Source organism: Marmota flaviventris, chromosome X, assembly GCF_047511675.1.
Source record: "Marmota flaviventris isolate mMarFla1 chromosome X, mMarFla1.hap1, whole genome shotgun sequence".
NCBI classification, from domain to species: Eukaryota; Metazoa; Chordata; class Mammalia; order Rodentia; family Sciuridae; genus Marmota; species Marmota flaviventris.
This window is the reverse complement of record NC_092518.1, coordinates 98,870,123-99,014,301: the sequence shown is the minus strand read 5'-3', so window position 1 is coordinate 99,014,301 and position 144,179 is coordinate 98,870,123. Positions and strand designations below refer to the sequence as shown.

The 144,179-nt window shown below is 36.1% G+C and overlaps 1 protein-coding gene, 2 non-coding genes and 2 pseudogenes across 6 annotated transcripts; 4 read left to right on the top strand and 1 right to left on the bottom strand.

The window, feature by feature from the left end:
* The first annotated feature begins 38,562 nt into the window (after positions 1-38,562).
* Lrch2 (leucine rich repeats and calponin homology domain containing 2) lies at positions 38,563-141,616 on the top strand. Of its 4 annotated transcripts, XM_071606312.1 has the most exons (22): positions 38,563-38,917; positions 62,959-63,103; positions 66,604-66,730; positions 71,574-71,679; positions 71,762-71,898; positions 79,950-80,083; positions 85,177-85,264; positions 85,956-86,067; positions 86,264-86,361; positions 86,452-86,510; positions 88,553-88,663; positions 96,101-96,166; positions 112,139-112,187; positions 112,274-112,390; positions 120,411-120,455; positions 122,182-122,244; positions 124,316-124,366; positions 127,698-127,755; positions 128,530-128,642; positions 128,929-129,066; positions 129,549-129,626; positions 138,580-141,616. In XM_071606312.1, the coding sequence occupies exons 1-22, from the start codon at positions 38,563-38,565 to the stop codon at positions 138,697-138,699; spliced, it is 2,370 nt and encodes a 789-aa protein (XP_071462413.1). In that variant the 3' UTR covers positions 138,700-141,616. The 4 variants fall into 4 exon arrangements, with proteins under 4 accessions (XP_071462413.1, XP_071462414.1, XP_027788123.1 ...); XM_071606313.1 differs by lacking the exon at positions 96,101-96,166; XM_027932322.3 differs by lacking the exon at positions 122,182-122,244.
* Trnaa-cgc (transfer RNA alanine (anticodon CGC)) lies at positions 81,077-81,149 on the top strand. The gene has a single exon. It is a non-coding gene; the product is annotated as a tRNA-Ala (tRNA).
* Positions 99,430-103,183, top strand: LOC114091035 (alpha-actinin-1-like; annotated as a pseudogene).
* Positions 107,324-108,046, bottom strand: LOC114090233 (WW domain-binding protein 2-like; annotated as a pseudogene).
* Positions 124,721-124,848, top strand: LOC114092450 (small nucleolar RNA SNORA35). Its single transcript, XR_003582728.1, has one exon. It is a non-coding gene; the product is annotated as a small nucleolar RNA SNORA35 (small nucleolar RNA).
* Positions 141,617-144,179: the final 2,563 nt, after the last annotated feature.

Genomic DNA, 144,179 nt, shown 5'->3' with positions numbered 1-144,179 from the left:
TGGAAGCTAGAGAGGAAAAAGGAAAACAAAGGTGGGGGTGGAGGCATCTCATGAAAAGCAAAGGGAGGTCGGTAGAGGAAAGGAACCTGGGGTGAGAGGAGGGCAGGGAGGGGAAAGTGCTGTGAAGTGATATTGGTCAAATTATTATATTGTGTGCATGTACACATATGTAGCAACAAATCCCCCATTTTGTACAACTGTAATGCACCAATAAAAACATTTTAGGAAAAGAAAAAGATACTTGGGAGGCAATGTTCATAATGAAAAACATTACTGCCATATAAAATCTCCTTTAGTATAGAGACAGACAAAGAACTGAATTATCTTAATGGGTAGTGTAATGCAACTATAATAATCAGTTATATTCATTGCCTCTATAGGGTTAGATCTGCCAAGAATGGAATCCTCTCTTACATGGCACTGGAGAAATAAACAAATTGTTATAATCTGAGTCCCTTACTTTAATGTATCTCTTTGTCAGTCATCAAAACTTTTTTTCCCCATTGCAATTCTTTCTCATGATAGACATTGGTTATAGCTATATTTAAAATTTAAAACCAACACCCTCTTTCCAAGGAGATGCTTCGAACAAAATGCACAGAAATTACTTCTTACATGGACTATTTCCCTAAAAATGTTTGCCCAGGTGGTAAATTTTACCCATTTGGTTTTGATTCTTCTAATTTTCCAGTTTAGACCGTAACATTTCCTGACTTCACTTTTAAAAACTCTGAGGATGTATTGTATTTTGAGCATGTGGTTCTGTTGATTGAGTACAATTCACATGAAGACATCCATTCTTTAAAATGTATACAAAAATGCAATTTAAACCACTAAAGGATTAAGACTTTCATATTCTTGATTTTAGCTAAATGCATCCTGAGTTTCTGCCAGGTCTCACCCACACTAAGGTATGTTCAAAAGCTGTTCCTCTGGGATTAGTCACATCTCACTGACTTTGCTCACTGATTAACAGGGGAGTAAAGGTCAATTGCTTTCAAGCAAGGAAAGAGGTATTTCCATGCATTTAACCAATTTCTCAAATTGTAATATGAAACCTGCCAAGCAAGGATTATAAGCAGGAACCAAGACAGATTTCTTTAGTTTTGACATACTAAATTAAATCTTTTCTTACCTTGATTTAGTTATCTTCTTAATGCTGAAAGGATAATCAAAAAATGTTACAAGGTTTCAAGTCAAAAATATAACCACATTACATTCCTTTAAAACAAAGGACAAAACCTCAAGCTGGTTGTTTGAGGACATCGGTACTTCTTTCCCTTTTTTCTTTCTTTACATTTTTTTGTGATTACAACATCATATATACTCATATTTTGTGAGATAATTTTAGATTTCCAAATGCTTTCATGTGTTTTCCTCCTCTGTGCTATAACCTCTAGCTATACTTTGTAATACCTGAAAAATTATATCACTGTGGATCACAAAAATTTGGTTAGTTTTTATATATAAATTCCTCTGATAATATGTTACTAAAAGCATAGAATGGTTTAAACTTGTTCTGAAGTTTAGAAACTGAACATTATCTAAGCATTGTGGCTGGCCCACCATTATATTTTAATGTGTAAGCCTTTTAATGATGAATCTCCAAACCACTCTATGGGAGTTACCATGGACACTAAGAGGCACTCCACTGCCAAATCAGATGGATAGAAAAACATGGTTCTTTTAATATATTTCAGGTATCTGCAGACTTCCAGAACTGGTTCTGTCACAAATAAATGGGACTTAGCCCTAATTTGTCAGAGCTTTTCTGACAGCATTTCAGCTACACATTCTTGTTTCATTCTCTTCTGCACTCTGCCTCAGACTGTTTTTCATCTTTGTGAAAGACCTTACAGTGCAGATCACCGTGATCATTTCCTAAAGGTTAGCCATGACAACCAGGCCTGTATTGGACTGATGGGACTGGCAGATAAGAAGAGATTTGCTTAGTGTCTCTTCCTCAACAAGACCCATTAATTCTTGGGAAGAAAGACTTATTTCTGCTTCTACCCTTTCACTTGGTAAGTATAATCCTGCATGTGTTCTTCTTATATTTTATGTTGTTGCTAAACATACTCTTAAATAATGAATTTTAAATCAATTTACGTTCCTGTGAGGATCTTCTTTGATAGGGATTCATTATGCAACAGAGTTGATAGACTTAGGAAATCTATTCTTCTATGAAGAGGTCTGATATATTGGGGAATATAATTATGCTATTGTTTTACTGTAACATATATTTTGTCTTCTCAAATTGTTTTAATTAAAGGTTATGGAATGAATTTAGTTCTAAGCAGAGGGCAAAATTAGGATTTGCTCTTTACCGATCATATGGTAGATATTTTCATGTTATAAAATATTTCTCAAGTTTTTAAATAAATTTATATATCTGTATTACAATTTTGCATATGTAATAGAATGTTAGGGTTGATCTATGACATTGACTAACCAAAGTGCAGTCAAAATTTACCTCTTTTTCTCATTCTAGTCATTTAAATTATCTTCACCCTTAAACAAAATAAAAAATTAATCAATATTAGGCCTACACAAATTTAAGTCCCCTTTCCACGAACTGTTCTTTTTAGAGAGTAAACCATTAAATTAGACGTAATTCAGCAAAGTGTTGTATAATATTATTCATTCTCTTTTCACATTAATTACCTTTATTTATGCTACTGGTTCAGAATTTCACCTATATTGGCAACACCGTTATTTGTTTTCATCCCCACAGCAAATACCCAACAGATATATTAGGAAAATAGGGAGCCAGCTGGTAAACAGACTCATTTCTCTGCCTCAGGGCTTACAAAGCAATTTGCCAAATCCATCTTTCTCTAGTTCATTTCACCTCATCATAACTTCCGAATTTTGTGTTTTTGCCTTCTAAGAATTGCAGCATATCTAATGTATAAAAGAACGTGAAGCTAAACTTGTTCTTCATCAGTTTGACATTAGTCAACGGGGTTTTCTTCTACTAAGTTCTGTCGCGTGTTTTCTTATTATTTTTAATTGTTGAATTAAAAATTATAATTAACAAATAAAATTGTATACATTTATGGCGTATACCATGAGGTTTTGATAAATATATACATTTTGAAACATATAAATCAAGCTCATTAATATGTCCATTTCCTCACATACTTATCTTTTTTTGTGGTGAGAACACTTAAACCTCACTAAAATGTTTTCTTTTTGATTGGTTCATGTTCCTTTTACTTTTAGTTACATCTTACAATACCATGTACAAAGACTGTTGATACAAAGGTTGTAAATAATATATTTTCTAATATGCTGAATTATACATTTTTGGTATGAAATTTCAATATAATTTTAGAATTTTTTAAAAATGGCTCTTCTATTATTCTTCTTGGTTTAGAGGAAGTCAGAGTCACAGGTATAGAAACACTAGAAATGTTGAAACAATTACCAAGGTGTTAAGGCAACTGGCAATTTCATTATGCAAAGGAGGAAAAAAACAGGATTAGTGGTTCTATCCAGGAGTGGAAAGTACATTTGAGTTGGGAGATAAGGTGATACTGTAGAACCAAGAGCACAAAGCATCAGGATATAAAGACAGTGACTATTTGTGGACCCTCTCTCCTCTCTATGTTCTAGGCACAATATTCAGGCACTAAGCAGGTAGGATTCCAGAACATTGCTGCTGAAAGTCAGAACAAGAGACAAGAAATGATCAGAAAATTTAGCAGTCAAAAGTAACCATAAGTGATTTGTGTGTGTGTGTCTCTGTGTGTGTCTGTGTGTGTGTTACTGGAGATTGAACTCCGGGGGTCCTCTACCACTGAGCTATAACCCCAGCCCTTTTAATTCTTATTTATTTATTTATTTATTTATTTATTTATTTATTTATGGTGCTGGAGATTGAACCCAGGGCCTTGTGCATTCGAGGCAAGCACTTTACCAACTGAACTACAACCCCAGCCCTTAATTTTATTTTGGGATGGTATCTCATGAGTTGACCAAGCTGGCCTGGAACTTTTTTTTTTTTTTTCAGGTACCATAAACTTTTTTTTTTTTATTTTTTATTTTTTATTGCTGGTTGTTCAAAACATTACAAATTTCTTGATATATCATATTTCACACTTTGATTCAAGTGGGTTATGAACTCCCATTTTTACCCTGTATACAGATTGCAGAATCACATCAGTTACACATCCATTGATTTACATATTGCCATACTAGTGTCTGTTGTGTTCTGCTGCCTTTCCTATCCTCTACTATCCCCCCTCCCCTCCCCTCCCCTCTTCTCTCTCTACCCCCTCTACTGTCATTCATTTCTCCCCCTTGTATTATTTTTCCCTTTCCCCTCACTTCCTCTTGTATGTACTTTTGTATAACCCTGAGGGTCTCCTTCCATTTCCATGCAATTTCCCTTCTCTCTCCCTTTCCCTCCCACCTCTCATCCCTGTTTAATGTTAATCTTCTTCTCATGCTCTTCGTCCCTACTCTGTTCTTAGTTACTCTCCTTATATCAAAGAAGACATTTGGCATTTGTTTTTTAGGGATTGGCTAGCTTCACTTAGCATAATCTGCTCTAATGCCATCCATTTCCCTGCAAATTCTATGATTTTGTCATTTTTTAATGCAGAGTAATACTCCATTGTGTATAAATGCCACATTTTTTGTATCCATTCGTCTATTGAAGGGCATCTAGGTTGGTTCCACAGTCTTGCTATTGTGAATTGTGCTGCTATGAACATCGATGTAGCAGTGTCCCTGTAGCATGCTCTTTTTAGGTCTTTAGGGAATAGACCGAGAAGGGGAATAGCTGGGTCAAATGGTTGGCCTGGAACTTTTGATCCTCCTCCCAAGTACCTGGGATTATAGGTGTGTGCCACTGTGCCCGGTTCAATGAGTGTATTTTAATGCACACTCTATCATTATTAGAGTTCAGTGACTGACAAAAAGAGATGAAAGCAATACAAACAAGTGAATCAGAAATCTGAACATTCTCAGCAGTTTGTTTGTTTTGTTACTGGGGATTGAACCCAGGGCCTCACACATGCTAGGGAAGCACTCAACCACTCTCCGTGTTCTTTGTAGGCTCTTCTTATCCAGTGGCTTAACTGTTAATTTTCAAAGGATTTGTCGTAGAACCGCTTCTCACTTAAATTTTCTCCCTGGGAGAGCTTATCCACTAACACAATTTTAAAAGCTGATGACTCACAAACTTCTATCTCTGCCTCAGATTCTTCTCCTGCTTTACATCATCCAGTTTCCTATTTCCTACTGAAGTGGCACCCCCTTTCTCCACAGAAAAGTCTTAACTGGGCTTCTCCAGAAATCTTTACCATGGCTGATTTAAGGACTGTCAGCAAAAGAGTCTCTGCAAAAGAATTCAATGAGATAAACTTCCTATCTTCGTGTCGCCCTGTTTTACTTGGCCACTGGCCGAGAAGATACCAGCCCTCCAGGTGCTGGACACCCGCTTACTAGTTTTTCACAAACATATCCAGTGTAGTAGTTTGTAGAAATATGCAAACAAGGCCTCTGGTGTTGAGCTGGGGCTACACAGAGATGTCTACATTTTTAAGATAAGTTACCAACTGGGTTCCATGGTAACAGCTGGCAGGGGGAGGAAAGAAAAGAGAGAAGAAGCTCTCCCCTTCTTAGGTGTTGTCCTTGAAGGGTTAACTTGCCCAGAACAGTGAAAGAAAAAGCTGCTTTTATGTAAACTTCTGCAGACTGTGAACTTCTGAGCCCTTCCCCTGCTGGGTATAAAACTCTGAAACTACCTGAATTCGGGGTTCAGGGGGTTGATTGATGACAGCAATAGCTGTGTGCCCTCTGAACCTGGCTGCAGCCAAATAAAACTGTTTCCTGCTATCTTCGGTACCTTGCCTCATTTGTCCCTACAACACTAGGAAGCATTTGTATGTCTAGAGGCTGCTCAAATTCTCCATGTTCAAAATTAAATTCATCTTCCCTGATAAAGCCTTCTTCTCCTGTACCCTTCTCTAACTAAGGCTACCATTCAGCCGGCTGCTCAAGCCCTGAACCTGAGACTCATTCTTGACTCCTGCCTCTCTTTCTATTACCAAATTCAATCAACATTTTCTCAACATTTATCAAATAATTTACTCCTCTCCGTGTCTAATACCCCTCTCATTCATCTGAGAAATACATTATTGTCTTTCTCCTGGACTGTTGAAAAAAGCCTTTTGTACCTGTCTCCAGCCTTCTAATCTTCCCTTCTCTCCAATACTTCCTCCTTACTGAACAGTGGTTTTTTTTATACTGATGATGATATTTCCTTTCTTGAATACCATCAATGGGGCCTGGCATGGTGGTGCACGCCTGTAATCCCAGCGGCTCAGGAGAATGAGACAGGAGGATCTCAAATTCAAAGCCAGCCTCAGCAACTTATCGAGACCCTCAGCAAGTTAGCAAGACCCTGTTTCTAAATAAAACAAAAAAGGGCTGAGGATGTGGCTCGGTGGTTAAGCGCCCCTGGGTTCAATCCCTGGCACCAAAAAAAAAAAAAAGAAAGAAAAGAAAAAAGAAAACCTTCAATAGGGACAAGGATGTAGCTTGGTGGTAGAGCATGTGCCTGGTGTTCAATCCCTACACTACCAAAATGCACCCCCCAACAACAACAACAACAACAAAACCCCAAACCAAAATAATAACGACAAAATCTTCAATTGCTCCACATTGTATTTGGGATGAAATCCACACTCTTTATTATGATATCCGTAGCCCAGGAAAATTTTGACCCTGTAGATCATTTTGGTCTAATGTTTTTGTTCTAGCCACTATGAACCAGTTTTTTTGTGCTTGAACAGGTATGGGGCCCTTGCCTCTCTCCTGGACTTTGCATAAGCTCCTCCTTCTTTTTGTCTTGCTAACTCAAGCTAATCCTTAGTTCTCCATTTAGATATTCCCTTCTCCAGGAAGCTTTGCCTGAATCCAAGTCCCCTTAGGCACCCCTGCTTTGTGTTCCCTTAGCATCTTTTATTTCCTCTACCACAGCTCCTAGTACTCTGTAAATGTATTTTCCCCTTTTGCCCCCACTATGCTAAAAATTCTGTAAACACCCTTGCCACCTGACCTTTACAGCTCTCCAACCTAGCACAGTGTTCAGCACATGGCAATTGCTTACATATGTGTGTTAAATAAAGGAAAGATAAAAAATATCGGGGTTATCAACTTGGAAGGACACAGCATCATCTTACTAATGTAAAGCTTTTTGTAGAAACTCATCAAATGCATGAGAAGGATGTCAATAAATTAATTGCTTCAACTTCCCACCCAATGTTAGAATCTCTTCTACATCATCTTTTCTCCCGCTTCTTTATTTTTCATTTTATTCATGTATTTATTTGGTTTTTAGTACCAGAAATTGAACCCAGAGGCTCTTAACCACTGAGTCACATGCCCAGCCCTTTTTATATTTTATTCAGAGAAAGGGTCTCACTCAATTGCTTAGGGACTTGTTAAGTTGCTGAGGCTGGCTTTGAATTTATTTATTTATTTTTTCATTCCAGAATTCTAGACCTTTATTTTTTCCCATTACTTTATGTTTTTTAATTTTGAAATCATGCAGACTTTATTTCCTGCTTGATTTATTACATTAGAAATCAATCACCTTATCATTATACAAAATACATGTATGAAGATGTGAATTTGGAGTCAACATACCTTATATACAATCAGAGATATGATAAATTGTGGTATGAAGGTGCATTAAGAATTGTAATGCAAAAATAAATAAATGAAAAGAAAAAAAATCAATCACCTTAAGATATATAGAATCCCACCTCTGCATGTCAACTATTTCAAAATTAAATGGCACACTTATAAATATGTCAGAGGTCAAGGAAGAAAGCACAAGAAAAGTAAATAAAAAGTGGTTTGAACTAAATGATAATAAAAGCTTAAATTTTTTAACTTTTTATTTGTTCTTTTTAATTATACATGACAGTGGAATGTATTCTGACATATCTTTCATACATGGAGTATAACTTCCCATTCTTGTGATTGTACATGATGTGGAGTTACACTGGTGGTGTATTCATATAAGAACATAGGAAAGTTATGTTCAGTTCATTCTATTGTCATTCCTACTCCCACCCCTGTTTCCTTCCCTTCATTCCCCTTTGTCTAATCCAGTGAACCTCTATCTACCCCCACCCTGCCACTCACATTTATTGTGAGTTAGCATCTGCATATAAGAGAGAACATTCAGCCTTTTATTTTGGGGGGATTGGTTTATTTCACTTAGCATGATATTCTCCAGTTCCATCCATTTACTGGCAAATGCCATAATTTTATTCTTTATGGCTGAGTAATATTAATATTCCATTGTGTGTATATGTGTATGTGTGTGTGTGTGTGTGTGTGTGTATATATATATATATATATATATATATATATATATATATATATATATAAACATTTTCTTTATCCATTCATTTGTTGAAGAACACCTAAGTTGATTCCATAGTTTAACTATTGTGAATTGAGCTGCTGTAAACATTGATGTGGCTGTGTCACTGTAGCATGCTGATTTTGAGTCCTCTGGGTATAGACTGAGGAGTGGGTTCCTTTGCCAGTTTTCTGAGGAATCTCCATACTTCTTTCCAGAGTGGTTGCACTAATTTGCAGTCCCACCAGCAATGTATGAGTGTACCTTTTTTCCTACATCCTTGCCAACAGCTTGTATTCTTGATAATTGCCATTCTGACTGGAGTGAAATGAAATCTCAGTGTAGTTTTGATTTGTATTTCTCTAATTGCTAGAGATGTTGAACATTTTTTCATATACTTGTTGACCATTTGTATTTCTTCTTCTGTGAAATGTCTGTTCAGTTCCTTTACCCTCTTATTGATTGAATTATTTGTTTCTCTCTCTCTCTCTCTCTCTCTCTCTCTCTCTCTCTCTCTCTCTCTGTGTGTGTGTGTGTGTGTGTGTGTGTGTGTGCGTGTGTGTGTGTTTGTGTTTTTTGAGCTCTTTGTATATCCTGGAGATTAATGCTCTATCTGAGATACATTTGGTAAAGATTTTCTTCCAATCTGTAGTCTCTCTCTCTTCATGTTCTTGATTATTTCCTTTTCTTTGAAGAAGCTTTTTAGTTTGATAACATCCTATTTATTGATTCTTGATTTTACTTCTTGCACTTTAGGGGTCTTGTTGAGATGTCGGTTTTTAAGCCAACATGATGGAGACTTGGGCCTACTTTTTCTTCTAGTAGGCTCAGAGTCTCTGGTCCAATGCCTAGGTCCTGATCCACTTTGAGTTGAGTTTTGTGCAGGGTGAGAGATAGGGGTCTAATTTCATTTTGCTACATATGGATTTCCAGTTTCCCCAGCACCATTTGTTGAAGAGGCTATCTTTTCTCCAATGTATATTTATGGTGACCGTCTAGTATCAGATAACTGTGTTTATGTGGACTTTTCTCTGTGTCTTCTATGCTGTACCATTGGTGTTCATGTCTGTTTTGGTGCCAATACCATGCTGTTTTTGTTACTATTGGCTTAGAACTTTCCATCCTCCTGCCTCAGCCTCTGGAGCTGCTAGGATTACAGGTATGTGCCACCACAACTGGCCCCCTTTTTAATTTTTAATATGGGGGTCTCATCATGTTGCCCAGTCTGGCCTTGAACTTGTGATCCTCCTGTTTCAGTTTCTTGAGTAGCTGGGATTACAGGTGTGTACCACCACACCTGGCTTTACATCATCCCTTAAATGGAGACCTCTATCCTCTCTCTTTTTTTTTTTTTAGAGAGAATTTTTTAATATTTATTTTTTAGTTATCGGTGGACACAACGTCTTTGTTTGTATGTGGTGCTGAGAATCGAACCCGGGCCGCACGCATGCCAGGCGAGCGCACTACCGCTTGAGCCACATCCCCAGCCCTCTATCCTCTCTTTATGAGCACTTCCAGGGATGCATTATTCTGCAAGATAGTTGATCTTATGAATGGCTATATATATAATTAGAGGTTTTTTTGTTGTATTTTATTGATGTGAGTTTGAATGGAAGGCCTTGCACAAGCTAAATCTGCCCTGCACTGAGTTACACCCCTAGTTCCTAATAGTTTTTTTAGTCTTCCTCGTGTTTACACACTTTCTTCCTATAACTTTCATTCATTCTTGCCCTCTTTCTTTCATCCAAGTTCTGCCTTTCTGAACAACACAAAACTATTGTTTTCTTTTTCTATATAAGAACACTTGCAAATTTTGAAGGATGTTATTGTATACTTCCTAAATCATTGGTTCTCATACTTCAATGAGCAACAGAATTGCCTAAGGATCAGATTAACATGAGATTTCCTGGTCCCATCCCTTGAGAATTTGGTTCAATAGATATTGGGTGTATCCTATAGACCTGAAATTTTAACAAGCACCCCAGATAATTTTGATGTACATAGTCCATAGACTACTGCCAAGGCAAAAATATTTTAAATTCTCCTAATAAATGGTATTTATAAAATTTAATCTCCAAAGTTGGACATTTCTTTCTGTTCTCCTCTACAATGTAGCCCTCACATTGGAACTGATATTCAGGTGTTTTTTGTTTTGTACTAGGCATTGAAACCAGGGATGCTTGACCACTGAGCCACATCCCCAGACCCTGTTTATATTTTATTTAGTGACAGGGTCTCACTGAGTTTCTTAGGGTTTCACTAAGTTGCTGAGGCTGAGTTTGAACTCTCAGTCCTCCTGCCTTGGCCTCCTGAGTTGCTGGGGTTATAGGCATGCACCACCATGCCCAGCTTCAGGTGTATTTAACTAATACAGAATGGAGTTAGTGTATTATCTCTTTTAGCCTGTTTTATGACACTGTCCACAATTGTCCCACTGATTTTTAGTAGGCACATTGCAATATTCATTCTGTGATTGCGTGTGTGAGTAAATATGCTTGTATGTGTGTTGAGGATTGAACCCAGGGCCTTGTACTTGTTAAAGATGTGTTCTACCACTGAACTATATCCCCAACCCCTGTGATTGTGTTGTTAACTAAGACCTGTTAGGGCAGGAATGGATTACATGGAGTGTATAACCCTTAAGTTCACAGATAAGCAGGCAAGAAAGAGCAAAGAGATGGCAGTAAATGAAGGCATATTGAAGAGGGGTGGCAATATGTGGTATTCCCACCAAAGATGGCACAGTACAATATCAAAACTTCTCAATAGCTTACTCCCCCTTGCCACAGTCCAGAGGACTTTCTCATTGTCAGCCATTTGCAAGAGCTAGCATTCACTGTCACCTACTGATTCTCTCTCAAATCAGATCAACAGTGTGCTTTGCCCTTTATTAGAAAGTTGATAAATCTTCTGTCTATCCTTTTAACCAACTATAAGAATCAGCATTCCGTAATCAGCCCTTCCCACTCCAACTCCTGCCACATCAGAAAGAGTTGGACCTTGGCATACTTCTTTGGAAATATTTTTGATCTCTATCAGATTACTGAGGGTACCTTGGCATATCTGTGGAGGATGATCTCAAATTCTAGAAATAGTTATGAGCACAATTCTCCCACATGCATACAATTTGAATAGGTCTGGAAAGATGCTTTTAAGCTCATAAAAGTGTCACAGAATGTTATGAATTGGCTTTACATGCCTCAATACACCCGGTGTACAGATTAACACTTTCTGTTATGACACCCAAGTTCTGTGCCCTATACTCCAAACAGCAGGAAAAATTTATGAGCCAGAAAATCTCTCTTGGATTTGGCCTTAGGGAAGTCAGGAGTGGAATTTAGTTAGTCATAAGGCTGGAGTCTGAGGCTATTGGGAAGTGGGGTGGGGGCAGTCACATTGAGTGAAAACACAGTGAATGAAATTAGTTGTTAGTGTCTTCAAATGGAACTGGAAGTCTGAGAAGGGAATCAGGGTTAGAAATAACAAAACTGTTGAAACATAACGGCTTTATACTGAATGAAAGATAGAGAGATATTCCCAACTGTGATACAGAGAGGTTAGAATGCTAGAATGTGGTACTGAGAAAAACTGGATGATGCTATTGTAGATGTTAGGATTAAGTGACTTCAATTGTCACATGCATTCATGTGTGCTTCAAAAGGAGTTGGCATCAGATTCTTTCTAGTGGTACCCAGAAGCCAAATATAAGGCGGCAATTCTGAGGCTTATATGATACCACCTTTGCATTTCTCCATTCATGGAGCAGGTATCTAGTATGTCCTAGAACAAAAATATGAATTAACACATTCCCTGCTTTCTAGGTATTTATTTATTTATTTATTCATTCATTTATTTTTTTTATTGTTGTAGATGGACACAATACCTTTATTTTATTTACTTTTATGTGGTGCTGAGGATCGAACCTGCTGCCTCACATGTGTGAGGCAAGTGCTCTACCGTTGAGCCAGGATCCCAGCCCCCTAGGCATTTATATCCAAGTGAAAAAGAAATAAAACAAATAAAAAGGTGATAGTATACTGTAATACTAATCTGAGAGAGATAAGTACAGGATATTTTGAGAACACAGTGAACTGGGGCTAGGGGTAGCTCATGGCAGAGCACTTGCCTAGCATGTGCAAAGCCCTGGGTTCAATTCAATCCCCAACATCACAAAAATGAAAGGAAGGAAGAGAGGGGGAGAGAGAGGGAAAGGAAATTGGAAAAGAGAGAGAAAGAAAGAGAGGAACATCATTAACTGGAAGGAAGCCAACGGATGAGAAGTTGAAGAAAGGCTTTTTGGAAAAGTGATGCCTGACCTGAATCCTGAAGGATCAATAGGAGTCACATAGAGGAAAATTTGGGGAGGTCATTAAGGTCAAGAGTAACAGCATGGTGGGACATGTAAGTAATTCAGAATGGTGCAACCAGAGCAAAAAGTACAAAGCAAATGAGTGTTGAGAGATGATACTGGAGAAACAGGCAGGAGCCAAATCATGAAAGCCCCATATACTATGCTAAGACAGCTGGACTTTTTTCTGCAGGCAAAAGGGAATCTGCCAAATGACTATTTTAAAAAAAAAATGTTTTAGATGTTGATGGACCTTTATTTTATTTTATTCATTGCCGCAGTCTGGCTGGGCACAAATGCCGCAGTCTGGCTGGGCACACAATCACGAGCCACCACACAGCTTGTAGATTCAAACAGCAACTCTTTATTCCCGAACTCACACCAGCCGTCTACAATCATGTTCTGGGGAAATCCACGTTCTCTGCCCAAATCCCCGTTCTCTGCCCAAATCCCCCTCCACTGGGCTTCTATCTCCAAAATATACTGTCTGAATCCCGTGAGAACTCAAGGGGAACTCAGGCAGCAGGATACGCCCTATTCCCAGGAGGAATAATCTTAAACCTTAAACCTGGAACCTAAACTGGGAACGCCCTAAACACGATTATCTTAAAACCGGGAACACCCTAATCTGCCTTGGTCCTTGAGCAAGGTCACCTACATTCAATGTCGCTGCAACATGTCAGCAACATGGGGTACGCTGGCAAGGAAATTGTCATACATACTTGGCTAATGGCTCCCAGCAATTCATTTATTTATATGTGGTACTGAGAATTGAACCCAGTACCTCACACATACTAGGCAAGCACTCTACCATTGAGCCACAGCCCTAGCCCTCAAATGACCATTTTTGATAAATCACTCTGTGGCACCATAGAAAATGAAAAGGACTAGAGAGGCACAATCAGAAGCAAGGAGATAATAGTTAAGAGCTGTTGTAGTAGGCAGGAGCCAGATTACTGGGATCTCAACACAGGCAGTAAATGGAGGATGGCAAAAAGGGGATGAGTTTGAGACAACAGAGAAAGACTTTAGGTGTTGACTTTATTTCACATTGTTTTAACTCAAGGCTTACTTTGACATGGAGTTCAAAAGCAAAAAGAGGGTAATGATATGGTGTATGGAATATCGTAAAAGCTTATTTGGATAAGATATTTGTAAAAAAAATTAATTCTGAAAACATTTTTTAAAGAAAAATGCTCTTTTGCTTAGCTTGCAAGCAGAACCATTTGCCAAAGATTGGTTGCTTAGGCTGTCAAAGGTTTATAACTTACATGGTTTAGCCTGCTCTAGGAAATTGTGCAGTGGGAATAAAGCAAGTTAAGGTCAGAACAAGAAAGAAAGGCTCTGCCAGCTGTCTCTTTTCCTCCCTTCAAAAGCATTAAAAAAAACCCTCTAAGCAATCTCATGAAAAAAAAAAAAAAAGCTCTCTGTGCCAGAAATCTCTTTATTTTGCAAAGGAAGAGTCCACAGGACCATATGGAATGCAATTGACAATGCTATTCAGTTCAGAATGATGTACAAAATTACCAAAAAGAAATATCTAGAATAAATATTAAATTAGTAAGACATGACATAGAATCACAGATAATTAAGTTTAAAACACAAAAATATTTTTATAATTACAGGTTGAATCTTGTGTAAAAAGAAAATCAGAATAAACAATGTATCAAATTATAAAGTGAGGTGACAATTGAGCACAATTTTACAAAGGACATTAATGAAACAATGCAGAATACTTAATACTGAATAAATCAATCAGAAAGAATCAGATGATATATTATGCTTGAATAAGAATAAAAAAGAAAAACTAAATAGTATGTCACAATAGTTTTCTAAATGTTTTTTCTATTTTCGTTCAATTGCTTTTCTTTTATGTCCATTTTTTTTTTCTTTTTTTGAGACTTCTAAATATCCTGTGTTTTTTTTTGTCAAAATCACTTATTACTGGATTCCTGATTTTCATTCTTTCATATAGTCTTTTGATGTTTCTCTTTCTCAAATTGATTACTGAAAAAAATGACACTTTATGATATTAAATATATTTATGTAAAAAAAATCCCAGATTTAGATTACAAAAATGTGGGTATGTGGTTACTCTCAAATATGGATATGAAAGGATATCTAAATATTACACTAATCCTAATCACAAGGTCAAGGAATCAAGGGATAGTACTAATTATATGGTCAAAATAAATTCTAATGTTATGTATACTATTATGAACCAATAAAAAAATTTAAAAATAACTAATTTTAAAAAAATATTTATTTATAATTTTTTAGTTGTAGGTGGCCACAATACCTTTATTTTATTTATTTTTATGTGGTGCTGAGGATTGAACCCAGTGCCTCATGCATGCTAGGCAAGCACTCTACCACTGAGCCACAACACCAGCCCTAAAAATAACTAATTATATGAAGCAAGTCTCTAATATCTTCAACTCCTGTTCAGGCCTTCTATAAAGTATTTTTTAAGTTCATTTCAACATTTCTTAAACTACTACCTTAGTCTACCACAAAGTTAATCTTCCCTACTCCCCTCTCCCTCTGACTAAACCCATTGAACATAAAGGTGCCAGATCCTTCTCAAGAAATTTGCTTAATGAATCCAATTCAGTCTTCTTTTTCTGGCTTGATGGCCTTCCATAACTCAGTTTCCATCCTCGCATTCTCCCCAATATGTTCCCTTTGGTCTGGTCAAGTCACACTGAATACTGTCCCTAAAATACTACACACTATTTCTGTCTTTGTTCCTTCCTAAAGTGTCTTATCCTTTCTGTTCTGTGCCCCATCATCCTTTGAAGTCAATTCAAGTTCCAATCCCTCCACAAAGATTTCCTTAAGTCTCTTACTTCTCTGAGTTTCCAATACAATTTTAGATGGGATCACATGGTCTATAGGTAAATTATTTAATATATGAAAATCTTACTTCTTCAATTACTTTGTCAACTCATAAAGGGGATATGTCCCGTCCGGCAGGACACATCAACGTGGGCAGCGAACCTAGATGGGGAGGAATGAAGGGACAAGAGACACGAAAGGATGACAGCAAGACAAGAGTTCTGATCAAGCTGCAAACTTTTATTGTTCACACAGGGGTATTTATATGGTGGGAATGGGGAAGCTCTCTTATCGGCAGTTGCTGGATGTCTGCACAAGGTGAGATAACCGCAGGATGTTTCAGGAAGATAGGTTTCAGGAAGATAGGTGGCCGCAGGATGTCTCAGGTGAGATAAGTAGCTGCAGGATGCCTCCCAGGCAGGATGTCTCCCAGGGGGCTGTCAGGCTAATCTTTGAAGGAGAATTTCCTTCTAGTCCCTGACATCTTCCCCCTTTCTTATATAAAATATTTGACCATACCTTATTGGCCATGTTTTTAGGGGGTGATAGAGGCTCTGTTCCTCTAGAAGGCCTTAGAATATCTCCTGATCTGAGCGAGCGTCTTCACTAGGAGATTTCGTGGTGGCCTTGGCATGTTTTTGGAGGAGACGGCTTTGAGGGGGGAGCATGCCAACCGCCATGCACCAGAGCGTGTCACTCAGAGGTCTTGGGTTTTGGGATCCGTGGATCCATCCTCCTGCAGTCCTTCCTGCACCCTCTGTCATTATGGCCTAATGTCCTCACTCCATGGGTGCGTCCTCCCCCAAGCAGAGGGGCCCATGGAGAAGCGAACCCTTATGGCAAGGGCAGAAGATGATTGGTCAGAGCTGTTACTTATACTTTTATATAAGAAAGAGAGATCTGTGGGGATGTAAACTTAAGAAATAAGCCTGAAAGAAGGGTAGAACATCCTTTTAAATGTTGGCAGCGCGGTCTTCCATCTCCAAACGGTGATAGTGGACCTGTATGGGCTTAGAGGCCAAAATATTAATCTGTTCTTTAATAAATTGTACCAGCCTGTTTATAATGCAGGGTCCTATGGACACCATTAAAAGCAAACCCAACAAAGGGCCTAATAAGGGAAGAAGGTAGGGTAAAAATCCATTAAGCCCAGTCCAGAGGGGATTTTCAAATAGTTCCCTTCTTCTCTTTTCTAGATCTTCTTGAAGCTGCTTAATTTTAGTGCGTACTATGCCTGATTTATTGGCATAAAAGCAGCATCTTTCCCCTAAGGCCAAGCAAATACCTCCCTGGTTAGCTGTCAGCAAATCTAAGCCTCGTCTGTTTTGAAGGACCACTTCTGCCAGGGAGTCTATTTGGTCCTGTAAATCTTTAATAGTTCCTGATAGAGTTTGTACATCATCTATAAGTTGTTGAGATAGGCAACGGTAAGAGTGTATAGCCGTGCCTAAGCCAGCTGTACCTGTGCCCACAGCAGCTGTTATTCCAAGGCTGGCAAGGAGTGGTAAGGCCTGTATTGCCCGCCTGTGTCTTTTGACTAAGGTGTCTAGGCTAGGAATGGGTAGAGGTTCATCTCCTGGGACAATAGTTATATCAGGGAGTAATAAGGCAAGAACACAGCCACCGGTCCAATTCGCTGGAAGCCTGGGGAAGGCTGAGTTTCCTCCACACATAAAAACTGTGCCATTGGGGGGACAAAGAGATGGGGTGGGTGAGGAATAATTTTTTACTGTTGAGCAATTTCCAAAGGAAGTAACTCCAACATCAATATCATAGGTATTATTCTGCATCGCGCCTAAAAGACATGATGTAAAAGTGCCTATAGGCTGTACTTTAAAAGGAAATCCAGGTTGGCATGTATTATCACTGTCTATGATAGAATTAATAGGAACTGCCATAGGCATGATTGCCCCTGTTGTCATGCAGAGCCAGCAATCACCAGCAAGGGTGGGGTTGGAATTATTAAGCAAGGGGAAGGTAGTTTCCAAAATATCTAATGTATTGGTATCTAAATCTGGGAGCTGGGATTTAGGCAGCATTAAGGGATGATATGTGAGCTCAGGGATTTGGGGTTTCAAAAGTTTGATTATCTGAAGATGCTTGACAGCATCAGTGGGCCCTCCACCATCAGAGACCCCTGTAGGAGCCTTAATGGGCCAACAGGAGGGTTTACCAACAGTGCCTTGGCACCCAGCTGACTGTAACTTTGTATATATGCCTTCTCCTCCCCGGTCAAAGAGGAAGGGGGTATAATGAATAGTGGTCCCCTCTGCTGCATGAGTTTTAGTTAGGGTGGCTTCAAAAAATTGTTCTCCCTGCTTGTTAACACAAATTGAGGCTGACGCATAACAAAAGACATGCATAGCCTGGGTATGCATACAAGTTGCAGAACAATTTTGGAGAGCTTTACTTGTACTGGGGGGAATAATCTTTGGCTTGTTAACACATACCCATTTAGGCTGATGAACTCAACCTCGGCATGGAGGTAAGCCACCTTAGTCACGCAGTCAGCAATCTGGGTCCAACTAGTGGGAGCCTGAGTCCAAGATCCTCCCCTGCATTCGCAGGGGGGGCCAAAAAGGTACTCCCTGATGTTGGAAGGTGGAGGGCTAAGGCCTCCGTATACAAACCTGTTCAGAAGTGCCTTAAGCAGGATCCTCACACAGATTGTTGGCTGCATCTGCAAAAGAGGAAAATTTGTCCTCAGGGGGAGGGCCTCCGTCCCTGGGTTGAGGTAAGTCATTAACCTGTTTAACCAGGTGTTCTGGTAACCATCTTGGGGCTGCTTGCTCTTGGTCCAAAACACAAGCTGAGCCTCGTCCCCAGATGAGGACAGGATCTGGGCCTTTCCATTTATTTGTAAGGGGATCGCGCCACATTACAGGTGGGCGAACAGAATTGGACGAGGGATGCCAGTGTCTGTCTGCGGCCGAATGGCCTTCACTGTCAAGGGTAAGAAAATTAAGGGCAAATAATGCATGGTTAAGGCGATCCCAAAATCTCTGTATTTTAGAATATTATCCTTTAAATAGGTATCTCTTAATTGCCTTTTAAAAATATGATTAAGGTTATTTCCTGTGTAGGGAGCAGTATATAAATCTTACTGTATTTTTTATGGACAATAGATCTAGTCAGAGAACTTATATAATATCAATGAATTTTTTTTAAGTTTGTAACCTTTATTGTTTAAAATTAATATATAACTTTAATTTGGAGAACCTTAATCTTAATAAAATGTTTTTTTTTTTTATGATTATCTAACAAACAAAATATGTAGAGATTAGTATCTCAGTGTCTTAGAATCAATTGATTTTAGTCTCTAAGGACAATTGTTAAAATCGGATTTAAGTTAGTAGTTCAATATACTTAATGTTTAATCAACAATGTGAATTTATTTACCAAAACTAATCTTTGTCTTAAACAGTAAGAATTATTAGGCAATAAGGATCTTACTTTAAAGAAATAAACTTACATTTTAATAGGTTGTTTATCATGTCAAAATATGGACAAAATCTTAGCTCACATTAGTATAGTTAAACTAGGAAAAATAGCCTGAAATACCCTTAAATTAATTATAGTCAGTTTAGTATATATAAATCTCTTTTTTAATCTTTCTAACTTTTTACATCATCTGTTTATATCTTTTTTACTTAGGAAAATAATTTTATCATTGAAATATGAATATAAAGACCTTGTTTTACCCAAAGATGATTTCTTTCTTTTTAGGATCCATGTGTGCTTTTTCTTTGTTGAAGCATCCTTTTCTTTTAGAAAAAATTTTTTGTTATACTTGGAACAATTTCTGAAAACCTTAGAATCTATAAACAAATTATTGTACTTTGATAAGAAATATCAATGAAAATATAGTTAAAATCCTTAGATATTTTGTAGACATAATTATAATTATTTATCATCTTATGAGTTTGAACAGTAACTTTGAGAATTAGAAACTACTTGAAGATTGTATTTTCACTTAAAAGCACATTTATCTCAAATATCTGTAACTGAAAAGGCAGAGTATCTGATAAATGTAAATACAAAACATAAATAATGGGTTTTCTGTTGAAGAAAAACAATTAGGCAAATATATATTAACTAATCAATTAGGCATGTGTTAATTATTTTATAAATTAACAAATATAGATTATCTAAATATCTTAAAAATATATATATTAAGAATAAGAACATAACTTATAATTGTATTAATTTTATGTAACCACGTGGTTTTAAAATATTTGGATCCATTTTAATTTATTTTTAACTAGGAGTGCACTCTTCTATGTGACGTCACTTAATGTAACTGAAATAAAATCCTTGTTGAGTATGCATATTTATTTTTTATAGTTAGGAATGAGAATAAGGATTTTTTGGTCATCACAGGAACATTGCCGGCTTTGTTCCTGTGGCGAGCAAATGCATCCTCATAACCTCCAAAATTAAAAGTAAAATATAAAGAAGCATGTTTGATCTCTCTCATCAATAGAACATTATTTAGTAACACAACTATAGAGAAAAGTCAGGTTATTTAACTCAGATCTAACTTAAATTTAGGGCTGCAACATAGAAAGCTGTGGAATTAAATTTTGTCTGAAAAAGATATCTTTCGTTAGCATTTACAGGTAGGCATTCTTAAAAATACAGGCTCTGAACAGCTCCCGTAGAAATCTGAAACACAGTAGTACAGATTAGTGGCTGGAAGGCGGAACTAGAAGTCCTGTCTGAGTGACTGTGGAAGAATCAATCGGAAGCCAGCGAAAGTGTGGGAGGTGGGACCAGGAAGCCCGCTCTTCTGGCCAGGCACCCCATGGTTACCATGGTGATGCAAACAACATGGAGTCCGCTGCCCATTTTCGGGGCAAAAGTTTTCCTAGCCGATTGCATTTTGATTGATTTTGTCTGCATTTTCCCCCACCTGGCCAAGATCTTACTGCGGTAGCAGCTTGTTCTGTCTCTGCAACCTGCGGTTGCAGCTCGTGTACATCCTGCACTTTTTTCTGTGGCACGTGGGTGCTCCAAAGGTTTTTTAGCAGCAAATGCTAGCATTACCATCAGATCTTAAGTTAGTCTGTGTTTGGCATTTAGGTCAAGTAATTCAAGGATTAAAAGCACTGCTGGCCGCAGGGGCTAGGACCCCATAGCGAGCAGCAGCGGCTAAAGTCTCTTGTCCCCAGCGGCTGAGTTACAGCCATTCTGATTCATAGGACAATCATGTAGTAAAAAGGTCCCTACATACTTTCTGAGTATTGACAAAAACAATAGAAAATTGAAACTTATTTCTCTCCAGGTAAACATCACATTTTCTCTCCCTTTTTCTCACTCTCCTAGCACAAACTTCTAGAACATAAAGGCCAAAAAATATCTCTTTTTTTTTTTTTTAAGCTTTTTTTTTTTTTTAAATTAATTAGGTTCTAGTAAGAAAAGGTGGGAACAGGCACATTTTCTGGGCCAAAGGATTCATAATAATCTTTTAAACAGTCTCCTACTCTAAGCCATCTTTTACCATCAATGGTCCCTTCAAGGGGAAACCAAGGACACAATTCTCCTATGTATGAAAAGAATAATTTTAAGTCCTTTTTCTTAACACGTGCCCCCCGTGTCTTGAGGGCCTCCTTGAGGCCTGACAAAAACAACTCATGTGACGAAACTGCTTGTCCCATGGTGGGTCACTCACCTTGCGTCGTCCTCACTCTCCTCCTGGATCTGTCTCTCAGTCGTGTCTGCCGAGGCGATCTCGCGCTCCCGCTTGGCCAAGTCTTCCCGGAGGACGGCGTTCCTTCTCAGTCAAAGGCTCGAGCCCCACACTGGGCGCCAAATGTCCCGTCCGGCAGGACACATCAACGTGGGCAGCGAACCTAGATGGGGAGGAATGAAGGGACAAGAGACACAGAAGGATGACAGCAAGACAAGAGTTCTGATCAAGCTGCAAACTTTTATTGTTCACACAGGGGTATTTATATGGTGGGAATGGGGAAGCTCTCTTATCGGCAGTTGCTGGATGTCTGCACAAGGTGAGATAACCGCAGGATGTTTCAGGAAGATAGGTTTCAGGAAGATAGGTGGCCGCAGGATGTCTCAGGTGAGATAAGTAGCTGCAGGATGCCTCCCAGGCAGGATGTCTCCCAGGGGGCTGTCAGGCTAATCTTTGAAGGAGAATTTCCTTCTAGTCCCTGACAGGGATATAATTCAATATTACCTCAATTATCTCAATTAGCCTTAGGCTATTCTTATTATACCATTTGGCAATTTTGATACAGTGAATAGTGTGGACTATGACCTTTGGACTCAGAACATACTGATTTTTTTTTTTTCCAGTGCTGGAGGTTAAACCCAGGGCCTCACATATGATAGTCAAATGCTCTAGCACTGAGGTATATCTCCAGCCCTGGGCATTTTGACTGTGTGTGTGTGTGTGTGTGTGTGTGTGTGTGTCTGTGTGTCTGTGTGTGTGTGTCTGTGTCTGTATGTGTTATTAGGAATTTAACCCAGGGATGCTCTATCAGTCAACTATACCCCCAGCCCTCTTTTTTTCTTTCCTCCTCCCTTTCTTTCTTTCCTCCTTCCTTTCCTTTTTTGTTTTTGTACCAGGGATTGAACCCAGGGGCACTTAACAACTAAGCCACATCCCCAGCCCTTTTTATTTAGAGGTAGGGTCTTGCTAAATTGCTTAGGGCCTCACTAAGTTCTTGAGGCTGGCTCTAAACTTGTGGTACTTCTGCTTCAGCTTCCTGAGTCACTGGGATGACAGGCATGCATCACTGCACCTGATCCTTTTAAATTTTTATTTTGAGACAGGGAACACTAAATTTTCAAGGCTGTTCTCCCACTTGCCATCCTCCTGCATTAGCCTCCTGAGTCACTGGGATTACAGGTGTGTGCCACTCCGCCCAGCAACATTTTGACTTCTTGCTTCTGCATACAAACATTTGATTCAGACTTATATATGACTATTTTTGTTGAGAGAGCATGTTAAGAGTGACCATATAGGGGCTGGTGATATAGCTCAGTTGGTAGAGTGCTTGCCTTGCACAAGGTCCTGAGTTCAATCCCCAGTACAAAAAAAAAAAAAAGAATGAATGTATATAACCAGAGAAATGAGACGTTGTGCTCCATTTGTGTAAAAAATACAAATAAATTTAAGAAAAAGAGTGAACATAGTTCACCCAATTGAATTATTTGATTAACTTTCTACTAAGTGCTATTAAAATACTTTATTTACTAAAATCTTAATCTCTTTCATGATAATTTTACAATGAATATTTATCAACTTCAACATTTTTATGGAGATTATCACTGAAACAAAAAGACTACACAGATTGAAAGTGTATAATTTGATAAGTTTTGGCATGTGTATAGATTGACACAACCATTATCACAATTATGATAGTGAATATACCCATTACTTCCAGAAATTTTCTTGTACATCTTTATAATTTCTCTCTTCACCTTCCCATCCATATATCCCTCCCAGGAAATCACTAATTACCTTTCCATCAGGATAGATTTTTACATTTTGCATTATTTGAAGTCTTATATAAATGGAATCATGCATTATGTATGTATTCTTATCTCAGCTTTTTTTCTTTTCTTTCTTTCTTTCTTTTTTCTTTTTTTGTGGTACTGGGGATTAAATCAAGGGGTGCTTTACCACAGAGCTAGTAAGTTTCTGTGGTTTCCTCCCCAGCCCTCTAAGTTTCTGAGGCTGGCCTCAAATTTGAGATCCTCCTATCATAGCCTCCCAAATAGCTAGGACTACAGGCCTGAACCACCCCTCCCAGCTGTTTTTATTCTCTTATGCAGCAATGGTCAAAAGGTGTGACTTATGCATTCCAAGGGGAGAAATAAAGAATGTCGATGCGCTTCTGCCATTTTCAACTCTTTATTCACTCAAATCACTCAATACAATTTCACTCTATAGGTTCTTAATCAAGAAAATGACAATTCTTTTTTTTTTATTTTAATATTTATTTTTTAGTTTTTTCGGCAGACACAACATCTTTGTTTGTATGTGGTGCTGAGGATCGAACCCGGGCCGCAAGCATGCCAGGCGAGCGCGCTACCACTTGAGCCACATCCCCAGCCCCGACAATTCTTAATGCTGGGCACTTCAATGGACAATCAATTCACAGCTAACAATTCTAGATTAATTCTAAGCACTGCAAACACACTTAATCATGACAGGCTGATGACAGGCATTCCCTCTGCATGATAAGTTCAAGTGTCAGATCAAAAGTCTGAAGCCTTAGGTTCTAAGTATATTAGATCTGGAACCAAGGCAGGCTTCTCCTGGGGTGGAGCTGGTGGCTGGTTGAGGAGAGGGTTGTGGGAAGAAGTCTCTGCTCTCACCAGGGTTGAGATGTGGCTCAGCGGTAGCACACTTGTCTGGCATGTGTGAGGCACTGGGTTCAATTTTCAGCACCTCTTATAAGTAAATAAAATAAAGATCTATCAATAACTAAGAAAAAAATGTGGCTGTAGAGTTTGAGAGTGGTGAGGATCACTGGGATGTCAGTCTAGGTCCTCATCAGGCTCTTCAGTCTGAGGGCATCAGTGTCAGCTAACTGAATGTCTGTTCACTTGCTCCATCATTTATACTAAATTTTGGGGCATCTGACCACATTTTCAATCCCTATCAGTGCCACTGGATTTCTCAGTGATACACTTGCCCTGGGGTTAAAGCATCTGGTCTGGAGGTCCTCACCCTGATTTTCTCGCCCCCCCCCCCATTTCTGGAGGACGACATTATAGAGACTTCACTCTGAGCTTGTCAGTGTGGGGAGAAGTGACTTGTTTGTGTCTGAGGGCCATACTGGAGGGCTCTGTTAGGTGTGCCTAGTGAGACTGCAGGTTTCAAACTGAAGTTTTCAAATGGACTTGCTTAGGCTAAGGCCTAAGGCCATCCTTACATCTTAAAGAGTGTCTTTCCAAGAGTGGAGATTTATAATTCTTTTTATTTTTATTTTTAGTACAGAGAATTGAACCCAAGGGGCACTCGATCATTAAATCACATCCCTTTTTTCTATTTTATTTATAGGCAGAGTCTCGTTGAGTTGATGAGGGACTCCCTAAGTTTCCGAGGGTGGCTTTGAACTTGCAATCCTCTTGCCTGGGCCTCCTGAGCCACTGGGATTACATGTGTGTGCCACTGTGCCTGGCGGAGATTTGTAATTCCGATGTAGTCCAATTTAAATTTTTTTTTCTTTTATGAATTGTGGTGTTATTGTCTTAGTCAAAAAAATCTTGCCAGGTGTGGTGGTGCATGCCTATAATCCCAGCAGCTGGGGAGGCTGAGGTAGGAGGATCGCGAGTTCAAAGCCAGCCTCAGCAATTTAGCAAGGCCCTAAGCAACTCAGTGAGACTCTGTCTCTAAACAAAACATAAAAAGGGCTGGGGATGTGGTTCAGTGGTTAAGCACCCTTGGGTTCAATCCCTAGTACCAAAAAAAGAACAAAAATAAATCTTTGCCTAAATTAAGGCACAAATATTTCTATGTTCTGTTTTGGATTTTTGACTTACATCTTTGTTAGATTGCAGATTAATTTTTATATAAAGTGTGAGATATGGATCTAAGCTCATTTTTTTGCACATGAATATTCAATTGTGCTAACATCATTTGCTGAAACTCTTGTTTTTTTTCACTGATGAGTCTTTAACTCATCAACTTTTGTAAAAAACTATTTATCCATATGTTTGAGTTTATCTCTGGATTTTCTATTTTGTGCCATTGATCTATTATCTCTTCACAACAGTACCACACTGTCTTGATTAGTTTAGTTTCTTAGTAAGTTTTGAATTCTCCCAACTTTGTTCTTTTAAAAAAATTTTTTAGTTGTAGAGGGACATAATATCTTTATTTTTATTTGTTTATTTTTATGTGGTGCTGGGGACCGAACCTAGGGCATCACGCGTGCAAGGCAAGTGCTCTACCACTGAGCTACAATCGCAGCCCTGTTCTTTTATTTTTTAACCAAATTGTTTTTTTCTATTTTAGATCCTTTCCATTTTCTTTTTTTAAAATTTTTTTAGTTATTGATAGACCTTTATTTTATTTATTGATTTTTATGAGGTGCTGAGAATTAAACCCAGTTCCTCACACATGCTAGGCAAGCACTCTACCACTGAGCCACAACCCTAGCACTCTTTCCATTTTCATAATTTGAAAATTTAGCTTGACAACTTGTTTAAAAAAAGACAGGGGAGGGGCTGGGGATATAGCTCAGTTGGAGGAGTCCTTGCTTTGCATGCTTACGGCCCTGGGTTCAATCCCCAGCACCAAAAAAAAAAAAAAAGTCTCCTAATAAGTCTTCAGGGAGATGTGACATGGTAACAATATTGATTCTTCCATTCCCTGAAACTGATAGGTCTCATTTATTTAAGTCTTATTTAATTTTTTTAAACATTTGTTTGTGGTTTTCAGTGTATATGTCTTTCATATCTGCAAGATTTGTCCCCAAGTACTTCATATTTCTGGATCCTATGGTAAAATGTTTTAATTTTCATTTGAATTTTTGATTTGTTCTTTGCTACTAAATAATACATAATTGATTTTTGTACTTTGCCTTTCTATTCTGAAACTTTGCTAAATTTACTGATGTTTTTCTCATGGCTGTTTTTGTATGTTCCACAGGATTTCTCACTAGATGATCTGTGAATAAACAACAATTTTACTTCTTTCCAATCCCCTTCCTCTCTTCCCTTCCCTTCTGCCACCCCCCCCCCCCAGTACCAGGGATTGAACTCAGGAGCACTCAACCACTGAGCCACATCCACAGCCCTATTTTGTATTTTATTTAGAGACAGGGTCTCACTGAATTGGTCTCACTACTGCTGAGGTTGGCTTTCAACTCACCATCCTCCTGCTTGAGCCTCCCCATGGAGCAGCTGGGATTACAGGCCTGCACCACCGTGCCCAGCCCCCTCCTTTCTTATTTTTCTTTTCACCTACTTACTCTGTCTAGAAGTTTCAATGCAGTGTTCAATGAGTTGGTAAAAGTGGACATCTTTTTCTTGTTCCTTATCTTAGAAGACATTCAATCTTCCACTATTAAATTTATTGTTAGGTGTTTCACAGATCCTTTTTCTGGCTGAGGGAATTTATTTCTATTCCTAGTTTACAGAGAGTGTTTATCAGAAATCAATGTTGCTGTTTTCAAAGCCCCTTACTGTATTAATTGAATTGCTTATACGGGATTTCCTCTTCTGATTTATTTACATAGTAAATTATACTGGGTTTTTAATCTTAAAATCTGCTGAGTCTTTTTTTTGTGTGTGATGCTGGGGATTGAACCCATGGCCTTGTGCAACCCTCTGCTGGATCTTAGTGTATTATCTTTTTAATATATTATTGATTCAGTTTGCTAGATTTTAATTTTAGCTTATTTTGTATGCATATTCATGAAGGATATTGTTCTGGTTTTTCTTTTTCTTTTTTTTAGTTGTTGATAGACCTTCATTTTATTTATTTGTATGTGGTGCTGAGAACTGATCCCAGTGCCTCACACATGCCAGGCAAGTGCACTACCACTGAGCCCCAGCCCCAGCCCCAGCCCCTCTCTGGTTTTTCCGCTTTTGATTGGGCTGAGGATCTAACCCAAGGACTGAGGTTGCTAGGCAAGCACTATACTACCCACTAATGTCCCAGATCTGTTTTATTTTCTCAAAATGCCTTTTTTGTCCTCCTCCCTTCCCCCCACCCCTCCTCCTCCTCTAGCAATTTTGGAATCTCAGCAACTGGGGAGGCGCAGGCAAGAGGATCACAAGTTCAAAGCCAGCCTCAGCAACTTATGGAGGCTCTCAGCAACTTAGCAAGACCCTGTCTCAAAAAAGAACCTAAAAAGGCCTGGGAGGTGTGGCTCAATGGTTAAATGCCTGATCCAAAAAACAAACAAACAATGATAACAACAAAACAACCAAAAAAACAATGTTAGTGACCTGGTATAATAAGTAAATACAGTAATCTCTCTCCTCTTAAATATTCTCTGGAAGGATTAGTGTAGATTTGGTACTTTTTTGTCCTTAAATATTTCGGAGCCTTCCCCAGTGAAGCCATCAAGATCTGGAGTTTTTTTTTTTTTTATGAGAAGTTTTTAAATTAAAAATTCAATTCCTTTAATAGATGCAGGGTTCTTGGGTTCATGTTTTTCTTGAGTGGGCTTTGTGTCTGTAAAAGGAATTTGTCCATTTAATATGGTACTGAATTTATTACCATGAAATTATTCATAAATTTCCCTTATTATTACTTTAATTGTAGATTCTGTGGTGATGTTCTCTTTCATTCCTTTTTTCTCTTTCTTTTTTTTTTTTTTTTTTTCCATATTGGGGAATGAACTCAGGGGCACTCAGCAGCTGAGCCATTTCCCCAGCCGTTTTTTGTGTTTTATTTAGAGACAGAGTCTCATTGAGTTGCTTAGTGTCTCGCCATTGCTGAGGCTGGCTTTCGTTCTTGATATTGGTAATTTGAGTCTTTTCTTTACCTTAATTTGTCTATTTTAGAGATGTATCAATTTTGGTTGATCTCAAAGGAACAGCTTTTAATTTAATTGATTTTTCTCAATCATTCTTCTGTTTTCTATTACAGTGATTTCTACTCTTATTTTTCTTAATTTTTTTTCCTGTTCACTTTGGGTTTAATATGTTCTTTTTCTAGTTTCATATGTAGAAACAGAGATCATTGGTTTGAGACATTTTAATTTTATAATGTAGGTGTTTAGTGCTATAAATTTTCTCCTAATATCTGCTTTAGAAACATCCCACAAAACAATATATTGTTTTTATTACCCTTCACTTCAAAGTATTTTCTAATTTTATATTTGTTCTTTGACCTTTGGGCTGTGTCAAGTATATTATTTATTTTCCACATATTTGTGAATATCCCAAATTTCTTTTTGTTATTTTGGTCAGAAAGCATACTTTGTGTAATTTTCTGTCCTTTTGAATTTTCTGTACTTTTGAGACATATTTTCTGGCCTAGCATATAGTCTCTCTTGCTAAATATTCTGTGTGCACTTGAAAAGAATGTATATTTTGGTGTTGTGTGAAATATTCTGTAAGTGCCAATTAGGTCAAGTTGATAATTGTGTTCTTCAGGATTTTTATATTCTTATTAGTTTTTTTATTTGTTCCATCAGTTGTTGTGGAAAGTTTATTGATATCTCTGACTAGAATTTTGGATTTTTCTATTTCTCCTTGCAGTTCTATCTATTGTTTCTTCTTATATTTGGAAGCTCTATTATTCACAAAAATATTGTCAAGTCTTCTTACTAGATTGAGCTTATAAAATGAACTCCTTTATTCCCAGAAATGTTCTTTGCTTTGAACTATGTTTCATCTGATATTAATATAGATTTATTTTTCTTTTTTAGCCTTCTATTATCTATTTATTTATATACTTATTTATTGGCAGTACTGGGAGTACTGGGGATTGAACAAAGGGGCAGTCTACCACTGAGCTATATGCCCAGCCTTTTTTTATTTTGAGACAGAGTCTAAGTTACTGATGCTGGCCTCAAACTTGAGATTCTCCTGCCTCAGCCTTCTAAGTTGCTAGAACTAGAGGTGTTCACCTCCAAGCTTAGATGGATTTCTTTTTTATTAATATTATCATGGCATATCGTTTCTTTCTTTTTTTTTTTACTTGCAATCTACTTATGCTTTCACATTAAAATGCACTTTTTTGTTGTTGTTGTTACCAGGGGTTGAACTCAGGGGCACTCTACCACTGAGCTGCATCCATAGCACTATTTTGTATTTTATTTAGAGACACAGAGTCTCACTGAGTTGCTTAGCACCTTGCCATTGCTAAGGCTGGCTTTGAGTTCAAGGTCCTCTTGCCTGAGCCTCCTGAGCCACTGGGATTATAGGCGTGAGCCACTGAGCCTGACAAAATGAACTTTTGTAAGCAAAATATAATTACATCTTGCTTTTTTGTCCACTTTGGTTATTTCTGCCTTTTATTTATTTATTTTATTTTTTAGAATTTTTTTAGTTGTGATTGGTCACAATTCCTTTATTTTACTTATTTTCATGTGGTGCTGAGGATCGAACCCTGAGCCTCTCACGTGCTAGGTGAGCATTCTACTGCTGAGCCACAACCCCAGCCCCATATTTCTCTCTTTTAAATGGGATGTTTTTCACTTATTTACATTAACGATTAATAACTGTTAGTATGGTTTTGCTTATTTCTGTCATCTTGCTATTTGCTTTCTATTTCTCCCATCTGTCCTTTGTTCTCTTGTCCTCTTTTGATGCTTTCTTTTGGATTAAATGTGTGTTTTTACGATTTCTTTTGTCATCTTTACTGGCTTATTAACTGTAATTCATTGTTTTGTTATTTTAATACTTGCTTTGGGGTTTATAGCATACATCTTTAACTTATCACAGTACTATTCAGAGTGACATTATATCACTTCACTTATAAGAACTTTAGTGTATTTCCATTTCTCTCCTCACAGACTTTAAACTGGGGTCAGCAAACTTTTTCTCTGAAGGGCCAATCAGCAATTTTTTTTTAGCTTTGTGAGCCAGTCTTTGTTACTGGCTACTCAACTCAGCTATTGTAGCATAAAATCAGTCAATTTGTAAATGAATGGGCATAACTGTGTTCCAGTAACTTTGTTTACAAATAGGTGGTAAACTGCTTTAGGGCCAAAGACAAAGTTTACTGACCCTTTCTTTATGCTGTTGTTTTTATATGCTTCACTGTTACATATATTACAAATCTATGTTACATTATTAATAGCTTTTGGAACAGTTATTTATCTCTTAAAGGATTTAAAAAATAAGATTATTTTGGAGGGGTACTAGGGATTGAACTCAGGGGCACTCGACCACTGAGCCACATCCCTAGCCCTATTTTGTATTTTATTTAGAGACAGGGTCTCACTGAGTTGCTTAGCGCCTCGCTTTTGTTGAGGCTGGCTTTGAACTGGTGACCCTCTTGCCTCAGCCTCCCGAGCCACTGGGTTTACAGGCACCATGCCCAGCTTAAATAATAAGAATTTTTAAAAATACATTTATCCAGCTGAGCACGGTGGCACAGGCTGGGGAGGCTGAGGCAGGAGGATCCTCAAGTTCAAAACCAGCCTTAGCAATTTAGCGAGGTCCTAAGCACCTCAGTGAGACCCTGTCTGTGGGCTGGGGATAAAGCTCAGTTGATACAGTACTTGCCTTGCTTGCATAAGGTCCTGGGTTCGATCCCCAGCACCACCAAAAAAGAAAAAGAGACCTTATCTGTACTTATTATTATTATTATTATTATATGATGATGATGCTGGGGATTGAACCCAGGGCCTTGTGCATACTAAGTAGCACTCTACCAACTGAGCTATGTCCCCAGTCCCTAGACCCTATCTTTAAATGAAATATAAAAAAGGGCTGGGGATGTGGCTCAGTTGTTAAGTGCTCCTGGGTTCCATCTCTGGTACAAACACACACACACACACATACACAACACAAAACAAACAAATAAATATGTATCCACCAAGTTACTATTTCCAGTGTTATGTGTGTGGATCCATGTTTATGCTTGGTATGATTTTCCTCCTGCTTGAAGGACCTTTTATTTAACATTGCTTATAGTGTGAGTCTGCTGGAGATGAATTCTTTCAACTTTTTTGCATGTTAAAGAACATCTTTTTGGGGGGCATGGGGAAAATGAAGGAACTTTGATTGGGCAAAGTGGAGGGAGGGGAAGGGAGAGGGTAGGGGGGCAGGAAAGATGGTGGAATGAGATGGACATCATTACCCTAGGTACATATATGACTACACACATGGTGTGACACTGCATCTGTACAACCAGAGAAATGAAAAGTTGTGCTGCAATTGTGTACAATGAATCAAAATGCATTTTGCTGTCATATAGACCTAATTATAATTAATTAATTAATTAGTAAAAATGCATTCTGCTGTCATATATACCTAATTTTAACTAATTAATTAATTATAAAAGAACATTTTTCTTTACTTTTTAAAATTGTGTGTGTGTGTGGGGGGGGGGTAATGGATATTGAACCCAGGACTTCATGCTATAAGTACTCTATCACTGAGCTATACCTCAGACCTTAACCTTCATTTTTGAAGAGCACTCTCAGTGGGTATGGCATTCTATATTGACAGTTCTTCCCCCAGTACTTTATTTTTTATTTTAAAAAATCAATATTTTTGGTAGTTCTGGGGCTTGATCCAGGTCCTTGGAGTGCTCTATCACCTAACTATACCCCTAGCGTATTCCTATTTTTCAGATGAGGTAAAAGAAGCACAGAAAGGATATGTAACTTGCCTGAGGCCACATTGTAATAAATTGGGAGAAGAGTAAAAGCAACAGGGCCTAAGTTAGAAGGCTGCTATAGCAGTTCAGAGAATATTATGTGAATGAAGATTATTGCAGGGGAGATGATGTTAGTATTTAAACAGTATTAAGCATTTACATCTTCATTTTTGCCAATCTATCAAAAGGTTATTGCTCATGACCAATAGAAGCCATCACAGTAGCTGGCCGTGGTGGTGCATGCCTGTAATCCCAGTGATTTGGGAGGGTGAGACTAGAGGATAGCAAGTTTAAGGCCAGATCCAAAAAGTTAGTGAAATTCTGTCTCAAAATATAAAGTAAAAATGACTGGGGATGTAGCTCAGTGGTAAAGTGGTCCTTGGTTAAATCCCCAATACAAAAAAGAAAAAAAAAGCCATCACAGCTAAGAAAAAATTAAACTTCTCTGGAACTTTATGTAAGCATGCTGGAATAAAAGGTTTTCACCTAAGTAGAGGCATTTAAGGTGAAGGTTTTATTAAGGAATGCTTAAGACACTAAACAAAGCAATGAATGAGTTCATCAAGGAGAACTGAGTTGTTTACTTAGTATCTTGGAATTATCTATTCTGGCATTTAATAATTAGTATTATATATTTTAATAAAGAGACTTTTAAAGACCACAAGACAAGGGGAATGTTTTCTACAATAATTTTATCTGTTAAAGCCTGGCAGTGTGAAACAAGAGGTCATCACAACAAATATATTTCCCCTCACTTTGCAGAATCATACTATAATGTAGAGAAAGCACCAAGGCAGAAATAAATATCCTCTTGAGGGTTATCATTGCCAATCTAAACCTACAGTGTAAGTGAAAGTTGACATTTCCAACTATTCGACAAAACATATCTAAAATATTCTATAATATTTGCTCACAACTCCTTATTTAAAGGACAGTTTTGATCTTTCCCTCTGATAATGTAATAATAGACTGAGTCATGATGCAGTTCATGGTCAAGAAGAAGCAAGCTAGGGGGTAGGGACATAGCTCAGTGGTAAAGCACTTGCCTAGCATGCGCAAGGGCCTGGTCCCTAGCACTCAACTCCCAAATTCAAGAAGCAAGTCTTGTTGCCAAATGAAAAAAAATATTGGGTTTTGAAGTCATATGTGACCCTATTAGGTTTACAGTATTAAGTTTACAGACTGAGTCTTTAAAAGAAAATTTGCCATCTATCAAAATAAAACAAATGAAAAAGTTCCTCATAATTTGGGTACACTGCCTTCAGATGATAACTCAAGTCACAGTTCCATGGAGATTCATGTCAGGTTTATTTACTTGAGGGAGATAAGTTAAAAAACAGAAACTTGTAAACCAACTACATTTCACATGAAATAAATGCTATATAGAATAGTGAAGATTTGAAACAAAATTTAAAATAAACAAATATATTTAGACTTTGGTGGATGATCAATTTGTTTTTGCATCATTTCATTCCAATCTACATTTTATACATAGATTTTGGCCCAAATGTTTCTATCTTGTTCTGCTTAAGAAAATTCAGACTTGAGCTGGGCACCGAGGTGCAGGTTTGTAATCCCAGCCACTTGGGAGGCTGAGGTAGGAGGATCACAGGTTAGAGGACAGCCTGAACAACTTAGTGAGGCTCTAAGCAATTTAATGAGATCCTGTCTCAAAATAAAGCAATAAAAATGGACTGGGGATGTGCTCAGTGGTTAAGCACCCCTGGGTTCAATCCCAGTTATCCCCCCACCCCAAATTTTCTTTTAAGTAATCACTGTTCATTTTTCCAAATATCTTTTGACTTAATGAATATTAACTATGAAATTAATGAGTTTTTTAGGGTTGATTAAAGTAGTGCATAAGGGCAGAACCAAGGAACCATAGGCAAAAGAGGATTAGTGATATTACATGTAGTATTCTATATCGTATGCTACAATAAGTTAATGTGTTGTCCTGTGAAGGCCCCATGCAGGAAGAGAGTCCTCCGGATCTATGAATATTTTAAAGAAAAGGAGTACATCATGTACAACCAGAAGAATGATAAGTTATATTCCATATATATATAATGTGTCAAAATGCATTCTACTGTCATGTATAACTAATTAGAACAACAACAACAACAACAAACAATAAGGACTGGGAGTGTAGCTGAGCAGTAGAGTGCTTGCCTAGCAGGCACAAGGTCCTGAGTTCAAACTTCAGCATTGCCAAAAGAGAAAAAGTAAAAACTATAATACATCTAGCAACAATAGCTCCTTAATGATATCAAATATCTAATATTTACATTTCCTTGATTGTCATGTTTAAAATATAATTTCCTGGGCCTGCTCAAATCCTCAGAATATCCAGGGTGGGGAAGGGGGCTGTGCAAACCTACATCATCAAGTCATATCTTTCATCTGCCATGTTGAGTTTCCTTTGCTTTCTTTAAATGACACCTTGGGCATATTCTAGAGCTTCTTGGTCACTTTTTAGGAACAGGGCTCTTTGGAAGAGACTGCAGATGAAGTCACTAGACAGTGGAGGTTCAAATGAGTTTCTCACTCTCCTACTTTTCTAATCATTTTACACACACTTCTCAAAGAGTTTTCTCTAATTCAGGACTGGTGTTGAGATTGCAGTGGGCAGAAGTGCACATCTCATTCCCGTTGTAGCTGCAAAAGAGTTCAGCATGGGTAAATCAATGTTTTTTAGGGTTTCTGATACATGTCTTGATGGTCCTCAACATTTCATTGTTTGTTAATTTTTTCCCTGAATTTATTATTTTTTTAAGTTGCTATGGATGGAACCCAGGGTCTCATACATGCCTGGCAAGAGCTTTACCACTAGCCCTTTACCCTGCATTTAAGATTTAATTGAACTGATGTTTTAGGGAAACAGCCCAGAGATCCCTGACTTTTTCCTGGATCCTGATCAGGATTTTTAAAAAGTCATATTATACCTTGATCTATTAATTCATTGCCTGTTCTAGATCTTAAGTCAAAACGTGTCTTATTTACAGATTGATAAGAACATCCTGTACTCTACCCCACTAATCTTAAACTTTAATAGAATTGTAGCTTCAGAAATTTGACTGTGCCTTTCTTTTTTTTTAAATTTTAATATTTATTTGAGGAGAGAAAGAATTTTAATATTTATTTTCTAGTTTTCAGCGGACACAACATCTTTGTATGTGGTGCTGAGGATCGAACCCTGGCCGCACGCATGCCAGGCGAGCGCGCTACCGCTTGAGCCACATCCCAGCCCTTGACTGTGCCTTTCTTCTTCTATGTTATTTATAACTGTTGAGTAACTACCAGTTTGTTTGAAGTAGTGGTAACTACTGGCCTGGAATTTCAGAAGTTCCCTCTATGGCTTTTTTTTTTTTTTTTTTTAGTGCTGGGATCAAACCCAGGCCTTGTGCATGTGAGGCAAGCACTCTAACAACTGAGCTATATCCCCAGCCCCCTCTATGGCTTTTTTGAACAGAAATTACATTAGTAACCTGCCAGTACATAGAGAGTACATGTTTTGTTTAAAATCCCCTACTTTCTCCTTGTTTTCTTTCTATAATATTTGAAAAATGTCATTTAGTTGTAGTGATTTGTCAACATCCCATTTGTAAATTTGGCATGAATAATTCTGAGTGTTGGTCCTAATTTAATCAATGTCCAATGTGTATTTCAGAGATAATATCAAAGTAGTAATCACCATAAAATGCCCTCTGAAAAAGATCTACAGAACAAAGCAAAAAGTGTATGCAATATGTCAGATATTTCTTTACCCACCATTATCAATAAATTCAGTTGGGTGCAGTGGCGCATGACTGTAATCCCAGTGGTTTAGGAGGCTGAGGCAGGAGGATCATGAGTTCAAAACCAGCCTCAGCAACTTAGTGAGGCCTTAAGCTCCTCAGTGAGACCCTGTCTAATAAAACATAAAATAATAAAACATAGACAGTGAGACCCTGTCTAATAAAACATAAAAAAGGTCTGGGGATGTGGCTCAACGGTTGAGTGGCTCTGAGTTCAATTGCTGGTACTCCCCCCCCAAAAAAAAGAAAGAAAGAAAGAAAAATAAAGAAATTTCACTGATTTTTCCCTTGGCTTCTTACCTTTATATGTTCCTGGTTATTTTATATTTTTGAGGGAGCAGGGGTATAATAAAGTAATTAACATTTATTAATAAAGTGATTAATGTTTATTAAGCACATTATGCTGTAATATTACTTGCCTGGAGACTCGTTCCTTGCATGTAGTAATTGCTCAGTAGATACTTATTAAATGAATGAATGAGTGCCACGTACTGTGCTTGTCACTTTACATAAGCAACCTTAGTTATTATTGCAACAGACTTATGTGAGGTATGTACTATTTTTCTTCATGTATAAAACATAAAAATAATAATAAGAACTATTAGGAAGATCAAATGACTTAACATTTATAATTAAACTAGATTGGGGCAAACAATAAGTTCTACGTAAACATTATTGAGCATTATTGTTATTTTCCAATATAGACACTGAAGTACATAGATTTTTAAGTTATTTTTTTCCAAGGAATTGGAAAAATTTCTAAACTTAATGCCTTCTTCTAAATATTTTTTTTTAGTTGTAGATGAACACAATACCTTTATTTTATTTATTCATTTATTTATTTTTATGTGGTGCTGAGGATTGAACCCAATGCCTCATATGTGGAAGGCAAATGCTTCACCACCAAGCTCCAACCCAGCCCCCTCTTATAAATCTTTTACCTCCTTTTGGCTGTGGTGTTTTTGTCAAAGAACTCTACAAAATGTTATTTTGCCTTATTTTCATGTAAGCCTAAGTTACTTTGTAGGATTTTCACTTTTCTTACTTAGATTTTCTTTCTTTTTCTGTGATCTTGGAGTTTGCATCTTCCAATTCTTTGAAATATTCTTTTCCTTTTTAAATTTGGTTGTGCATGACCTCATGTCCTCAGGACATCTTTTTCCTGGAGTGCAATACAATGTTTTAAATAATTGCAAGGTCAGAGCTCTACCACTGTATTACATTCCCAGTCCTTGGCTAATTAGGAAGGTATTTCCATTCCTGATCTTCTCTAACTAATGGATTTAATTTCCTTTCTCACCCTCTCATAATTCTGGAAGTTCTCAATTAAAACTTGACTTGATTTGAAATATGGGAGGTGAGGTATAAAGTACAATTGTTCCTTTCTGACATCAGGGAGTTTTAATAATTATTTTTCACTTGCTAATTCACGGTATAGAGCCTGATCTCAGTTCTATTGGCATTTTTTTGTGTGTGTGGTTCAAGCATATTTCTCACAACATAATCATTCAGATTAACTAATATGGCCACAATTTAGACAAGTTGTAATTCTTTCCTGTATTCTTTTACAAAGGATAGCCTAGGGGAAATATGCATAGTAGCAACAACTCTCTGAAAAGGTTGTTGACACACTGTTCAAATGCAAAAAAGATGCACTTGTTATTTAAATTAATGTTAACGGAGTGCTCAAGCCTTTGGGTAGTTTTCTTCAATAATTTGATTGAATATTAGTGCAACAGATTTAAATGACTCTGTCTCTTGAGTGGAGCTGGTGGTTGGTAGAGAAGTGGAAGCCTAAAGAGCTGAATGAGGGCTGGGGTCACCGCTCAGTGGTGGAGTGCTTGCCTCACATGTGTGAGGCACTAGGTTTGATTCTCAGCACTTCATACAAATAAATGAATAAAATAAAGGTCCATCAACAACTAAAAAAATATTAAAAAGAGCTGAATGAAAACTGCCTAGGTAGATCAGAGTTGGATTACTGAGGCCTGCACTAGCTGAAAAAGTTTGATTTTCTTCTCTTTATTGGCTACATTAGAAATGTCCTTAGGTTCTAAGAAGGAACTCCTAAAGTCCAACAGTGATTGGCCTCATATATCCAGCATTAAATCTTCAGAATTCCATTTAAACAGAAACCTCTAGTTCAAAAATAACGTTTAAGATTGTTCAATGATCAAAGCGTTTTTCATCATCCAATACTGACATGATGAGAAGGAACTGGAGATATTTTCGAGATCTTGGCACAACTTCAGAGAGTGATAGAACAGAATGTGGAGAACTCTTCCAAGTTTTGGAAGGCAGCAGTTTGGCTGAGGCTCGCATACACTGTAACGAGAGGTTCCTTGAAAACATCTAAAGTCTTTTCCTACTTTGGAATTCTAAACGGTGGCAAAATTCCTGTGTGCCTAAAACTCAGTACTTGACTTATTTTCTTCTCCAGATGACTACCTAGATTTTCTGTCTGTGCTACCACTAATAAATTATTCCCGAGCGTTGGCAGTGGGCTTCTCAGTACGCTGCCTCATATTCCTTCGAAAAGCAGTTTCTATACATTCGGAAACAAATCCTTTTCATGCCGGCCTCATATATTTCTTTTTGTTTTGCAGAAAGAAAAAGGCGAAGCAACTTAGAGATCTGGGGACGTATTGTACAAACGACCTATAGTTTGCCTGGTGTCGTTTCTCCAGATTTTGGTGCCCAAAGCAGCAGAACCAGGATTTAGCATCTTTCTTCTGATCATACATTTCTTAAAGCGAGCGTTCTGCACTTTGGAACATCATCTCTATCCAACACCTCCTTGCAGCCCGCCCCCTGGTTCCTTCCCACCCTCTACCTCGCCCCCCCCCCCAGCCTGCGCATGCGTCCTAAGAACCCCCTACACTCGCGGCACAGGCTGAGAGTATTGTCGGGGGCTATTCTCTCTCCCAGGAACATGGCGGCGAGTCAGGGAGGTGGTGGTAACAGTGGGGGCGGTGGTTGTGGTGGAGGTGGAAGTAGCAGTGGCGGTGGCGCGGCCGGAGGAGGAGGTGGCGGGGCTGGAGGGGGAGGCGGCGGCGGCGGCGGCGGCGGGACCCTGGTGGTGCCCATCCCGGTACCGACTCTCTTCGGTCAGCCGTTCTCCAATGGGCCGCAGTGGAACCCGGGGAGCCTGCAGCCTCAACACACCGTGAGGAGCCTGGACCGGGCCCTGGAGGAGGCGGGCAACTCCGGCATCCTGAGCCTCAGTGGCAGGAAACTCCGAGACTTCCCGGGCAGCGGCTATGACCTGACGGACACCACCCAAGCAGGTGACAGACCGGGGGAAGGGAAACTGAGCCACGAAGGAGGAGGTGGGGGTAGTGGGTGGCTGCGTGGCTGCCTTGTCGGACTCTGCTGGTCTAGGCGGGTGCGCGGGGGCGACCACACTAACAAAGTCGGAGCAGGCTGTTCTGAGCGTCAGGGCAAAGCTGGGAATACGGGTGTGGGGAATGCTGACTGAAGGATGTGTGCAAACTGGGTGGGATGTTAGGGGTGAAAGAGCATTATTGTTAAAGCGAGTTTCTCCAGCACGGGTGGAAGGGAGGTATTGACACCTCTCTTAATTCACTTCTTCCAACTCTCCTGGATGTTCCTATCTTTTCCGGAGGATGGGGGTGGGGAACAGACAATGCATAAAATCATAATCTCTACATATTCCTTAAAGGCATACGTGCCTGCAAGAATGGCATAGCCTTTTTCAGACGGTAGCAGTATTGCTATGGTTTGTGTTACTTTCAATGCAGCTTAATCATCCTACATATTTTTGGCTTCTTTCTTGTCACATATGCCTTAAAGACAGATTTTCTCATTTTTCTGGTGTTGAGAAAGTAGTGGTGGTTAAATTAGTATTTGCTGCAGTAGCAAATTAAATCATCAATCACTTACATGTCTGGTTACTGGGAGAAGGATAATCCTTGTTTTGAGTTATGTTACGGTCTTAATTTTTATAGCAGAAAGAGCCAAAAATTTTAAGGGCATTTTTGAGAAAAAAAAAATAACTTCATTCTTTATGGAGTTGTGGATTGATGGCTTTTCATTTTTTGTGAGAAATTGGCTATTGTAATATTCTTCGTGTACTCTCTGTTAGTCTTTGTTGTGGCTGGCATTTTTTGTTAGGAACACACACTTTCCTCTCTGTCGTCTAAATCAGTGCTGCTTATTTTAGCTATGTTTTGGTTTGATGAAAGGGTTTTTTGCTTTTCATAATCTTTAAATTTGTTATTTGTGCGTGTTTCATGTACTTTGCTGAAATAAATCATAGACAAAATTATTTCCGTAGATGTAGTCATTTTGGAAACAATATAGTAAGTGAATTCACCCATAGTGAGAAGTAGTAAAAGACCTTATTTCCACAGCAAGATAATTTCAGTGTATTCACTTTCTTGATATTAAATCAAGGCATGTGTGTTGGAGGAGAATGGAGACTGGAGGAAAACCTAAATTTGAAGCTTTCCACCCTGTGATTCTCTTAGGCATTATCCTAAGAACTATGAATGCGTAATCGATACCTGATTTTGTATTTTGGAAAGCACATTTGAGTATTTACTCTTTCACTCTGAACGGATTTCCTAAACAATATGTTCACATATTCACAACTCGACTGGCAAGATATTATATTACTTGATGTGTTCTTCAAAAGCTCCAAGAAAAATGGCTTCAGATTGCATCATTAGAGGGGTGTGTATGTGTGTGTGTGCATGTGTGCTTATTGTTCTTTATAACCTATATAGGATTCATCTATCTGTAGGACAAAGTTTAAGCATCCCAGCTTGGCATTCAGGGCTTTCACTGTCCAGGTCCAGTTCATTATTGCAACATTATCTCCACAAACACTGCTACATAGAACCCTCTATTCAAACTAGGTCAACTCCCCTTCCTCAAATATGTGCATTTTGACCTCATCTTTGTACAAGGTTATTTGCATGTTTGGGATTTCCTTCTTTTCTCTACCTATTTAATTTTGTTCGAGCTCCCAGCTTTTCCAAGAAGCTGTCTCCAACTCCCTTAGTCCATAGCAGTCTCCTGGCAGTCTCCTGTTTCTTTGAATTCCCATGGTACTTATTGTCTTTACCACTTACTTGGCAGTGCTGGCTTTATTTTCTTTTTATGCTTGTGTCTTGCTGTCCTGAAGAAGATGGAGAGCCCCTTAAACACAGGGGATCGGTGGTATCCTTGTTTAGTCTTCTCTTTCTATATTTGTTTTATTGTGTTTGATATTTTTCATAAATACAAAGATCATCTTATTCAGTTATAACCTTTGGCTTTTAAGGCTTTAGTTGGTTTTCTGAGGCAAGTTTCAACACAATCCAGAACCATATTTGTCCTTGGTAAACATTCATTCACCGTTATTTTTTTAGGAGGGTGATTGAACCCAGGGTCTTGTGCATGCTGAGCAAGTGTTGTACCACTGTGCTATACCCCTCACCTTTGTCATAATCTTTATTAGTGTCTTTAGTAACACAGGACTTGTCCAAATAATTCCACTTCCTTTTATTTATTTATTTTTTCAGTTGAATGTATGATCCTTGTGGGAACACTTCAAGATCAGATAGAGTAAAAAAAGATCTTTAGCTGTACCTTTTTTTCATTTAAATGGGATAAATGTGGGTGATTCATTTGCCATTTGTTTTTGACAAAAATTTAGCCATGGAATATTTAGAGGCAATATTTTTCAATGTAAAGAGACCAATATTGATTATGTGTAAATGAAAGTAGGTACACCAGAACTGAAGAAAAATTGTGTGTTAGGTTTTACACACACACACACACACACACAAATATACATGCAAATATACACATAGTATATCCTCTATTTGATGAAAACAACTCTGTTTGGTGATATTGTTGTACTGTACTTAAAATGACTTTCAGCAGGATAATATTTCAGAACCAAACTGATTAGACAAACATGGAAGGTTTAGTGGATTGGGAGGAGCCTGGAGGAAGGGGAAATAACTAAGACACTATCATGCTAATTAATCTAGGTGAGGGGTGGTGAAAATATGGGCTGGAACAGTATTGAATAAGGGGAAATTGATACATTTCAAAAGTGGGGAGGGCTTTTAGTATTTTGCTGTTCCTCACATATACATCAGATGAAATAGACCAGTGGTTCTTCACCCTGTCTACATGTTAAAATTGCAGGGGAGTTTTCTTTTTCAGTCTATGCCTGGGTCCCACCCCAGACCAATTAAATGAGAAATTCAGAGACCAAAAGACTTTCTTTCTGTTTTTTTCAAAAAACCTTTCAGGTGACCCTAATGTGCAGTCAGAGTTGAGGAAATCCTAAAATAGCTCTTTTTTTTTAAGCACTTGAGAAATATTTGTTGAGTGGATGAGAACACAGAGTTTAGTGATTAACCTAAAGCCTAAAGAGGGTCAAAACCAAAACTAGGAACTAAGTATTCAAGTTCTGGTTCATTGTTCTTTTCAATAGATTTTTGTGAAGCGGAGACTCGTTTTTTTTCCCCATCATATAGTGAATAGAAACTTATTAGGAACCTAAAACAGTTTTCACATGTAACCTAGATTATATGTCATGCCATTTGTTAAATTTGCATTAAGAAAATAGAGCCCCCCAAATCACAAAATCTTGTTTTCTCTGTGAACGGGCTTTGCTATGAGGGAAAAGGGATAGTAGGCAGCTGTTGGCAAAATTGATCTTTGGTGTCTTTTTACCTCTCCCTTTGCATTTCTGGTGTCTGTTCTTCTTCACTCCCGCCTTCCCCATCCTGCTGCCTTCCTTGTTTCCTCCTCATGGCTCACTTCCTTTCCTTTACTGGGATGGAGCACAAAGCTGAATGATTGTTAACCCCTCTAGGAGATTAACATTTAAAGGGGGAATTCACTAATTTACTTTTTTGTAAACCACCAGTTGGTGGTTTGTGCTCATGACCTTTTTGAGTACATCTGCCTTCCAGATAGATACTCCTTGATTTAAATTCTTCCCGTACAAAAGGACATAAAATAAGGAAAGGAGCTGATTCCTGCTGTAGCTTCTTCTCTGAAATGGACTGTAGGTAGACTTGGCAAGATGAAAGGTTAGAATTTTTTGGATGCGATGGTAATTTGTTGACTCCAAAATGAATTTAATGGTTAGCCAAACAAATCCTGAAACTCATCACAGTTAATTCTGTCCCTAGTGTTACAAATAAGTGGATGCATTTCAGCCTACTGCAGCCGCTCCTTCCACTTCTTCATACAGTACACCCATCTCCCCATACTAGGGGTGCAACCCAGGGCCTCACTAAGCTACTGCTCTATCACTGAGCTAGATCCCTAGCTCACACAGTGCCTTTTTATGTCTAAGAGCAGTAGGTCTGTGAAATAGATTTAGGAATTCTTACGTACAACAGATTGTGCTATGTCCTGGGTAATCACGTGCTTTCCTGTAAACCAAGAGTCAACTCTTGTGTTTCCTACATGTGTTGGTTCACCTCTTCAACTGTGGGACATGGTGCATTGTATCAGGTTGCAAAATGGAGCCACATAAACATAACATGGTTTAGTGCATTTAGTGTAATGAGCTTGTGATTGTAATTTTGTGGTAAGATTCAAATATCTGCCTTGTTTTATGTAATAAATGTCTTCCTGAAAAATTGAACATGAAGCATATTTTTGACAATTGACTCACATTTTAATTGCTGTAGATTAGATTTGAGTTGCTGAACTTTGTAGTGATTTATTCAGGAATGAATTCTATAGCATAAATAGTTGTCCCTTAATTTCTTTCTTTTGCAACAAGTTCACATTTTAAAATAAAATGCTAGTTTAAATTGGAGGGTACAGTCATCATTAAAATAATACCATTTATGTAGTTCTTTATAAATTTCCAAGTAGTTTTATATATATATTATTCTATTGTATCCTAATAAATAGCGCTGTGAGCTTGGCAGAGTACATAGTAATTACTCCTTGTGGTTGAGAAAGGTTAAGTGATTTGCTGGCAGGCGTATGGTAGAGTGTGGGTTAGAGTCTAGGTTTTCCAGCTCTTACACTATCCCAATGTTGTTTGCACTGTAATGGTTCTCTCTTTATAACAAAACTATTATTAAAATAAACACTATGCCAGTAATTCATTCTGAAAAATAAATGCTTCCATTGTTTGTGGTATGTCCTGTTTTGTTTTATTTACTTGCATGACTTTTTATACCTTTTGTCTGATGGTTTTAGAATAGAGTGATTAAGCTAGGATTTATTGAAGTCCAACTTTGGAAACATGATATGGCCAGTAGAAAGGAAGAGATGTGGTTCTTCTTCTTGTAGGTTTATAAAATTGTTGAATGTGTACAGAAATATGTATTACAATTAGAAAGGAATTATAATATAACAGTATCCAAAATAGTACACTCTGGACACTGTACAAATAAGTGATATGGAATTGTGACATAAAGCTTAATTTTATTGGGGGTTAAATTAGTTTGGGAAAGCTTCCTAAAAAGTTAGGTTAGGGGCTGGAGATGGGCTTGCCTAGGATGTGCAAGGCCCTGGGTTGATCCCCAGCAACCCACCCCCCTGCAAAGTTCAGTTAGGTATTTGTAATACTACAAGTATAAGAACAAAAGTAGTTGATTAGGGTGTTTTACAGTTAGGGTTAGTGGAAAGCTTTGCTTAAGATTTACAATTTAATATTTCAATTTAGATTATTTATAATATGAACTCTGAAGCATTTATTTGGCATCAAAAACATAAAGGTGGACAAGATCCAGAACCTCATTGATAACATAAGAGGTGATGCTAGGGACACTTAACAAATAACAGTAATTCAAGACTTACAGCATATTGTTTTACTAGGTGGATGGTATTTGTTTAAGTTCCAGGGCACACAGTGAAACTTTGAAAAGGGGTATCATTCTCCCAGCCCAGCCCAGCAGCCCACTCTGGGTGATGCTTAAACTATATGCTGCCTACCCTCATTCTACAAAGGATGGATTTTCCTTAGAAAGGGAAATCTTTTAGTTTTCTCTTTTTCTCTATACTTGGGGAGTATTCAGGTACTTTTTGAAACATTGTAATACTCTTATAAAATCAGTTCTCTGAAAAGTTTCAGAAAGAGTTATCTGTTTCTTTTTTACAGGAAAAAGATACCTTATGCTTCAGGTAACCATTTAATGTAGTAAATGAAAACGGTTATGAGACAATTTTTATAACAGTTTAAGTTTGTATTTAGTCTCACTTTCAACTAGTGCAATCTACTGAAGGTTAAACTTGAACTTTAAAAAATACATTTATTTATTTATTTTCATGCTGGGGATTGAACCCAGGGGCCTTGCTCATGCTAATAAGCATGTATTCTACTATTGAGCTATACCCCCACCTACCCCCAAACTTCAACTTTAAATTTATTTCTTCTTTTCAAATAAATTTAAATCCATAAAATTCTACTTATATAATACCAGTCAATGGACTATAGTAGATAATTAAAGAAAACAATATTTTCTTTTATTTTGTTTTTAGTTGTAGGTGGACATAATACCTTTATTTTATTAATTTATTTTTTATGTGGTGCTGAGAATGGAACCCAGTGCCTCACACGTGCCAGGCAAGTGCTCAACCACTGAGTTACAACTCCAGCCCCACATATTTTCTAATGTATTTTTTGATATCAGAGTTTTTTTTTTGGGGGGGGGGGTGCTGGGGATTGAAAACCAGGGCCTTGAGCATGTGAGGCAGGCACTGTATCAACTGAACTATATCCCCAGCCCCTGATGTCAGATTTTTTTTAAGGAAAAGTTTGTTTGTTTGTTTGTTTTCCCAAATAGGAAGTAAGTCCTTTCCTATTTGAGGACGTTTTTTATTCTATGTACTATTTTGTTCTTGCTTTATTTTTAAATTAATTATGTTAGTCTCTTTGAGTACAATGTTACTCAAAGTGACAGAGAGAAATAAAGTAACAGTGACAACAACTTTTTATTTGAATCCTATGAAGATTATTCAATTCAAAACATGTGAATTTGGATTTCACTAAAAAATGGCTATGTTGATGATTATATCCCTAAGAAACTATTATGTGTGGCCTAGAATTTTTCCCTTAAAATTATGTGTAAATTCTTAACACTCTGAGCTAGTTGGTTGGGGATGTCTGTGTCAGTGGGAAATCAATTACATTTAAAAATACTTATGAAGTAAAAATAGTAATGAACATAGATAACAGTGTCTTTACCCTATCTTAATGAGAATGTAAAGAATGTATTTGAATGTTGATTTTATATAAAGGTTGTAAAGTTACCACTTTTAAGGAATTTGATTTCATAGTGGTATAAAACAAGAACTCCCACACATATCTATTATATAGATTAGATAGCAGTTTCCAATTGGAAGGGAGAATTTGCCTTCAAGGGAAATTTGGAAGAGTCTGCAAACATTTTTGGTTGTCACAGTTTGGGGGGTGCTACTGACATCTAGTGGGTAGAGGTGAGCATCCTTCAGTGAAAAGCATAGTCCACCACAACAAAGACTTTTCTAGTCTAAAATGTCAGTGGTGCCAAGGTTCAGAAGCCCCAGGTTAGAGTAAGATAAATGTCATAACTGAAAACAAAGTGCAATACATGTTCAAGAGGGAAAGATGACATTTGATTGGATTGTTGGAACATCAAAATATATAAAGAAGATGAGAAATTGGCTTTGAAAGATTTATAGTTATGGGCAGAGGGAGAAAGCTATATGAATATTGACATCCCAGAGTCTCCTCAAACTCAGTATTATCAAGTAGTCAATTCTTGCTATTGACCCTAAGCCCCCTCATCAACCAGATCAGAAATTTGAGAGCAATTTCTGACTCCTCCCTTTTCCTCAACCTAATCTGGTTAAGAATTAGGATCTGTTGGTCAGAGATCTTTGAATAGCTTTCAGATCTGTTTCCTTCCTGTCTGTTCTCACTGCCATTGTTATTATTCAGCTTCTCTTCTCTTCCTCAACTGCAAGTGAATCTGTCAACAGTTTCCCAGTTTCTGTTCTCTTTGCCTGAAGTTTGCTTCAACTCCACACTAGCTAGACCATTCTCTTCACTGTGCAAGTCTGATTGTTATTTGTTGCTAAAACACCTTCAAGCCAGTTCCCTAACAGTGCATTTCATAATCTTATTTCCTTGGATTTCGAGTTTTGCAAAATTTTTAAATGTAAAAAAAAAACAAAACTAAAACATACACACTGTGCTTCAACTTGTGGTAATTTTATATTTTACTAATCAATGTTAAGTTGCTAAGATTCATTCAAATTGTGTGAAGTTGTAGTGCATTATTTTGGATGGCTGCATGATCTTTCTTTGAATGTAGCACACTTTATTTATTTACTTTCTCACTGATTGCTATTTACATTGCTTTCCCTTTTTTCTCTTGTAAATAGTGCCACTATAAAATTGTATGTCTCTTGTTTTATATGTGTAATATTTTTCTTCTTGTATACTTGGGAGTCTAGGTTATGTTGAATATCACTGTTCAGACTGGTTAACAGTTTACATTTCCTGGGTCATGTATAATAGATCCCATGAAACTATATTATTTCTTTCAATATATAGTATTGTCAGGCTTAAACATTATGGCCAAATGAAGTTAAAATGGTATTTCAGTGAAGGTTTTTAGAATTTAAATTTCTCAGATCACCAATGATGTTAATATTTCCTCAAATACCTGTTGGCCATATGTGTTTCCTGTACTGTAAAATAACTTTTCTTTGTTTTTGCCTATTTTCTATTGAATGTCCTTTCCTTATATAATTTTATAATACTGTATACTACTCTCTGTATATGTACCAGAATTTTGTAATTCTTCTTATGCTAATCATTTGTCAGTTTTGTATGTTGTAGGTATCATTGTCTAGTTTCTTTTTAAATTTTTTTTAGTTGTAATGGACATAATAACTTTATTTTTTATATGGTGCTGAGGATCTAACCCAGTGCTTCACATGTTAGGCAAGCATTTTACCACTGAGCCACAACCCCAGCCCCAATCATTGCCTAGTTTTTCTTTTTAATATTTATTTTTTAGTTGTAGTTGGACACAATACCTTTATTTTATTTATTTTTATGTGATGCTGAGGATCAACCCCAGGACCTCGCATGTGCTAGGCAAGCGCTCTATGGCTGGGTCACAACTCCAACTTCCCATTGCCTAGTTTTTAACTTGCCTTTTTGCTTTTTAAGGAAGTGTGTTTTGAAGAATAAATCTTTTTTTTTTTTTAAGAGAGAGAGAGAGAGAGAGAGTTTTTTAATATTTATTTTTTAGTTTTCGGCGGACACAACATCTTTGTTTGTATGTGGTGCTGAGGATCGAACCCGGGCCGCACGCATGCCAGACGAGCGCGCTACTGCTTGAGCCACATCCCCAGTCCTTGAAGAATAAATCTTTGAAAAAATTTTAAAATCTTTGAAATTTTACTAGTCAAAAATTTTCAGTCTTTAATTTTATTGTTAATGACTTTTTGTCTTCTTTAAGAATGTATTGAATATGCTGGGCACTGTGGCACATGGTGTCTGTAATCCCAGACCCTCCGGAGGCTGAGGTAGGAGGATCTTGAGTTCAAAGTCAGCCTCAGCAAAAAGCATGGCACTAAGCAACTCAGTGAGACCCTGTCTCTAAATAAAAGACAAATAAGGGGGCTGGGGATGTGGCTCAGTGGTTGAGTGCCCCCGAGTTTAGTCCTCGGTACCTGCCCACAAGAATGTATTAAATACATTAATCTACATTTTTTTACAAAGAGTCTTAAAGTTTTATTTTCGGTGTTTAAGCTTCAAGTCAATATGGAATTGATTTTTATCTACATTGTAAAGTAGTGGTTCAGTTTCACGTTTTAACATCGATCATCTTTTTCTCAATCCACTCTTGCCTACTTCTTTTCTTTTTAACATTTTATTGAAAGAGAATTCACAAAATAAAAATTCATCCATTTAAAATATATTGTTTGGGCTGGGGATATAGCTCAGTTGGTAGAGTGCTTGCCTTGCATGCACAAGGCCCTGGGTTTGATCCCCAGCACCAAAAAAAAAAAAAGAAAAAAAAATTGTTGGTTGTTACTTGTACACCCATCACTAGAATCTAATTTTCGAATATTTTCATCATCCCAAAAGAAATCCACATCCTTTGTCCCTCCCTGTTCTCCCTGCCTCCACTCTACACCATCTTACCCTAGGCAACCACTAATCTACTTTCTTTCTGTATAAATGTGCCTATACTGACATTTCATGTAAATGGATTCATAAAATCTGTGGCCTTTTGTGACTAGCTCCTATCATTTATTATAATGTTTTAACAGTTCATTTATATTGTAGTGTGTTATCAGTACTTTATTCCTTTTTATTTCTGAATAATATTCCATTATTATTATCTATTTAGCAATTAATGGACAATTGGATTGTTTCCACTCTTTGGGTATTATAAACAATACTGCTGTAAACATTTATGTATGGGTTTTTGTGTAGATGTATGTCATCATTTCTCTTGAGAATATATGTAGGAGTGGGATTGGTCCTGTGGTGGTTCTATATTTCACATTTTGAAGAAATGCCAAATTGTTTTCCAAAGCGGCTGCACCATTTTATATTCCCATTAAGAGTGTATAGGATTCTAATTTCTCTACAACACTTATTATCTTTTTTTTTTTAAATAACCATCCTAACGGGTGTGAAATGGTATCTCATTGTCGTTTTGATATGTGTTGCCCTGAAGACTAATGGTGTCAAGCATTGTTACATCTGCTTATTGACAATTTTTATATCTTTCTAAGAGAAAGGTTTGTTCAGGCTCTGTCCATTTTCTAGTTGAGCTGTCTTTTCATTACTGAGATATAAGAGGCTTTTAAAAATGATGTATATAGATGCCTTATCAAACATATGCTTTGCAAATATTTCTTTCCTATCCAATTCTGTGGGTTATCTACTTTGAAAAATAAAATTAATTATTTTTTGTCCTGGGGACTAAACCCGGGGGCAGTTAACCACTGAGCCACATACCCAGCCCAAAATTTAAAATGTTAGATATAGTCCATTTTATTTTATTTTATTTTTTATGTTACTTGTGCTTTGGTCTTTCTTTATCTTTCCCCTTCCCCTCATCCTCCACATACAGTGATTATACTTCAATTATGGCAGCTGTGATCTTTTATTACAATTAATCTTTCTTCTACTGTACCATGCACCATCAGTTTAATAATTTTCCTGAAAAAAATAAACACTACCACAATAAATGCATATATGGGTTTAAGAACTGTTATCATTAGAAGAAAATGTGCATTTCTCTTTTTATTGGCTTCAGAGTTGAATGTAGAAACTTTGTCATTTCAAAATCTCCTATAGTGTGTGATGCACAGTAGTTATTTAACACATTTTGTTCAATTACGCCTGCTTTTTATCCTGGTGCCTTTTTGAGGTGTCTTTTTGCTTTTCATCTGTGTTTTCCACTACTTCTAATATATGTACCTTGTTCTTTAGTCAGATTGGACGTTTCATCATCTTTCTGGTTTATTTTGTTTTATTACTGTTATTTTAAAAAATATATTTTTAGTTGTAGATGGACCCAATATCTTTGTTTACTAATTTATTTTTATGTGGTGCTGAGGATTGAACTCAGTGCCTCACACGTGCAGGGCAAGTGCTCTATCACTGAGCTAAAGTCCCAGCCCCCTTGTTTTATTATTTTTAAAAATGAAAAAAATAATCCAGGGGTTGGAGTTGTGGCTCAGCGGTAGAGTGCTTGCCTAGCCTATGCGAGGCCCTGGGTTTGATCCTCAGCACCACATAAAAATAAATAAATAAAATAAAGATTGTGTCCAACTAAAAAATAAATACTAAAAAAAAATCCAACTATTATGTATAACTATAAAACTCTAATAAAAATAGCTAGAGGGCTGGGGATATAGCTCAGTTGGTTGAGTGCTTGCTTCAAATGCACAAGGCCCTGGGTTCAATTCCTAGCACCACAAAAAAAAAAAAAAAAAGGCTAGAAAAAAATGAAAAAAGTATTAGAAAATATTAGAAAAAAGTATTAAAAAAATAACACATTACTGCTTCATAAGCAAAGATGTGATTGTTAAACTTTAATATTTAGAAATTAGCTGTAGTTTTATATATTCCTATATTCCACCATTGGATATATTTTTATTTTGGAGTAGTTGGCTACTTATAAATATTTAAGTTAACTATTCAATTAATTAATAAATAATGTTTATGATATTATGTAATAAGTTTGGTATTAAAAATAGTAAATTATAAAATGTTTTGAGGATTAGTATGGTCTTTTAACAAATTTAATCCTGAAACTCATATTTATAAATGAAGTCTATGAAAAATTGGGAGATAAATGCACATTTTGTGATGAGATTTGGGATTTTTGCCAGTTGTGTTTCAGTGTGTGTTGGTCTAATTTTCTCCTCTTAGATCGGTCTGCTGTCCTCCATTAACTGTGGGTGCAGTGAAGATCAGGGATCAACTACCTTCAAGTTGCAAAATTCTATCATCCTTAGTTGGATCAGAATTTAAAGATTCTTACAAACAACAGCTCTACATATTCATTGCATTTCATCTTATATAAAGCCTCATCACTGAATTTTCTCAAATTTATCAGTGTACTGTTGGTACCTTAAAAGTCTTTCTGTTGTAGTCTGTTTTATGCTCTCCTTCTAAGTTGTTCTTTCTGAAAGTGTTTTTCTATGTCACTGTTGAACTGCAGACAAATATTTTATAACATGATTGTTTTGGTGCTGGTGGTGGGGATTGAACTGAGGGCTTCTTTCATGCAAAGCACATTCTCCACCACAACATGAGTTTAAAGGACTGCCTAGCCGGGCACAGGCATGGTGGCATATGTGTGTAATCCCAGCCACTCAGGAGGCTGAGGCTGGACGATTGCGAGTTCAAAGCCAACCTCAGCAATTCAGCAAGGTACTGGACAATTCGGTGAAACTCTGTCTCTAGATAAAATATAAAAAAAGGGGCTGGGGATATGGCTCAGTGGTTAAGTGCCCCTGATCCTGTACCTAAATAAATAACTGACTGACTAAAAGTACATTGTTTAGATGCACCCTAATTTATTTAACTGTTCTTCTATGGCTAGGTGTTGAAGTTACTGCTAAATATAAGTACACAGCCAAATGCAGTTGTGCCCTTGACTTTACATTGCTTTCCCCTAGAGGAATTTAAATTCCTTTAGAGCAGATAATGCATTCTGTATATAAATTCCCTACAGTATTTGGTTCAGTGCTGTGTCTCTCTCAACAGTTAATAATTAATGCTTATCAATTGTCTGTGTGTGTGTGTGTGTGTGTGTGTGTGGTTGTGTGGTTGTTTTGCTGGGAATTGAACACAGGGCCTTGTGCATGCCAGGCTTCCTCTACCACTGAACTACATCCCCAGCCCCAACTTATCAATTTTAAACTTAAAATTATGAGAAGGAGCTTAGAAATTTCATGTACCAACTTTTTAATACTATATGTGTAACCATAAACTGTAGGGGAATGGTTCCCCCATGGTGCCTTGGTGATCTTACCTGTCTCCACAAAGGCCACATAAGTGAGGCTCAATCATAGTCTGACTCAAGTCTTAGGGGAGTACTCTGTGATTCTCCCTGGTTATGGCAAGACAGACTGATTGGGGAGGAGCTGTCACAAGGCCATTTCTTACCCACCCCCTATCTTATGGGAGGGTGCCCCCAGGCAGTTTATTAACTCCTTTCTTCATTCTGGTGAGGCATGGGATTTTCCTTCAGATACAGCTGCATAGATAAAATTGTGTAAAGTTGATTCAGCAACAGAGCAGCACACAGTGTGTGTTATCTTTCACTTGGTCCCTCCAGTTGGGTTTTGACTTGTGGGTCTAAGGGACATAGGGAGCTGATACCATGCTGATGGTGCATTCTCTGTGTTGGTATTACATTGTCTGAATCCATTTTGTCTTGCTGGCAGGTGTTGTTGTACTGAAGTGTAGGGGCTGCTTGACCACTTAACATAAATGAGGGGAGTTTTGGACTGGTTTGGAGAATTTTTCATTACTTGGTAATTAGTCAACTTACTATAAATTGCTTTTAATTTCAGGATCCAATATTTAGTGTTTTGCTATTGAACAGCTCAATTAAGGGCAGTCCTTGCTCTCTAAATATAGTATTATTTTAATGGACACAGTATGCTGGCTGTAAGAGTAGTCTTAATCAGAATGAATCAAAGATAAAGTAGTTTTGTCTACCACAGCAGCTTGCATTTGGGTTTTTTCTTTGTTTGTTTTGTTTTTGTCTTCCCTTCCTTACTTTTGTTTCAGAAACCAAAGCCAGCTAGAGCTATCCTGGGAAGTCATTTTGACGCAGACTTTTCTCATATTATATTGGATTTTTCCTTTTTCATGTAATAGAAAGGTACTAAGGTATTTTAATGCACACAAAAAATATAATGTATAAACAGATTCACTTGATTTTCAATGGCTAGTTGGCCTTAACATAGGCAGAAAGATCACCAGAGTCAGATTAATCATAAATCAATTTGTATGTCCTAGAGATGGATGTCACTTACTTTATTAGTGGTTGAATTATAACAATTCAGATGTTACAGGGTTTTTTGGCATTAAGAAAGTAATTTACATGAAAGCACAATTTTCACATTAACAGTTACATACTTTTATTCTGAGTTTTATTTTTATTTTATTTTATTTTTAAATATTTTTATTTTATTTATTTGTATGTGGTGCTGAGGAATGAACCCAGTGCCTCACACGTGCTAGGCGAGTGCTCTACCGCTGAGCCACAACCCCAACCTAATTTGTATTTTTAAAATGATGACATGTAGTAGAATGGCAATATAATATGACGTCGCATGGTGATGTTTTGTAGCAGAGCAAGTTGTTTCTGCATAAAAATAAAATGACTATGCATAATACCAACTCATAGTTACCTTATAAGTGTTGGCATTTACCATTCTTATGAATGGGATATATATGGTTAGAATTTGATTTGCCTTGTGAAATACCTTTAAAATTGTATACTATTATTGTGTTTTTCTTTATTGGTACTGGGGATTAAATCCAGGGCCTCACACATTTTACCACAGCACTACACCCTCAACAAATAGTTGTGTTTTTCTTGTAATGAAAGCAGTGCTTGCTTATGATAGAAAATTTGGAAACTAAAAGCATAGAGGAGAAAATACGAATCACTCCTCATTTTACCAACATTGAGTAAATATTAATATTTTGGTATATTTCTTTCATAACCCCATACTCCTCCCCTGTGCTATACAACTAGTTTTTAGAGGTTTATATAGGAGTGTATAAAGTGTATGTGTGTATATATGTGTGTGTGTGTGTGTGTGTGTATGTGTGTGTATGGCACTGGGGATTGAACTCAGGGACACTCCACCACTGAGCCACATTCCCAGTCCTATTTTGTATTTTATTTAGAGACAGGGTCTCACCGAGTTGTTTAGTGCCTTGCTGAGGCTGGCTTTGAACTCCTGATCTTCCTGCCTCAGCCTCCCGAGCTGCTGGGATTGCAGGCATGTATGTGCACAGCACCCAGCTAAAATGCATATTTTTAAAGGAAGCAATAGGTTTATATTGTGTGTTTGTGTATATATATGTTTACATTCTAAATGTTACAGTTATTACCCTGTATACATATTTCCATGTGAAGGAATTGAATCTATAATGTGATTTCTAAAGGCTATAAGATATTTCATTATAAAATTATATTTTACTTACATTTTACCCTATTATTGAACATTTCAGTTGATTCTAATTTTTTACCATTTTAATTAATCATGGAATAAAGTTTTTTTTCATTTATCTCTATTTGGTTTAAAAGATGACTAGAGGGCTGGGGATGTAGCTCAGTGGTAAAGTGCTTGCCTTGCATGTGTGAGGCACTGGGTTGGATCCTCAGCACCACATAAAAATAAATAAAGATACTGTGTGTTCATCTACAACTAAAAAAATATTTTAAAAAATGACTAGAGATTACATTTTTGGATCAGTGGGTATGAATGTTTTTATGGCCATTGATTCATATTGCTAAATTGCTTTCCAGAAAAGTTAACTCAATTTGTATTCCCTCCAGTGGTATATGGAAGTTCCCAATTCAAAATAGCCTGTCAGCACTAAGTAGTAACTTTAAAACCCCTTGAATTTATCTTAATCTTCACATTGAATATATTTTCATGTGGGTGTTGATTATTGATAATGTTCATTTTTAAATGTTTATGCCCTTGGCCCAGGTTTTCTCAATGAGTTGTTTGTGTCATTTAGCTTTTGATAGACTGAAGTTATTATTTATTTTTTAGTATGTGAATCTAGAAATATTTTATGTGTGAATTCTTCTTTTGTTTGATACATTCAAAGTCCTTCCCTATTGTAATATTAGGTGACTATTCAATAAAATGTTTTTTTTTTATGGTTCACATTCATGTTTATCTTTTTCCTCCATCTGGATTTTATTTTAGAAGTTATGTGATGAGGTTATAATATTTGTCTTTTGAAAATAAAAAGTTAATTCAAGAACCATTTAATAAATAATACTACATTGATTCAAAATGCTATATAAAATATGTAAGTATTGAAGTACAGTGCCATTTTTAAATGTCACTTTGATATTTTGAATGCCATTACACTGATTCATTAGTCATTATTTCTTGGTGAAACTGAAAACCTTTGTAGAATCTCCTGCAGACAACTCTGCATAGAGTGGCCCACCCTCCCCCCTTTTTAATAAAGTCTTGTCCTTCCACGTGGCTTAATTGTTGCATGACTCACAGTCCTTTTCTCACTGAGCGTGCATGTAATCTGCCCTCTGGTTAGCAGCTGTGGTTTCTCCTTGCAGCATCTGTTTTTGTTTGCACCCTTGCTTCTCAAAGTCCTGTGCTCAAAATGAGCCTTCCATCATTGGTTGCTGCAGGTGGGTGAGATCTAGATCTGCTTGTTATTGTTTCTCATAATTGTTGGTTTTAAAGCATTTTTTTTCAGGACTGGAGATGTAATCCAGTGGTAGAGCATTTGCCCAGTATGCAATGAGGCCCTGGGTTCAATCCCTAGTACTATAAAAACAATAAAGCATTTTTTCCGGTGTCTACATTTTTTTCATTTTGTGTCTCCACTGCATTATGAATTAATATTTTAATTCATCATAGAGTATCTTAGAAATTCTGTGACTCATTATATCTTTCTCATTCAACAAGATTTCAATGTTATAGACTGTTCATTATCTTGTCATGCATGACAGCATAATACCCTTCTAGAAAATACTGAATCAAGAAATCACCTGTCTTTGCAGAGGGCATCTGTTGAAAGCAGATGCCAGAGCCATGGGGTTGTCATTTCCCATCATTCTCCAACATCAGAGTCTCTAATACTTCAAAGACACTTTCCATTCTTTCTTCAACAGACAGCTGTGGTGCCTCCTGTTTTCTTGTTGCTTTTGTTTCTAGTCTTGACAGTTCTTTTAGATAGAAAAATAGATAAGGAAGCCTTAAAATGGAAGATCATTCTAACCAAGTTTTATATATTATAACTGTATTATATTTGGGTAATAGCAATTACCAAAGAATAGAGAAAGTTTAAATTTTTATTTTCATGTTAGGAAACTGAAGTATCTAAGTTGTCTCATTTTTGTGCACTCTGCTAAAGCAAAATTCTGTGTTCATATTCCATTCATGAGAAATGAATATGATGATCATTCATAAGAAATGACTATAATGATCATTTTAGATTTTTATGAATGTTATTTATTGTTCACTATGTACAGGTTGATACATTTCTCTTCATTTCTATTGCTTATTTCTTATAGGGATTTTAGGTTGCTGTGGAATATTCTTATTTCCAATAGCTCTGAAATAGTGAGAAATTAAGCAATTTTGGCAATGTTTTATAGATGGTAATCAGGGGAATCAGAAACGCAATTTAAATCCAGTTTAGTGCTCATCTGCTTAAATGTTCCTCTTCTTTTTTAATCTGTAAGACATCTGTGAACTTTGGGATATACCCCAATGATGATACAGTATTAGTTCAGTCAGAAAATCTTTATAAAAATTACAGTTTTGTAGAGCTAAGTAGAGGTCAGAATATTTGAAATGTGAGACAAGAGGTCGTAACAGTGGAGGAGTGGAAAATCACACATAGATAAGTTTAGAACTCCAGTACTGTTAGTTAATACTAGTAGTTTTTTGACATTGAACATGTCATTCAAACTATCTTTGCTTCATATGTATAATGAGGAACAGTAGCTACCTCATAAGGTTGTTCTCAGGTTTAGAAATAATCTATTCAAAGCTCATGGCAGGACTGGGGATATGGTAGATTGCTTACCTAGGATGCACAGGGCCCTCAGTTTGATCCTAGCACCACAAACAACAAGAAACACCAAAATGCACCCATGGCATTCTGATCTAGCATATAGAGTTTGTGTGTGTGTGTATGTGTGTGTGTGTGTGTGTGTGTGTTTATATACATATATATATAAAATTTATATTTCCATTCCATATATATGTATATACATACATTTATTTATTTATTTTAGATAGGGTATTGCTATGTTGCTCAGGCTGGTCTTGAACTCCCAGAAAGCAGAAAATTCTGTGGTGTTATCTCTATTAATGATGACGATGTGTTCCAACAACACATTTCAACGTTAGATATTTTATCAGAGGCAAAAATGATCAGGCTTTCAACTATTACATAGGACTATTTAAAATAAGAGAGACTAAGGTAATCTGTGTTATTAAATATCACGTAAAGACAATTCCTGTATCTTAGTTTAAGTTTTGACAATTTGTACAAAAAAACCTTTAAAGCTTCACAATCTTTTATATACTGAATAAGATAAAATCATAATTGGCATAATTTGTACAGTATAATAGTGTTATTTCTGAAAGTCATTTTCTATACTTTGGCAGAAATGCTAGCTAATAGGCCAGAAATTACACTGGGCAACAGATGGACCCATCTGTGGTGTTTGTGGCTGCAGCTTGGGAGACAGCATACAGATTTCCATTCCATCTGACTTATCTCCTCCCTTCCCTAGCTTCCTTAATCTTTGAAGCTCAAGAATGATACAGAACATAATTTAGATCAGATTATTTAAGATGATCTATTAACATCTCTAACAGGCTTCCAGCAGTTTTACAAGGAGTGTCTTGAAAGAAGGCAGGAAACAGTACACAGCAATCTGTCTGCTGTTGATTTACTGCCAGTACTGCTTGATATGATTTATGATTAAAAATGAGACAAAAGAAAAATAGTTCAGTGGTTATAAAGTTACTTATCCTTAAGGACATTAATTAACTGAGGTATCAGCTTACTGCACAAGAAAAAATAATACAAAGGTATTTAAGGTTAAAAATTTACAGGCATTCTTTCATTAATTCTGATAAACAGTAATTACAGAGTACATTAGTTTCCTGTGGCTGCTGTAACACGTCACCACAAACTTAATGGTTTTAAAGAACAGAAATTTAGTCTCACAGTTCTGGAGACCAGAAGTCTGATGGGTTTTATGGAGCCAAATTCAAAGTTTCAGCAGGGTCACTCTCTGGAGGCTTTAGAGGACGACCTATCCCTTGCCCATTCTGGCTTTTGGTGGCTGCTGGCATTCCATGGCCACAATAAACCAATGTCTACCTCTGTCTTCATGTGACCCTCCCCTCAATTTTTCCTAAGGCTTTCTCTTATAGGACCACATGTTATGGCATTTAATGTTCAGCTGTATATGATACAGGGTATCTCCTCATCCTGAGATTCTTAATTACATTTACAAAAATATTGCCTTATAAGGAACAGTCAAAGGTTCTAGGAAACTTTTTTTTTAAACTAGAACTCCATTAAAATAACAATTATGCATGTATTTCTTGAGTATATGTTTATTATTAGTCATATTCTATTGCCTGAGTATACATGGTTATTAAATAATTTTAATCTTATAAAATTTCCTTTATTAAGTATACATCAAAGATGAAAAATTTAAGTCACAGTTTAAATTTTATCCATTATGTCTACAAGAAAGTTAATCTTCACTTTTAAAAAAAATATTTATTTTTTAGTTGTATTTGGACACAATATCTTTTATTTCATTTTTATGTGGTGCTGAGGATTGAACCCAGGGCCTCGCACGTGCTAGGCGACCGCTCTACCGCTGAGCCACAACCCCAGCCCAATCTTCACTTTTTTCAGGGTAAATATGAGATGTTGTTATGGCGAGATTGTTCATGAAATTAAGATACAAATTATTTTGTGCTATTTCCTATCTCTCCTTCCATGGTTGTATTTTTCTGTTGGCACTGTTATTCTGTTTACCAAATGCTTAGAAAGGATGTTTATACTGATTTAAAATCTGAAACACCCTAGAACTAGATTTCTTTAATTAGATGCTCTATAATAGCTTGAGTTTTAATTTCAACTTTATTATGCTTTATTTGATTTAACTCCATTCAATTAGAATAATAATTCCTGTAATTTTAAGTGGTGTTTACTAAATAAATAGATGAAGTCACCCAGAAAATAGTTTATGAGTGTAAATTTAATTAAATTCCCTAAGGGAGTATGTACTATTACTCTGTAATTTAACTAAATAATCCTTTTGGGGAAGGAAAAGAACATAAAGCATCATGCAAAAATATGGAAGTTATTAAAATAATGTCTTGATATTATTTAAACTATCTCATTAAAATCATCATTCTTTTTTTTTTTTTGGTCATACTGGGGATTGAACCTAGGGCTTTGTACATGTTAGGCAAGCACTCTACCACTCAGCTATGTCCCCAGTCCAAAATCATTCTTAATAATGACATTTAACTTTTTCTCCTGTCACGGTTGAACTTCTTTGATGTCTTCATTACATGATTACTGTATTTTATCTTGACCATTATTTTCAGTCTTTCCCGTTTTTTTTTTCCCCTCAATTTCTTAGTGTTGACCTTTTTGATGTCCCATTCTTCTTTTGTGTGTGTCCCCGCCCCACTTGCCAAACTCAAGTGATCTTCCTGCTTTAGCCTTTTGAGTCTCTGGGCCTATAGGTGTGTACCACTGGGCTCAGCAGATGGCCTATTTTTGATCTCTCCAACTGAGTACACTGATGTTAGGGGATGGATGCTCTTCTGTTTTTATGATTTTATAGTACTAACTGTATTCCCACAGCTTCTGTTTTTATGTCTGTCTCAGACCTCACTTCTGAGATCCAGAATCATCTGTCTGATGTCCATGGAACAATCTCCTTTGAATCTCTTTTACATAAAATTGAATCCTTGATTGCATGTCTGCTTTAGAAAACAAAACAGAAATCCCACCAGTAGCAGCAACAAAAATCTGGTTCCAACTCCATTCATTCATTGTAAAACATTATTAAGGGCCCTAGGCCAGAATCCTCATACCATCCTTGATTCTTACCTCTTATTTATCCCACATAACCCATCTCTTGAACTTCCCACTTATATACTAATTCTAAAATACATTTCAAATTTTAGCTACTTTTTCTTTTCTCTATTCTTGCAATCTTAATCACATGACCATTATCTATCTTTGGGAACACTGCATTAACTAATAAAAAATTAGTACTTAATACTATATATTAGTATTTAGTATTAATATTAAGTAGCAAGTACTAATTTAACACTAATATTAAATACTAATTTATTTTATTAGTATTTAATATTAGTATTTATTAGTAATTAATACTAATAATTATGTGTTTAATAGTTATTATACGGAATAACAAACTGGGCATAATTTTGTTTTTAGGATTTCAAATTAATTGTAATCAGTAATTTTCAACTCCTAGGGTTCTGAAGTTATAAAAATAAGAGGTAAAACCTCAAGCATAAAAGAAACAGAAGCAAATTCTTAACTAAAAACATTGACTCATTTTCCCCCTCAATAGAACTATATGATGCTTTGAGTATCCAGAGGAGGCAAACCAGAATACTGAGAAATTTTATATCATCTTCTAGTAATTCTATCATTTTATATTTTTAAAAAAATATTTATTTTTTAGCTTTAGGTGGACACAATATCTTTATTTTATTTTTTTTATGTGGTGCTGAGGATCGAACCCAGTGCCTCATGCATGCCAGGCGAGCGCACTACTACTTGAGCCATATCCTCAGCCCCTATCATTTTTTAAAAAAAATATATTTTATTTTAGCTTTTTTTGGTGTAGTTAGACACAATGCCTATATTTTATTTGTTTGTTTATTTATTTATTTATTTTAAAGAGACAGAGAGAGAGAGAGAGAGAGTTTTTTAATATTTATTTTTTAGTTTTCGGTGGACACAACATCTTTATTTTTTATGTGTTGCTGAGGATCGAACCCAGCACCCCGTGCATGCCAGGGGAGCGTGCTACTGCTTGAGCCACATCCCCAGCCCCCCTATCATTTTATTAAGTTATTCAGCATCCTAAAGTGGGAGGAAGAAGAATCCAAATTAATTTGCATATTACATAATACTAGTTAATGTTTTCTTTTTCCAGTTATAAAACTTTATATTAGATGAAAATGAGAGTCAATTTCTCTTTCCTTCCCCTGTCCTCTATTCTCTCTATATCCATATATACCAGTGTATATATATATATATATATATATATATATATATATATATATATATATATATAAATACATGTATATTAGTATTCTAAATAGGGAATTTACTATATTGCTGAGTAAAGAGGTCTCATCCCTCAGAGTGAGAAAGTTGAACTTTACTGAGAGGAGTTTATTCTTTTTTAATATATTTATTTTTTAGTTGTAGTTGGACACAATACCTTTATATTTCTGTGGTGCTGGGGATCGAACCCAGGGCCTCGCACCTGCTAGGTGAGCGCTCCACTACTAAGCCACAACCCCAGCTCCAGGAGTTTATTCTTTTTGTGAGGACGAAGCTGATGCTAAAAGAGGTACAATTGAGGCTAGGCTGAACTATAGATGTTTTCCCTGACAGGGTCCATAATATTCTTATGTTTTTAACCGAACAAGGATAATAAGTAGTATAAATAAAGCATATCTCTATGATTAGTTAACTAATTAGATAATTGTTTAGTTATTCATTCTCAACGGGTGGATGGGGATACCCCTCAGGGGATACTTTTTGGCTTTCAGGGCCAGAGGGTTACTGGTATCCAGTGCATCTTACAGTGCTCAGGATAGCCTCCTCACCAACAGTTATCCAACCAAAAGATTTGTAGTACTGAAGTTGAAAAACTTTTTAGAGTATTTTTTCAACTGATCACATAATGTCATTTTTTTTCAAAATTTTATATAATAAACCTTTAATGGAGGAATAATGGTTATAATAACTCCATGATTTTATCTTTGTAAAAACTTAAATGAATGGAAGCATATTTGTGTGTGCATGGAATAATTTAGGAGAGGAAGGAATCAAGGATGTATGCCTGGTTTCTGCCTTGGACAATTCACCAGGAGGATGTTGGTGACATGTCTGAGATGAGAGAAACAGGTGTGTAGAAAAAGATCTTCAGTTCATATTTTACACTTATAAAATTTGAGGTGCCTAAAAGACATCAAGAAGAAGTCCTGAAGATCAAAACATGGGTATTTAGACATAACCTTAATTTGTAATTTGTTAGTATATATACCTATAATTTGGCCTTGGGATTGGATAAAATCACTCAGTATGATGTATATCTTTAGAAGGAAAGAGTACCTTATGTCATTAACCCTCTGGAACACTAACATTTATAATATGGGTAGAAAAAAATATAACTGAAGAAGTAGCCAGAGAGATAACAGGAAAGGTCTGGAAGAGTAGTCTTCCAAGTCAAGGGAGGAGAATGTTTACACATGAATGGAGTGGTTATTGATATGGAGGCTCTTTGTAATTTTAGTGGATGTGAGAGTGAATAGAAACCAAATTACACTGGGTCAAGAAGTCCATGGTAAGTACAAAATTTAGTTGGGTTGTGGAATTGTGTAAATTTCGTTGTGAAAAATAAAGACAGAAATGGAGGGGAATGTGGGATCATGGGAGGTTTTATTGTATTTTTTAAAGATCAGAGAGAATTCTTCATTGATATTTTGGGAGGGGGTTTACCAGGGATTGAATTTGGGGGTACTCAGCCACTGAGCCACATCCCCAGCCCTATTTTGTATTTTATTTAGAGACAGGGTCTCACTGAGTTGCTTAGCACGACTCTTTTGCTAAGTCTGGCTTTGAATTCTATCCCCCTGCCTCAGCCTCCTGAGCCACAGGGATTACAGGCGTGCGCCACCATGACCCGGTAATATTTGTTTTTTAAGTAGTTGCTTAGGTTCTGAATGATTGAACAAATATTGAAATAGTTCTGTTTATTATTATAGATATTGGTGTATTTATAACACTAAATCACTGTTTTTTTTTTTTTTTCAGATCTTTCCAGAAATCGTTTTACAGAAATTCCTTCTGATGTGTGGTTGTTTGCACCTCTTGAAACATTAAATTTGTATCATAATTGCATCAAAACCATTCCTGAAGCCATTAAAAATCTGCAGATGTTAACATACCTTAACATTAGGTAATGAATTTATTCTTTAAAATAAATTTTGGGTTTTATTATGGTTTTAATTCTTTATAATAAGCAAAGGGATGTGTTTGGTTTGGCTGTGTAGCCTATATTTATCTCAACAATATCTTACTTGAATTTTTTAAAATTATTTTTATTTGCTTATATGTGGTGCTGAGAATTGAACCCAGTGCCTCACACATGCTAGGCAAGTGCTCTACCACTGAGCCACAGCCCTCTTATTGTATTTTTTTAAAATTTTATTTATTTTTAAATTTTAGTTGTAGATGGACCTTTATTTTTTATTTATATGTGGTGCTGAGAATCAAACCCAGTACCTCACACATGCTAGGCAAGCACTCTACCGTTGAGCCACAACCCCAGCCCTTTTATTTGTATTTTTAAAAAAAATTTATTTATTTTTTAATTTTAGTTGTTGATGAACCTTTATTTTTTATTTATATGTGGTGCTGAGAATCAAACCCAGGGCCTCACACATTCAAGGCAGGCACTCTACCACTGAGCCACAACCTAGCCCCATTATTTGTATTGTTTATATGTTCACCTTATTTTGTAGGCTTTTGGTCTTGTCCTTTTAGAGCAGTGCTTCTCAAATACACAGGAATCATCTGGGGATCTTATTAAAAGCAGATTCTAATTCCTTAGATTTGCTGTGGGGCCTGCATTTTTAAAAGGTTTTCTGGTAATGCCCATTTCTGCCTGCTAGTCTTTAGATCTCACAAGTAGCAAGGCTTTAAATCATAAATATTTTTTCAAATCATAGCAGCATGATACACATTTGCTTATATGAATCCATAGTTACAGTGAAACATTATAAAGAATCAGTTCTTAAGTTATTTTTATTACTTTTGTGATTTGTTGCTTCTTCAAGGGTGGATGGATTGGGATGGGAGTATTGGAAAGTTTGGAAGTGGATGATAATTTTTATCCTTAATAAGTGCTTACCATGTGCCAGGCAGTATTCTAAACACTTTACCCATATCATCTCATCTAATGTTCTAACACTGTTTTGAGGTAGGTAATAGTATTATCCCTGCACTACAGAGGAGTAAATTGGGTTAAGCTACTTGCCCAAAGTCTCATGTATGATCATTCCCTCAGTATCTCTGGGGGATTGGTTCCAGAACCTCCCACAACCTCCCATGCTCTAACACTGAGGTACATCCCCAGATCTTTTTATTTCTTATTTTGAGACAGGGTCCTATTAAGTTGCCCAGGCTGGCCTTGAACCTGTGATTCTCTTTGTGTCAGCCTCCAGTGAACCACCATGCCCATTGCTTAAAGTGATTCTTTTATATGGTCCCCGCTGGTGTTCCTGACAGTACACACTATTTTAACTGAAACCACTTTATACTTAAAATGTGAGAGAATAGAACAAATTAAAAAAAAAGAAAAAAAAAGGTGTGAGAGAAGTTTACTTCTGTAGGCATCAGTCATTTGAGTTTCTTCTTTGCATAAGCAGATACTCTTTGGCCTGGCTTAGAATAGATTTCAGGAAAGTGAGATATTTTTATATTTTGTCTTTGTTTTTGTTTCAATTTTTTCTTTTGTGAAAAAAAGCAATTTGCCAAAAAAGTGAATTAAATTTCTGTATTAATATGTATGACATGTCTTAGAATAGTGTTACTGAAAGTTGCTCCAGTTCTATCCTATTTTGACCTCTAAAAGTTGACTTCTAATTTTTGTTTATAGTCACATTCTTTTTTTAAAATTTTTTTAGTTGTAGTTGGACACAACACCTTTATTTATTTATTGTTATATGATGCTGAGGATTGAACCCAAGGCCTCACATATGCGAGGCGAGCGCTCTACCACTGAGCCACAACCCCAGCCCCTATAGTCACAAACATTCTTGACAAACTATATTGAAATAAAACTTGTTTCCTTTGGTTCTCTCTAAAACATGTAGTATAAAAGTGATGATTAGTGACTTATTTGCTATGAAGGAAGTAACCAGATTCTGGAGAAATTTCAATTAACATGCTTCTTAAGGGAAGAAGATAAACTGATTTTTAAAATTTTTTTTGTTGTTTGTTTGTTTTGTTTTGTTTCATTGGCCTGAGGGAGAATTAGAATGAGTTTGCTCTTATTTTCCCATTTATTATTCTATTTTGGTGAAAATGTCTTGGTAAACCTCTGAGGTGATTTTCTTGCAGAAATATCCTTGTGTGCTCCAGGGTGAAAGGTCCCAGACAGACCATTTCACCAAGGAGCCTGCTTGACCCTGACGGTATGAAGGATTGTGACAGGCCCCTAGCGTATCTGACATTCCAGCAGCCTAGCCAGGATTACTAGTTGAGGGGCATTGTCTTTTTTTTTTTTTTTTTTTAAATTTTAAGTCTGCGATGTGTGATTAAAGCCAGTCTAGTGTTTCTGGATGCCCTTTGCAGGGATAAGATGGGGTGAAGGGTCCTTAAAATGCCTTGAAACACTGGGCTTTTGTTGCAATGTATATTGCACAAGATACTAGGTATAGGTCTATAAGTGTTACTTGGAAAAAGAGGAAAAATAATAGCTTATTGCTTGTCAGTGCTTCTTAGTATGTAAATAGAATGGAATCCTCTCTATATATTTTGGTAATGGGATCATTTGGGTCAGTCTGCATCAGCATTTAAGTTTGACCCTAATAGTTGAAGGGCAAGGGTCCTAGAGCCAGATTGCCTGGGACTGAATTCTGACTCTCCCCATTACCAGTTGTGTGACTTTTAGCAGTTTACTTAAGCTCTTTGTGACTTTTTTTTTTTTGTCGTCTATAAAATGGGGATCATAATAGTATCTACCTTCCTAAATTAGGTGATTGTGTTAGTTGAATTAATCCATTTGAGGTTATCTGAACATTGTAAATACTCAATAAATGTTAGTTGTTACATTATAAATGGATCCCAGAAATAGAAATGTATCAACTTTGAGCAGAGGTAAAGGTGCTAATAGCCTGTTCTATTGTAAACTAACAAAGGGAGTAAGTTAGAATTGCAGCATGTTTTTAAAGATACAGTCTTACTCATTCTTTCATAATTTGAACAGAGTACATGCAAATTTATCCTTGGAGCCTTTCCACAGTTAAAGGCTTGGAAGTACTGAATATACTGAAATGATGAGCAAGGTTCTGGCATTCTCTAGCTCAGAAGAATCATTCTGAGTTTTTGAGCACTGATGATATAATAAGGCATTGTCATAGATAGCTACACAAACTTTACAGCAGGACTTACATTTGAGTCTTTGTTACATCTGGGCAAGTCACTTAACAAGTTTTAACCTTCATTTTCTTATTTGTATAATAGAGATAATGCTACCTATTTTGTAGGGTTAATGTGGGGATTAAATAAAACACTGTATGTAAGGAATTTACATATGCCTGATACAAAGTAAGCACTCATTAAATGGTAGTTGTTACTTAGTGAAATTTACTTTCCAGGAAGTTTATTGTTTTTCAACGTAACAGTCAAGTTTCAGACATATTTTCTCATAATGAGACTTCCTTTTCTTTTCAGTCGAAATCTTTTATCAACATTGCCAAAATACTTATTTGATCTTCCCCTTAAAGTTTTGGTCGTCAGTAATAATAAACTGGTATCCATTCCAGAAGAAATTGGAAAGTTAAAAGATTTAATGGAATTGGTGAGTAAAATAGTTAAAAAAATTATATGTAATATACATAATAAATACTGTTACATTTTAGAAGATAAGTTATTTATGTGTGGAATTTCACTGTAATTTTTTAAATGAATAAATTGGTATATGTTTAAATTTACTTTTGTCAAATTATGAGATACTGTGTTGTGTCTCATTTTAGTGCCCAGCCACAAAAAAAAAAAAGCCTAGTTGTTCCTAGCCCTAGTGGGATTAGAAGGCTTCTGAGCTTTAAAAAATAGCTTTTAAATGAATAAGTATTTGTTTTTTCATTTTGTGGACAGTAAAAGTCTTGGGGAAAAGATAAGGTATTTTGTTGTTGCTGTTTTTAAGTTTTTACAGGATTATTGTAGAGCCATAGAGAATGGTGATTAAAGAAGAGAGTACAATGTCTGTAAACAGAATTAACAAAATAACTTTTCCTTTACTTTATGCTCATGTGATTTTATAACTCCTTGGGGACCAAGATAAATGAAAAGAAGCCATTATATTCTGTTGTTTATAGAAATATAGAATAATTTAAAATAATTACCTTGGATAAAATATTTTAGTTCTTAAAGAGCATTGAACTCAGAGAGAAACATAATTGGATTCTTAAAACATTGCTCTATTATCTTACTATCTTTTGGTTCCCCCCATTTCACACAGTGTAACATGCTGATTATTTTGTTTTATCTTGAATAACACTTTTCCAATAAACAGGTATTTTAACGTGTTCTTAAGCATACTTTATTATGTCTAGTGAACCAAAAGTTTTCTTGAGGAACTTATCTACAACTTTATAACGGGAATTTATTGTTAGACTATGATGAACTGAAGTGCTGGGAATTCCTTTTATTTATTCAGAAATACCTGCGTGTCCAATTACAACATAAGGGAACTTCCTTGAATTTCACCTTTGTGTTTTAGAACCATAGAATTGTAAGCATATCAGAGATCTTAAAAGTGAACAGATGTAATTACTCCCTAATGCAGGAATCCCTGATCTATTTAGCACATTTTTGGTGGTGAACAGCTCTGTTTGTGTGTGTCTGAACCACCCCTGGTTTTCTTTTGCAAAACTGTTTGTTAGTAATCTTATTTTGAACCAAACTGAATTCCCCCCATCACTTTTTTCCCATTGGTCCTGGGGTGAGATATAGATACTGACAACCTCTCTTCCCTCAGGTACTTATAACCTGTGTGTGCCTACCTTCTATTTTTCTAAATTATAAGACCTGTTTTTCTATATTATAAACATCCTTATTACTTTTAATCTTTTGTATGACTTTATTTTTAGCAGTTTATACCCTGAAAATACTCCCTTTTGTTAATGGACTCTTAACTTTATATTTTAAAAAAATGAATGGAGATCTAACAAATTCATATTAAAAGAGATGATTACTTTCTTTGACCTGTACACTGTCAGTGTCTTGTAAAGATTATAGAAATATTTTAAGATTTTAGAGCTCTGTAATTTATTTTTCTTCTTTTTTTCTTAATTCAATTTCTGGTCTTATGTTTTAAATTATATTACATGAGATATTTTTTAGATAAATGAAACATGAAAAATATTTAAGATTTTTAGATTTATTCAAGTATTTTAAGGAGAGTATTTAAAATATTCAATACTATTACTTTAGTATAAAATTACTCTTTTTTTTTGTGTGTGTGTGTGGTTTTGGGGAATGAACCCAGGGCCATGTGCATATGAGGCAAACACTCTACCAACTGAGCTGCATCCCCAGACCCTAACATAAAATTAATATAAATTATTATGCCTTAAACTCTCAGAATCAGTAATAACAGATGGGTAGATGGCATTAGGATGAATGGCAGACAATTGTAAATCATATAATGAATTTGTGAGTATTCCCATGGTACTTAGCCACAGGAATGTGGTTATATTCTGTCATTAAAAATCTAGGAAATATTCTTCCCCTTCCCCTCACTTCCTCTTGTATGTACTTTTGTATAACTCTGAGGGTCTCCTTCAATTTCCATGCATTTTCCCTTCTCTCTCCCTTTCCCTCCCACCTCTCATCCCTGTTTAATGTTAATCTTCTTCTCATGCTCTTCGACCCTACTCTGTTCTTAGTTACTCTCCTTATATCAAAGAAGACATTTGGCATTTGTTTTTTAGGGATTGGCTAGCTTCACTTAGCATAATCTGCTCTAATGCCATCCATTTCCCTGTAAATTCTATGATTTTGTCATTTTTTAATGCAGAGTAATACTCCATTGTGTATAAATGCCACATTTTTTTTATCCATTCATCCATTGAAGGGCATCAATAAAAAATAAAAAAAAAAAAAATCTAGGAAATATTCTCTCCAATCCCCCAGCAGAGTATTTTGTGCATTATCCTCTGGAGTAGGTTAATTTCCTATGCTAGGGATTATTTCTTCTAGGAAGTGGCAGCTATGTGTCAGATTTCTATATTGAAATCTTTAGTATCAGACACCTTTGGAAAGAAGCACTAGTATTTATTTTAAACGGTGTTTTCCTAATGCTTTATTGTCCATCATTTGAATAATAGTCTATTCTGAATATAGCAGCCAAGGCCATCCTATCAAAACGTGTCAGATCATGTCATTCCTCTGCTCAAAAGTTTCTGGTTTCTGCCATCTCAGAGTAAAAGTGAAAAGTATATCCCCTACCCACACCCTACTCTCTCCCTTACCCACTTCTCCCAAGTTACCCCAGAATTCTAGCTGTTACTTTTGCATGTCAGATGTGTTCTTCCTAAGGACCTTTACATTTATCATTTTGCCTGGAATTTTCCTTTTTCATATATTAATACTCCTCAAATATCACCTTCTCTGTGAGATGATCTTAATTGTTAATGTCCCTTCCCATTATTAGTAGCACTGCCATTTTCCTTTACCCTGCTTTAAAAAATTTTTAATAGCACTTATCGTCTTCTAGCATATGAAATAATCTACTTCCCTTGCTAGAAAGGAAACTCCATAAGGAACTGTGAGGGCTGAATTTGTTCTTTTTCTTCTGTGTTCCCAGCTCTAGAATAGTGCCTAATAAATAATATTTGATTAAGACTTGTTGAATGAAGATGCCTTAGATATCTTTTGAAAAATGTATGTAGGATACGTTTTCCTAATTATCAGGAGCTTTATTGGATTCTTCCTTATGTGGCTTTAATATTCTTCGGAATTGACATTCCTGAACTTTTTAAAGTTGATAAAACTGAGTGTATATGCCACCCATCTCCTGCCAAGCTAAAATAATTTTCAGTGAAAGCTGGGAATTGGGAGTAATTGTAGTAAAACTTGAATTTCATCTGCAGTATGTCAGGAATGGCTTCTGTCTAAGATCATGTTGCACATTTCCCTTTTTGTTTATGTTGTTGCTGGGACAGGGGTCCTAAGGAGGTTTCTGAAAAGAGAGACAGACCTTAACTCAGGCCCTGAGGGTCCTTGACATCATTGCAAAAGGAATTTAAGGATCAAAGTGAGGCACAGATTGAATTTATTGGAAGAAAGCAGTAGACCCCCTGAGAGACATGGTGGAACGTGGGCGTGAGAGAGGAACATGCTAGCTGCGTCTTAGCTAGGTATATTTACACACATAAGGTCAATAGTACAGGGACATCATCTAAGAGAGTGTTTTTAGTTTTGGTGACTCTACATGTTAACCATTACTGGGATGGTGGTCATTTATTGACATGTTGACCATTAATGAAACAGGCTTTTCCTTCCTTTGTTTTTTGATGTATTTTACTTTGTGAATTTAAACAGTACTATGCTGGTATACCCATAGACAAGGCCTAATAATTGATTTATTAGTGCTGTTTTTGATCAAGGTATATGAAAGGCTCCTTTAAATCTGGTCTTTTAATCTGTGTGAAAGTGAACTTTAAATCTGGACTTTAAATCACAGGCACTCTTTTTTGTCCCGCATGCCTTCTTTCTCCCTATTCTTATGTCTTCTATCCTACCTCAATATAATTATAAGAAAGAGGCGGGAGAGGAGAGCACAGTTAAACCGTTCCTTATTCGCTTATTATGTAAACTTGGTATGTTTTTCTTTAAATCAGGGCTTACATTTTTATTTAACACTGATTTAAATTTCAAGTTTTCTGATCTCCTAGAGTATCTTTGAGTTGTATTGTGAACCATTTGAGCTTGTAACCCCTCATATTTCATAATCCTTTGAAAAAACCAAATTTAGCTAAATTGATCCTGACCATAATCTTGGGTTCTCCAACTTGGATTGTTAACTTTCTTAGCTTTACTTATATGATTATCTCAAATCAACTATAATAATTGACAGATTGTGGCAATGAGAGATAGTTATTAGTATTTTATTTTACCTCTATGTCTGAAGAACACCTGGATCATCCTTACTTCTGGTTTTAGTGGGCAAAGGTTGGTCTTCAGCTGAGATTTTTTGAGAGGTGTACTTAATGTAGTTAATAAGATTTGTTGTTGTTGTTTTTGGTACCAAGGATTGAATCAGGGGCACTTACCACTGAACCACATCCCAGCCTTTTTTTTTGGTATTTTATTTAGTATAGATAGGGTCTCACTAAATTGCTTTGGCCCTCACCAAGTTTCTGAGGCTGGCTTTGAACTTTTGATCCTCCTGCCTCAGCCTCTGGAGCTGCTGGGATTACAGGTGTGCGCCAGATTTTTTTACACAGAAAAATTTTTGTTGACTATGCTAGGTTGACTTCATGGTGTAATATAAATAGGAATCTCCCAGATAAATTAATTTTTAGAGAAATGACATTGGAAGTAACTTCTCCTAGCTATTAATCATATGCTTTAATTTAAAATTGGAATTTATCTGTATTTATTAGTTTATTATGATTTTTTCTTCTTGTTTTCCTTAGGATATTAGCTGCAATGAGATTCAGGTCCTTCCCCAACAAATGGGAAAATTACATTCCCTTAGAGAGCTAAATATAAGAAGAAATAATCTTCATGTATTGCCAGATGGTAAGATGTTCACTATTTTTACTCACATGAATTAGAGAATAACTGTGTAGAATTTAACTTAATTATTTTCATTTCTGAACAGAATTAGGAGATCTTCCCTTAGTCAAGCTGGATTTCTCTTGTAATAAAGTGACCGAAATTCCAGTTTGTTACAGGAAGCTGCATCATTTACAAGTAATAATTTTGGATAACAATCCATTGCAAGTACCACCAGCACAGGTCTGTAATAAAAATATGATACTTGTTTCTTCTCATTTTGTTCATAATTTTTATCTGCTTATTAAGTTTAAAAAACACCAAAATGAGCCAATTTTGTTGTTTAGATACTATTATCTAAAGGAGATTTTCTAAGATGATATTTTTTTCTACTTTGGTAGAAGTTTTAGTGTAGGCTGTAGAATAGCATTTGGAAAACTCAGACATCAGCTTTCTGCTTATAAACTGTTAATTCTGTTTGTTAATGTTGTTTTGCAAAATAGACCTCGAAGTCTCTCTTCCTATTTCATACTCAGGTATGTATCTACTTGGGATTTATTGTGGGATGAATTGTAGCACATTCTTGGCACCGAGAGATGAAATCGTAACAGAAAGAACAAGATACAAGTGAAAAAATTAATTCTGGCCTTTAGTTTAATGAAGATTAAGTCCATGTAGAGTCCACTAAAATGATAAAGAAAAAGCTAAGGCATAAATCCAGAAGGATGAAGAGTATGAAAGGGAACAGTGGAGAAGAGATGTCAACAGAGTTTTGGAAAATGAAAAATAGATGGAACAGTGGTGCCTAGCGCCTCTTATGCTGCATGAGTATCTGTCTGCAGAGCAGATGGCAGTGAAAGAACAGCCCACACTACCTTCAAGCTTTGTGCCCTGGCTCAGGGTTTGCAATTTTCTTCCTACAGAGGTATATTCCATTTATTCCAAAGGGCGTATCTTTTGTAATTCAAATAGCTGGGGTCCTGGTAGTAGCTGTCTTAGCAAATGGGGGAAAACTGTGACCGTGTCAGCTGTCGGGGAAATCAGCAAGAAGCAGGTTGATTTACTGTGCAAACCTGGAAGTGGCACAAGTATTGATCATAACATGTAACTCTGAATATAGGATGAGGGACTGAATGTCTAAGGCAGTGATCTCCAGTAGAACTTTCTGAATGATGGAAATGTTCTGTAATCTGTGCTATCCAGTACTGTAACCACTTGCTACAAGTGGATTTTTAAAAAATACTTTGTTTTGTTTTTGGTGCTGGTATTAGATTTAGGCCCTTGCACGTGCTAAGCATGTACTCTGACACTGAATGATTGGAATATGATTAACGTCACTAAGGAACCAAATTTGTACTTATTTCATTTTGATTTATTTAGTTGGAATTTCATTAGCTACATGTGGCTAGTGGCTACTATATTTTACACCACAGGTCTAAAATTTACGCCCTCAGATTCTTGCCCTTAGTCCCATAACTACATGACTACCCCTCACTTGCCGCAGCAGAAGTCTAGAATTTACCTTGAGCAGGTAGATCCTTAGATATTTTTCCTTAGTGCAGAGGCCAAATGATTCACTCCTTCCCTCAGCAGAAGCCTGAAATTTGTATAATATTTAGAAAAATGCTGCCCATTATTGCTTTCCATGGTGATTGAAATGTTCTGTATTTGTACTGTCCAATATGGTAGCCACCGTGACAATTGAGTATTTGCAAGTATATAGAGTGACAGAAAACTGAATTTTTAGTTTTATTTCAATTTGATTTAAATTTGAATAGCCACATGTGGCTAGTAGCTACCATATTGAATAGCACAACTATTAAGAAAACCAGAGTCAGTGGCACCAAGTGTTACCAACCCCGAAAATCATATTTACGTGCCTGATATGCAGCAAACATTGAATACTAGTGCTTGGAATAGAGAAAGTTTAATCAAGAAGGTACAAACCCAAAGGTTGGTGAACAGGACCTCAAATTCCTCTTTTCCCTAGCAAGCACGATTATGGGATATTTAAGGGAGAAGGACACAGAAGGTGGAGCCCAGGGAAGAAGTTGATAGTTTTAGAAGTTTTTAATAAAATCAAGAATTTTAGACTTCTTTTAAAAATATTTTTATTAGTTATTGATGGACCTTTATTTATTTATATGTGGTGCTGAGACTCAAACCCAGTGCCTTGCACATGCTAGGCAAGCACTCTACCACTGAGCCACAATCACAGCCCCAAAGTTTTAGACTTCTTGGTGGATCATCTGGTGGATCATTGAGCAACCTATGTTTCTGCAAATCAAGTTTGTAAATCAGACTATGACGTCCTTCCTTCATTCTCTGTAGCAAAGATAACAAAGTTAGCAATTGATAGTTATAGGAATGGGAATAGGGGGTCTGGTCAGATTGACCAGAGGAAGGAAAGTGTGTGCTCCACTTGGCTTTTTAAAATTTGATCCAAGGAGGGTAGAATCCTATAAGTGAAAAAAAAAAGTTACTAATTTTGTTATGGGGACTCAGTCATACAGGTACAGCTATAGGCAGAAGTGAGACCCTATGCTGAAAACAGTGAATGCTTGCATGCTAAATGTCAGGAACCTACAGTAGACTTCAACTACTTGGATCCTGGAATGCCCAGAGCCTGTCTTGTATATTTGAGTCAGGACTGAAACATTTCTTCTGTAATAAACTGATTGAACCAGGAGAAAAGACTTATCTATACACTGATCTTTTAGTGTTACCTGATGAAATGACCAGTCCCCGTTTGATTACCAGATAGATGGAAGCTTACAAGTAAATTTCCCCCATGTACCTGGAGCTTCCAGTTGGCTTTTTAATGCTTCGCTCTTGAAAATGAACAGATAGCCAAAGATCACTAAACATTTCAGGAATAATTTCAAAGATGAAAGATAGACCAAAACACTGAAAGCCTTCCACTGAAGCAAATGAGGACTTATTAAATGTTTTTGCATTGTAGATATCCAGAAATATTTGTTAACCATATATCCTGTGAGGGGTTAATATCTAAATTATATAAGGAATTTAAGTAACAGTAGGAGGAAAAAAAAACAATTTAAAAATGGGCAAAGGACGTGAATAGATTTTTTTTCTAAAGGAGACATGCAAATGGACAAGAACTATATGAAAAGATTCTCAGTATCATTAATCATCAAGGAAATGCCACCACAATGAGATATTTCCTTACACCTGTTAGGATGGCTTTTACTGAAAGTCCAAAGATAGCAAATGTTAGTGAGGATATAATGAAAAGGGCATCCTTGTACAGTATTGTAGGATTATAAAATGATACAGCTATTATTGAAAATAGTATGGAGCTTCCTCAAAAAGTTAAAAATAGAACTACCATGTGATCTTGCAACCCCATTTCTAGGTATATAATTTCAAGTGATAGAAAAAAAGTATTTTTCTTATTCAAATTACCAATGCAGATTATTTAACTTCTGCTTACCAAATTGTGGGGGGGTTTCTCACCACAGACACTGACTGGATGTCCTATAATTCAATTCAATTCAATTCTGATACTATCTATCTGGAGATAGCTTTAGATCCCATTGGTCTCAATCCCACTCGACTGTGCACCTATACTTCTGACCCACTTGTTATAAGTCCATTTTCCATGACCCCCTTCTCAGATTTGATTGATTTTTTTAAAAGTGATTCATAGAACTCAGGGAAAGACTTTACTTATTATTGCTGGTTTATTATAAAAAAATTTCAAAGGATACAAATGAACAGTGAGAGAGAAGAAGTGCATAGGGCAAGGTATATGTGAAGCTTCCATGTTCTCTCCGAATGGATGACCCTCCAGATATCTCCACATATTCAACATTCTGGAAGCTTTCTGAACCCTGTATTTGTTATGGAAGCTTAAATGTGTAGTCATGATTGGTTAAGTCATTGGCCATTGGTGATCAACTCATCTTTAATCCCCTCTCTTTTCTCCCTCTCCCCTTGCTGGTGATGGGTGGTGATGGGGTGGGGCTGGAAATTCCAACTCTCTAATCACATGGTTGTTTCTCCTGGCTACCAACCCCTTATTCTATGATTCTCTCCAAGGTTCTCTCATGCCATAGGACAGGACACTTAAGAAATTCTGTAAAGGTTTTAGGAACTGTGAGCCAGAAAATAGGAATAAGGCCAGGCATTGTGATCCACACCTGTAATCCCAGAGACTTGGGAGGCTAAGGCAGGAGGGTCACGAGTTCAAAGCCAGCCTCAGCAACTTAGTGAGGCTCTAATCAACTCAGAGACCCTGTCTCAAAATAAAATATAAAAAATGGCTGGGGATGTGGCTCAAGTGTTCGAGTGCCCCTGAGTTCAATCCCTGGTACCCCCACCTCAAAAAAAGAAAATAAAATAGGAATAAGGCTAACTATTTCTCATAAATCACAATATTCAAAAGAAATAGTTATTTATATCCCCATATTCATTGAAGCATTATTCACAATAGTAAAGATATGGATATGATAGGGATAAGATAGGGATATGATTCTGCCCTCAAAAAGAAGGAAATCCTGCCATTTGCAACCACATGGATGAATTTTGAGGACATTATGCTAAGTGAAATAAGCCAAACATTGACGAATACTGGATACCCTCCTTATATAAGGAATCATCAAAAAGCAAGGTGAACTCAAAGTGGCAGAGAGTAAAATGGTTACAAAGGGCTGGGAGATGGAGAAAAGGGGAGATAAGAATCAAGTGATAACTATTCTTCAGTAGTTAAAAATGAATAAGTACTATAGGCCTAATGTGTAATCTGATGATTGTAGTCAATAATGCTGTATTATAAACTTTTAATTTGCTGATAGTGTAGCCCTCAAGTGTTCTCACAGTATATGCAATAAAATAATTATGTGAGGTGTTGGGTATGTTAGTTTTGTTGCAGTAAATTGACAATGTTTACATAAATCAAAACATCACATTATGCACTAAGATATATTAAGTTTTTATTTGTCATTCATACTTCAGTAAAACCAGGGTGGGGGCAATAAAGAAGGGAAATTTGGAACACATTTATGTGACACAGTCTGTATCTCCCCATAATTTTTGTCATCAAAAAGAAATCTGGTAAATGGAGATTATTGCAAGATTTAAGAGCCATTAATAATGAGATGGTTATTATGGGACCTGCTCAATCGGGGATTCCTCAATTGTCTGCTTTGCCAAAAACCTGGTATGTTTTAGTTATAGATATTAAAGATTGTTTTTTTTTTTCAAATCCAATTCATCCTGAGGATAGTCCACGTTTTGCATTTACTATCCCTGCACTGAATCATGAAGGTCCTGATCAGAGATATGAATGGAAAGTACTCCCTCAAGGGATGGCTAACAGCCCAACTATGTGTCAAATTTATGTTAACAAAGTAATCCAGCCACTTAGAAATCAAAATCCTGAACTACAAATATTTCACTATATGGATGATGTATTATTAGCACACAAAGATAAAAACACATTGCTAGAATGTTATGCCACACTTACAAACTTATTAAAAAATTATAATCTAGAGATAGCAATAGATAAAGTACAATTAAATTTTCCAATTAATTATTTAGGAGTTCTATTATTCTCAACCATGGTCCGTCCACCAAAAATTCAAATACGAGTAGATCAACTCAAATCACTTAACGACTTTCAAAAGTTATTAGGAGACGTAAATTGGATAAGGCCGATTGGCTGGGTCGCGTGGGCAGAGCCAAAAGAGTCCCCCAATGAGCAGCTCCGTGGTCTGAAAGGGCAGGGAAACAGCCCAATGAGCATCACCGCAGAGGAGCCAATCAGCTGGCAGCTGGAAGTTTGCTGGGGCCCCTTTGGCTGTGGCTCTCAACATTCATGGGTGTGGTGATCAGAATAATTTCTTAGCAGCAGCTCAGAAAACTAGGAGACATTAAAATTATGTTTTCAAAGACTGAGAGAATAACTCCAACTTTCTACATTCAAACTGTCAATCAGATGTTAGGTAGAAAAATATTTCAAACATGCAAAGTCTCAGAAATTTTAATTCCCATGCTACCATTCTTAGGAAGTAGCAGGATGTGCTATGCCAAAATGAGGGAGTAACCTAAAACAGGAATTTCTCACATCTAAGATTGACAGGTATCAGTCTTAGGCCTAGAGAGCAGCCAGTCAGTTTGAAGAAGGGGAATTGACCACCTCAAAAATGGGAAGAAAGGCTGGGCACATGCCTGTAATCCCAGTGATTTGAGGCAAGAAGATTGCAAGGTCTAGGCTGGCCTCAGCAACTTAGTAAGATCCTCAACAATTTAGTGGGATACTATTTAGCACACTTTAATTGGTAATGTATTTATATCCTAATAACTCATTTTTATTTTCCTTTCAAATGAATTTTTTCAGTAATGAATCAGACCTAGTATCTATGAGAATTACCTAAAACATCTTTTACTTGGAATTATAATTTTCTTTCTTTTTTGCGGGGGGGGGGAGGGGTACCAGGGATTGAACTCAGGGGCACTGGACCACTGAGCCACATCCCCAGCCCTATTTTGTATTTTATTTAGAGACAGGGCCTCACTGAGTTGCTTAGTGCCCTGCTTTTTGCTGAGGCTGGCTTTGAACTCGTGATTCTCCTGCATCAGCCTCCCAAGCACCTGGGATTACAGGCTTGCACCACCATGCCCCACTTTTTTTTTTCTTTTTGATACTGGAAATTGAACTTGGATGCTTTATCAGTGAGCCACAACCCCACCATTTTTTGTTTTTATTTGGTGACAGGGTCTTGCTAAGTTGCCCAGACTGGCTTCAACCTTTCAATGATCCTCCTGCCTCAGCCTCCTGAGTTGCTGGGATTATAGGCATGTGCCACCATGCCTGGTATAATTTTTATTTTTATTTTTTTGGTTACCAGGTATTGAACCCAGGGGTGCTTAACCACTGGACCACATCACTAGCCCTTTTTATTTTGAATTTTTTTGAGATAGGGTCTCATTAAGTTGCTTAGAGCCTTACTAAATTGCTGAGGCTGGCTTGGGACTTGTGATTCTCCTGCATTAGTCTCCCCAACCACTGGGACTACAGGCATGTGCCACTGCTCCAGCTATGTAGTTGTCTTTGTTGATTTCTTTCTTTTTTATTTGTTATTTTTAGCAGTACAATGTATTTTGGCATATCATACATACATGGAATATAATTTCCCATTCTTGTGGTTGTATATGATGTGGTGTTACAATGGTCATATATTTATATATGAACATAGGAGATTTATGTTTAATTTATTCTACTGTTTTTCCCATTCCCATCCCTCTTCCTTCCTCCCATTCCTCCCTGTCCAGTTCAGTGAACCTCCACTCCTCTCTCTCCTCTATTATGAGTCAGCATCCTCATATTAGAGAGAACATTCAGCCTTTGGTTTTTTGGGATTGGCTTATTTCCCTTAATAGTCGCCAGTTCCATCCATTTACTGGCAAATGAGATTTTATTCTTCTTTATGGCCGAGTAATATTCCATTGTGTATATGTACCACTTTGTTGATTATTTTTGCATGTGAGGTAAGGTAATGTGAACCCATCAAACAAGATATTTTTATTAAAAATTTTGGGAAATATTTATTTGATGTCACTCATAATGACTGTAAATAAATAACCTTTGTAAAGATTACTTACAATTTCTTTGCTTCTCATTTTCCATCAGTTTTACCCAAAATACCTTCTTTCACATAGTTTTTTTTACCCCTTGTTATTTCTTTCCTTCATAACTAATAAAAAATAATTTTCCAATTGAACTGACCAATGTTTTTTTTTTAAATTTTATTCTAATCAATCTTATCATTATACCTTTCAACAAATTCACTTTCTCTTTATTTACATTATTTTTATTTTAGTTTTCTTTCAGTGTTCATACCAAACATCTTTGTGGTTCTGATGAGATTACCTTAAAAATTATATATATATTTTGCTCTGTTATCACCAAATCAGTGAATAGTTTGTTTCTTTTTCTTCTTTTTCTAATAAGGGCAACTTTCATGTGTTGTCAATTTTTATATCGTTTAGTGGTTTGTACATTCTACTTTTAACGAGAAAGCTTGAGTAAATTATAGAAAAATTAACTTTTTTGATAAGAACAGAGATATCAATAGCATTTAATTGGTGTCAGTATTGTTCAAGTTTTCCATGTAATGTTAGATGTACAAACTCTTTAAATATGCAAAGTATCAATTAAGATTATTATATCATAACATAATTTGACATTATTAAAATAAATAACTTGATAATTCCCATTTATATTTTTGAGCTGTATAATAAATACATCTCATTTGTTTTTTTTTTAACAGATATGTTTAAAGGGTAAAGTACACATATTTAAGTACTTACATATCCAAGCATGTTGTAGAATGGATAAGAAACCAGATTCCCTGGATCTTCCATCATTGAGTAAAAGAATGCCCTCTCAGCCTCTCACAGACAGGTAATATATTGTTTTTATAGTCTCTTTTTGTTTTCACTTTTTTTTGAAGATATTTATTATTCTTAAGTGTACTGAGTATATTTAGGCTGATTGGCCCAGTGGTAAAATCAGTATTTCTGAGCTAAATATCACCATCAGAGAATGAACTTCTAAGACACTAGAATAAATCTGAGATTTTCTCAGATAATTATTATTATTTTAGCAGTGAAAATGTAAACATTTGACATTATATTGCAGAATCACCAATTTCTCAGCTATAACAACTGTTAATTTACTTTTGTGATTTCTGTATTCTACATTTGTAATAGCAAATACAATTTTACTTCAAACTGAGTTTGGTGGAAGAGCATGATGTTTTTTCTTTTTGTCATATTCTTTTGTGTGTGTGTGTGTGTGTGTGTATGATGCTGGGGATGGAACTCAGGGTCTTGCGCATACTAGGCAAGTGCTCTACTACTGGGCTACATCCTCATCCCCTTTGTTATATTCTTTAGGACTGATCAAAGATGATATGTCATTGACATTTCTTATGATTTTGATGATTTCCTTATGAGATTTTGAAATGGTAAATTATATTTGTTTATAATCCGTCCTTTCAAGATGCAGGTTGGTCTGAAAGATTTTATGAAAATATAATTCGGGCTGGGATGTAGCTCAGTGGCAAAGTGTTTGCCTTGCATTCACAAAGCCCTGGGTTTGACCTCCAGTTCCCCCCCAAAAAAAGAACCCCACCAAGAAAATATAATTCTATGCAGTGATATGGAATATAACTTGGAATGGGGTGAGACTACAGAAAGAGAGAATATGCCCCTGACTAAAGTATTTAAAGGTTTGTCTTTGCATATGTGATAAAGTTTAGATTGCTTGGAATGGCAGTATCCAAAATACTATTGGTAACAGTACAAGTTCTTAAATTCCAAATAGGACCTTTTTCCTTGAATATTTCTCTTGCTTGTGTAGTGTTAAATATCTAAACATTAGACTTAGGGGGCTGGGGATATAGCTCAGTTGGTAGAGTGCTTGCCTCGCATGCATAAGGCCCTGGGTTCAATTCCCAGCACCGCCAAAAAAAAAAAAAAAAAAAAAAATAGTACCTAAAGATTATTTTGCTTAATATTATGAACAATATTGGACCAAACAAGTCTATAAAAATTAAAGTTAATACCTATTCTAATCTCTATTAATATGCATTATTTTAAAATGAATTTAGTAGTGGCATTCACTGATTTAGTCATTTATATTACAAATACCTTTTGAATGCCTACTGGTAGATTTTAGGGTATGTTTTATTGAGTGCCATTGTATGTTGGTCTTGCACCTCATGGAGCCTACAATCTTGTAGAGAATGAATCAGTGAGTAAATGTAAAGTACAGTTTCTATCCATATATCGCTTAAGCACTATCATAAAGTTGGAACAATGGTAAGATGAATCATAATAAATCAAGGACCAAATTTGTATAAGTGCATGCCATTTGCTCTGGTTTGAATATGTTTCCCAAAGTTCATGTGTTAAAAACTTAATCCCCAATACAACAGTGTTGGGGGGCAGGGCCTAATAGAAGGTATTAAGGGCATGACAGCTCCCAGACACTTCACTGTGAGGGTGGACAACCAATATGCTACCATGGGCTGTGTTGCTAAACTATGATGTTCAGTAGGTTCGGTGTGTTAAGTACATTTTCAAATTAAAATATTTTAACTTATGATGTGTTTATTGGAACTTAATACCAACATTAATCAAGGAGCATCTGTACATATGTACATATGTATAAATTTTCAAATCATAGTGCTATGAAGGAAAGGGCCATATTTCAAGAGTGTGGTCAGGGAATGTCTCTTTGGGAAGATGAAGTTTTAAGTCAAGATCCTAATGAAGAGGGCTGGGGATGTGGCTCAAGCGGTAGCGCGCTCGCCTGGCATGCGTGCGGCCCAGGTTCGATCCTCAGCACCACATACAAAACAAAGATGTTGTGTCCGCCAATAACTAAAAAATAAATATTAAAAAAATTCTCTCTCTTTTTCTCTCCTCTCTCACTCTCTCTTTAAAAAAAAAAAAAAAAAAAAAAGATCCTAATGAAGAAATCCAGCCATGTGAAGAGTAAGGGGGAAAGCAACTCAGGCAGAAAAAAATGACCTGTGTCTTCCCTTAGGTTGGGAAGGAACTTAGTGTATTCAGAGGAAGCCAGAATGATTAGTAGAGCGACTGAAAGGTAGAGTGGTAAAAATTGATTATGGAGAGGTAGTCCAGGCTCAGGTCATGTGGGGGCTTTGTAGTCTGTGGCAAGAAGTTTGAATTTTATTTAAAATACAAAGGGAAGTCATTGAACAGTATAAAGTATTGATCTGATTTGTTTCAACTAATTTGACTTTTAGAAGAATAGACTGGAAGTGAGCAGAAGTGGAAGCACAAAAATCAGTTTATATTGTTGCAATACTGCCCAGAGATCAAGAGATCTTTTTATTTGTTAGAGTTTTTTTTTTTTTTTTTTAGTTGTAGATAGACATGATACCTTTATTTTATTTATTTATTTTTATGTAGTGGTAAGGATCAAACCCAGGGCCTTGCACGTGGTAGGTGAGTGCTCTACCACTGAGCCACAACCCCCAGCCCTGATTAATTTTAATAATATATTCTATTTAACCCAGTATATCAAATACTACCATTTAAATCTTTAATTAATATACAAAATTAGTGAAATATTTTACATGCTTATTTTTATATGAAATCTTTGAAATGTGGTGTATACTTGATATTTATCATGTGTCTCAATTTGGACTAGCCACACATCAAGTGCTAAATACCCATATATGGTTAGTAGTCACTTACTATATTGGACAGTGCAGATCTATAGAGTTGATTGTCAGGTCTCATGGGGCAGCTAGCACCCTGCCAGGGTAGTTTCCTGCTCAGAAGGTTGTGAGCCACCTGAGAAAATGAAAGTCTGAAATAGATAGTAAAGAAATAAGGAGACAGGGGCCTGGGGCTGTGGCTCAGTGGTAGCGCACTTGCCTGGCATGTGTGAGGCACTGGATTCAATTCTCAGTACCACATATAAATAAATAAAATAAAGGTCTATCAACAACTAAGAGAGAGAGAGAGAGAGAGAGAGCGAGAGCGAGCGAGCCAGAAATCAGATTTAAAGAGAAAGCAGAACTCCTGATAGATCCTTCAGTCCTGGTGGAAGCTAGAACTGAACAACTAGAAAGTGGCTCTGGTTCTTTATTTAAGGGAGAGTACGTCAAAGGCAGGGATAAGGTTTTAGTGGGAGTAGTCTTGCTGCAAACAGGTTGATTGGCATCTTGACAAGCTATATCCATCTCTGAGAGGCTGTGTGGCTGTGTGACTCCAGCTGGTCACCCCAACTCCAGTGCAGTGCTGATCCTAGCAGAGCTACGTAGGATATCACAGGTACTGGGTGATCTCAAACCAGCAGGAGTGCCGCTGGGAGTTCCCAGATACCAGACTTTCCTACCACCTGGCTTCCATGTTGATTTGTTTCATGCACAGTTCATGGATGGCTTCCAGCAGTCAGGTGTGTTAATCTCCCACTAATAGCCTGTATTGAACTATTTGGAAAATTATTATATGTGCTTTTACTTTCATATACAGGTTCGTGGCTATATGGTTCTCACTACTTAAAATGCCTTCCCATGCCTTATCTATTTTGTAAACTCTTTGCTCTACATGAATAGGCATTACAATAGTTACATATACAGTATTAGCTTTTGGGATCAGACATAAAGATAGCTTTAAAGGTCTTTTTTGACTCTTAACAACTGTATGTCTTAATGTCTCTGGTCCTTAGTTTTTTAATATGTAAAAATAAAATAATCACACAAATGCTATTAGGATTAAATTAAATAATGTATATAGAGTACTTAGCACAATGCATTATTTATAATATTTTCTCAACAAATAGCTTATTATCATTGTCATCTATTACAAATGCATGTATATGTTTGTACATAGATTTAATATTGTAGAGTCAGCTCTAATAATGGTTTAACATCTTAAATCTTCTCTGGCTTTGTATAGTTTATTTAAAATCTCTGAGCCTGTTTCCTTATCTAAAATGTTAACCATACCCACTTCATAAGGTGGTTATGTGAATTAAATGTGTACTTTGCAACCAGTTCAACAAATGATTATCAGTAAATGTTAGAGTTTTCCCCTTTAAAAGTTGAATTTTATAAGCTTTATTATTCTCATTTGTACAAAGAAGCAACTTTAAAAATATGGACTATGTATGAAATATGAGGTACAGCTTGCCCAGTTCCTAACACAGTGTAGACATTCAGCAAATGCTAGCAATTTGCTAAGTTTAAGCTCAAATACCTCTTTCTTGGGTAAAGCCTTTCCTAACCTTACCAAGGAGAATTAGTTGATCTCTCTTTTTTCTCCTGGCACTTTAATTTACCTCTGTCATAGGCTTCATTAACATATAAACAGACTCATTTCCCTTCTGGGCTGAGAGCCCTTTGAAGGCAAACTTTTTGTTCATCTCATTTTATCTCAAACATTAAGCACAGTGCCTGATACTTTGTAGATGCTTCCCTAAGTTTATTGATATACTTCTGAAAAGACAAAAATAAATTTTTGTTTTTGTAAGCATGAAACTGAAATTAAAGGAGGAATTTAAGCGTACCAGTTGATATCAGAGACTTTAGTGCTAGGTAATCTGGGGATCAGATTTACACATGGTTTGCAAGTTGGGTGTCCTTGGGTAAATTACCCCATTTTTACCCCAGCCTTAGTTTCCTCACTTATCTGCTTGAGTTTTCACAAGAAATATATATTTTTTAATATTTATTTTTTAGTTGGATACAATATCTTTATTTTATTTATTTATTTTTATGTGATGCTGAGGATCGAACCCAGGGTCTCGCATGTGCTAGGCGAGTGCTCTGCCACTTAGCCACAACCCCAGCCCCCCACAAGAAATATTAAAGGTATTATACACTTAGCCCAGTTCCTACCACAAGATAAGCAATCATTATATATTTTGTATTATCTAAGGAAGTTTTAGATCAAGTGTGCATTATCTATTTGAGAACAAAATCCTAACTGTCTTTAGTATTTCTATTTTCATAGTATGGAAGATTTTTATCCAAATAAAAATCATGGCCCTGACTCTGGAATTGGAAGTGATAATGGAGAGAAACGATTGTCTACAACAGAAGTGAGTCTTTTCCATCGCTGATCTGTTTTGTTTTACAGTTTTATTAGAACTCTGAGATGGAGATATTTGCACATTTGACTTTATTTGAAAATATGATCATTATTTCAAATGAAAAAAAGTACATACTGATTATTAAAGCAGACGTCAACTTTAGCTTATTAATTTTTTATCTGAAAACTGGAGAAGTAAAGTGATTATTTTATAATTTGCATGCTTGATTAAAGCAATATAACCTTTGTCGTGTGTTTCAAATGCCTCTTTTTTTCTTTTTGTTTTGGGTACTGGGAATTGAACTCAGGAGCACTTGACCACTGAGCCACATCCCCAGCCCTATTCTGTATTTTATTTAGAGACAGGGTCTCACTGAGTTGCTTAGCACCTCACTAAATTGCTGAGGCTGGCTTTGAACTCGTGATGCTCCTGTCTTAGCCTTCTAAGCCGCTAGGATTACAAGCCTGCACCTCCATGCCTGGCTGCCTATATATATATATATACACACACACACACACATATATGTGTGTATATATTTAGTTGTAGATGGACACACAATATCTTTGTTTATTAATTTTTTGTATGTGGTGCTGAGGATCAAACCAGTGCCTCACACATGCTAGGCAAGCATTCTACCACTGAGCTACAGCCTCAGTCCCTCAAATGCCTCTTTTTGTATTTTGTGCTCATTTCTTTTCAGCCATCAGATGATGATACAATCAGCCTTCACTCTCAAGTTTCAGAATCAAATAGAGAGCAGACTTCAAGAAATGAGAGTCACACAATAGGAAGCAAGCCTGATTCTCAGAAAGGTAATTCATGTGGTGTCTGCTATTTTATGTCATGTGTATATCTCTTATTAAAAGTGAGCCTTTTATTAAAAATGGACTTTGAAAATTTATCATGTCTTTAGCTAACTCTTATACTAAGAAAATAAACTTTATTCTAAGCACTATAGTGTCAGAGCATTTAGTATGTATTTTAAAATAAATATCAATCTATACTTAGACCAGGAGGTGTATGATTTTATTGACCCCAACACAGAAGATGTAGCAGTTCCTGAACAAGGAGATACACATATTGGATCATTTGTCTCTTTGCTTAAGGTAAATAAGACTGTGAATAGATTACATGTTCTCCTTCATCTTACAAAAGTGGACCATACAATTTAAAGTGATAATTTTCTTTCATATAAGGGAAAAGAAAAATGCTTTGAAAAATCTCAGAAAAATGAAGAATTGGGAAATGAAAAAAGGTAAGGACACAAATTCTCAAAATGATGTTATTTATAAGTACTTGAACTATTCATTACATATTCCTACTTGAAAGAGCATTCAAAAGAATTTTTGGCCCATTTCTCTGTTATGTTTAGATTGTTAATTTGCAAATATATCATCTATCTGGATTCCTTAAAATTATACTAAAACTTTAGGTTGAAAGTAAGATATACACTACATTTCTGCCCTGAAGGGTAATAATAATGTTTTCTGTTTTATTAATGAGAACTATACCTTCACATACATTGCTTCATTTGAATTCTTTATCCACCTTTTAAAGATAGATGGTATTGGCATTATTTTGCCAATAAGGAAATTGAGTTTGGAACTCCAGTGTGATGTCTTTTGATTTAATCTACTTTCCATTTTGTCACACTGGTTATAGCAATTTTAAGGATATTTATGTTCATATTTTATTAAAATAATTGTGGGGGCTGGGGATGTGGCTCAAATGGTAGCACACTCGCCTGGCATGTGCAGGGCGCTGGGTTCGATCCTCAGCACCACATAAAAATAAAATAAAGATGTTGTGTCCACCGAAAACTAAAAAATAAATATTAAAAAATTCTCTCTCTCTTTAAAAAAAATAATTGTGGTTTGTATCTTTATCTTTCATTTTATGAAATTATGAAATATGATCTACCACATTTTTTCAGTCATTATTTCAGGTTATTCACATGGTAACAAATACATTAAGAAAGAAGAAAGGAAGGAATGTTTATTGAATGCCTACCATGTACCAGAATGAGTACTATATGTGCTTTCACACATTTTCCACTTAATCTTCAGTAAAATCCAGCAGGGTAGATATTGATCCCATTTTTACAGATGAGGAAGGTGAAGTTCAGAGGCGTCTTGTTTTGTACCTAAAACTTCTTATGTCCACTAGTAGTTAGGGCATGAACTGAGCTTTCTCTGATCCCCATACTTTTTTCTCTACATTGTGTTTTCTTTTGAGTGACCTCATTAGTAATTTCTTTTGGGGGTATGGGCATAGTGCTGAGGATGGAACCAGGGCCTCACTCATACTAAGCACATACTCTACCATTGCTACATTCCGAGCCCCTCACTGGTAATTTTTTAGGCAGTTATTAATCCCCTCAAATGCCCTGTAAGGAGGTACATTGCTTTCTTTTTTTTCCTTAAGATTTCATTCTTCTTTTACTTTCTCACATTATCTAATAAGGACAGTTGCCTAAATTTGAGAGTCACCAGTGTCATATCATGTAAGATGTGGTAAAGATTAAAAAACTCATGGTCTGATAGGATTTAGTAAATTAAATGCTTTTTAAAAATATCTTTAATTAATTAATTTATTTTTATGTGGTGCTTAGGATCGAACCCAGGGCCTTGCCCATGCTAGGGAAGCACTCTACTGCTGAGCCACAACCCCAGCCCCAAATTAAATGCTTTTAAGATAAAAGTAACTAGAGTTTAGAGAAAACTTTATTTAAATTTTTTTTTGTTTTCTTTAAATGATAAAAATGATATATCTTAATTAGCATTTTTCTGGTAAATTTGCAAATCTTATTTGAACTTGTTTTGCATTTCCTTTAAACATTTTACATGGAGATTTTTTAAAACCAAAATAAACGAGAGAAGCAGTCTGGCTTAATAAAATGAGAAATTTTCGTGACAGTTTATATTTATTTATAAAGGCAGACCATGTAGAGCTTTGCAGTTACTACACTCAAAACTGAGCAATATGCATTGTTAAATTTCTGTGGCCATTACACATTTCAGAAATTTAAAAATGGTTGTAGACTTCATTATTTGTTGGTCATTAATTATACTAATACAGCTAGTATGCCACATTTCATAATGAGTAGAAAATATAGATTTGTTTTCCTTAGATATTATATATTCTTTTATTTCTTATTTTAGTATTTAAAAAATAAAGAATATAAAGATTTTAGCTTTCACATGGTATTAAAAATAAAAATGTTATCAATTTTTAGAAGTTGACCTAAGATACAGACTGTTTTACTTTGTGGATAACCATGTTTGTGTTATCTTTTAGAGTTGAGAAGGAACAATTACTTGGAGAAGAAGAAGATGATGATGATTTGAAGGAAGTAACTGATTTGAGGAAAATAGCTGCTCAGTTATTGAAGCAAGAACAGAAGAACAGGTATTCCTTACAGTAATGAAATTTAAATAGTCAAATTTTATAATCTTTAAATCAGATCATTTAAAGATTAAAAAATACAGTAAATGAAATTTCAAGTAAACAATAATACCCTTGTAAGATCTATTCCAAGATCTTGAGACTAACTATTAAAAGACAATAGGAAATACTTAAGGAGAAAAATGTAAAATTATAGTACAACTAATAGAATATACTCATGTGGTCACTGTGTTTAATAATTGCTTATATTTATTTTTGTGTGCTGAATCATAATGACCGATTTATTTTTTATACTTATTTTAGCTCACATTAACATTTACAGTGTAAACATTTTTTCTTAAATGATTATAAAAAAAACCCACTTTTTTGGGGGGATATGTATAAACTCCTTAGAATTGAACCAAATCATATAGTGGTTGAGGAAATCACTGTGATGATTTGAGTGCCACAAATTCACTTTTGTCTGCTTCTTGCTCAGCAACTATTTTCCCTTCTACGTAGGCCTTCTCTAAATGCATGTTGTTGGCAGTGAGGAGGACATTGTGTGAATGAGTATAAAATCAAAGCAAGTTTATTTTTAATACAGGAAAAGTTTCATGTGCTGGTAAGGGTCAGCTATTTTTACCATCTTCATTTACTGAGAGTATTACATTTATTTGTTTGTTTGGTACTGGGGATTGAACCCAGGGGTGCTTAACCACTGAGCCATAACCCCACCCTTTTTATTTTTATTTTGTTTTGGTACTGGGGATTGAACTCAGGGGGTGCTTGACCACGGAGCCACATCCCCAACCCTATTTTGTATTTTATTTAAGAGTCAGGGTCTCACTGAGTTGCTTAGGGCCTTGCTAAGTTGCTGAGGCTGGCTTTGAATTCAAGATCTTCCTGCCTCAGCCTCTGGAGCTGCTGGAATTACAGGCTATGACACCAAACCTGGCTTAATTTTTTTTATTTTGAGACAGAGTCTCACTAAGTTGCTTAGGGTCTCTCTAAGTTGCTGAGGTTGGCCTCATACTTGCAATCCTCCTGACTCAGCCTCCCAAGTCACTGGTATTACAGGCATGAACCACCATGACCAGCTTGCATTTATAATTTTGAAATAATAAAGATCTGAGTTTTTTGTTTTGTTTTGAGTAAATTAAGATAATTTTGATACATTTAGCCTGGATAATAATAAGTATTTTATGCAACTTGCTCAAGACAATAAATATTTATGGATAATATAACTCTGGTTCGAAGTTTCACATTTAAATATACTGGTATTTGTTTAAATATGCTTTGAAAAATACCATTAAAAGTTATCAAATGACAAATATGTGGTCTTTAGGGGCTACTTTTTAGGGGAAATCTGGATAATGGCCAATAAGATAAATAGCCATTAAACCAAGTTAAGTATCATTTTTGTATAGCTACTGCATGTTCTAGATTTCAAAAATCATACTAGAAAATATCATTAATCTTTACCTTATCTATATCTAATGAATCCTCAGTCCCAGTTTATATTTTTCTTGCCCCATAACTTTCTTTCTTTTTTTTTTTAATTTTTTATTGTTGGTTGTTCAAAACATTACAAATTTCTTGATATATCATATTTCACACTTTGATTCAAGTGGGTTATGAACTCCCATTTTTACCCCATATACAGATTGCAGAATTACATCAGTTACACATCCATTGATTTACATATTGCCATACTAGTGTCTGTTGCCTTTCCTATCCTCTACTATCCCCCTTCCCCTCCCCTCCTCTCCCCTCCCCTCCCCTCTCCTCCCCTCCCCTCTTCTCTCTCTTTTTTTTTTTTTTAACTGAGCATTGAACCCAGGGACCCTTTACCACTGAGCCATATTCCCAGCCCTTTTTAATTTTTGATTTTGAGACAAGGTCTTACAAAGTTGTCTAGGCTGGCCTTCACTTGTGATACTCCTGCCTTAGCCTCTTGAGTTGCTGGGATTACAGGTGTGCACCACCAAGCCTGGCTACCCCAGTGGTTTAAGAGATTTGATGAGGCTTGCTCCACCTGCTCTGTGAAACTTAAAAATTAGTTGAGTTTTTGTCTCCTCTACCTAGCAGGTGCAGAAGTTGAATTTATCATTATGGGAAGAAAATATTGCTCATTTGCTCATTTATTGATTTGATGGTGGTGCTGAGGATTAGAACTAGTCAGACTATAGGCAAATATTCTAGCACTGAGCTACATCTCCAGCCCCTTGATATTTTAAGAACCCGCACTAGTATCTAATTTTCTCATAGTGTTCTGATTTTAACATTGCCATATATAATATTTCTATATTTTTTCATTTCTACTTTTTATCATGTTACTTTTACATCTATCCATGTGCTTTAAATTATTCTTTTTAGCTTAGGTACCAACATTGACTGAATAGCTATGTTTCATATGTTTTGTTTTTGTGATAGTTTTGTTAACTAATACAAAATAGCACGTAGCATTGTGCCTTGCACATAGTATGTACTCAGTTTTACTGTTAATGATTAGCTAATCCCTTGAAAATTAAATCAGATTTAGAGCTAGGAGGAGCTATTAATTTAATTACAAATTTTATGTTGTCCCTAAATAACTTCTGTATGCAATAGTGATTTTCAAGCTGTATGCAAAAGTGATCTTTGTCTGATCTGGTTCTCTTCTTCATCATCCATTTTAGATGTTAGCACATCTAAAATGTTATAGATGTTAGCACATGAATATAAGAACTTTTTAGATTATATATTAATATGCAGTATTAATTACAATATTAAAGTAATAATATCTAATTTTTGAAGGCCTTAAAATGTTTACAATAATCTCTTGATGTTTTTCACTGGTATGATTATCTAGCCCTGATATTTATCCCTTAGATTGATCTAAAAGATGCAATGTGTCACACAAAAGCCCTAACTAGCTTTACTAAGAGAGCCCTAAATGGCAAGTTAATGGGATTCCTCTACTAAATATAGAGTTAATGCTAATGAGAAAGATATTTTAACTACAGCTCAAGGGGACACCTGTGCCATTAAAAAAACTAAAATGTTGTGCACGTTTCTAACAACTCTGCTAATGTTTCTAAAGCCTTAAATGGCCTCCACTCACAAATCAGTGGCATGTTGGATCCCATCTTAAGCTTTACTTGAGTTACTGTCTTCATGGTTTTCAGACACTGGCTGGGATACTAATTGCTTTTGTGCTAATTGTTTACAAAAAATAATGCTTTTCTGTCGTTTATTGATGTCCTAGCATGATCCCTGCCCTATGTATGCCTTGTCCAGTCACCCGCCAACTTCCACCATGGACCTCTAGACTGCCCTGATGCTAAATACCCTTGTTGGGTCCATGCCCTACCTGATAGAGAACAATCACTTCCCCCCAACTTCGGGTCACTTCCCCCCAACTTTGCCCTCTCAACAGGAAGCAGCCTGGAGATTTTATTGCCCGTATATCCACAGAAAAGGAAGATAGAAATTGACAGTGGGGAAATGTAACAGTGGTCTACCTCATCCTTTGAATATGGCCCTTGCTGCTCTGCAGCTCAGGCTTATTTTAAAATGGATATATATATATATATATATATATATATATATATATATATTTTTTTTTTTTTTTTGTTGTTGTTTGTTTCTTTAGTCTTGTTTTCCTCTTCTACCTCTACCCCTCTCTAACCTCAGGGAAACAGGATTACCCTTCTTCCCTACTGTAGGGCCAAGATTATCTGTCCTTGAGCACATACATCTGGACCAAAATAATTCACACTTTAGGGAGGGTGCCAGAAGATCTAAGAAATGATTGTTACAATCTGACTGGGTATACCTGGAATGTAGCCTTTGAATCACCTCTTTAAAAACCCTCTATTCCTCCTGACCAGAGAACCACTACCTCTGGGGTAGGAGTTCCCTGCGTCTCTCTTTTGCTAGCAAAGCAATAAAATTTATTTTTCCTTTTTCTAAAAATAAATAAATAAATAAATAAAAAATGTTAACAATTATCTGGTCATAGGGCTGGAGTTGTGGCTGAGTGGTAGAGCACTTGCCTGGCATGTGTGAGGCCCTGGGTTTGATCCTCAGCATTGCATATAAATGAATAAAAAAATAAAAGATAAATAAATATTAAAAAAATAATCTGGCCATAAAGAGCACATTTTATTTTAAATTTTATTTTATATTACCTCCCTAGCCAGTTCTATTAATGACTGAACTTAAACTGTATTTCAGAATTTTATAATGCTAAATCTACTATTTCTTTTCAATAAATGATCCTGTCCTCCTTTTAAAATACGTTGATAATAATTAAAGTTTCTTTTTTGTTTATTGTCATAATACTTGAACCTTTTTTATTTGGGGTGCTGGTGATGGAACCCCAGGCCTTGCACATGCCAGATAAATACTCCACCACCAAGCTACATCCCTAGCCCCACAATACCTGAATTTGAATGAAACCAAACAAATCTAAGAGTAATCCTATCCTGCAGTGCATTTGCTATAATTTATGTCTTCTCTAGTTGTAGATTTCCCTTTTCACGCTGTGCTGTTATGTTTTATATTCCAACTTTATTAAATGAAGGCTCTGAAATGCTATTTAAAATTGCAGGCCAGGAATTGTAACATATCCTTAAGTTTTAACATAATCATTATAATTTATGTTTGTTGTTAGTGTTAATTAAAAAATAATTTATCTGGAACAAGATTACCCTTAAATATTAGGAAATACCATTGAGGATTCCTACTTTGACTGTACGTCATATTAGTTGTAGGTTAAAAGAAGCTACGTATGTACTCCAAAACAAGAGGCAATTAATTTTCTTACAGCCATTTGGCTAATTATTTAGTTCATACTGTTTTTTTTTTTTTTTTTAATTTTTTGATTATTTAAGAAAATTTACACTATTACTTGGTAGGTGACACTCTTCCAGTAAAGACATCGGTGTTTAGAATTAATAACCAAAAAAGGGTCAGTGGGGGAAGAGATCAGCAAACAAACCATCAAGTAGCTAACTCATAAGGGTTCAGTCTGAAGCCTGGTTATTTAGAAGACAGCCCCCTCTTGGTCTGATTGAGATGAGTTGTGAGGAGTGGCATGCAACTGTAGTCCCAATTACTTAGGAGGCTAAGGTGGGAGCCCAGAAATTGGAAGTCAGCCTGGGCCAAACTGAGATCCTTGTATCCCTGTCTCCAAAAAGGAAAAAGAAAGAAAGGGTAAGCTACTTTGCATTATTGAATTTTTATCCGCTCTCTGAAAATGTCAGATCATTATTTCTACTTGTGTCTGAGTATATGAAGTCCCTCTGCATCAAAGACAGACTGTATTAAAATTATTAGTGTTGCAAGATGAATAAACACTAGAGATCTGCTGAACATCATTATGCCCACAGTTAACAATAATGTATTGTACACTTAATAATTTGTTAGGAGAGTGGACCTTATGGTCTTACGATAACAAAATAAAATTGAAAAAAAAAAAAAAGAGCAGGCTTTTATAGAATGAGGTGGAGGGAGTCAAGGAAGGAACTAATAAATGATCATTTCAGAATTTATTGTGTGGTGCTGGGAATTGAAAATAATATTAACTTGAGAATAAAGAAAAGGAATTCAGTTGAAAAACAAATAATTTTGCTCTAAATTATTGAGCAAGTTCTCAACCTTTTCTTCAGTGGCTACTACTCTTTTCTATACTGATATTTTATGTGGCTTAATAAGCAGATGTATAGCTGACATCTTAAAATTTGGTTGATATCCTAAAGGAAGTATTAAAATATATGGAACATTTGCAATAAACAGCTTCAGTTGACTGATTCCCATTGTATGTTTATTTCTGTTCACTTACTCCATAGCTCCATAGTATTTTTGTTACATCTTTCCTTCTTCTTTTTTTTTTTTGTGAGCATTAAAAGAATAGAATTTAGTTCTGGGTGCAGTAGTGCATGCCTGTTATCCTGGTGCTGCAGGAGGCTGAGGCAGGAGGACTGCAAATTTGAGGCCAGCCTCAGCCATTTAACAAGGCCTCAAGCAACTTAGTGAGATTAAAAAAAAAAAAGGAGTAGGATTTTATTCAAGTGAGAAGAGAGACAGAGCTTCTACAGTGCCAAAGGGGACCCAACAGGGGTTGCCCACATCTTTCCTTATAATAATTATTTTATTTGCTTTTAGGTGTGTCTTGAGGGTTTTTTTAAAAAATTTTTTTAATTGTGGAAAGGTGTGATTCTGAGTACTATGTGACTAAATAACAAATAAGCAATCATGAAAACATAATTGAAGTGTAATTAAGAATTTGGGGGGCTGGGGTTGTGTCTCAGTGGTAGAGTGCTCACCTAGCAAGTGTGAAGCCCTGGGTTCAATCCTCAGCACCACATAAAAACAAAATAAAGGCATTGTGTCCAATTTGGCAAAGAAGTTTGATTTTAAGAAATTTATTTTGTTTCAGAACTGTAGAAATTATGCATATTACCAGTTTCTTATGATTTTTGTCTGATCATATGAACATTTGAATTTGAGTATTGTGTCAACATCTTTGTTATTACTACTGAGTTCTCTCAACTCTTGTAATCTAGCCATTTTTTTCTTTTCTGCTTCCTTTACTAATGACTTCTTGTGAAACTAGAGAGTTTGCCATTACACTAAAACACAGGAGACATGTTGGCAAGGCAAAGAAACAGATTTTATTTGAAACCAGCTTTGAGGAAGATAGAGGAAACCTTTTTCTTTCTCAAATCTCCATCTTCCATATGTGAAATGTGAACACAGATGGAGACCATTCATAAACCATCATTCAGTGATAAACTTACAGAGTATCAGAGAGCATCAGAGTGGGAGTCAAGGTATTCAGAGTTGGTGGAAGCCTTCAGTTATTAATGAGCCAGCTTGATGAAGATGAACTGTGTAGTCTTTTACTTAAAAATAAATTCTAGGAACCGGATTAGGGAAGTGTGTTAATAATCTAGAGTACATATTTATATAAAATTGATGTTTATTTTAACTTAATTACAGAGTGAAACATAAACTATCAACCTACATAACCCTAACCCTTTGCTAGCCTGGTTTTGGGGACAGTTTCTCAGTTTCCGTTGAGATGGAGAAAATAATAATCAGGAAATTGGGGGAAAATAATTTTAGGGTATGCAAGTTCAAAAGGGCTCTGTTATATACATAGTATCTTAAAAAATTCATATCTTTTTATCTTCTGTCTCAGCCCAAAGTCAGATATACATAGGGGGATACTAGTATGGCTAGAAGGCATCCAGAATTTGAGAAGGGGTTTAGAAAAGAAGATGCATGAAAGAATTGGGTGACCCTCATTCTTTCATAAATTATTTATGGGCATCTGATCTTAATAACATTTATTGTTTTCTAGTAAAGATCTTCATGGACTAGAAGCAGTTTATTTTGGTGATTTTTTTTTTTTTTGGTATAATATTCTCTTTAATGTCTTTCAGAATTAATGTGTCAATTTACTTCTAGGATTCTTAATCATTCAACTTCTGTCATGAGAAACAAGCTGAAACAAACTGTGGAATGTGAGAAGAGGTATAAAAATATCTTGGTCTTATTTAATATTTTATAATGAGACTTGATTTTTTGACAGTACTGTTTCCGAATATAGGCTTTAATTTATCTTTTTTTTTTTTGCTTTTGGTACTAGGGATTGAGCGCAGGGGTGCTTAACCACTGAGCCACATCCCCAGCCCTCCTAGGCTTTAATTGAATAAATGATATGGATGTAGTATAACTAGATAATTTAGAGAGGAAATGTGTCATATCATGAATTAAGTTTACTTTTGATAAAACAAAACCAAAAAGCTGGTTTGATGTTTTTGCTTATATCTATAGTTTGTTTTGATGATAAAATCATTCATTCAGCAAACATTAATCGATACCACTGGTTACCAGTGAGGAGTCCTGCTTCCCCACATGTTGAAGTTTGAACATTAAAGAAGCACGCCGAGGCAAGCATATGAAGCAGAGTTTATTTAAAAAGGGGTAACAGACCTCCCCCTCCAGGGAGAAAGGGGCCATAGGTGGTATCCCCAGAAGCGAGGTGTTCTGCCCTTTTTATATGTCCTATGCTTCCTTTGTTCTCCAGCCTTCCCCCTCTTATCTTTCTCCTTCCTGCGGACGTGACTAGGCCCAGGAATGCTCAGAGGGCCAACAGGTGGGCTGAAGGGGGAAGGGTAGGAAGGAGCAGCCAAAGACACATTAACAACCTTATAGCTCCCTGTAGGGAGGGGAAATTCCTGGGACAGGTTACCTTAGCAACAGGTTGGAGCAGAGGCTTTACCCCACCCATCGCACTCCACAAAAACTTGGGAGACAAATTAGCTAGGCAAATAGGTTTGTTCAAAGTCTAAAACATCTAAAAGTTTATCAAACATCAAATTTTTAAATATTTAATACAAAGTATGTAAAAATTGAAATTCTGGACTACCCATATTTAATTGCTGAATGAAGGTATATCATTTCATTTCATAATCAATATGAGGTTTTCTTCAAAAAAGTGGGGTGAGAACATTATGTGAAACTTTTTAAAAATAAATATTACTTAAATATTATTTATTACTAAACTGGTGCAAGATTAGGATGCATGGAATATTCATGAATATATGTTACTATAGTGGCAAAAATTATTCAGTGAAATATGGTAGACAGAAAATTTCTGAAAGTACTGTTAGGATTTATGATCAGTTTATAACAACAATAACAACCAACCCACAAATTTTAGCTCATTATGAAATGTTGCCATTCGGAAACAAGCCATACATAGCATAGAAGCATTTGAAATCATTTGTTGTTTCTTCTGGTTCATCTTAAGACTGGAACAAAGAAAGAAATACCAAATAAAGTTAAATTTCTTGAGTCTGAGAATTCTGATGGTATATTTTAAATAACATATAATCATAATTCTTTTAGAATTCAGACAAAACTAAAGTCTAGACATTTTAATAATTAGGCTCACGTGTGAAATTTCAAATATACTGAACAATTAATATTTAGATAAATCATGCATGTCATATATAGAGATAGCATTATGAATTTATCAAACATTTGAGGTGTGAAAATCCTCAAATTTCTAGCTCTGAATCAGAATTTTCTTATAAAAATAAATTTAAAATTACATTTTAAAGACTCCAATCTAAGCAAAGGATAGAGAAAAATAGCAGTAGCTCATCTAGTACAAAGAAGCAGGTAAGCCTCTCCTGTTTACATTAGGCCACATAAACAAATGTATTTGGTTACCATCAATTCTATTCAGAAAAAGACTTTAGTAGTGGGCTTGTATAGCAAAACAAAGGATGTTTTTATAAAAACTTGTGGAACATTTATAAATGCCCATCTTACATATCTAACTTAGTCATTGTAACAGCTGTCATTTATAAGTTAAAAAATACAAGCATAATTATCATCTTAAGTTTTTTTCTCTGTAGGAATTCTAAAAAGTTACTGCACTTAGAAAGCCATGAACTTTCTATCTTAAACATCTAAAGACAAATATCTCCTCAGTTGGTTAGCAGGCCAGAAAAAAGGTGTATTACCAAATTTTAAAGACACCCTATTGCCAATAAGTTTAAATTAATTTATTTGTCACAGATTTACTAAAGTCATGTGGCTTCAAAGACATTTGGGTGAACTTAACAAATGTTAAAAGGTTATGTACTTGCTTATCTACAAATCAATTTGGTAGCATGAAAATAAATAATATATAAATATGTAAACATAGGCATACGTGATAATATTTGAATACTTAATTTGTCGCTTGCTAGTTTTAAAATACAGACTGTTGATCTAATATTACCCTAAGTGGTCTGTAAATCTGGAATTTGCATTTTTTATTTGAGGCCAGATAGAAAATTTCTCTTAAAGACTCAAACAAGCAAAACTTAAATAACCAGTTTTTCTTACCAGATTAACAAACAAGCAAAAACCTCAGATAAAGAAGAGAAAACCAAAAGTTTTTAATCAGACAAAACAAAAATATATAAGCATGTAGAATCAAAAAATGAACTCACGGGGGTTGGTAATATGAATTAAAAATAAAGTGATCACAGATAAATAAATTTTGTCCTTTTGGTGTTTTTTTTTTTTTTTCCTCCAAAATCTCAATCCTTGTCCCCCTGCCAATATAATAAGGACACAGTTTTGAGAAAAGGGAAAAAGTTGTATTGCTTTGCTAGCAAAGGAGACACACAGGGGATTCCTATCACAGAGGCTATGATTCTGCCCATTCAGAGGAAACGGGGGTGGGGGGGGTGGGGTGTTTAAAAAGGTCATTAAAAGGCTGCATTTCATGTGTTCTAGTTGTAATTCACTTGTTAATTTGGAAGCTAGTCAATTTGGGAGTTCCTCTGGTATGGTCACCAAAGTTTGAATTGCTTCTGCTCCTGAGGGGAGAGATTAGGGAAGAGGAGGGGAGAAGAGGAAGAGAAAAAAACAAGTCCTTTTAAAATGAGTCCTAGTGGTAGAGCAGTAAGGGTTATATTCAAAGTATAAAGTGGACCACTGTTATGATATCTGACGGCCAAAGCAAGAATCATGTTCAGAGAAAATGGAATTTTGTCTAGTGCAGATAAATATGTCGCGGTAGCCATTATAGTTTAGATTTTTAAATCAATTGTCATATAAAATGGTTGCAATAAATCAGAGCACACTTTTAGACATAGCCCATGCTATAATCCTTTTTTCCAAACAGAATTCAAACAAGCTTTCTAAATGAACAATGATAGTTGCCTACTATCAACTAATACTATTACCAAAAGCTCGGTCCTTGTCCCCAATGCCAATTCAATAACCAGGACATGGTTTTGACAAAAAGGGAAAAGAAGGTTTTAGTGCTTATGCTAGCAAAGGAGAAGGGGGGGAGTGTACTTTTAAAGAAGCTCTTCTAAAACTCCCTTCCTGGTGTTCCGTGTAGGGGGGATTGTAATTCACTTGTTCATTTGGGAGTTATGTTCCCTAGATCAGAAAAAAATCTTTACCACATGCACCTCAGAGCATTAATCTCCAAGATATATAAATAACTCAAAAAACTTAATGCAAGGAGCAGTGGAAAAGCTCCAATAATTCAACAAGCCAAAACAACCATTTACCTGACCGAGATTTTATTAGCGGCACCATAGCTGCTGGTTGCAGAAGAGAAGGGGGTCCAGCGAGAGAAAGCACAAACAAGGTGTTGATATTAATGGGCTCAGTGGGGGGGGGGGTACCGGCTGTTACTTCTTTATTGGCCTAGAGTTCAGCCACTTCAGGGAGGTGTGCCATTCAAAGATCGTGCTGTTCACAGAGATTGGAGGTGATGGTTCGGGCCCATTCAAAATTCCCGCCATTCAGTACATGGAGTTGAACTCCCGGAAGAGAAGCACTCTGGGGGCGATCTTTACCAATACTTATCACCAAAGAAATAAATAACCCAATCAATAAATGGGCTAAGGAACCAAAGATACACTTCACAGAAGAAGAAATACAATCAACAAGTATATGAAAAGATGTTCAAATATCTAGTAATTAGAGAAATGCAAACCAAAACTACACTGAAGCTGGATGCAATGGAGCACTCCTGTAATCCCAGCAGCTTGGAAGGCTGAGGCAGGAGGATCATGAGTTCAAAGCCAGCCCCAGCAACTTAGTGAAGCCCTAAGCAACTCAGCAAGACCCTGTCTCTAAAATATTTAAAAAGGGCTGGGGAAGTGTGCGTGGAGATTAGGTCCCAGCACTTGCGCTGAGGCAGGCAGCAGAACCAGTGCAGGGGAGCTAGCCCTGCCCCGCCAGCCCAGCCCAGCCCAGCCCAGCCCAGCCGCCTGACTCCCTCCCCACACCGGGGCAGCCACCACCGACTTTGCCTGTAGAGAAGGTGGAGGAAGAAATTCAGCTCCTAGCGCGCGCACACAAATGACTATTATGATTCACAGCAAACCAATGACTACGTGCTCCCCAAGGAGGACTGGGACCGGGATCTACTTCTGGATCTGGCCTGGGAGAAGCAGTAGAGAAAGATATTCACAGCATAGTGCAACTCCCACCTCCGGAAGGCGGGAACGCAGATCGAGAACATCCAGGATGACTTCCCAGATGTCCTGAAGCTCATTTTGCTGCTGGAGGTTATCTCAGGTGAAACGCTTGGCCAAGCCGGAGAGAGGCAAGATGTGGGTCCACAAGATCTCCAGTGTCAACAAGGCCCTCGATTTCATAGCAATTAAAGGGGTCAAACTGGTGTCCATTGGCGCTGAGGAAATCGTGGATTGGAATGTGAAAATGACCCTGGGCATGATCTGGACCATCATTTTCCACTTTGCCATCCAGGACATTTCTGTGAAAGACACCTCAGCCAAGGAAGGGCTGCTCCTGTGGTGTCAGAGGAAGACACCTTAGAAAAATGTCAACATCCAAAACTTCCACATCAGCTGGAAGGATGGCCTTGGCTTCTGGGCCTTGATCCACCGACACCGGCCTGAGCTGATTGACTACAGGAAGCTGCGGAAGGATGATCCACTCACAAACTGGCCTTCGATGTGGCAGACAAGTATCTGGACATCCCCAAGATGCTCGATGCTGAAGACATTGGAACTGCTCGGCCTGATGAGAAAGCCATCATGACGTGTCCAGCTTCTACCACGCCTTCTCTGGAGCCCAGAAGGCGGAGACAGCTGCCAGTTGCATGTGCAAGGTACTGGCTCTCAACCAGGAGAATGAGCAGCTAATGGAAAACTACGAGAAGCTGGCCAGCGATCTGCTGGAGTGGATCCGCCGCACCATCCCCTGGCTGGAGAACCGGGTACCTGGGAACACCATGCATGCCATGCAGCAGAGGACTTCTGCGACTACCGGCGCCTGCACAAACCGCCCAAGGTGCAGGAGAAGTGCCAGCTGGAGATCAACTTCAACACGCTGCAGACCAAGCTGCACGTCAGCAACCGGCCCGCCTTCATGCCCTCCGGGGGCAGGATGGTCTCGGACATCAACAATGCATGGGGCTGCCTGGAGCAGGCAGAGAAGGGCTGTGAGGAGTGGCTCCTGAATGAGATCCAGAGGCTGGAGCGGCTGGACCACCTGGCGGAGAAATTCCGGCAGAAGGCCTCTATCCACCAGGCCTGGACGGATGGCAAAGAGGCCATGTTGCCTCAGAAGGATTATGAGACAGTCACCCTGTCTGAGGTCAAGGCCCTCCCTGCTCAAGAAGCACAAGGCCTTTGAGAGCGACCTAGCTGCCCACCAGGACCGCTTGGAGCAGATAGTGGCCATCGCACAGGAACTCAATGAGCTGGACTATTATGACTCACCCAGTGTCAATGCTCTCTGCCAAAAAAATCTGTGACCAGTGGGACAATCTGGGGGCTCTAACTCAGAAGCAGAGGGAAGCTCTAGAGCAGACGGAGAAGCTACTGGAGACACTGATCAGCTGTACCTGGAGTACGCCAAGCGGGCTGCGCTCTTTAACAACTGGATGGAGGGCGCCATGGAGGACCTGCAGGACACCTTCATCGTGCACACCATCGAGGAGATTCAGGGACTAACCATAGCCCACGAGCAGTTCAAGGCCACTTTCCCTGATACTGACAAGGAGTGCCTGGCCATCCTGGGCATCCACAACAAGGTCCAAGATCATCCATACCTACCATGTCAACATGACAGGCACCAACCCCTAAACAACCATCATGCCTCAGGAGATCAACGGCAAATGGGACCACGTGCGGCAGCTCGTGCCACGGAGGGACCAAGCTCTGACAGAGGAGCATGCCCGCCAACAGCATAAGGAGAGACTAAGCAAGCAGTTTGGGGCCCAGGCCAACGTCATTGTGCCCTGGATCCAGACCAAGATGGAGGAAATCGGGAGGATCTTCATTGAGATGCATGGGACCCTGGAGGACCAGCTCAGCCACCTGCGACAATAGGAGAAGAGCATTGTCAACTACAAGCCAAGATTGACCAGTGGAAGGTGACCACCAGCTGATCCAGGAGGCTCTCATCTTTGACAAGTACACCAACTACACCATGGAGCATATCCGTGTGGGCTGGGAGCAGCTGCTCACCACCATCGCCAGGACCGTTAACTAGGTGGAAAACTGGATCCTGACACGGGATGCCAAGGGCATCAGCCAGGAGCAGATGAAGGAGTTCCGGTCCTCTTTCAATCACTTTGACCCGAATCACTGCAGCACGCTGTGTCCTGAGGAGTTCAAAGCCTGCCTCATCAGCATGGGCTACGACATTGGCAACGACCCCCAGGGAGAGGCAGAATTCGCCCGCATCATGAGCAACCCCAACCGTCTGGGGGTAGTGACATTCCAGGCCTTCAATTACTTCCAGGCCTTCAATGACTTCATGTCCTGAGAGACGGCTGACATGGATACCGCAGACCAGGTCGTGGCTTCCTTCAAGATCCTGGCCAGAGACAAGAAAGAACTACATCACGGATGACGAACTGCACCGAGAGCTGCCGCCCGACCACTTCCAGTACTGCATCTCACGAATGGCCTACAATGGCCCTACAATGGCCCTGACTCTGTTTTGGGTACTCTGGACTTCATGTCCTTCTCCACTGTATGGCTAGAGTGACCTCTAACCCGCGCCGGCCCCCTTGGCCCCTACGCCGAGCGCACGCCGCCCTGCACCTCCGCTATCCTCATCTCCTGCCCGGGTTTGGTTTCAGCTCTCAGCCTCCAACGGAGCAAGCTGGGACCACACGGCGTTGAACCTCCCTGCCCGCGAAGTGACAGTTTACAAAATTATTTTCTGCAAAAAAGGAAAAAAAAATATTATAGAAAAAGGATTTTTTTTTCTCCACCAGACTTAAATGGAAAAGAGGAAAAATTAACTATTTGCACCAAAATGTTTTTGTTTTGTTGTGACGTAGGAAAATTACCAAGCACAAAGTTTTATTCTATTCTTTTACTGATTTTTTTTCTTCTATCTCATGTCTTCTTGGTGGGGGGTGGGGGGAGGGTGTACTCTTGCTGAATACACATTGGTGCATGTGTGTTTGCTAGCTCACTTGTCCATGAAAATATTTCAAAAGAAAATCTTTTGAAATGGCTGTTTTTTAAGGAAGATAATTTATGTGGATTCTAATTTTTAAATCTCCTCCTTATCAGTGCATATTTTTAAAAATAATTTAATATTGCTATCAAAAATAGGACAAACTAGGAGATTATGGACAACTTTGATATTGCTTGGCACAGACCATATTAAAACAATGCTCCCATGGGGTGGGGGGAAAGAAGGCTGGGGATGTGGCTCAGTGGTTAAGTGCCCCTGGGTTTAATCCCCACTATCAAAACAAAACAAAGATTCAATCTCACTCCATTTAGAATGGCAATTATGAAGAATACAAACAATAAATGTTGGTAAGGATGTAGGGAAAAAGGTGTACTTATACATTGCTGGTGGGACTGCAAATTGATGCAACCATTATGGAAAGCAGTATGGAGATTTCTTAGAAAACTTGGAATGGGACCATCATTTGACCCAACTATCCCACTCCTTGGTTTACACCTAAAGGACTTAAAAATCAGGATGCTACAGCAATACAACCACATCAATGTTTATAGCAGCTCAATTCACAATAGCTATGCTATGGAACCAACCTAGGTGCCCTTCAACAGGTGAATGGATAAAGAAATTGTGGTATATATACACAATATAACTCAGCCATTTTACAAACTACTAGGAATCTGTGTATCTTATAAATTATTCAAGGCCCAAATGACCTCACCTCAGTAATAAAATATTTAGAAATAAAAAAAAATCTTGCTAATTTCCATTGTGGACTTAAATTAATTACACCTTTTGGTTTTGTTGTATTAGAGGTTATTTTCAATTTTTTTTTTTTTTGTATTTTGATGCTATAGATTTGAATCCAGAGCCTTGCTCATGCTAAGTATATGCTCCACTACTGAGTTATATCCCCAGCCCCTAGAGTTTAAAGTATATTTAACTTATCACAGTCTATCTTCAAGTGCTATTATATCTTTTCATATGTAATAACCTCATAAGTATATATTTATTTATATTTCTCCTTTCCTGGCATATTGTTTTTTGTTGTACATTTTACTTCTATGTTATATACCCAATAGCATGTAGTTATTTTTACTTTGTCAATTCCTTCCTTCCTTCCTTTTCTTTTCCTCTGAGGTGCTGGGAATTGAACCCAGGGCCTTGTGCTTGCTTGGTAAGTGCTCTATCACTGAGCTCCATCTCCAGCCCCAATTATCTTTTGAAGAAATCTAAATAACCAGAATAATGTCTTTTATGTATGAGAAGATACACTAACATCTAATTTTTATATTAAATCTTATATTTCTCAGCGTTTGGTTTTTATGGTTTCTACTACAGGCTTTTCAACAGATGGGCACCACTGTCCACACTTTCATGTGTGTATCCTCTTAGTTACCATCCCCAGTGCTCTTTATTTCCTTGTATAGATCCATATTTCCATGTGTATTATTTTCCTTCAACCTAAAAGAGATACTTTAACATTACTTTTACCTCTGTTCTACTGGTGTTGAATGCTCTTAGTTTTCACATCTCTAAACCATCATTATTTCACTTTTTCTTTCTAGTTCTGAGGATTGAACCCAGAGGAGCTCTATCACTGAGCTGCATTACCCAGCCCTTTTTATTTTATTTTGGGACAGGATCTTCCTAAGTTGCTGAGACTGGCCTGGAACTTGCTGATTTCTTGTCTCAGCCTCCTGAGTCATTGGCCTAGAAGATATGCAGCGCTGAATCCACCATCGCCCTCATTTTTGAAAAAGAAAAATTGCTCATGCAAAATTCTAAGTTTCCATTTTTCTTATTTGTTCTAATTAGTTATACATGACAGCAGAATGCATTTTGATACCTGATATATAAATGTGTATTTTCTAATTCATCTGGGTATACAGAATTTTTCATTTTTCTTTTCTTTCGGTATCTTAAAGAGGCTTCTCCACCATTCTCTGGATTGCATTGTTTCTCATGAGCAGTCTGCCTCCATTCTTACTTTTGTTTTAGTGAACCCAATGTGTCCTCTTTTCATTTGGCTGATATATATATATATATATATATATATATATATATATATATATATAATCACTTAACTTCAGTAATTTGATTACAATGTATTTCGATGTAGTTTTTAATGTTTCTTTAGCTTGGTGTTTATTGAACTTTATGAATTTGTGAGTTTATTGTTTTCATGAGAAAATTTGGGGCCCTTATTTCTTCAAATATGTTTTGTCACTTGATCTCTTCTATTATGAAACTCCAGTTACGTGTATATTATTAGTCCATCTGAAGTTTCTTGCAGATCACTGATGGTCTATTCATTCTTCTTGAATATTTATCTTTCTGACTTGGGCTACTTATTCTATTATGTCTTCATGTTCACTAATCATTTCTTATAAAATGCCTAATTTGTAGTTAATCCCACCTAATTTACTTTCAATTTCAGATGTACTTTTTATCTCTTGAACTTTGATCATGTCTGTACTTACCATTTTCATTCTTTTTCTTTAGCTTCCTGAATATTAATAGGTATTTTTTTTGCATACAGGGTTTCACATTAATATATTAACTGGAGTTTTTTGTAAAATAAATAGAATTCTCTTTGAATAACCATTTCTTCTTGCTTTATAGTTGGCCCAGGAACAAATGAGAGCAAATCTCTGTGCACCCAGGGCACGTGATGCTTAAAAGGGAGGGGGCAGGCTAAGGGGCCAGCAGCAGGCTATGACCAGCATGCAGGGTTGGGAGCCCTCATTCTCTGCCCACCATGTATTCCCTGAATGGCATGATGGGATGAACATGCACACTACAGATCCAGTTGAGAAACTCCTTATAGAGGGAAGACAGATTAGAGGCCAACAAATTCCAGAAACACTAGCAAGCAAACAGAGGGGGTTTCCTACCTAGCTGCAGTGGGCTTCCTCTGAAGCCACCAAACCCTGGAAGCTATAGTAATAAAGCTCCTGAAGTCAGAAGTAGCAAAAGAATGACCAAAGGCAGTGTGGGTGTGACTGGGCCAGGCCTTGCTGAATGGAATGTGACCTGACAGGTGGGACAGTGGCCTTCCAGGGTCAAGAACAGACCATGGAAGGAATGTGAGTTGGGCCTGGCAAGGCCTGTTGCCCCTTTGGGAAGACATGTGGCAGGTCTGATGGAGCTCACAAGACTGAGTGCAGAATGACCACCAGACTGAGAGACTGGACTGCAGCAGAGGAGATGGCCAGAGAGTTTCTCTGTGGGATGGGGCTACTAGAGCAAAAGAGGAATAACCCATGCTTCCAAGAACACCTCAGCAGAGGCCAGGGGGCCTACTTTCCTACAACCCTAATTCCCAGTAACTGTTTAATTTTTTTGGTGGTTGAGTGCCCGAGTTCAATCCCGTGTACCAAAAAAATTAAACTCGGGCACTCAACCACTGAGCCACATCTGCAGCCCTGTTTTCTATTTTATTTAGAGATAGGGTCTCACTGAGGTGCTTTGTGCCTTGCTGTTGCTGAGACTGGCTTTGAACTCTTAATCCTCCTGTCTCAGCTTCCCAAACTGCTAGGATTATAGGGTTGTGCCACTATCCCTGGCTAGTTCCTGTTAACTTTTTATATTCAGACCTGGGGAAGGACAAGGCCCTCCCTGGCATCCTCCAGGGCAGATGTTGCCCTGCAAAAAAAAATGGGGAAAGGCCCCTGAGGGTGAGGGCAGGGAGGTGGGTGGGGCCTACTGGGTCTTAACTTCCAGAGGATAATAGGGAGGTGGAAGAGGCTAGTTTGTGGGCATGGAAGCATTATGTGGGTTGCCCAGGTTATAATAGGCGCTGGTAGCTACTTCTATGGGCTTGGCCATGGCTGCAGTAGTGGAGGGGACATCAGGGCTGCTGACTATAGTTTCATGGGTCTAGGATAAGGTGGAAGCAGAAGCTTCACATATCCCATGGCCCCATCCTTCAGAGGGTGTCCTGAATAGAAATGAGATGGGGGCAGTGTATGGGTTAGGTAGGAAGGCAGTGGTATATTCCATTGGCAACTGGTGGGGGAAAAACAGGCCCCACTAGGCATTAAGGGTACCCATAGGCTCCATTGAGGGCTTCACTTCTGGGGCTTGAAATGCCATCTGGAGAATCCATTGACTAAACTCGATGGTGCCCCCTGTTGTGAAGGTCAAATTGTCTGTAGCAGAGCCTTCCCAGCCACCTCCAGTTTTAGCCTTTGCTGTTCCCTTGGCAGTTTTCACCAACACAGGCTACTTGATCTCACAGTCCTTCATGAGATAAAATGGTATCATGAAGGACTGCATGGCCTCCTTCCCCTTGGACAGAAAGTTGACCCTGTAAGGGGTAAGGTAGACAGTGCCTTTCTTGTTCTCTTTGAAGATCTCTGACATATTCTTCATGTCATTGAATTTAAGTTTCACGTGCTCATAGGACATTAGGATGCTCTCAGTGTTTGATCATTCTGCTGCCCTCTCACTAGATTGAAACTTTTATTGAATACCAAACATTGTGAACTTTGCCTTCTTAGGTTTGGATATTATAGTATTACCATAAATATTCTTAACTTTTGTTCTGGGATATGGTAATTACTTAGAAACAGTTTGATATTTTGGGGATCTGGCTTTATGATTTATTATGTGGGAGCAGTGCAACATTTAGTCTAGGACTAAATTTGCTCCCCTGCTCCCATTAAGGCAAGACCTTTCTTAATATTCCACCTGATACCTCATGAATTAGAAGATTTTCCAATCTGGTTGGTGGGAACTGGTAGTACTCCTGGTCCTCTGTGAATCTGGGAATTATTCTTTCTATTCTTCTGGTGTTATCTCAGTCTTTTGACTAAGGTATATTCCTCACATATGTCACTGATTAGGACCTGGCTGAAAATATGAAGGAAGTTCTTTCTCTCTCTCTCTGCATTGTCCTTTGCTTTGTTACTCTGTTCTGTGAACTCTTGTATTATTGTTCTTTCTCCTAATTCAGGAAGTGTTGGTGCTCTGCCTTCACCTTCATTTACCCTGTCTTGGCTGTGGCCTCAGAAACACTCTCCAAGTAGCAACTTTAACAAGTCTTTCATTTTGTTTATTACCCATCTCTTAAGGGATAATGTCTTTTTTTTTTAAACCTGGTATTCAATGTGTCTCAGAAAGCACAATTTTATATATTTTGTTCGTTCTTTTTTTTTTTTTAAAGAGAGAGAGAGAGAATTTTTTTAATATTTATTTTTTAGTTTTCAGCGGACACAACATCTTTGTTTGTTTGTGGTGCTGAGGATCAAACCTGGGCCGCACGCATGCCAGGCGAGCGCACTACCGCTTGAGCCACATCCCCAGCCCCATATTTTGTTTGTTCTTTTAGTTTTGGTCACTCTTATTATATCTTGGCCAGAAGTAAAGTCTTTTTTTGGTGCTGGGGAATCAAACCTAGGGCCTTGCATATGCTAGGAAAGTACTCTACCACTGAGTTATACATGCAGTCTGGTAGTCTAATATATTTATATTTCCTTAGTTGTCAATGGACATATTTATTTATATGGTGGTGCTAAGAATCAAACCCACGGCCTCACACATGCTAGGCAAGTGCTCTACCACGGAGCCACAGTCCCAGCCCCATAATTTTTATATTTTTATATACTTACATCTCTTAGTGTTTGGTTTTCATGGTTTCTACCGTAGGCTCTCTTCATACCAACATTTGAAAAATTACTGCTCTTTTTACTGTGATGGAAGTCTTGCTATGTTGCCTAGACTTGCCTCAAACTTCCAGGCTCAAGCAGTCCTCTTGCCTCAGCCTCCCAAGTAGCTTGGACAACAGATGAGTGCCACTGTGTCCAGCTACTGCCCATATTTTTCAAGTACTTTTGTGGTTTCATCTTTATTTCTATTTAAATCTTTTAATTCATTAAGTGTGATTTTGGATATGAGGTAAGGAATTTAGGTTTTTTCCCTCCCTTCTTTTCTTCCTCCTTTTCTTATGTACTATTCTTTTGTCTTTCTTCCTTTCTTTCTGCATGTTTTACAAGTAGTCAGCCAGTTATTTCTGAACTATTTATTACACAATCCATCATTTCTTCAGTGATTTATATCATAATTTGTTAAATTTGTAGTTCTTGTAGTCCTGTGATCTTATTTCATTGAAAAACTGTAGATTCTGGAGCCATCACTAATTTTACTACTGTAATTTCAATTTTTAATTCTTTTCTTTCTCCTCCTCCTCCTTCTTCTTTTTTAGCAATGCTTGGGATTAAGTCCAGGACCTGGCATGTGGTGAGCAAGTGCTCTCCCACTGAGCTAACCCCTAGCTCCATTATTACTATAATTTACCCCTTTATTATATAAGTTTTCTCTTCTTAATCATTGATTCTTTTCTTAATCATTGAATTAACTCTGAAATTATTTTGTCAAATTTCTAAAATAAGTAAAAAATACTTCTCAGGTCTTAAAAAAATTATTACTGAAAAGAAAGTGAGAAAGCGAGAGATGGGCGAGCGAGAAATGAAGGACAGATGGAGAACAGGCAGAGATCCACACAAAGGTTTATTTGTCAAAGCTGACAAATAAAGGCCATCCCTCTATAGAGTGGAGAGAGGCTCCCACATGTTTGGGTGCTGAGCTTTTGTGAGGTAGGGGTTTTGAGTTGTAGCTGTGGTGCTGTGGGATAGGCTGGGGATGCTTGCGGCAGAGCTAGGTGGGTGGGAATAGCATGGGATTGGCTTAGGTTGATGGCACCATGGGGCTCTCCAGAGTCCAGGGGTCCTGTCCTCCTGGAATTGGCTTAGGGTTATGGTACCATGGGGTAGGTCACTCACAGGGGCGGGGAAGGTTCAGTCAGGTAAGAGGACAGGAAAATGAAACTTATGAGATGGCGGTTAACAGTAAGATGGCTGCTTAGATGTTAAATCAAGACCCTATAATTACAGTTCATTTCAGTTCTTAATTGGTTTGAAAAAGAAGTTTACCTATAATGTTTAGTGTTTTCCTTCAAGAACATTTAAATTATTCAGGACTCTTACTAGAGGCCAGGCTCAGTGGCACACACCTGTATTCCCAGCTGCTTTGGAGGTGGAGGCAGGAGGATCCTGAGTTCAAAGCCAGCCTCAGTAATTTAGCGAGGTGCTAAGCAACTCAGTGAGACTATGTCTCTTAGAAAGTACAAAATAGGGCTGGGGATGTGGTTCAGTGGTCAAGTGCCCATGAGTTCATTTTCTGGTACCAAAAAAAGAATTTTACTAAACATTTGCAGTTTTATTATGTAGGTCTTGTACATATGTAAGTAAGATTCTTACTAGGTATTTTATACTTTTCCTTTCTTTTATGAATGGGATTTTTAAAATATACTTTGTAAGTCATAATAGTTGATGTGAAAGAAAGCTATTAACTTTTGTATGTTTTTCTTTAATTATAGTTTCATACTAGATTGTAAGACTAGATGTTTTTCCTCTTGAATAATCTTGTGCCCTATAAATTTTTAGAAATTTGATTCTTCCTAATTTTTATATGTTTTTCTTACTGTACTGTACAGAAGTAACCAAGTGTTAAATAATTTCAGCTCTAGTGGACATTTTGTTTATATTTTTTCCAGTGGAATTTATGCACAAATCTGCCATCTAACAACAAGCTGCACAATTTACCTCATTCCAACAACAAAGAAAAACTAGATGAAAAAAAATTTTCCTTTATAGCTCCTGTTGTGTCAGAATGAAGGGGTTGAAACTCACAATCAGAAATTCAGTAGGCAAAAAAGAGTAACTCCTTTTTTTTTAGTCTTTGGTAATTTATTTTGATATAATAAATACCCTATCTTTCCTTTGATTGATTGTCTCTGGATATTTGGCCTTTTTGTTAGTTCATCTTTTGTTGCTGTGACCAAAATACCAGACAAGAACAAATTAGAGCAGGAAATGTTAATTTTGAGCTCATGGTTTTAGAGATTCAGTCCATGGTCAGTCAGCTCCATTGCTCTGGGGCTTAATTTAGGCAGAATATTGTGGCAGAAGAAAGCTTCTCAGCTCATGGAAGCAGGGAAACAGAGAAAGAAACAAGAAGGGACCAGGTACATATATAGTCCCCAAGGCCAAGCCCCCAGTGACCTACTTCCTCCAGCCACACCCCACCTATCTATAGTTGCCACACAGTCATCCATTCAGCTATCAATGGATCATCAAATGGATCAATCCATTGATGAGCCTTAATCATTGCCTAAAAGCCATATCAATGAACCTTTTTGCTCTGGGGATCATGTCTTCAAAACATGAGCATTTTGGGAGATATCTCAGATCCAAACTATAACAGCCTCTAAAAAGTCCTTGGAGTAGCTTTATGCATAAGGTTCATATAAAATAAGCCCATTTTGATATTTCCTGAGGAGCAATTGTTATTAGGAACAATATGTTTTGTCAACTTTAAGTTTTATGTTATTAGTTCAAAGCATATACATGGATAAAGCCTTGACATTCTGGTTTTAAAAAGACAACTTTATAATGTTCATAATGAAGATTTTTCTAAATATTTTAAGAGATATTAAAGCATCTTTAATTTTTTTAGTGTCTCAACAGATGAAGTTAATTCACCATTATCACCCCTTACATGGCAGGTAAGAAGAAATTAATTTGCAAATATATGTACATATGTATTATTTTGTGCTTATTTGTTTATTTAAAAGAAATTGTCTCATTATAGCCCTTAGAAAATCAGAAGGATCAATTAGATGAACAACAGTGGCCAGAATCTCAACCTATAATTTGGCAAAGTGAAGAAAGAAGGCGAAGCAAACAGATTAGAAAAGAATATTTCAAGGTACTTTATTAAAATTTTAAATTTACTTTGTATTTATTAATTTTGATTTTATAATTTTTAAGTTAATAAGGTATAATGTTCTAGTTAAATGTAGTAAATGTGTTTATTTTAATTTCCCATATGTAGGTGATACAGATGTACTATCTAATTATAGCCATAAAGTTTCAATAGTTCAAAGTAATTAAGAGTGTGTCAGTATGAATTATAATTTTCCTAATACTTTATAAGATAGATGAATATTTGCTAAGTGTAGAAATTTATATACATTTTAAAAGAATTGTTCAAGCCAGGTGCAATGGCTCACACCTGTAATCTCAGCAGCTCAGGAGGCTGAGGCAGGAGGATTACAAATTCAAAGCCAGCCTCAGCACCATATTGAGGCCCTCAGCAACTTAGTGAGACTCTCTCTCAAAATATGAAAAAAAAAAAAAGAACTGGGGTTGTAGCTCAGTAGTTAAGTACCTCTGGGTTCAATCTCTGATACCATAAAATAAATAAGTAAAGAAAATAATTGTTCGGGAAAGGACTTATTGGATTTGTCAACAAATAGTTGACGTGTTTACAATTAATATATAACTGTTTCTATGTAAATGAATGCTATTCATGTGGCTTTAAACATGTTTGAGAAGAGTTTCATCCATTTTCTTTTCTTCTTGTTATCTTAGTAGTTTTCTTAAGAGGGTCTTTCATCTTAGCAGAAGTAAAACCCCAGAGTATCCAAATTATCCCAAATTTCTAGGTAGTTGGGTTTTAATAAAATTTTAATGTGGATACCCTTGTAAATATTATAATGTTATCTATTTGTTTTTAAAGTCTGCTATATTTGCAGAGGCCAACCATCAGAATTTGGAATAAATTGCATACTAAGCAAAATTTATTTTTGACATTTGACTTGAACGAGCAGCACAGACTTGGTCCTGCTTCATGAATAGCAAATTTTGCTGTCTTTGCACCTTTTCTATTTCCCAAAGCATAATTCAAGTCTAATGATAGTTTTATTTGAATGCATAGTACTTAGCTATACTGTAGGGAATTCAGTGTATATCACTATTACATAGGATTTATTTTGTATATTTCTATTTGGTAGAAATAGGTTTCTAAATGCACACTGATCTGTTTTCATATGTAGGAGTCTAACATATATTTGCAAGTTCTATCATATGACCAAAACAAAAATATTATATGTCTTAGAAAATCTGTGACAAGTTTAAGCTTTCAATAAATAACTACTGAGTTCTTTTAATGAGCCTTGTGTGAATTGGCCAGTATGAGAGATAATGAAGAAATAAAAAACACGAGAAAAAAGAGAAGAACATTCTAAACAGAATCCTGGTCAGTAATAGTGAAAGGCTATTTATCCCAACCCTTTATAGATTTGTACTTATATTTACATTCTGGCATCTATCTATCTATCTATGCTGGGGATTGAACCCAGGGCCTCACATATGCCAGGCAAGTGCTCTACCAATGAGCCGCATTCCAAGTCCCTGGCATTTATTTTAAAGTTCCCATTTATAATTTATGAAAACTTGAACCAAGGCACTGAATAAAATTCGTTTATACATAAAACTGGATGGATAATTGATTATGTGGGAGAAATTTTAGTATTTCTAAGTAATGAAAGAGATTTGATATTTATTTGATCTTCTTTATCCTAATATAATAAAATCATACCAATTCTGAATTTTTTTCAAAACATTTGCATAACAAATACTGAGTGCCAGGCACTGTTTTAAGTGCTTTAACTAATTTAGTCTTCTAAACAACCCTAAACAACTGAGTTAAGCACAGTTATTATCATTCCTATTTTATAGATGGAGAAATTAATACACAGGGAGGCTAAGCAGTATGCCTTAGGTCACTTACCTTGAACTTAGAGCTTATGTTACGCTGCTTCTTTATCTACTTTGGATAGCCTAGTATCAAATGAACAAACACTTCAAAATTAATACAGTTCCCTGCTTTTAAAAATATTTTACAGTAACTAAAGTGCTCTTCTCAATAAAGTCTTAACAGAGGCCTCAGTGTTCCTTTAACAGATAATTCTTTGGCTTAATAGCATAATTTGCTGATAAATATTTTCTTTTTATGGCTTACAATATTGGTTATGTTATGAAGTTGCTAGAGCAAATAGGATAATATTTGAAGTCCCCATTGCATAACCATCATTGAATATATGTTCATTTCTTTCTTACTTGATAAAGTAGGTTCAAAGATAAGGTTCAGTTGCTGCAAAATGTTTTAAAGAGATATGTAGTTCTCCTGAGTTGTCAGAAGATGTCAGTGTGAGAACATTGCAAAAATGGCGTATGTCAATTTTTTTCTATGATGTCAAGAAAATATAAAATTGAGTGGGACTGTAGATATAGTTCAGTGGTAGAGCATGAAAACATGGGCTCATTTTCCACCATCAGAAAAAAACGAAGGAAAGAAAGAAAGAAAGGAAGGAAGGAAGAAAGGAAGAAAGAAAGGTCAGAACTATAATTATTGTCAATATTTTCATGATTAAAACATTATCCAGCCATTTCTATGAAGTATCTTTCTTTCAGAGACAAAAAGGAAATTTTTCTTAATAATCTATCCCTAAGAATCAAAAAGGTTTTTTTAAAAAATATTTTTGTAGCTGTGGATGAACTCAGTGCTTCACGTGTGCTTTATTTGTTTATTTTTATGTGGTGCTGAGGATTGAACTCAGTGCTTCACGTGTGCTAAGGCAAGCGCTCTGCCACTGAGCCACAACCCCAGCCCTCAAAAAGGTTTTCTAATGTGTGTAGTTAAACCTAATCTGGAACTATAGATTATTAAACTAAAATATAGTACTCTAGAAGTTTATATCAAATTGTCACAGGGGAGAGGGTGGGTAATAGCTTCTTTAGCTTTGCTGTGTTATGAAACATACAGAGCTTTTGAGCAACTTTTTCCTAACATGTATAAATAACTAAGCCACAGGATTTATATCTGTCCAATGGTAAATCATTCACGATGCTGTTACTAATTATATTTTTTGACAGTGTTTGTGTATACATACACAAGTGTGCATGTTTGGGTGTGTGCATGCATGTGTGTATGAAATTCAGCTCTCCATTTTTTTCTTAGTTGCCAAGACTAATTTAGGGTAATGTGTTTTTTAGGTTAGCCTCTAAGACTAAGGGAAAAATGTTTTAACATATTGGCCATGTTATGTGAACAGAAGATGAATTAGTACTTTTTAGATGATTCCCAGGCCACTGTTGAATAGATTACTATTCTTGCAGGTATAACTTAGTGTCTTTGTAGCCAAAATAAAACCACTGCATTTTTCAAAGTAAAAGCATTCCCAGAAATACATTACTTTATTAAACATCTTTTACAGAATTTCATTAATATTATCTTAAGAAGATGCGTAACAGTATGAAAATCTAATCCTTTGTTGATAATGTTTAATGTAAATTAGTAGCTTTGATTTCTTGTAAGAATAACACATGAATTTCCAAATGCTTTTGATGATAGATTTTTAAACAAAAATGTTAAAAGGTATTAGAATAATTATACCAAGTTAGTTTAAAATATTATTTAATATATTCAAATGCCACATGTCTTTAAATGTATCTCTTTCCTATTGTGACAAAACGTTATAATGGGGGCTGGGGTCGTGGCTCAGTGGTAGAGTACTCGCCTGGCATGTGTGAGGCACTGGGTTTCATCAGCACAACATAAAAATAAAATGAAGGTATTGTGTCCACCTACAACTAAAAAAAAAAAATTTAAAATAACCATTATAATGACTCTTAAAATACATAGTGTTTTCATGAATATAGTATAGTATCTTCATTTAAAGGCTAACCTCAAGGAAGATATTTTTATATTTTTTTCTGTAATTGTTGTTGATTTTATGCTGTACTGGGGAAGTTTTATTCTGCACTGGGTTTGTAAAATAACTTGATTTGTTGTGAGAAATAATTTGTACACAAATTATCTCTCCTGTGAAATTAATGTAAGCTTCATAGATGAACTGACCTTTCTATGTCTCTGGTTTGTTAACTAAGCCTTTATTGTAATATTTGAATTCAGATATAATAAAACTTTAGTAATTCAGACTAATACCAATGGGGGATAGCTGAATTGAATTAATAAAAAATTGACTTACAGAATATTTTAAAATCTCTGTATATAGCTACAGTTTTAGCTATTGGACCTTTAAATATGTGCAGTTATATAAATTTAGAATATGAGTTTTTATGTGTAATGAAATTTTTATTTAGAGTAGTAGTTAAGTAACAGTAATACATTTACCATTATCTAAGCCTTGACTGTAACATCCTGTGTTTCTTTGCATTTCAATTATCTACTCACTCTTTTGTGTTCTATCTCTTCACTTCTCACTTTGTAAATATGTTCAAACTTCTACTATAGGGGAGGAAAAAATACCTTTCCTCAGCAATTGCAAGGGTCATTCCTGAGATCCCTATAACAAAAGACAAATCAACAAGAGAAGAGGATAACAAATTTAACAAAAGTTTTATGTGACACAGAGCCTTCAGAAATGAAGACCCAAAGACTGAGGGAAAACTGTATTTTTATACTCAGTCTGATGAAAGAAGTGGATAGTCATCCAGAAACATGACTGGACAGATAGGGTTATAATCTGATGGTAATAAACTTGGGGGGTATCTCAGGAAGGCCTCATGTTCAGACTCTCTCCTGTGTCTCTATATGATATTCCTCCTTACCCAGTATGTGGTTGGATGCCTGTCACATGAGGGTCTTCAGGGAAGAAGGTCAAGAGAGTGACCTTTTCAGATCTTATGCATTGCTATGGGGGAGAGGAATTTAGTTTCTGTGATCTTCTTTGGAGGAGAAAGAGAGACAAAGAAAGGAGGGCTGGAGAAGGTTGGAGAGTGACCCCTAGGATGCCCTAGTTTGGGTAGTGTTTTCTGAGTCCCAGTACCATTATCCCTGATTCCCTTTTCAGCTGTTGCCTTTGCTGTCTGTTAAGTCAAAACTTGTCGTTTCTAGTTCTTCAGTTTCTGATCACTCCTTCACTCGCTACAGTCTGACTTTCATCTCCATTTTTGGATTGAAATATGGTTAACGCGTACCTGCTAACAGCAAAATCCAGTATAATATTTAACAATATTGGCCAAATTTTCCTCTTAAAGCTCCTTTCTTGGTTTCTACCTCATTTTTCTTCCCTGATCTTTCTTTTATCTTTTTGGTTGGTTAGTTGGTTGTTTTTTGTAGTATTGAGGGTTGAGCTCAAGGTCTCATATGCCCCGCAAGAGTTTTACCACTGAGCTATATTCCCAGCCCTCTTCTGTTATTTTTTAAAGTTGTTGATGGACACAATACCATTATTTTATTTATTCATTTTTATGTGGTTCTGAGAATTGAACCCAGTACCTCACACAAGCACTCTGCCACTGATCCACAACCCCAGCCCCTGTTTTTTTTTTTTTTTTTTTTTTAATGTTTTGTTTGACTTTTCTTCTGCTTACTCTTAGGGTTTAATCCTCTTTTTATGACTCTAAAATATGTCTTGGATTGTTAATGACTTTAGATGTTGGTTATATTCTACTGAGTCTAAATTTACATCCATAAGTTTTATCTAGTCTCTAAGCCTATATTTCTAATTGTCTAGATGCTTGCATGTACTTTAAAATTCAGTATTTCTTCTCCCTTTATCCCCTCATGATTGAACTTGTTTCTCCTCTCTTCTTTATTTTGATTAATGCTAGTTGTATCCCCAGGTATATCTAAGCTGTATTCCTCAGTCTTCCTTGATTTTTCCCCCTCTTTTATTCCCTTCACCCGATCAGTCACAATTATGTTAATTATATTATCATTTTTCCAATTAATGTCTGTCTTTACTTCCCTTACTTGTGTTGGAACCCTTATACTTTCTTTCTTTCTTTTTTTTTTTTTTTTTGGTACCAGGGATTGAACCCAGGGGCACTTAACCACTGAAACACACTCCCAGCCCTTTTTTGTATTTTATTTAGAGACAGGGTCTTGCTGAGTTACTTAGCATCTCACTAGGTTTCTGAGGCTGGCTTTGAACTCCTGATCTTCCTGCCTCAGCGTCCCAAGCCTCAGGGATTACAGGTGTGCCACCATGCCCAGCACCTCATACTTTCTTGTCTGAGAAATTGTGATGATTTCTTTCTTTCTTTCTTTTTTTTTTTAAAGAGAGAGAGAGAGAGAGAGACAGAATTTTAATATTTATTTTTTTTTTTAGTTTTCGGCGGACACAACATCTTTGTTTGTATGTGGTGCTGAGGCTCGAACCTGGGCCGCATGCATGCCAGGCGAGCACGCTACCACTTGAGCCACATCCCCAGCCCTTTTGTATATTTCTTTATTGGCTCCGTGTTATAATTAGATAAAATTTGGACTTCTCAAAATCTTCGTGGGGCATTTCTTACCTGCTTTTTTACATTTGGTGACCTGCCACAATTCACTCTCCCCAGTAGCCTCACTGTATTACTCGTTGTCTTGTACATAGACTGTGCTTTTTACTTCTTTGTGCTTTCCCTCTTTTGACAATGCCCATTAGCTCTTTATTCCTGGCAAATTGCTAGTAATCATTCAGGATTTGAAAATGGGGGTATAGCATAGTGGCTGAGCTTTTAGAATCAACCTACTAACTGTGTGAATTTGGAAGTTTTGTAGTCTTGTTATTTATTATTTTTCATCTACAAATGAGTCTGATTGTACATTCCTTCACAGGACTGTTATAACAACTAATTTTTAAAATAATATACAGTGCTTAGAACAGCTCTTGCCACAGAGTAATCACTTCACAAATATTACCTGTTATTCACTTAAACATCACTGTCTCTTTGAAGTAGAATAAAACTAAAAATAATTGACTCCATCAAAGCATCTTGCCATGGGGATGGCAAATAGGTTTTTTCACACATGCCAATTTTATCCAATGGCTCTTTGGAACACTGGGTTGAAAGTATATTTTGAGTCTGTGTCTAGGATCAGCTGGTAAGAGTAATTAGTCATAGTTGTCAAAGGAGACAGGACAGAAATGGATGTTTTGTATTTGTAATTCCTAACACAACTCACTCCCCAGTTTGTGGTTGATATCAGGTAGGTTATCTATTTTTCCAAGGCTCATGGGAGATAATGCTGCATAAATAAAGGGGACGGTAAATAATGGCATGCAAAACATTTGTACATACCTGAAAACTCAAGAGCTTTTCAGTAAGAGTTGTAAGCAGAAGATTAATATACCACTGATTTTTAGGATCATTTACAATGTGAAAGAATTAGAAAATAAAAACTACAGTGATTGTCTACTGTATTTCCTTAATTCTAAAAAGCATTTAGTCACATATTACCATTTTTTTAATATATATTGAGCACGTTATCTCTGTTTCTCACTATAAAACAGGGAGAATAGTACTTGGGATATATAGGATTGTTATGAAGATTAAATAGCACTTTTGGGAAGATTATAAGGTACTTCAGTCAGCACTGCTATATAATAAGCACTAGTATGTTAGCTATTGTCATTATTACTATTACTGTATAATCATTATATACATTTAATTCGGTTCTCTTTTTAAACTTGAAATTAATAGATTTATTGACAATAGATGGCATCTTAGAATAGTGAGATTACAGATCAGGTGAGAGATTATGAGAGTCTGGGATAGTGTGGTAGTTGTAAACATTCAGAAGAGGTAAGTCGGAGATTGCAAAATGAATTGAGTTGATGATGAGTTGAATGTAGTGAAATAAGAAAGAGGAAGATTCTAAGACAACACTCAGATCTTAAACCTGAATGAATAGGAAGTGCAATTGGCTTAGGAAGGAATGTTACTTGCTATATTTAAAGTACTTAGAACAGTGCCTTACATGCAGAAAGCATTATCTATGTTAACAGTAGAATGGTTTAAGCTGGTTATATGCTTAAGGTTAATATTAGGTAATTTAATAAAGTACCAAAATATGAATAAATCTCACATATAATTTATTAGTAGAGAATTCACATGTTCAAGAAAAATAATGTATTTTAAATGTTTTTCAGTATAAATCAGCGAGGAAGAGTTCAAGTGGCAATGAAAATGATGAGGTGAGGAAAAGAGGGTAATATACTTATTTGAAATGTTTACTTTTCATATTTAGTTGGCTCAATTAGAGTTTAATGTAATCCATCTTTCAGTGTCTTTGTTATTAGTTTAATGCATGGATTTTCTCCAATACTAAAATCTTCAGAGCATCATTATATAATTATTAGTTTAATTGTGTAATGTCTGTATGTCCCTTAGAAAACAGTTTCTAATCGTTTTGAATTTTATTATCATTTGTCTTGAACTCTATAATACATGAATTTTGATTTTGTTACCTGTTCCCATCTTTTATCTTTCTAAATCAGCATTGTAGTGAATTGAAATTTTTTTAGGAACTCTTTCTACAAACTGTGTTCACTATTTAGAATTTTAAGTTGGATTTTTCAGTTTATACATTGCCACAAAATTTTCTAATGCAGCAGCCTAACAATGTTGAAATATTACATTCTTATTACCATAAATATCTAAGTTTTGTGTAGTCTTTGGTTGGAGAAATTGGTAGTTAGTTTGATGTTGGTTACTTGGCAGGGCTTCTGAAAACACCTTTATTTTAGCAAATAAAATCACACAGGGCAGCTGAGCATGGTGGCAGCAACTGTAATCCCAGTGACTCAGGAGGCTGGGGCAGGAGAATCACAACTTCAAATCCAGCCTCAGCAATTAGCGAGGGCCTTAAGCAACTTAGTGAGACTCTGTCTCAAAAACAACAACAACATACACACACACACACACACACACACGGCAAAATAATAGAGCTAGACGATTTATTTTTTCCTAGACCAAATACCAATGCCTCTCCATGTCCTTTCCAGTAGAATTTACTGAGATGAATAAAAGATAGTAATGCCAAAAGCTATATATCTGCCCCCTTTCTTTCCATTACAGTAGTTCTGCAAGATCACAGTGTGTCCCTTAAATATTATTGTTCCCCAGATCATAGTCCACTATATGTTCTCTAGAGTACTTTTATCAGCTCTCAAAGTTTCTTGGGTTTGTCTCTAGTTCCCACTTCTCCCCTGAGCCTCCTGCCCTTGTAATCTTATTTATTTATTTAGTGGTACTGGGGAGTGAACCTAGGGACACACTATCACCAAGCTACATGGTACCCAGCCCTTTTTATTATTCAATTTTTTAAAATATTTGAGACAGGGTCTTGTTAAGTTGTTGAGGCTGCCCTTGAACTTGCAATCCTCCTGCCTCAGCTTCCTGAATTGCTGTGATTATGTTACAGGGGTGGGGCCTTCCAGAAAACGGAGGCAGCATGAAAGACTCCCACTTCATACCCCAGTTCTTTTTATCAAGTCAGAAAGATTTCAGACATGTCACTCAGAGTAGCAGAAATTAGTTTATTAAAAGGGATGGGAAAGGTGACACTCTCAAGGGAAAGAGTAGGTCCTCTTGGAGAGGAACAGCATGGCTCTCCTCCACTCTAGTTTTATTGGGGATCCTGAGAAGTTCCAGAGAATTCCACCAAGATCAACTTCTTGATTTTTGACTGACAACAGAGTGACATCAGACTTTCAAGTCTCCACTGCCATGACAACTCTAGGTCACTTTGGCTTGGACTGAATGGTTCTAATTAAGATTCTTAAACATAAATTCTTACAGATTTTATGGTAAGGAAGAATTATCCTTATCTCCTTGAATTCTGGGATCCGATCTGTGTAAGAATTACAAAAGTCTTCCTCTTCAGGGTAACTTACACTCTGGCCTGCATTTCTCCTGCAGATAACAGGTTGTTTTCTGAAGAATGTAGCATATCCTATGGGCTTAAGCCAGGCAGTACTGCAGGTAAATTGCTTCTTGGAAAAGAAAGCATGTTTATAGAATTATTCTCTTTACCTAGTGTTCCCACCAATCATGTCTGTCTGTCTCCTATCAATTACAGGTATGTGCCACATGCCCATGGTTTAGGTCCTTATAATCTTATATCCATCATACTTAGGACTCAGCATGGTTTTATTTTTATTTTTGTTTTTCATCTTTGCTTCATATCACAGTTTTTCAGTGGTGTGCATTTTTCAACCTTGGCTACACATCGAAATCACCTGGTGAGCGTTAAAAAATACCTATGCCTGGGTCTCACCCCAAGATACTTGGATTTAATTGACCCGTAGTAAAATGTGGAGTAGCCTGGACAATGATGTGTTCAAGTTTCCCATGTGAGTTTAATGGGTAGCTAAGGTTGAGATCTACTGAGTGAGTGCAATCCACTATTTACCCAGCAGTTAAAGCAGAAATTAAAAGACTATGGCCCAGGGCCTAATGTGGTCCTCCATTTTCCTATGACTGCTTTTGCATTATAATTGCAGACTTGAACTGTTGCTATAGGCATCATATGGTCCACAGAACTTAAAATATTTACTCCCTAATCTTTTACAGAAAACATTTTCTGGACCCTGAGCTAGAGGTTCAGTTTAGCCACTCTTCCTGTCTCCTCATACCCATTTTTGTCCTATCTGCCTTAGTATTTGTCACCAAGACCTACTGTTTTGTTCATTTATTTATTTTTTGGAACTGAAACATTTTGTATACATTTTCTCCACCTTCCTTTTCACTGTTGCTGCCCTGGCACAGCCCTCATCACAGCCCTCATCACTTCTTTCTTGCATTACTGCAGTAGCTTCCTTGCTCTTCTTCCATTCTCCAGTCTATTTTCCTCACTGCAACCAGAATGATTGTTTCAAAGACCACAAATACAAGTGGGCCATTCCCTTGCTAAGAAATATTCAACTTTGCCGGGGCAGTGGCACATGCCTGTAATCCTAACGGCTCAGGAGGCTAAGGCAGGAGGATCGCAAGTTCAAAGCCAGCCTCAGCAACTTAGTGAGGCCCTAAGCAATTCAGTGACACTCTGTCTCTAAATGAAATACTAAAATGGGATGGGAATGTGACTTAGTGGTTAAGCCTTCTTTCATCCCTGCTCTTCCCCAAAGTCCTTTTATCTGTGCCTCATAATATCCCATGCATAGAGTTAAGCATGTTGTATTATCTGCACACATAAATCTATTTTCCCTCTACATTGAGAGATTCTTAAAAGATAATATTTTACTAAATTTCATTACTCCTGTAACTGGGTGCACTGGTGCATGCCTGTAATCCTAGAGGCTCTGGAGGCTGAGGCAGGAGGACCATAGCTTCAAGGTCAGCCTCAGCAACTTACCAAGACCCACAGCAAATTAGTAAGACCCTGTCTCAAAATTAAAAAATAAAAATAAAAAGGGCCAGGGATGTGGTTTATTGGTAAAGTGGCCCTGGATTCAGTCCTCAGTACCAAAAGGAAAAAAAAAAATCAATACTCCCAGTGTCTTCCAGTGTCTGACATAGTAGCTAATCATAATCATTTGTTGAATGAGTAAATGTTCAATGTGTTGTGCACATTACAGGTTGAATGTCAAGATTTTGTATGTGGTTGGCAGTAGAATAGTTATTCAAAAATTGTGGACCATTTCATGATTTATTCAATTAAGTATTTCTAAGCATATATTGATTCACATAATTTGGTGTGATGGAACTTTTGCATGTCATCATTTACATGTCTCAAATTGTAACATATCATTACTCTTGTGTGTAGATAGTACTTCTCAAACTTTAAAATAATTAATGAATTACTTGGGAGTTTTATGTAGATTCTGATTTGGTATTGGTTGGGTCCTCAGATTCTGCATTTCCAACAAACTCTCAGAGAATGCCTATGCTGTTGGTTCACAGAACACATTTTGAGTTGCAAGATGTTAGATGGTATGATCTAGACTCTTCCTTTAGCAGTTGATCAAAACAATTTTCAGGTTTCCTTTTATATGTTTAAATCATTGTTTTATATTTTAATTTCATCTTTCATCTTTTTATTTTTATATTTTAGCAAGACAGTGATAATGCTAATATGTCACCACAATCTCCAGTATCATCTGAGGTACAAGTTCTGTTTTTATATGTTTTAAATGTTTATATGTGTTTTTTATATGTTTTCTGTGTTTTACATGGGGTTCTTCCTTGCCTCTTTCTCTTTAATTTCATCTTTTTCTTTTTTTTTTTCATGAAGTAAAGTATTCACCTCTATTTTAAAATCTATGATAGGTCAGTATGTACAAATTTCTAGTCTATAATATATTTTAAAAATAAATATTCATGCTAAATATCACTTATCTGTGATTTTCTGTGGAAAATATCTGTAGATCATAGAAAATAAGGCACTTCTATGAAATGTGTGCTTTCTGATTCATCCATATTTTAATAACTTTAAAATTTTACTTTGAAAAAGACACTACAGCATTGTGCAATGGCCATTGGTTTTCTTTGTAACCAATTGGTCTGAAAGCAATGCAAGAGAAACTTCCTTTTTCCACGAGAAACATCCCTGAGGTGGGTTGTTCCTATCGACAAAAGGTTACACATTTCCTTAAGGGGCAGGGGATCCCAAGGAGAGCCCATCTATAAAAAACACAGTTTGTAAAATCTCAACTAAATATTCTGGAGGTTTGAATGATCGATTCTTCTAAATTAGTTTGACTTCATGCTTTACCACAGATTTAAAATTAAAACATTCTAAACAGTATCTCTTCTATTCAGATTACCTTAGTGTTCTAAAGTGTATTGGCAGTATTAAATAGAAAAATATGCATTCATTTGGTGAATTCAGGATATTATCTAAATGTTTGGATGGTCCAAATTAACTGAATAAGTATTTCATTCTATGTAAGTGGCATTACTTTTGTAGAGAGCCAGGATTCTCTATCTATTGTTTTGGATGATTTGCATTATAAAACTTTTATATAGACTTGTTGGGCATGAGTTTTATAAACACAATTCTAAATTATTTGTATGGAAGGTAAAATGGTTTATATGTGTTTAGAAAATACTTTAAATTAGGATATTATAGAATTAATCTTGGTCACATACTTTTGTAAATCTTTTAATTTATAAGGAGTAAGTGATTAGTCCTTGTTGCCTAGCTGCTTTATGATTTTAAGGTCGGTGCTCACAGGGGAGATTATTAGTGCCAATTTTCTCAGATAAGTTATATTGCTTTTATAATATATTTTTGCTGCATTTGGATAAGTGATTTTTTTTGCAAGGTATTCATAACAATTTAACCAAAAAATGAAGACAAATAGTAAGTATGGATGGATAGAGTGATAAGCATGTGTTTTTGTAGATCAACTAACATTCAACTTGAATTGCATATCATGTTAATTGACAGAAGATTCAAATAATCTACAGAATTCCAGTTGTTTCAATTTTATGTGAAAAGAAAATGGCGGGCTAGGCCCAGTGGCAAATACCTGTAATACCAGTGATTCAAGAAGCTGAAGCAGGAGAACCACAGGTTCAAGGCCACCCTCAGCAATTTAGCAAGGCTCTTTCTCAAAATAAAAAAATAAAAGGGCTGAAGATGTGGCTCAGTGGTAGAATGCCCATGGGTTCAATCCTCAGTAGAGGAGGCGGGTGGGGGAAGAAGAAGAAAAAAGAAGGAAGGAAATGGTAAAACTAATTAGTGTATTGTTTTAGCAAAGTGTTACTAATATGTTTGAACCCAAAATTAGTCCCATGACTAGGTGTCATCTTCATCATTTTACAGCTGAAGAGATAGATAATTTTCCCAAAAAGCATGCCCAATAAATGGCAGAATAGTGATTAGAGCCTAGGCCCTGCCTACTTCCCAGAGTTGTACAAATTAAATAAGTTGCCACTAATAATGTAATAAGATTACATTATTTTATTCCTTCTTAATTTACAAAGTACTTTCATGTATTTGCTGTAAGGAAAAAAGGAATAAAGGAAATAAAGAGATGAGAGGTGGCTCAACAGTAATACAGGTTTATTTGGGATAAATCCGCAGAGGGTGGCCCAGTGGAGGCTGTGACCCCTCTTCTACTTACAGCCTGGGGTAGATATAGGGGAAGGGGTGAGGGATTAGGCTGTTGCTAGGGGTTGGCCAGGGAAGGGTAGGGAAGGGTCCTTATGGTGGACACCTCCATTCTTTGAGGTGGTCACTGTTCCTTGTCAGACCAGGTGTTTTCAGGATTTCAGCTAACAATTTTCTTTTGTATGATGACGGAGTGTTTGTGGTTTATTTTCATAATGATGGAGTATGTCTGGAGTTTAAGGTCAGGCCAAGTCACAGTGACTGTGAGGTGACTCTTGTTCTAAGATGGAGTATGTTTCAAAATGGTGTTGCCTATGTCAAGTTCTCCCTAACAGTTATCTTATTTATTCTTCATAGAAATTTCATTTGAAAGATAAAAAATCAATCACAGAAAAATTAAGTGTGTTTAAGACAGAGCCTGAGCTTTCTGACTCAAAGTTCAGATTTGTTTAATATAACACATATATTTTCCCAGCATACCACAGTATATAGAAGCACTTTGAAATAATGCATTCAAATAGAGCAGATAATAATTTATCATCCTCAATCATTCTGCAGCTCCTGTTAATGTAAATATGAAGATTGGTCCCAGGGACTGAGGAGGAGGATCACAAGTTCGAGACCAGCCTCCACAGCTTAGCAAGATCCTGTCGCAAAACAAAAAATAAAATCAGTAGAATAAAAGAAAGGGACTAGGGGGTGAGAGAAGGGAGGAAGGAGGAAAGTGCAGGGGAGAGATAGTGGCCAAATTATATTTTATATCGTATGCATGTATGAATATGTAACAACAAATCCCACCATTGTGCATAACTATAATGCACCAGTAAAAAATGTGGAATAAGGTGCTGGAGATATAGCTCAGTTGGTAGAGTGCCTTCCTTGCCTGCACAAAGCTCTGGGTTTGATTCCCCAGTACAAAAAAAAAGTAAAATAAAATAAAAGGGCTAAGGATGCAGCTCAGTGGCATAGGGCCCCTGGGTTCTCTCCCCAGTACCACAAAAACAAACAAACAAACAAAAAACACATAGATACTGAGTTGGTAAATTCACATATCTCTTCATTGAAGCATACTTCACTATTTTGGAGACTTTAATCTGGTTCCTTTTTTCAAAAAATAATATCTATTTATATACTTTGGTTAATAATTTCTTTTTCCTCATACTGTGAGACAGTATTTAAAGGCATATGTAGGCAGGTCAGCTAGCAAGTATTTATTGACCTTTTAAAAGTAAAATGTATCAGCTTAAATTGAAATGCAAGTTGCCTTTCTCTTTTCCACTTGTCATGGAAAAAATATGTAATTCTTCAAATTGGAACGGATATGAATAAGCATCTTGATTATTTGAAAGAAAAGGGTTTATTTGTTTTCTGTTTTTAGGAATATGACAGAACTGATGGCTTTTCACATGGTCCCTTTGGCTTAAAGCCTAGATCAGGTAAATATATATTCTTTAAATCAAATTAATTAATTTTGTTTCAAGTTGTAATATCCCAGTTTTGTAATATCCATATAATATCCATTTGTAATATCCATAGTTTTAATTACACCATAGATTCTTTCCCCTCTCCTAAAAGTGATTTTCTCTTAAACTTGTCTTTCCAATTCCCATTCTCATTTCTTTCTTCCTCTTTACCTTCAAGCTCCTGAAACCTCAGCTCTTTGGCTTAGATATACTGCAGTCTTATTTCTACTGTGCTGTGACTGCTGTTAGAATGACCCCTCTGCCAGCAGAACAAACACTGTTTGAAATTATAACACTCCATTATATTATAGTTTTTTAAAAAGGGATCTTTTCACATTTGGCAAACCCAAAAGAAAATGGATCCATGTTACTTGGCAAGGTATTGAATTATAGTTTTTATTCCTGAATAACTATATTGACCTTCAAAAATAATTTCCTTTTTTTCTTTAAAGATAAAGGTTGACATATGTTCAGTACTCATATTTAACCTGGATCATAAGTTTCTAATAACATGTTTAAGTAAGAACATGTGTCGGTGATAGAAATCATTATACTTTTGTTCTCTGTTGCTTTCAGTTATATAGGTGGTATTCAAAGATACACTTGGAAAATATTTTGAATGTATTAATAAGTCATAGTGATTTATGTAATTTTGTACTGATTCTTTTTGTCATGCTTCTTTCTCCATCAGTGGTTGTTCCTTTAATTAGCTTTGAAATAAGTTGGTAAATTTCTGTTTTTATAAAGCTTTTAGCCGCTCATCTCGCCAGGAATATGGGGCTGCAGATCCAGGATTCACAATGAGAAGAAAGATGGAACACTTAAGGGAAGAACGAGAGCAAATAAGACAACTTCGCAATGTAAGTCAGATTGACCTTTAAGACTTGCTTTAGGGCTGGGATGTAGCTCAGTGGCAAAGCGTCTGCCTTGCACTTGCAAAGCCCTGGGTTTGACCCCCAGTTTCAAAAAAGACAAAAAAAAAAAAAGACTTGCTTTATAGAAATGGGTTTAACTTAGAAAAATTAGTGAGGTATATGGGTTTATTTTCAATGTTCTTGAAAATTTTTTGATTAAATAACAATTAGTAATATAAATATTTAATATATGCTTAGGTAAAATATCTGATTTGTATCCATTTCTTTATAGAATCTTGAATCCAGGTTAAAAGTTATTTTGCCTGATGACATTGGAGCTGCACTGATGGATGGGGTTGTCCTTTGCCATTTAGCCAATCATATAAGGCCACGCTCTGTAGCTAGTATTCATGTACCATCACCAGCAGTGGTAAGTTTTATCTATAGTTCTCCAAAGGAATGTTAGAAATACCGAGGTGCCACAAGAAATCAAACACCAGTGCTCAAAAGTGGGTGGACAAGGCATTTACTCCTACCAGAAGGGCATGCTACCAGAACCTGTCTAGTATAACACACCTGGGCAGGCAGTTTTTATCCTTAATGCAGTGCTGCCCTTTGCTTTTGATTGGAAGAGCTGGGGGTTCTAATCTACATGATTAGCTAATTTTAAAATTGGGGTGGGAAAAGGGAAGGGCTAAAATTAATATGGCTACAATTGAATCCAATTAAGGCTAAATACTATATTCTAAAAATGGACCACTGGGCTTTCTATTTATCACAGGAAAATATAGCTTCCTATAACGGTCTTTAAATAATACACTGTACCTCAGTAAATTAAAATTTCAGTTTTGGTTAAGTTCTGTATAAAAATGCTTGAAAATAAATCTTTCTTCCCCCAACCTTACTTTACAGCCCAAGCTGAGCATGGCAAAATGTCGAAGAAATGTAGAAAATTTTCTTGATGCTTGTAAAAAGTTGGGTGTCTCACAGGTAATTATTTATCCAACAGAATGATTATTTAAATATTAATTTGTTGCATGCAAATTAGAGTCTTCAAAATAGCATTTAATAATGTTTTCAAAATATGAACATTGATACTGTCTCTTGGTGTTAATCCCCGCCCCCCAACCCAGAGGCTTGGCTCTGGGGGTTCCGTGGGCTGGATTTGGTTGCCCACCTATATTGCAATTAAGAGAAAAATGATATAAAAAATGAATTCATTTGTATTTTCATATAAACTGGGATCACAGCTAATTTGCCTTCCCTGAACACATAGAAGTTTAGTATTGAATAGGAAAAAAGAACAAAAGCAGGGAGCTCAGAGATATGCATATACACCATACTGTGTGGAGTTACAAATCTGTTTTTTCAGGTTCTTTTGGCATCCTTGTGCCAGGAGCTAGGGCTTTGGGGGGCAGTTTCTGTTTAGCTTCCGTTATCAGCATGAGGTGATTGCCTCTGGGCGGTTGAGATGGAGAAATAGCTTAACCAGGTTATCATGACAATAGCTGACTCAGCTATTGTTATAAGTTTTCCAGTTTGAAAGGAGCAGCTGTTACTGTACCTTCTTTTTACTATGTTGCTGTAGATAATTGCAGAAGTTGTGTAATAAATGTTTTCAAAACAATTTATAAAACAGCTGTCTTATGGAAAAGTTAACTAACCATGCGTAGTAGCCATATTACAGTTTGGTTGTAATGGCAATGCTACTATCATTTTTTTTTCCTGCTGGGGAACATTTAGATTCCTCTATTAATCAATGGATAGACCTCTGACTGGAAGATTGGCATTAGTGTAACAGCATTTTAAGCTTTATTTAAAATGATATTGAAAATGTTAGTACCTAGTATGATAATATCTGCAAGGGCAAACTTTGAAATTTGTGGAAATTAGCTTGTGTTTCACATAATAATTACAGTGTTATAAAATTAATGATTAAATTTTTATCCGAATTTAAGGTTCTATTGTTCGATGCTCACCCAAAGACTAGGGAGACCAAAATTAGTGGAAGGAAACGGGTTTATTCAAAGTCAGCCCCAAAAAAGACAGAGAGGATTTCTTCTTCCTTCCCCCTTGAAATCTCTATCTCAGAGGGCTCAAGGGCATGAAGAGTTTTTTTTTTTTTTTTGAGAGAGAATTTTTTAATATTTATTTTTTAGTTTTTGGTGGACACATCTTTATTTTACTTTTATGTGGTGCTGAGGATTGAACCCAGAACCCCGTACATGCCAGGGCTACCACTTGAGCCACATCCCCAGCCCACCTGAAGAGTTTTTATGGGGGGAAAGGAGGCCACATGAGATAATGGGCAGGTTCTTTCTTTCCTGGGCTCCTGTTTTCCTCCTCATTGAAAGGAATCCTGGCTTCAACCTGCCATTTTCCTTTCAGACAGCTGCATTGCCTTTCTGCAAGTTAATTCCTAGAAGCTGAGGAGAGAAGGAACATTTCAGAGGCCTCTTTCAGGAGTTTAGACTACCATATAAAAGTTTGTATAGCTCAGGGCTTGAACGCTTTCCTCACATGTGTGAGGCACTGGGTTTGATTCTCAGCACCACATAAAAAAATAAATAAATAAGTAAAACAAAGATATTGTGTCCATCTACAACTTAAAAAAAAAAAAGATGGCTCCCTAAAAGATTAGGGAGGGAAGGTGAAAGCAATTCTGTGAAATACATCTTTCCGGAGTGTTGGTCTGTTACAAAAGCAGTATTATAAATATATATTGGAAATTAAGGTTGGAAATTGGAAATTAGACCCTAATTTACAAAAATGTTTAATAAAAATGTTGCATTTAAAACAAAAAGTTTTACAAACCCAACCTTAACATGACTGACTGGTGAGGGAAATCACACTGTAAACAGAACACAATTGTGCTTGTTAGGTCTTTTGAACAGTGTCATCATAATCTAGTCTTCAGATTCCATTTTAGCCTCTTTCTTCAAGGGAGCAAATGTAGTGTATATGTAATGCAGGAATTATTATTACCTTTTTTCTATGCTTAACATGTGACGTTTTAAATATTTATTTATTTATTTATTTTTGTGTGTGTATGATGTGGTGCTGGGGATTGAACCCAGGGCCTTGTGCATGTGAGGCAAGCACTGTACTAACTGAGCTATACCCAGGCCCTTAAATTTTTAATTCTTAAAGATCTTGGTTAATTCTTTTTTGTGCCCTTACTCTTAATGAGAAAATAGAATACTTAGGACAGTTTTTTTTTCCAGCTATTATTACATTACATTTATTTTCTTATTTTGCATTTTCATTTTAAGAATTTTTGTTTCCATGAACACATAAGTGGTAATATACAATCTTTTTCACTTAATTCTTTTTGTTCTAGGATATTTTCTAGTTTTTAACATCCTTGTTGTGATATAATAGGTGTAAAATAAAGGACATGTAAATAAGGTATATGATTTTATCCATTTTGGGGATATGTGGTGCTGGGATGTTGAACCCAAGGCCTCACACATGCTGGGCAAGCACTCTATCATCCTCAGCCCTAATAAATGTTGATATATACATATACCATGAAATCATCATCACCATCAAAGTAATGAACATATCCATTATCCTCAAAAGTTTCCTCCTCTCCCTCTGCAATCCTTCCTTCTCTAGGCAACCACTAATTGGCTTTATAACATAATAGATTAGTTTGCATTTTTCTAGAGTTTTTATATTAATGCACTAATACAATGTGTTGTTTTTTTTTCTTTTACTTGGCATGATTATTTTAAGACATGTCAGTATTGTTGCATATTTAAATAGGCCATTCTGTTTTGTTTCTGAGTAGAATTTCACAATTTGTTGATCCATTGGCCTGTTGGTAGATATTGGGATTGTTTCCAGTTTTAGGGGTTATAAAAATAAAGCTGCTGTGTACAGTTGTGTATAAGTCTTTGTGTGGATATTTGTATTCTTTAATTTTTAGTAAATACCTGGCAGTGGAATACCTGCAGCCTTTAGTAAGTAGGTGCTTAACATTTTAAGAAAAGTACAAAATTCTCTTCTAAACCAGTTGTACTATTTCACAGTATTATCGGCAGTATATGAAATTTCATTTTCTCCGTATCCTCACCACTTCTGTATGACTGACCTTTTTAAGTTTTTAGTCATTGTAAATAGGTATTTATTGGCCTCCCAATACAATTTTAATTTGCACTTCCCTGAAGACTAACAGTATTGATCATCTTTTCAAGTACTTAGTTGCCATCTGTGTATCTTCTTTTTGGAAGTGTATTTTCTAACCTTTTATCTGTTATTATTACTTACTATAACTTGCCTTTTAATATAGATTTTTAAAATATTTTATGTATTTTTCTCTCTTTTTTTTTTTTAACTAGGGGTCGAACCCAGGGCTTTGTGAATGCAAGGCAGGTGCTTTGCCACTGAGCTACATCCCAGCCCAATAATTATCTATTTTTAAAATTGGGTTGTTCTTCATAAATTATGGACCAAGTTCTTTATAAGACCTGTGACTCACAGATAATGTATCCTAGTTTTTGGATTGTCTGTGTCTTTCAAAGAGCAGACATTTTAAAGTTTTGAAGTACAGTTTGTCTTTTTTTTTTCTTCTTTTTTTAGTGGATTATCTTTTTTTCTCAAACCTAAGAAATCTTTGCATAACCCACAGTCACAAAGATTTCCTCCTGTTTACTTCTAGAAGTTTTATAATCTTAGGTTTTACATTTTATGTCTATGATCAATTTTGAGTTAATTCTTGCATATTGTCAAAGCTAAAGCTCTTTTTTCAGCCTGGGATTGGGCTCATGCATTGATTGTTCTTTTAACATCTTTCCTGAAATATAATTAACATACATAGCATTCATTGATTTAAAACATACAATTAAATGGTTTTTAGTATAGTCACAGAATTGGGCAACATTCATAATAATCTAAGTGTAGAATATTTTTGTTACCCTAGAGAGAAACCCCTTACAATGCATTGACTGTCCCTTCCTGTTCTGTCTCCGTGTATTTGCTTATTCTGAACATTACATATAATGAAATCATACATTATGGAGCCTTTTGTGTCTGACTTTTTTCACTTAGTATAATGTTTTCAGGGGTTCTGTGCTGTGGCATAAAACAGTACTTCATTTCTTATTAATGCTGAGTAGTATTCCATTGTATGCATATACCACATTTTGTTTGTCCATTTGTCAGTTGGTGGACATTTGGGTTGTTACCACTCATCATTTATTATAAATAATGCTGCTGTGAACATCTAAGAACAAGTTTTCATTTGAACACTTATTTTCAGTTCTCCTGGTTATAAACCTAGGAGTGGAATTACTAGGTCAAGGTAACTATGTTCGTCTTTTTGAAGAACTGCCAAGATGTTTTCCAAAGTGGCTGCACCATTTTACATACCCACCAGCAATGAGTTAGGGTTCTCATTTCTCTTCATCCTCACCAACAATGGTTACTGTCTACCTTTTTATCCTAGCTATTGTAGCAGGTACAAAGTAATAGCTCATTATATTTTCAATTTGCATTTTTCTAATAGTAAATGATGTTGAACATCTTTTCATATGCTTATTGATAATTTGTGCATATTCTTTAAAGAAATTTGTATTCAAAACCTGCATCCATTTATTAATTGGATTATTTATCTTATAGTTATTGAGTCATGGGTATTCTTTATATATTCCAAATACAAATCACTTATGAGGTACAGGATTTGCATTTATTTTCTCCTATGCTGTGGGTTGTCTTTTCACTTTCTTAATGTTATCATTTGCAGCACAAAAGTTTTTTTATTTGTTGAGATACAGTTTATTCATTTTTCTTCTGTTTCTTGTGATTTTGATAGTATAGCTAAGAAGACATTACTTAATTCAAGGTCATGAAGATTTACATCTATATTTTCTTCTAAAAGTTTTATAGTTTTGTGCTTAACATTTAGGTTTATAATCCTTTTTTAGTACAGTTTTGTGCATGGTGTGAGGTAGTGTTCCAAATTCATTCTTTTACATGCAGATGTTTATTTTCCTAGCACCATTTGTTGATAAGACTCTTCTTCCTCTCATTGAATTGTCTTGGTACCCTTGTCAGAAGTTAGTTGACCATAAATGTAAGGACTCTCAATTGTTTATTTCCTATCGACATTCTTTTTTTTTTTTTTTTTTTGGTACCAGGGATTTAACCCAGAGGCACTTAACTACTGAGCCACATCCCCAGCCCTTTTTTATATTTTATTTAGAGATAGGGGATTGCTAGGTTGCTTAGTCCCTCAGTAAGTTGCTGAGGCTGACTTTGAACTTGTGATCCTCCTGCCTCAGCCTCTTGAGCCACTGGGATTACAAGTATGCACCACTTTGTTCTTGATTGTAAGCATTTAATCTCTCATCTTTTAGTATGATATCAACTGTGGTTTTTTTGTAGATGCCGTTTCATGAGTTTGAGGAGTTTCCCTGCATTCAGTTTTTCCTGCAAAATTTGTTTAAAAATCTATTCTTTCTCCATTCATCTTCCTTTGCCTCTGTATCAAAAACCATTTTTCCATTTATCTGTGAGTCTGTTTCTGGATTCTTTATTTTGTTCCATTGACATTTTTTTTCCCTATATGTACATTGGTAAAACAACATCTTGCTTACTACACATTTTAAAATCAAATAGTATTAGCACTCTAACTTTCTTCTTCCTTTTTATAGCTATTTCGGCTATTCTTGATCTTTTGTATTTCCATATAAATCTAGAATATTTTGCCAACTTCTACACAAAAATTTTAAAAAAAATTAGATTATTATAGAAGTTGTGTTTAACATATAGAACAACATAGGTGGAATGATAACAATATTGAGTCTTTCCATACACCAAGTATATCCTTACTAAGGTATTCTTTAATTCCCTCAACAATGTTTTGTAGTTTTTACTGTATAGATCTTGTGTATTTGTCCTGAAGTATTTTATACTTTTGTATTTTACATGCTATTGTATGTGATTGTTCAGTTGTAATTTAATATCTCACTCTTTGTTTCTAATATATAGAAATATAATCAGTCTTTATATATTAATCTATATCTTACAATTTTGCTAAATGTACCTATCCGTTTTAGTAGCTTTTTGTAGATTTCACAGAATTTTGTATATGGTTGTTCATATTTTCTGTGAATAGAAACAGCTTTTCTTCTTTCTTTCTGATCTGAATGTCTTTTCTTGTTTTATCTTGTCTTGTCTGATTACCCTGGCCAGATATCCTAGCACAATGTTGAATACAAATGGCAAACATGGACATCCTTGTCTTCTGATTTTTTTAGGACAATTTCAGTCTTTCACCCTTAAGTACGATGTTAGCTGTGAGATTTTCACAGATGATCTGTATGAGGTTTAGGGAGTACTCTTACATTCCTAGTTTCCTAAAGTTCTTACCAAATGGATCTTGGATTTCATCAAATGCTTTTTTATTTTATTTTATCTTTTATTTTTAAATAAGTGACAGAGGAATGCATTACAATTCATATTACACATAAAGAGCACAATTTTTCATACCTCTGGTTGTATATAAAGCATGTTTACACCAATTTGTGTCTTCATACATGTACTTTGGATAATGATGTCCATCACATTCCACCAGCATTGCTAACTCCCTACCCTGTCCCTGAATAAATGAACTCATCAAATGCTTTTTCTTCATCAACTGATGTGAGCATGTTATTTTCATTTTAGTTTGTTACTATTATAAATCACATTCATTGATTTTTCAAATGTTAGTTCAACCCTGCATTCTTAGATTAAACCCCACTTGATCGTGGTGGGTTTTTTTCTTGATGTTGTTATTGTTTTTTTATATTATTGGATCAGTTTGTTAAAATTTTGTTAGATTTTTGCTTGTTTGTTTATAGGGATACTGGTTTTTAGTTTTCTTTTAATGTCTTTGTTGGTATTAAGGTAGTGCCAACTTCCTGGAATATGTATTCCTTTCCTCTTGATTTTTCTTAAACATTTGCGCAGAATTGATATCATTTCTTTCATCTAATGAAATTTATGAATAGTCTATCTAGGCCAGGGATTTTCTTTGTGGAACTTTTTTTTTTTTTTTTTTTTTTGTGGTGCTGGGGATTGAACCCAGGGCCTTATGCACGCAAGGCAAGCACTCTACCAACTGAGCTATACTCCCGGCCCCTGTGGAAATGTTTTATACTACAGTTTAAATTTCTTTAACAGATAGAGATATATTCTGGTTATCTATTCTTGTATGAGTTTCAGTATATTTTATCTTTCAGAGAATTTATCCATTTCTTCTAATTTGTCAAATTTATCTTATAACATTGTTTATAGTATCTCCTTACTATCATTGTATTTGTAGAATAACTTGTGATGTCTGTTATTACTGATATTGCTAAGTCTCTTTTTCCTGATTGGCCTAAATAAAGGCTTATGAATTTTTAAAATTCTTCTCAATGAACTACATTTTAGTTTCATTGATTTTTTTTTTTCTTTCTAGCATTTTTCTCTCATCTTCATTGTTTCCTTCTTTCTATTTGGCATTGATTTAATTTGCTCTTTTTCTAGTTTCTAAGGTAGGTACTAAAGTCCCTAATTTGAAACATTTCTCCTTTCCTCATTATACTCTTCAGTGGTGATTTGAATAAGTATGTAAAATACCATGAGAACACTAAATGGAGCAATAAAAATGGAGATGATAAGATAGTTTTTAGGAAACTCTTTTATTTATTTTGTTTGTTTTGAAGTACAGGGGATTGAATCCAGGGGCATGTTACTACCACTGAGCTCCACCTCCAATGCTTTTTATTTTTTATTCTGAGATAGGGTCTTGCTACAATGCTGAAGCTGGCCTTGAACTTGCAATTCTCCTGCCTCAGCCTTCCAAGTCTCTGAGATTACAGGCACGTACCTCTGTGCACAGGATAGTTTTTGAGAACTCTTTAAAGATATCATCAGTGGTATTTTATGAATATATTAAGGGAGTAAGGAAGACAAGGAAAGCTATTATGATTCCTATGTTTATATTGGTAGAAATTGAATAGTTTTTTACTGACCAAGATATAAAATACAGAAGGATAAACTAATTTAGTAGAAGTAGTTCTGTTGTGGACATATTGATTTTTATATGTTTATTGGACACATGTTTGGCTGTTTAGTTGGCATTTGCTTGATAGAGAGATTTGGGGAGGAAATGAAGATTTGGAAGTCATTATGAGGGATAATTAAAACTAAGAGAATAAATGAAAATACAAGGAATGGATACAGTGTAAAAAGAGAAGAGAGTGACAACAGAATCCTTGGAAGCATTTAGGATATTAGAATAGGATCGATGAAAGCTAATGAAAGCTATTGCACAATTTGCTGTCAGAAAAGTTGAAGAAATAAAAAGAATGAGGTCATACAACATAAAGAAGAGGTAAGGTTTCAAGAAAGGCATTAATTAAAGGCTCAAAATGATATAGCAGTCAAGTAGGCATGTGCAACATTTAACATTTAAGAAGACATTGCTGATTTTTTTTTTTTACTAGAGTAATTTTAGTGGGTAGATTCTTTAGAGGCAGCTGTAAAATAGCAGTAGTTGAGTAGTGAATGGGAAATGCAGGAGTGGTGACCTCTTCCTTTACAGATATTTTCTGTGTAGAGAAAGAGGTTTAGTTGTAAAGTGATAGCATTTCAGAGAAGGCCAGCCTCTATAATCCTTTACTTAGTGTAAGTTAAGAACCAAAACACATTAGATTACAATATTTACTAGAGAAAACAGAATTGTGCATTTTTTACTTGAAGTTTTACAGAAAGTATACTTTAAAAATCTGATTCTGAGGGTTGAGGATGTAACTCAGTGGTAGAGCCTTTGGCAACATATGTGAGCCCCCGGGTTCCATCCCCAGCACTGCACACACACATACACACAAGAAAAAACAATCCGATTCCAACTAAGTTTAACCACACACAAAATATTGAATGTTCAAATATCTTTTTTTTTCTTTTCCAGGAAAGACTCTGTTTGCCTCATCATATTTTGGAAGAACGAGGTCTTGTGAAAGTTGGCGTCACGGTTCAGGCCCTCCTTGAATTACCTACGACCAAGGCATCTCAACTTTCTATGGCTTGATAACATTTTAAAAATTATAAGTGTGTAGTTTCATTTATTTGAAGCAATTTCAGATATCTCAAATTCATGAATAAAAATGTCCAGTCAAAAATCATTTGCCTTAGGTCAAGCCTTAGGGTTTTTACAAAAATTACATTAAAACATCAAATTGAAACTGAATTGCCCAAGCTTCTTTTGGGGGAAAACTGGATTAATTTAATAAGAGTTTTTGATGAATTCAAATTTTCTTTTTACTATCAGTTAATAACCTTGGTTATTTTTCAAAATGCAGATTGATACTCAATTTAAAATATGTATCCAATTTAATAATCACATTAGGTTTAATTTTTTTACATCATAACATACTAGTAAACATCTGGAAAATGGTAATCTTTTTTAGCCATTTAAAACAATTCTATATTTGAGTTATTTAATACACTTCTAATTCTAGTTTATACACAACTTCTTTCATCTTTGTTCTTAGTTTTCTAGAAAAAAATGAGTAGGAAAAAACCGAACTCTGGCATTTTATTAAATTCTTTTAGTATTATAGGTTGGTGCCAAACTATTTTCAGTTGTACTGTAGATTGTTTACATGTGAAGTGCCTGTGTAATTGATGAATCTTATATAGTCTTAAGCATTTTTGCAATTTCTTTTTTGTATCAATAGAGTCAACAGAACTTTAAACTATTTTAGTAGGTTTTGTAAGGTCAATACTATGTGAGGATTTAAATGTGCCTCACATCGTGACATCATGGTTTTTTAGTTAGTCCATTACAGTTTTCCTTAAATTGGTTATTTCATGTTGTAAAAAAGCAAAACAAAACAAAACAAAAACAAAAAATGTTAATATGCTTAATTTATGCTATTTAATTTTGCAAAACTTAATCATTTTTAAAGTGTATTATTTGAAGAGTATTTTATTTCTGTATTGAAAATGTTACACAAAGCAGTAAGATTTTTGAGAACTAGTGAAGTACTAATTATGAAGGACATTTTGATAAAACTGCCAAAGTTTGGATTTGTATCTTGATTTTCAGGAACATTACATCAGTGCTACCATTAGCTATATTCAGAGAGCAGCAATTGAGGAATAAGTTTTTATTCAAAATCTGACCATTTGTGGATCTTGTACACCGATGCTCCTCAATTAACTTGATGTTGAGTTAAACATAGACTGTTCCAAAAATATTTTCATGAGATACTACGTCACACAAAGTTCTTGTTTGACTTAGAGATGGATAAATTTATGTTGGTAGTAGTGCAGGAATTTTTCAAAAACATTACTGTAATGAATAACTCATTTTCCTATAAAAGAACCTTAATTACTTTTGTAGTAGCCAAGCATCATATCTTAAGTATGTGATCATTTGCACTTGTTACCTCTTAATATGGATGCAACTTATTAAAAATGTTGGCCTGGGTATTTCGAAGGGTATATATAAAAGGTAAAAACTAGTGTGCCAAATGGTATAGTAAGGGTTGACTTAGGAACAACTCTACTATTTTTTATCAGTTGGCATGAAGCCATATAATTAAATTTTGGCTTTAGAATACAGATATTCTTTACACTCCCCAAGGGTCAAATTGGAGCTTTTGAAGAATTAAAGCTTCTTATGACTGTAAGGTATAAGAATTAAATTATTAGTAATTTATTACTTTAAATATTTGAGCTAATTTTTCCTTTTCAGTTGTGTCTTTTAAAAAACACAAAAAAACAAACCTCATTGACATGATCTCCCTAGTGAAAACTTGGAATATACAAGAAATGGCCAGTATGTACCTTAGTTGATAAGTTTCTAATTTAGAAGTTTGACAGTGTTACAAATTAAGTAACCACTAAAAACTGCAACAATCATTCATACTTCTTTTATAGTTATCATGCTATCGATTTCCTCTTATTATTAATCTAGTGTTAGTTACTTTACAAGTATTTTCCTATTTCATATCATTAAAATAGTAGTGAAATCGTAGGCCATTCCCTTATTGCATTTCCCTTGTCAGTTAATTATTCCTTTAAAGAGAAAATACACCAGAACCTCATTGTAGCATCCTTTTTGCAAATCCAAATTCCACTTAAGATGGGTCCAGTGGAGGTCCATACCATGACATTTCATTTAGTGTTGTGTCAGAGGGCAACACCACCTCTGAAGCAATTTCACAAGTCCCTGAGGACAACAGTATACCAAGGTTCTGATGTATTTCTTTTAGTAGTTTTTATGTGTAAAATTTATCCTAAATGTTTTTATTGTTATTATATATTTACTTCATCAGTTATTGAATTAAGAATGATTATCTTTATTTGAATGGATTTGTGATTTCATGAGGGTTGACTAATCAGACTAAAATTTTTATTGGACCCTTAAAAATTCAATAGATAGCTCTTTCTGTTAAATTTTATGACTATGGCACAAGAAAGAAGTGATGGTGGATATGTTACAATTGAAATAAGGAGTAAAAATGCATTGCCATTTGTTTAATAATTATCTTTATAGAATGCTAGTTAATGACTTTTATAACTGAATTTTTTGAAGAATTCAGAAAAGTTTGTATTGCTCACAGATCTATCATAATGGATTTTCTGATGCATTTAAAAGTAAATGGAGCACTAAATGTATATTACCGATGCAAACTGTGGATAAAGTTGAATGAAAAAAATTTAGCGTGGGGTTTATTTTCTCATTATCAATTCTCTACCCATCACATCATCCTTTTTTTTTTTTAATCAAAAGAGCCAGTGTTTATTCCCAAGTGTAGAAACAGACTTTGTAAGAATTCCATCAGACTTTGAGAGGATATTCAAAGTGGATTGTTTCAGTTGGGTGCAATAGCGCACATCTGTAATTTGGAGGATGAGGCAGGATGATCTTGATCCCACAAATTCGAGGACATCCTGGGCAAAATAGGTATACCCCATATCAAAATAACATAAATTGTTTTAAGAGTCCAAATTCCCTTTACATCATTTCTATTTTCAGAAGATAAAAGTTTCTTCAAAAGCAATAATTTTCTAGGATGTTTTCACAAAGTAATGTTATCTTTATATAAGATACTCTTGCCGGGTGCGGTGGTGCATGCCTGTAATCCCAGGATTACGAGTTAAAAGCCAGCCTCAGCAAAAGTGAGGTTACAACTCAGTGAGACCCTGTCTCTAAATAAAATACGAAATAGGGCTGGGATGTGGCTCATTGGTTGAGTGCTCCTGAGTTCAATCCCCAGTACCACCGCCCCCCCCCCCAAAAGATAAACTCTATATAACAAATTTAAGCAACAATTCTATAAAATTAAAGAATAGGTCAAACATTGTGATTTTTTTTTTTTAATCACAGAGCGCTAGTCATACGACTGAATTGCTTATAAGCTCCTGTGATAAGAAGTATAATCTTCCACTTTCAGGTAGTTCTAATTTTTAAAAAATTCACATATCTTAAAATAACTATTATTTGTTTGTAATTATGATTGATTCCAGAAGTAAAAAGTCATTCAAGTAAATGTTATTAAAGATAATATTGCACCTTAAACTCTCAGAGTTAAAGAAAAACTAAAGTGAGTAAATACTTAGCAGAAGATGTTTGAAAACTATTCTATCAAAAATTTTGATTCACCTTTAGCTAAGCTTGTTTTCTGCTTTAGTAAATCTACAGTTCTGATATTCTATATGAAATGGTCCTAGAATCCTCAGGCATCTATCCCAATGTCCAGACCACTCCAAAGGACTGATGCATTCTTGCAGATTACATTAATTTAGAAGTATCCAGATATCTTCTGGACTTGGTGAACTGAAAATAGCAAAAGCTATATGTTTCTTAAGGTATTTTCTACTCCTGTGTTATAAAACATGAAAACATTCCTATGCTCATGAATTTTCACAGGGGTGTGTGTGTGTGTGTGTGTGTGTTTAACATTAAGTCTCTGTTTTAGCAAAATAAAGTCTTGTTGTATTAGAAAATAAGTTTAGAATGACTATCTCTGACATAAGTAATTTTGAGAATTTTAGCATAATTTATGAAACATAAGCTATGAGAAATAGGTCATCAGAATTCTGACATAAGCATTTTAGGATAGAAAACTACTAACTGAACAATTTGAAAGTTAATAAAATGAAAAGAGAAAATGCTTTAAAATGTGATTATTTTTAAATTTAAGTTTTTATATAATATTTTCTTGGTTTCTCAAATGAATTATTTTGATTACTCCACCTTATAACGTTAGGGAAAAATTATTTTTACTCTATTCCATTGAGATGTATCAATTATCTACTAAAAGAGGTGAGAAATTTATTGGTTTTGTACTTATGTAAATAAATAGAAATAATTTTTTCAATAGCAATTTGAATTTTCTAAATCTTTATTCAGACAGATCTAAGTCATTTCTAAGGCAAATAAATACAAAATAATATTGTATAATTTATGAACTAGTAATGAAAATTATGCTTTAGGACAGTGATGCTTAAACTTTAGTGTGTGTGTGTGTGTGTATGGATCACCTGGAGATCTTGTTAATCAAATACAGATTGATTCAACAGGTCAAGAATGGGACTATCCATAGTAATAAGGCCTCATAGATTTTCTAATGTGATAGTAATATCAATCTACTATACAATAGTAGTTTGGTATTTTGACTAATGCTTTTAGAATCTTTACAACAGAGAGTTAACATTTTTAATAGATCTGTATTAAGGACTTTATGGGAAAAGGTAGACTTTATGTTGAGATCAGTACTGTTTCATTTTGTTTTTAAAACGTGCATGCGCGTGCATGTGTGTGTGTGTGTGTGTGTGTGTGTGTGTGTGTGTGTGTGATTCTAGGAATGAAACCCAGGTACTAGAACTTGCTACACAAGCACTCTACCCCTGAGCTGAAACACCAGACCCTAAAAACAATTTAAACATACATGGCCATAGAATTTTCAGGGTAAAGGAAGTTAGTTGCCTGAATAATATGTAATTATAAAATGATCATATATATATATCTAGACAAGTTAATGTCATGTTACATTAACAATATTAAAGCATAACAGTTCCCTCTTTTGTCATACTTGGAAAACTACGTTCATTTCTCATGAGCTTTTTTTAAATATTTATTCTTTTAGATGTAGTTGGACACAATACCTTTATTCTATTTATTTTTATGTGGTGCTGTGGATTGAACCCAGGGCCTCACACATGCTAGTCAAGCGCTCTATCACTGAGCCACAACCCCAGCCTCTCTCATGATCTTAATGTCAGCCATTCCATTCTCTTGCTAGACAGCACATCTACCTTAATTTTAATTTGAAAGCAACATTATCTATTCAGGTTACTTTGTATATGAAGATGATATACAAGTATACAAATGTATATATTTAATTTTAAATATTTGTGATCTATTATCAGAGCTTAAATTTTGATATAGATTATATTCTATCCCTTGTAAAACAAATGAGAAAGAGTATTTTTTTGTAAAATAATTTTTCTGATTTAAAACACTTGGAATCATTTTATTTAATTGAATAGCCTTAC

Coding starts and splice junctions, on each gene's coding strand:
- Lrch2 (XM_071606312.1), top strand. CDS start 38,563: ATGGCGGCGAGTCAGGGAGGTGGTGGTAACAGTGGGGGCGGTGGTTGT. Junction 80,084..85,176: donor TCTCAGCCTCTCACAGACAG/GTAATATATTGT, acceptor CTATTTTCATAG/TATGGAAGATTTTTATCCAA. Junction 86,068..86,263: donor CAAGCCTGATTCTCAGAAAG/GTAATTCATGTG, acceptor ATCTATACTTAG/ACCAGGAGGTGTATGATTTT.